The 144179-nt window shown below is 41.5% G+C and overlaps 3 protein-coding genes across 5 annotated transcripts in view; 2 read left to right on the forward strand and 1 right to left on the reverse strand.

The window, feature by feature from the left end:
* LGI2 (leucine rich repeat LGI family member 2) overlaps positions 1-14539 on the forward strand; it is a 17385-nt gene extending 2846 nt beyond the window's left edge. Inside the window, exons 3-8 of the mRNA XM_010196641.2 lie at positions 385-456; positions 3676-3747; positions 4308-4379; positions 5276-5445; positions 10620-10784; positions 13722-14539. Of these exons, the coding sequence (XP_010194943.2) occupies positions 385-456; positions 3676-3747; positions 4308-4379; positions 5276-5445; positions 10620-10784; positions 13722-14539 (1369 nt within the window). The remainder of the gene's footprint in view (positions 1-384; positions 457-3675; positions 3748-4307; positions 4380-5275; positions 5446-10619; positions 10785-13721) is intronic.
* A 32377-nt stretch (positions 14540-46916) lies between these two features.
* CCDC149 (coiled-coil domain containing 149) lies at positions 46917-99413 on the forward strand. Of its 3 annotated transcripts, none has more exons than XM_061992643.1 (13): positions 46917-47008; positions 56376-56537; positions 57117-57155; positions 68168-68275; positions 73765-73881; positions 75339-75511; positions 76944-77016; positions 78319-78403; positions 79634-79778; positions 85987-86063; positions 91066-91188; positions 95385-95981; positions 96574-99413. In XM_061992643.1, exons 1-12 carry the CDS (start codon positions 46961-46963, stop codon positions 95978-95980), a joined length of 1746 nt encoding a protein of 581 aa, XP_061848627.1. In that variant the 5' UTR covers positions 46917-46960; the 3' UTR covers position 95981; positions 96574-99413. The 3 variants fall into 3 exon arrangements, with proteins under 3 accessions (XP_061848627.1, XP_061848625.1, XP_061848626.1); XM_061992641.1 differs by lacking the exon at positions 46917-47008 and adding an exon at positions 55379-55490; XM_061992642.1 differs by lacking the exon at positions 46917-47008 and adding an exon at positions 55379-55490 and having other exon boundaries at positions 95388-95981.
* Positions 99414-100316: 903 nt separating this feature from the next.
* SOD3 (superoxide dismutase 3) lies at positions 100317-101818 on the reverse strand. Its single transcript, XM_010199370.2, has 2 exons — positions 101701-101818; positions 100317-101240 (listed from the first exon to the last, which is right to left on the reverse strand). The coding sequence occupies exon 2, from the start codon at positions 101222-101224 to the stop codon at positions 100511-100513; it is 714 nt and encodes a 237-aa protein (XP_010197672.1). The 5' UTR covers positions 101225-101240; positions 101701-101818; the 3' UTR covers positions 100317-100510.
* Positions 101819-144179: the final 42361 nt, after the last annotated feature.

Raw genomic sequence — 144179 nt, forward strand, 5'->3', positions numbered from 1 at the left:
GCACTGCTGAGTGGGTCTCTTGAAAATCGTTGGCGTGGTGAGAGGGGTGGTGGGAAACAGGTCCATGCTCACCAGACCTACCCTTTGAGGACAGCTTGCCCTGCTCAGGGGACCAGAGAGTTGAGGGCCAGGTTGCATTTAACCAAGGTGAATGTTGCAGTGAGTGTTTTTCCTGAGGAGCAGTGGATGTTAACTAGCATCACATTACCACTGTGATTTATTTTTTTATAGGCGATTCCACAGTATTTTATGTGTGCCACGTTGGTGGGGCAATATGGGCTCAAGTCAGTAAGATTAGTTTGGTCATGGGCAATAAACACAACAGGCATAATCCAGTGTGTCAAGTTTTAATGTGCTTTCCTAATACCTGCTCTCCATTTTCAGCTTGCTGAACTCCAATTCCTTCACCGTTATACGAGATGATGCGTTTGCTGGTCTCTTCCATCTAGAATACCTGTAAGTTTGGTATTTTATGTCTTCCCCTGTCCTTTATAAATCAAGATGTTTTGATCAGTTGCCAAGACTCACGCTGTGGAGTCTTAGTCTTTACTGTGATTCCCAGGAGCAGAGATGAAGGATTTATGTTCCACTCCTGTGCAAATGTCCTTTACGATGGCTCGCTGTTTTTCAGGGGTTGTGGTGGATTTTTAAAATAGGCTATGACTGCAAGGTGGCTCTGTGCAATTGCAGAACACCACAAAAGCGTTGCTGAGCAAGAGCTTGTCCTGGATTTCCAGAACAGTCCCATCGCTGTCAAAGGGTTTTGAACCTCAGGAAAGAGGTGGGGAAGGCTCTCCTAGCCTGCCAGCAGCCTGAAGAGGAGGTGCAGAGTATCTGTGTTACTGTCCAGAGCAACCCTGATTACCAAACTGCTTCTCTTCCCCTCAGCTTTCTTCTCCAACTTCGCCTTTGTTCTGATAACTCACTTAATGCCTGTGGCATTCATATTTATATTATAAATATATTTCATATAATATAAATGATGGTAATTATCTACATTATTATTTACATTTATTTAACTTTCCTTTTCTTTACATAGTTCACTTCTTTGTTGAGTTTTACATTACCTTCATTTCCCCGTTATTTTTTTTTTTTAGGTCATCCTTTTTTCTTTTAAAAAAAAGTATTATTCCTGGTACCAGGTTGTCCTCCCTTCATACTCCAAAGGACTGCCATTTCTCTGTGTTACTGGACATGAGCTGGTATGTTTGAAACTCTGAATATGATCTGAAAAAAAAAAAGAATCTTTCCACTCACCTTCCTGTGCTGCAAGGTAGCTGTGGAAAACGTTTCTGTCTTTTTCTAAAGGAAGATCAATGCTCACAAAACTGATTCTTGCTAAAGTCTTACAGACAAATAGGTGTTGAGGTGGAGTATACTCTGTACTAATGGGCTGCTACTTGTGGAGCAGCCAACAATGGATTTTGCAGACCAAGAAATAGAGGATAATGGCATATTCTGAAATCCACGATTCACCACATCTGGCTTTTTCAGTGACAGTAGGTTATCTAATTGTTCTCTTTGCCAAGTGTCTACAGGAAAGAAAGTAGTTTGCAGAATGTTTTCTAAAAGGAAAAAAAACATTTGTATGTTATTTCATTCATGACTTGCTTTCAAGTGCTGATGAGTCTAACATGGAGCTTGTCCCAACAAAATCTGCAGATGTAGTGGTTGCTTTGCTAACTGCAGCCAGACCTCCTATCTGAAAGAAAAAAATCCTACCCCTCCTTAGATGGTCAAAGGGAAAAAATCTCTGTCCCTGGTTTCCAGCTGCAAAGCAGAGAGCAGAGTGGAGTGGTAAAGCCTTATGGTTTTAATTTCCTTTAGCAGCAGTTGAACAAGTGGTCTCAGTTAATGGTTGTGGTCACCTTCCCTGCCAAGTCCACAGAGCTCTTCCTCTTCCCAGGAAATCACACCTCCTCTGTTTGGGAACTGGGTGTGAGTGGCCTTTCTCTGGAGTTGTTTTTGGCCATGCAGCTAGTATCACGGTTACAGCTTCAGTAACTCACGTCTCTCAGTTACCAGTTATCCGACCTCATGGAGAATAAGAAAACCCTGCTGACAAACAGGAATTACAAGTTTCTTTCTGTCTCTGGTTGGAAAGCAATTGGGGAGCACTCAGCAGATACATAAATATATATGTGTATATATAATTGCCAGCTGTGTCCTGCTGCACTTGCAGCACTGATAGTGGCATTCAGCGCACTGTGTGCACTGTCTGGGCTCTGTGTGCAGTCTGGATAAGACAGCTCTGATAAAGACAGGAGCTTTGATGCTGATCAGAGCGGCATTCCCAGGGTAGCATCCCTTTGAGGCCAGGTTTGGTGACTCAGGAATATGGCAAAATACTGAATTTCAGCCCATATGTCCGTCAGCTCGCTGCAGTGTGTTAGTGAAGCCATGTTTGTGTGCACGGCCCAGTGAGTTGGCGCTGTGTGGCGGTGCCAGGTGCTGGTGAGGGAGAGTGTCAGGAGCCAGTTTGGCTTTCTGTGTGGCAGATTGAATTCGTGTCCCCAGGCAGCCTTGTAAGGGAGTATGGCTGACCCTCTTTTGACATCCCCCACACAGACACAACACTTTCTCATTCACATCCTTTGCCTGCCGTCAAGATGAAGGATTTTGGCTATGCCTAAACTGCAGAACCAAGAGCAGTTGTCATCTCCCATGTCCCCATCTTGGCTCCTTAGCTTATAGCATTTTTCTTCTTATTTTGCTGGAAGGCAAACAAGGATGCTTAGGCGGAAGGAAACACTTTTATCTCATAAAACCTTTTATAAAGTCAGCATGCAGTTGTCTTTATCCAGGTACAGCTGTACTGTGCAATATCTTGATGGCCACCTGGCTGCAATCGCTTTGCAGGGCTGATGGCATATTTAGGGATACGTCCTCAAGTGCTCAGGGGTCAAGATACTCAGATGTCAGCTCTTTCTTTAAATGCTGACATGCAGTCAGGAGGAGCAACAAGCTCCTGGAATCGATACGTGCCTGTCATTATTTCCCCAGTGCACAGGGCCATGACCCGTGTGCACAGCCGGGCACCCTGCAGAGGTGGCATCCTGGCTGGAGGGAGCTGGACTGTGGCAGCGGGAAGGAGAACACGGCAGGAGTCTAGTCCTTGATGCAGACTCCAGATGCCTACTGGCATGTAGCTGCATTTCCTGTCACGGCTCTGTGGGTGCAGAGATGGCACTGTGCGTGCAGCCACGGGAGCTCCCTGTCAGTGTCCATCTGCAGCCTGGGCAGCCTGGGTGCTGCAGTGTTGCCCTATGGTTTTAAAAGGCAGGTGTTTTGTGCGAGGAAGGTAGGACTTTAGCTTCTAAAGTCTGTCTTGGAGGCCTCTCCCACACAAGTCTCTTGCCTCACATAGCACTCCCCGAGAGGATTAACCAACAGAGGAGTAGTGATTTTTGCTTTGTTCATTTTGTTCCTCTTCTGCTGGATATTTGTGTTAGCCTCTCTCCCTTGTGCTGCCTAGTATTTGCACCACCTCTCACAGTCCACCTGAGGAAAGTGGAAAAGAGAATGTGAGCAGCTCCAACGAGGCTTCTCCACTTCTTAAGTCTGGAGGGGCAACCCAGGAACACGCTGAATGTGGAAAACATAGGTTTAAGCACTAGTGATGCTAATAATAATGCTACTTTAAACCTTTTAATTTACTTTTTTTTTTTTGCCTAGATTTATTGAAGGAAACAAAATTGAAACCATCTCAAGAAATGCATTTCGTGGCCTTCGAGACTTGACTCACCTGTAAGTTATTTAACGCTTAATTATTTGTACTTTTGAACTCTTCTGGGGGACTGCTGGTTTTCCGGCTGCACAGAAAACATCCCTTCCCCTCCATGTGTCAGCTTCCTCCTGTTGTCAATAACCTGCCTTACACCAATTAAGAAGTGGCCTTAAACAAGTGTCTGCTCGGGCAGCAGCGAGGCGCACTCGGCTGCCGGCACAGCCTCGCGGCTGGTGCTGGGCTGCGGCTGTCAGCTGGGCAAGCTGTGCCCACACCACCGTCGCACCACCTACTCCACATTAGCACTCCACTCTCTGCGGTGTGCTCAAGGATTGCTCCGTGTGCTACATGTGCACCTGTGCAACAAAAAAGCTTTATGTGTTTCACTTTTATGTGAGCTTCAACAGTCCCCTTTCTTGAATGAGAATAATTCATATGTGCCCGTTCCTCATCATTTATTAACAATGCCGGTGGCTGGACAGTAGCAGATAATTAACAGCCTGTAAGTGAGCTCAGACTTCATAATGAGTCATCCAGACAAGAGATAGCAGTGATACTAAGTTCTAACTTTCTTTTCTAGTTCTTTGGCCAATAACCATCTCAAAGCTCTACCAAGAGATGTCTTTGGTGATTTAGATTCTTTAATTGAACTGTAAGTAATGAGAATCTTTCTATTAACTGCCTGCTTCTGTCACTGGCACTTGAGTTTTACATTCTTGGTTTGTGTGGTGCTGTATCTGATATCTACACAGAAAAGAAATTTCTCTGAACATTTTGTCCTGTTATTGTTGCATGCATTCCCTGAGACTATTTTAGTAAAAGGCATTTATTTTAAAAAAGGGGTTTTTTTCTTGGTTTTGTGCCATTGTAGCACATTGCTGACTTACTGACAGTGTTTTCTTGTATAACTGAGGTGCTAATTCAGCTTCCTCTATTTTTGTCCTGGCACTCCCAAGCAACCAAGTGTAATTGTAAGCCACAAAAATTGCCAAGGGATCGAAGAACAGGTACAGTGCTAAAATTGCACATACATTAGTAAGGGGAGGTCAAATTGGCTCCACATCAATAGTGACTCAAGAAGTACAAGGCTGACATCCATATTTTAATGTAACACAGAAATGGTACCAGCAAGGCTACTCTGTCAGCCAGGGTATTGCAGTAGTTTAGTGAAGGAATGGGATTTATCTGTGTCAGCGGTAGATGGTGGGATGGAGGCTGGCAGCAGACAACTGCACTGCCAGGATTTATTATCCTACAGTCCTAATCCTATGAAAACTAACAACCATGAGGGACTTCACATGAGAATCACGGTGCTCTATTAGTGAGATTATTCGTTGATGTATTTCCTAGGTTGACAACGCTCATGAAGGAGAGTACATAGTAAAAGAGTCTGAATAGAACTGAAGAAACTTTCCTGTTCTCAGTTGAAAACCAGTTCAGGGCTACTCAGATATTTTTAAATTCAGCATGTCAAGGTGATAATAGTTCTGTAGTATTCATATTGCTATCAACCTTTTCAAATATGTTTATTTCTGTGTGTTTTTTTAGAGATTTAAGGGGAAATAAATTTGAGTGTGACTGCAAAGCCAAGTGGTTGTTTTTGTGGTTAAAGATGACAAATTCCACTGTTTCTGATGTCCTGTGTATTGGTCCAGCAGAATATCAGGATAAGAAGTTAAATGATGTGACAAGTTTTGATTATGAATGCACCACTACAGGTATTCAGAATGTATCTTTCTAAGCACACTACAAATGGTTAAATAGCAGAAGTTTAGACTGCATCCTTTGGCTTCTGTGAGCATGACCTGGGGGGAGGAAAGGGTTACCTACAAAGCACTTGTGAGTACTAGAGCAAGCATAAAATGGGAAAATTACATTTCGAAGCCAAAGTAAGTGGCAAGTTTTTATTTGGATTAAGTGATAACGGGAGAAAAGCTCTGACTATTCACATTCCAACAGACTTGATTATGACTCACTTTGTGACTTAATTTTCATCTCAGAATGCTTTCTATTATCTGGAATAAGGCCATATAGTTATGGCAGATGAGCTTCCCAAAATCTCTGTATTTCACAGAAAGCAATGAAAAGAAGTTCAAATAATGTGACTATATCTGTTATCTTTATTCAAGAGGCCACAGTTTAATAGCATCAAATGTGGCAGCAATACTGCCAGCAGTTCTTCATGGAACTCCATTAAGTTGGAGAAAAATGTCCAATAATATTCTGAGTACTGTCTTGTTTAGAATCTTGATTTCTGTTTTCAGTAACGTAAAGCATGCTGAAGGAAGTGAAGAGAAGCTTGCATGTGCTTATGCTTACATTTTATGACCAATCGGCCCCAATTACCTGTCTTTAAATGTAGTCACATCATGTAACTGAAAATACCAGCTGCGGGTATTGTTTTTCATCTTTCATGCACATGACGCCAGCACTCTACCTTTTTGCTATCCAGTAATATCAGAGGCATTTGAGCTCTCATCAGTCATCAAGGCAGTCATCATCATTAAGAGACAATAGAAAAGTTGATTACTAGCAATGTAAAATAAAGTTTCAGGACAAGGTATGAGAGATAATCCAAGGGCAATATGTAAAGGAAAAGAGAGTGAACTCAGAATGTAAAAATATGTCAGAAGAGCAGCAGGAGTAAAGTGTGATTATCTGCTCCGTAAAAGGATGTCAAGAACAGGAGAGCGATGTAGCTTAGAACGGTGCCAAAGTTACATTCATGGGTCTGCCAAAACACCAAGATGCCAAAGTATACAGTAAAAGCAGGCTTCATTTCATTTTAACCTGGTTTAAGCATTTATACAGAACTAACAGTGTGTGAGAATAAGCCTTATCTACCTGTTCCTCAGACCTATAGTGACCTATCTGCCCTCTGTCATCTCCTGGTACCTAGAAACCAGTTAGGTAAAAAAAGGTAAAGTTCACCCTTAATGTTAGGCCCTTTGTCTGCTGTAAGTGAAATTACACCAAGCATAAATCTCATTTCATATGCTGTAGAGTTTGCTGGGGAGCTAAGGCATTATGTAGTGCAAGGTTTGCCCAGCTCAGTATTTCGTCAGGTGCCATCAGGGAAGCACTCTCACAGCACAACATATGGCTGTAATACACTCTTTAGATAGTAAGGGGCGTTTTAAAAGCAGTTATTCTCTGGCTAGTGTGAGAGAAGCCTGAGTGCCTAACCCCTCTGGCCTGGGGGCAGGCAGCAGCAGGCTTCCCAGAGCTCCAGTGCATAGTGAAGGTGGAGGATGCAGAAGATGTGGAGTTCTGATGTCTTTACAGAGTGTCTGAGAGGGACAGACTGTGTGCAGAAATGACCTGTAAAAGACAAAACAGAGTAGAAATGCAAATACAAAGTAGAGTAGAAATGCAGATCTTCAGGAATGTGTCACCTCTGAGACAGCATCATGTCCCCTGCACTGAACTGGAAGTTACTTTTCTCAAACTGTAACCCTCCGGTGGCCTTGGTGGTCTGTGGTGTCAGGACTCAGCCGCTTTTTCCTCTCTGCTGTTTCCTCCCCCAGATCCAAAGGGGAATATGCCTGTATTCATGCCTTGAAGACTGCTTAGTCACAGGCTTGGTAGTGTTCTGATATAAAGAAACATACCCTGTAGGTGTATTCTCCTTTCCCACTCCACAACAGATAGTTCTCAGCAAACCTCTTTCATTCATGTTAGTCTTTAGTGTTGTATTTCCTTCATTTGCCAGGCATGATCAGCCCTTCCATAATTTTCTGTCTCCAGTGCTCTGTGTCGAGCATGGCTGGGTGTAGAATGTGGGAACAAAGCACTTTGCTTGGTAAAACGTGCACCTCAGCAGCTCCATCAGTTAATTGCACTGCTGAACTGTTGGTACAGTGGCAACAGGAAGAGAGATGGAAAGGAGTGCAGGCAAATCAACACAAAACGGCCAAAGAACAAAATGGTCCTGTTGCTTCTCCACTGAGAAAGCAATTCACAGTGTCTGTGATCTGCACTTCTCTTTGTCATCGCCTCCCTCCCTCCCATTTCTCTCGGCGTGCATCACAGAAGCAAGCCAAGCTGTTTCACTTCTTTTTGTTTCTTTCTCCTGTAACAGTGTGTGAGGGGCTGTGCTGTGGCTGTAAGCATGGCAGGGGAACCTGTAACTTAGTTTCAGGAGATGGGAAAACGGTCCTTGTGCTCCTACAGTCACTGGAAACTGGCTGTATGCATGCCTGCCACCTGCTTTACCCACACTTGCAGGCAGAGGTGATCTCACTGAGCTTTGGAAGCTTGGTTTCCCCTTTCTTTACCTACCTGGGCCTATCTTCTGAGGGTCATCCTCTCTTTTCCCTCTGGCAGGAAGGAAGGTAGTTTGCAAATTAAATGTTACTTGCTCCTGTGATGGAGATCACCTGTGCCACCATGGTGGGAGGTGGGAAGAGACAGCTAATGATCTCTGATAGCACCCTCAAGTCCTGGATAGCCTCACCTGGAGCAGAAGTCTCCACCATGGGGAAAGAAGGGACATGAGGAGAAGAGGACTGAGTTGCAGGATGCAGTTTGGGAGCTGCTACCCAAATAGGTCATTATTCCCCCTTCTCTTTACTGTCCTCCAGTGTTGCCCATGCTCTCTCCCTCTGCCAGAATCAGCGCTGCTGTGTGCTGGGATCAGACAGAGTAGGGAAGTGAAATCAGCCCAACAACAGATGTATTGTGTGCCTCATCCATGATGGCCCATGCCAGCTCAACAGGAGAGAGAGCAGTGGGGGTCCACCCCAGCCCTCAGCAGCAGAAGGCAATGTTAAAACCATGTGTCTTGAGACAGGAAGAGTGAAACTCTGCATTGGAGCTAGAGGGAGAGAGCGACAGGCTGTGCAGGCAGCTGCACAGCGGGAAGGGAAGTGAGGGCTGTGTCCTCTTCCCTCTCCCATGCAGGCTCATCCAGATTAAAGAGAAAAGTGTTGGGAAACACACATAGACACCCAGCTTGTATTTACTGCACAAGCTCTTTCTAGCATTAAAGCAAGGCATGTGGACCAGCTTGTAAAATTAAATTGAGCCCCTAAGACCTAATTTTTTGGCAAGCCTGACATGACAGTGTCTCTTTACTGTGTGTCCTTGTTCCATGTTAGAGTCTGGTAGTTCCAACTGGTGCTAAGAGCAACGTTTATTGCTTTTTACTGATTATGCCTGACTTTGTTACCCATTTTTACTCATCCAGTGACATAAAGAGCTCAACGACAGGTACAAGTAAAAATAGCTGTGTTAACACTGAATCATTTCTGAATGAGCAGTGGGTTTTAACACACAGATTGGTTTGGTTTAATTCACAAATTCCCTCAAAATATTTCACAACTGTTCAGATTTCAAGAGTTGTCTTTTTCAGCATTAGGGGTTTTTCTTCTTTTTTTTCCCTCAATATTTTAAAAGAGATGTTCATTCTCTGTGGTTGTGTCTGCTATTGTTCCATCCTTAGCTACCTCTCATGATTTATCACGTACTTTTACTTCCTGCATACTTTGGTGTCAGTTTTCTCCAGTTCTTTTATTTTCCTAGGGAGAATGAAGATAACTTTCTTGTTTTCCTACCAGCATTTATGAATCAAACCCAAACTCTATTTATAATAGTCCCTCAAAGAATGGAGACTGTCATTTCTTTCTCAGCTGTAGAATCTGCTCTGTTTGTTTAATGGTAGTCATCTATCTTTATTCTCCAAAAGAGTAACTCCTCAAGGGCAAGGCTCTCAAGCATGCAGAGACAGAGAGTTCTTAATTCAAACCCAATTATTTCATAATGCACCAAAATGAGGGACTCGAGTGAGGACTTAATTACCATTTCACCAAAATCTCCGGATGCCCAGGCCCTGCCAGTGTAGGAGTGCATGATGCAGCCTTGTAGCAAATGGAGCTTGAAACAGAGCGATGCATGGTTCTGCAGAGAAATACTGTCACAGTGGGAGATGCATTTCCTTTTCTATCTATCTGTATGCATCTGTCACTTCAGCACAGGCCTTCTGCCACATTCTAGACCCAAGTGCTGGCTTTTCTTTGTCCACTCTGCTATACCAGCTTCTTTTCCTGATAATAATGACCTTGGCTGTCTCTCAGGACAAAGATCAAATCCAGATCCAATTCTCCTCGCTTTCCCCCAGGTTGGCTCTGTACTGCTGACTTAGCCCAGGGTGAATGTTAGAGTTAAATCTATGAAGGCACTTAGCTTTTGAGACAAAAATCTTGAATTTTGGAGTTACACTCCTGAGCTCCAACTCCTCAGTCTTAGTGTCTAGAGTAAAGTTTTCCACTGGGTAGTAATCTGCAGGTTGGTTGTATTTCATGCCTAAACTACTTAACATGTCCCATAAAACGTTATGTTAACTGAGTTTTTGATTACACCATTTTGTCTATGGTCTAGCCAAAATGGGGTTATCCCCAGGCAAACTTCAGATGTCATTTCACTTTCTGCCTGGTTTAGCATAACACAAATTGCCAGTGATTAAATTTGCATGACTTAAGAAGTTATTGGACTTCAGCTGGAAGTTGCTGTCTCTCAGCTTGAAAGTGATTCTAGCAAGGCCATTTCACTTGACAGGAAAGCAGCTTCCAGCTGTGGGGAAAGAGCCTTCTCTCTTGATATCCTGATTTCATTGATACTGGCCAGGCCAGCTGGAAAATCTGATTTCTGCCACTATTGGCCTTTTTGATCTCCGTGGCAACTGTATTTCCCGAGGACAGTGTGTGATGCCTAAAGCATGCTTTCCCCTGTTGCTGCATGCCTAATGTGAGCACTGACACTTCCATGCTAGCGTTACACAAAATGCACAGTATTACCTTCATTTTTCAGGGTAAATCATTATAGTCAGTGACCAGTTACTCTGTGTTTCCAGCAAGGACATATCCTAACTGTTGTAAATATGTGTTGTTTCTAGATTTTGTTGTTCATCAGATTTTGCCCTACCAGTCAGTTTCAGTGGATACTTTCAACTCAAAGAATGATGTGTTCGTAGCCATTGCACAGCCCAGCATGGAGAACTGCATGGTGCTGGAGTGGGATCACATTGAAATGAATTTCAGGAGTTACGACAATATCACAGGTATATGAACACTGGCATTCCAGTCACTGATGAACTGTTGGTGCTTTTCACACAAATGAGGTTTGTAGATGGAACCAGTGGATGGCTTTTATCTCAAATCTCTGCTGAATTTGGCAGATAAAAGTGTGTAATGTTTGAACACGAGTGACTTCATGGAGCAGTGCATCTCGTTAGTAGATGCTCATTTAACTTCACTGTCGCACACAAACTAGGCTTTTTGTGTCTGATCTTGTAAATTGTTCTGAAGGTACGAACACTGGCTGTGAATGTCACACCATGGCCCAGCTTAGCATTTGCTATGTGAATCACGCTACAAGTTGAAGCTGAAGGAACCCTCATTCTTGCCAAAGTGCCTGCAAAATAGAATATAAAAATACTCTGCTGCAAGTAGAAGGAAATAGTCTGAATGATGCTTCTTGGATGGGCTGGCCAGGATGGCATGTTTCACACCTGAGGATGACATAGAAATATTTAAACCGTCGTTGGTATCTAAAGAGATATACTGTAAAGCTTTTGTGTTTACTTTCCATTTACCAACGTGCTGAATTAGCATCCTGGCCTGATTACTCACCAAATGAAAAGCCTATGTAGCTGTCAGGTGATTTTTCTAATGCTCACAACCATTCTGTCCCTAACCAGCACTCATGATGCTCAGTCACACTGTGACAGCACAGACAGAATCTTTAGAGCTGTGATATGCTGCCCAGATTCCCAGCTACTTCAAATTTCTGGTTCTGAAAGCTCAGGAGAGAAATTTATCCATGGAGTATCCTTCCCTTCTGTTCCTTGTTGCACCCGATAGATTATTTTTTACCTTGCATTTTGGGAAACAGAGAATGATGCATCCTCCCCTGGTGGTGAAGTCTACCAAGGCAGCAAGCACCTACCTCCTCAGATCAGCTCTGTGTCACTAACAAAAGTTTACAAGATTCTACCTCTCTGTCAGGTCATTTTGGAAATTGAAATAATTTGCTTTTTTAGGTTTCATTGTGTTTTGGTAGATTAGGGGGAAATAGGTACCGGTGGATGTAAATGGAGAAGTCAATGGCCCAAAGAGACCTAGCAGAGCTCTAGAAAAGCTCTGGAAAGGGAGTGGAGAGTTTGGGCCATTTCCAAAGACAACTGTCTTTCACCTCCTCACAAATGACATGACGAGGAGACACTGCTGCTGGGGACTTGTGTCCTGTTTCCACAGCCAGTGGATGTGCCCAGACTCATTTCTCAAGCAGCCATCTTGTGTTCCTGGAAGGCCTGAGTTTGAGCTTTGGACTCTGAAATGTGAGCAAGAGATTTTTGCCAGAGCACACAGGCACATAGGGACCCTCTTGTGGAGCCTAAAGAGTGTTTTGTGGAGCTCAGGAGTCATCTATGTCCTCCTGGGGAATTTCATTACCAGCTGTATGCTTGGCATTGGATGTCTGAATTTAGGCCTTTACTACATGGGCTTCTGGAGCTGAGCTGGGTGTTGAGAGTGCCTTGGCAGACAACATGCAGAGAATAGGTGTTGCTGTCCTCTGCAAAAAGAGAGGTCTGCAGGCTGAGTCAAAACTCTTCTAGAGTGCTTTTTGACTAAGTTAGACCAGAAAGAGCCTGGATGGTCAGCTTGAGCATTCATGTCTCCGGTGTGTGGGATGGAAACCAGGAGAGTTGCCAGGGGAAGTGTCCTGGAGTGGCTGTGACCAGCCACACATGGGGGAATCTGGGAAGTTACAGCTGTACCTAAACTGGGTGCTTCAGAGAGGAATTCCTCTGCTTCCAACAAAACCTTTTGTAAATAGTCTAGTTGTTACTTTTTTGATGTGGTTCTTAGATAGTGACGTGACATTCTCAAAACAGACCATAACCTGATCTGATATAATCTGGCAATTGCAATATTCCTACATATCTAGCTCAACATAATATCAAGAATACTTAACAGAAACAACAGAGTTAGATTTATCTTTTTTGTCCTGCTGTCAGGTGATATATCCACAAGATGCATCAATATTTCTATTTACAGTAGAGCAAAAAGCTGACTCTGGCCCTCTTGGAGCGAGAAAAGTAGACTATATTTCATTCTTCTAGTTAAGATGGAAAGATTGACATTCTAAGAGAATTTTGGATTCCTTGTGAGTCACAAAATAACAACTCGTGTTATTTTGAGATAATAAAATTTGGCTTAAATAGTTGTTTTGGATGTTAGGGGGCTTGTGTTTGAAGAGAGAAAGTATTCTGGAGGAAGAGGAATGAGCATTTTAGGGTGCATCATACTGGCACACCTTGAGAGATGTGCCATTTCCAACATTTGCAGTCATCTTTCCAGTTGGTGAGAAAAAAGCATGAAGAGAAATTCTGACGGGAAGTAGCAGAGGACACAATTGTGAGATGCTGCACATTTGAAAAGGGGAGGGCTGATTGATAATCTGGGGACTGATTATCAGGGGACTGGGACTCAGGGGACTGGAACATCTTTCATACAAGGAAAGGCTGTGGGAACTGGGGCTGTTTAGTCTAGAGAAGAGGTGACTGATGGAGAGAGTCTCATTAATATTTATAAGTATACAAATGGTGAGTGTCAGGAGGTTGGGACATCCCTTTTTTCGATGGTATCTAGCAACAGGACAAGGGGTAATGGGATGAAGCTGGAACACAAAAAGTTCCATTTAAACATAAAAAACTCCTATTTTACTATTGAGGTGTGGGAGCCCTGGCACAGGCTGCCCAGGGAGGGTGTGGAGTCTCCTTCTCTGGAGGTCTTCAAGACCCACCTGGACTCGTTCCTATGTGACCTTATCTAGGTGGAACCTGCTTTAGCAGGGGGGCTGGACTAGGTGATCTCTAAAGGTCCCTTCCAACCCCTACCATTCTATGATTCTATGATAACCTCTCTTTGGTTTAAAGGCTGCTTTGTACGGTGCTAATATATGTGCTTTTCTTTTTCCCCTCTTTGGGCAATAGGTCAGTCCATAGTGGGATGTAAAGCCATTCTTGTCGGTGAGCAAGTCTTTGTGGTGGTGGCGCAGCTCTTTGGTGGCTCACACATTTACAAGTATGACGAAAGCTGGACAAAGTTTGTCAAATTCCAGGACATCGAAGTATCTCGCATTTCCAAGCCAAATGATATAGAGCTTTTTGAGATAGACAGCGAAATGTTTTTTGTCATAGCGGATAGCTCTAAAGCAGGTTTGTCAACAGTGTACAAGTGGAATAACAAAGGATTTTACTCATACCAGTCCCTTCACGAGTGGTTCAGGGACACCGATGCCGAGTTTCTCAATATAGATGGGAAATCACATTTAATCCTCTCTAGCCGGTCCCAAGTTCCCATTATACTCCAGTGGAACAAAGCTGCCAAAAAGTTTGTCCCACACAGTGAAATCCCCAACATGGAAGACGTCTTGGCTGTGAAGAGTTTCAGGATGCAAGATAACCTGTACCTCACCCTCACGAGATTCATTGGCGACTCCAGAGTTATGAAATGGAATAGCAAACAGTTTGTGGAGATACAGGCTCTTCCATCCCGAGGAGCCATGACGCTGCAGCCTTTCTCCTTCAAGAACAATTACTACCTAGCCTTGGGAAGTGACTATACTTTCTCTCAGATTTACCAGTGGGATAGTGAGAAGAAGATATTCAGGCTATTTAAAGAAATCTATGTGCAGGCACCACGATCTTTCACTGCTGTGTCCACTGATCGAAGAGATTTTTTCTTTGCCTCTAGTTTTAAAGGAAACACTCAAATATTTGAACATATCGTCATTGACTTGAGTTTATGAAAAGCTGCTGGAGTGAAATTCACGTAGGATGACATTTATACACGAACAAAACAAAAAGAGACCTTTCCAAAAACAGGGGGCAGCTATGGAGTATGATGACATTTTCTGAACTTTTCAGACTTGCATATTAATCAGGGATTGCATTTACTTGATTACTGCATGACATGTCCGTTTCATCCTTTTTCAAAGACGCTTTGCAATCTGCAGCCTTTCGGAGGAGAGTGCAGTGCAGTGGCATTAATGTTGACATCTAAGAGAATAATTACCCAGAAAACTACCTTGAATTGAACATCTCAAAATGAAGAGTAAGCCACACAAAGCATTGAAATGACAGTGACTCTTTAACGTATTAGTAATGATTTTAAGATTAGAGCCAGTTCCTCATGGTTTCTCATGAATTGTAAAAGCAAACGGTAATGTTCCAGAATACACTTCATTTTGGTTTCTTGAGCTCTGTCTTAAAAGTCTGTCTTTGTAGTTTATCCTAAGTCTGAGGCATATTTTTAATTCATGTAGGTTAAAGGGAAAGTAAGAATCTACTGCCATTTTTCTTCCTTTATTCACTATTTCAGCAACAAATTGTGCGTAACAAGTAGCCCAGTCCTCAGTAACTGAGTAGACAGGAAAAAAGAGTATGTCACTTCTGCACTGTGAGATCTTAACAAGTTAGTGTTGACAGAAAACAAGAGAAGTCTGCACAGTGCCATGAGTGAAACAACTACAAATCCCATCCACTTTCTGTTTCAATGGGTATTCTACCAATCCAACCCATTTAGCCCTAATTCACACTTTTCCTCACGATCCCAGTAGATTCTGGGGTGTTTTAACAAGTACATCTATTGTGATCTCTCATTCTGGAAGGCACGCTGTGAGATTTTATTCTCCAGTGTTGTACTCCCAGCACAGCTCACAAGCAATAAATTCAGGTTTGGGTCGTCACAAGCAGTTTTGAGGAATCCTTCTGTCTGGGGTCTAAATGTGACCTTGGTATCACCGAGTCTTTTGGAACCAAGGCAGCTGGAGCTGTTTCAGGCTAGAGCTAACCCTACCTCCAAGAAGGATCTCCTCCAAGAAGGATCTCCTCTCAGTGGCTGCAGACTTCTGCGGGGTTGCCGGTCTGCTGCAGCTTGGACAGGAGGATGTGGACAGACTGCTGCATTGGTGTGTTGGTTGACCACAGCCTGAGCCATTCAGTTGTCCTCAACAGGGCAGTCTTGGCACACAGAGCTGCTGTCAGGATAACAGTGAGGGACCATTTTCCTGGAAGGGCCCTCCATCATCCTTACCCAACAAAACTGTTTCAGAGCCCTTGTTTGTTCACTTATACAGTGTGTTTCTCTAAATTCTCCTGCCACTTCGCATACCAGGTTGTTTTGTCATGCCTTGCTGCTGCAGGGATAATAGGGAGGCTTTGCATAAAGCAAAGGAAACTGTCACTTAATCCTTCCTGCTCAGGGCTATCTCACCATCTCTGTGCTGAGTGAGCTTCACATTTTCTCCCTGGACATGTGGAACACGGCCTTTTATCACAAATAGAGATATTCTCATAGGCCTGCTGACATCCAGGATGTGAACAGTGCTGCGGAAGAGGATTATGCACAAGGACTCCCGTGAGGAGTCGTAACCTACCAGTGACCTGGCCTATCACAACCTTTGCCAACTTTTGCCTCTCTGCTGTGAAATAAAATTATTACTGGCCTGTCAGAGATATAACTCATTTTGTTCTGTTGTTAAATTATGTGTTAGGTTTTTTCCCTCGTCACGGTTTTATTTTTAATTACATTGCAATGTAGCCCATCCAGCCACCTGAAGTACTGAGTGCTGCCCTTCGAATCCCAACGCAGCGTCAGTCCCAGTGGTGCAGCCAAACCAAGAGATGCAAACCAGGCCTCAGCAGCAGGTTTTGGCAATACCTCTCCTGGGAGGAAGCTAACAAATCTGACAAAACAAAGAGATACCAGTGAATGCGATTTCTTACCACGTTCCCAGTTTACTTTTCCAAGTGGGAATGGCTGACAAGTGATGTTTCTTTAACCTCTGTTGTGAGAAGGCATTTTGTGCTGCTTTTCTGTCAAGCGTGCCTATTAAATAGTCAGATGTTCTGATGAGGAGGGACATTTCTAGGGCTTGCTGCGAGTACTGTTCACTCAGAAGGGGTGTCAGTTGGAACTAAGAAGGGCTACTTTAGAGAAATTGTATCGTGGCATTTTTTACTTGAAGGCAAGCAAGAGGATGGTGGAAAAGGACTCATGTATTCAGTACCAGGAGACTGTACTGTTTAGAGAGCCAAGGGGATTTTGAGACCTGGCTACCAAGTTGAATTAATTTAAAATGGTCTCTGCAGAGACAGGCTTAGTAAAGAGGATAAAGTGATCCACAGGAATCCAGCTCATTCACACGGGACCAGAAGAAGAAAGTGGGGGAAATGAATTCTGCAGACAGGCTGCCGCTTGTGCAGAGCCGCTGCAGTGGTTGGTCAGAACACCGAGCTCGGTGTCCCTCCGGCTTCAGGAGCGGCCCCGGCTGCCTGTTCTGCTGGGGTAGTGCAGGGAGGGCGAGGGGGCTGAGAGGGAGGGCAAAAAGCACCAGCTGACAAAAGGTTGCTGTACATTTTTGCAGGACTAAACAAAGGAATGGTCTCAAAAAGAGCTTTGTCCTGCCCTTCCTGCTCCCAGGGAAAAGCTGCAGGATGCAGCCGTAACAACAGAAATCCCTAAGCACTCAAAATACTTTCTGCCTTTCCAAATGCAACAAGGGGTTTGTCTCCATCACCTGTATTCTGGAATAGAAATTGTCTTGAACAGTGAGTAAATCGTGCACCTCTGTAATTTATTGCATCTGTTAGACCTGAGTCAGGACAGTGAGAAAGGATAACAGTACATGCCACCTGGTCATTTTTAATGTATTCTACGTACAACTATGTAAAGAACGGTAGTTTATATAAGCATAGATTTAATTCGATGTGCTAACGACAGTGGGGGCCTTTTAAGGCTGTATATACTTTGAGCTTTTTTTAGTGAAGAGGAGCTGATGCAGTCTGTGCTACTGACACATGTATGTACTTGTTCAACATATGAATAAAATGTAGTTAATGAGACAACAGTGGTGCTTCGTGCGTGTTAAATACCCACGCCGTCAAGATGCACGCTGCCAGAGGGACAGACAAGGTGGGGAAACGGGTGCTTGTCCGTTTATTATCGGTTTTGGCGTTTGAAAACGTGCAGGAAACCGTGCTCTGCTTAGTTAAATTCAATTTCTGTGCTCGAGATAGCTCGGACCTCCAAGGTTTGGCTGTTCCCTGGCTTTCCCCTTCACTCTTTCCTTACACCCCATCTAGTGTTGGCTAGTATGTAATGCAGCTATTACTCCGATCTTCCGTTGTACTGAACTCAGTCGTTTCCCCTCTTTCTTACCACAAAATCAAGAGACCTTCATTTTCAAAATAATTTTCAAGAGATACTGAGAGTACTTAGGTGGGTTCCTTGCATGCAGAGTGGAGGAACCGAGCACTAAAATTAATCCCTAGACTCAGATCTTCACAGTGGGGTTTCTTAAGATTAGTTAAATATTTCTGAATCTTTGGCATTGGCTCTGAAATTGCAAGAACACATGTAAATCTATCAAGAGTGAATACATTTTATTTAAAGCAATCCTTGCTCATTATCCACTGCTCCTTTTAGTCACTAACACAGCAAATAATTCCTTTTGTTTCCTCTTTTTTCTTCAGAAAGAACACAATTCTCTGTAACTAATTATAGGCTTGTGCAACCAAAGACATGTCTGACATACCATAATGGATGCAATTGCTCCAGGATCATTGCTTTCCTTTTGGCTCTTCCACCTTTTTATGAGTCAGCAGCCCTTGTGGTGTGGTTCACTGGAACTCCATCACGGCTCGAGCACCAGCTTCCAATCAGCACCGTTTCCCTGCCTGCCTTCCCCCGGTTTATTTGCCCTTGCGAGCTGAACATTTATTTTTCACCTGTTACCACCTTCTTCAAGTCTTGTTCAGAAAGTTTCTCTTTCTCCTTGAAAGTCACAGCAAGATACCGGGAGAAACGTGTTCCCAAAGAGTAATGTGGGGACGATCACTCCTCTGCCGATTTCAAGGGGAAGACAGAGCAAGGTCAAGCTGAAGGCAATTGTGTAAGAAACAGCTGTAGGAGCCCCACTCATCCCCTCAAAGTCTCACTCCTGGCCTACAGACCTGAGCTGCTGCCACCGCATGCTCTCGGCAGCAACACTCACAGCCAGGAGTTACTGAGACTCTTTCACACCCTAACCCAGAAGAAATGGAGACAATCTCCTAACACAGGTTATTCCCCATATTCTTGCATTCCCCATACAGTCCAGACTCCTGTTTCAGAAACTGTAGGCTAGATGATCTAATGGGCTTCAAAACTGATCTTTATAATCTGACAAAACCAGCTGTCCATGTGGTGTCAGATCCTTCACAAAATAAGACTGATACTGTGAAAGCATTTCAAATGATAGCTACCAAAAGGTAATTAATCCTCCAGTACCACTTTCCCCATAAACCACTGTCATTCTTGCCACAGAGCTGTGTGACGATTTGCAGAGGTCTGCAAAATCTTGAATGGGAGGACAGTTGCTGGAAAATGAGATCCGTGCTATGAGACACTAGGCAAATGCTGTTACCTTTAGGTTTGAGTGGTTTGGAGCCATCCACATACACAGTGAGTAGTTGCATACATTGCAAGCTGGATGTGCAATGAACAGGGACATCTACTAGAGCAGGTTGCTTGGATCCCTGTCTAGCCTGACCTTGAATGGTTCCAGAGATGGGGTATCTCCCCCCTCTCTGGGCAACCTGTTCCACTGTTTTACACAAAACCTGTCTTCCTTATATCTAGTCTAATTCTACCCTCTTCTGGTTTAAAACCATTACCCCTTGTCCTGTTGCTCAAAAGTCTGTCCTCATCTCATAAGCTCTCTAAATATTGGAAGGCTGCAATAAGGTGACACTGGAGCCTTTTCTTCTCAAGGCTAAACAACCTCAGCCCTCTCTGTGTATCTCCATAGGAGAGGTGCTCTAGCCTTCTGATGATCTTCATGGCCTCTGGACCTGCTTCCACAGGTTTGTATGCTTCTTACGTTGGGGGCCTCAGAGCTGGAGGCAGCATTGCAGGTGGGAACTCAACCAGAGTGGAGCAGAGGGGGAGAATCCCCTCCCATGACCTGCTGGCCACGCTGCCTTTGATGCAGCCCGGGGTATGTTCAGCTTTCTGGGTTGTGAGTGTGCATTGACAACTCATGTCCAGCTTTTGAACCACCAGTACCCCCAAGTCCTTCTCCTCAGGGTTGCTTTCAGTCCCTTTATCCTCCAGCAACACTGGGAGTTGCTCCGACTCATGTGCAAGACCTTTTACTTGGCCCTGTTGACCCTCATGGTGTTCTCACAGGCCCACTTCTTGAGCTTGTCCATGTGCCTCTGGCTGTCATCCTGTCCCTCAGGCATGTCAACTGCACCATTCAGCTTGGTCTCTTTGGCAAACTTGCTGAGGATGAACTCAATCCTACTGTCTGTGTTGTTGATGAAGAGATAAAATGGTGCTGATCCCAATATGGATTCTTGAGGGACACCATTTGTTAATGATCTCAATTCAGACATTGAGCCATTGACCATGACCCTCTGGATGCAGCCATCCGGTCATTTCCTCATCCACCCAATATTCTGTCCATCAAGTCCACACTTCTACAATTTAGAGAGAAGGAGACGGGTGGTGATCATGTCAAAGGCCTTACAGACTAGATAGATAACATCTGTCACTCTTCCCTTGTCCACTGATGTAGTCACTACAAGGCTGGTCTCGGGAAGACTGGATGAGAAATTTCTACCAGTCTCTCTTTATTCCAGTTTCACCATGTCAGTGAGATATTCTAGAGGGAGTTTTGTAGAAAACAAGGAAAGCACGTGCCAGAAGTTTAATATGAGTAATGTTGAAGTAGAGATTAGAAAACTAGAGATGGTGAGCCTGTACACGAATGTTTAGTTACCTTGAGGGAAACAAATCACATTTTCTAGGCACAGAGATAAATCAATGTGAGATCAGGGAATTGGGGAGAACAAAAAATATGTTTCTAAATAAAGGAAAGGAATAGGAGTGATAGCATATGAAGTGTGAGTTTACTTAAAGTATTTAAGTGCCTTTCCAAGGTCACTCAGAGAATGCAGTCCACATCATTTTCCTTTCCAGAGTCACCCTAGTTTATGCTTAATTAAACTATGCAAGCTCTGCACACTCCAGAAAATGCCCTTTTTATTACATTGTAGGCAATTTGCATTTCTCAAGGGCATTTGGGAGCCATGACATCACCAGAGCGAAAGGCTTCTGGTAACATCGCTCCTGTTTTTATTCTTTTGCAATTGTTGACTTTTATTCCAAAGTTTGTTTCTATTTCCTGCTTGGACATTAGCACTGGATTGTACAAGAACACTCATTTTCCAACTTCAACGGCTGTTTCAGTTCTCCTGACTCAGCAGCCCCTGGGGGCTGACTCATCCTCCAGCTGCAGGTGTGCCCTGACAATTAGTTCTCCATTTTAGTCCCATGAATGGGATGTGGGTCAAGAAAGTTCTCACCACCCATCGCTGGTGAGGTCAGTGTGGATGGAGCCTGGGCTGGCACAAGGAAGGAGGGAGCAGCACTGCGCTCTGCATGTTGATTAATCTCTGACTTCTGTTCCTTTCCCTCCTGCTCTCGCCACGATAGTAAATGGTTTTGCCAGAGTTTTATGGAAAGCAAAGTACCAATGAGGCCAAGGTGATGCTGATTTACTTGGGATGCTTCTGAGAGGAAGCTCGAAATAGAAGGGGGAAACAGAAGTTAAATTGGCAACTCTGGTTAATGACATCTGCCTACTGTTTGTAAACTCTGTAGCCCAGGGGTCTCCTTGGATCCCCAGCTTCTCTTGGCTCCTGCTGACAGCATTTTCTGACTCTGTTTTGTACCATTAGCATCTGGGGAGAAAACTGCAGGCCTTTCATTTCCGAAGAAGGCTCATTACAATGTTCTGTGCCTCTGTCACCTCGGGATCTGATTACAGTGCTGGGGTTACGCCTTGAAATCATTACAATTAAGACTTAATGAAGTGAGTAACCACAGAGTCCTGCAGTTACTCCCCAACAACTTATTGCATCTGACTCTATCATAGGAATAGCTACCACCTCATTTTTATGATTTAAAAAAAAGTGAAACATCACATTTGAACTTTCTCCTTTAAAATGCCCCCGAGCTGGGACTGTGGGAGCCTGGGTGGCTCTCCTCTGTCACAGCACAGGCTGGATGAGCTTGGTGCATGCTGCTCGCTGAAAAAGGGTGTAGGTGGGAGAAAAAAAAATAAAAGCCCCAACTTTCACTGCTTTCTGGGCTGGAAAATGATAAGGAAATCCTGGGTGTCAACTATGTGGAGCAGGCTGTGCTCATGGCTGTGCTGAATCCCAGTCCCACCCTGTAGGACAGTGCAGGTACAGAGAGGTGCAGGCGGCTGGTGTGTCTAAGCCACTGCTCCAGCACTGCGGGAGCTCCACCGCTCCCACCTGCCTTATCCCATGGTGCATTAAGGATGTACCTGACCCAGACCAAGAGAACAAAGGGAAATGTGAAACTAACTGGCACTTTAATGCCCTCTGGACAGCTTTGGCTGGAAATGGAGCGTACATGTCTGTTACTGCTCTGCTAGGAACAAATAGTGATTGGTTCTTTTGCTTTGCTTAGATATGGATTGAGACAGATTTGGGGGTAAAATGGAAGGTAATAGAGAGGTTTATCTCCTTTCAATTTTCTTTCTTTCCCCTTTGCCCTCGATGTATTTGCCTTTGTCTTCTTAATCATTGGGAGATTATTATGTCTGAATCATCAGACGTGAAGAACCGTGTGCCATTTCCCCTTAAATGACAGCTGTGATATTTATCTTTATTGTTATAGGGAGACTCATATCAACGTCTGCAGGTCAGATGAGGATAATTTGCCTTTTGATATTTTTGATGGACTGTCAATGAGTGCCAACTGATGCAAATCCTGACCCTTTGGTGTGTTGGGCAGAAGAGAACAAAGAGATTCATGTAGCTTGGCATCAGGCAGCTCCAGGACTTTTTTTCTCAGTAAAGACACCAGCTTCCCCGTGGAAGATGCAGAGGGAAATGCCTATCTGTGAAAGCAGTTAACTAAAAAAACTCTTTTAAAAAGATCTCGACTTCAGTGTTCTCTACTCTGCAATATTTTGGCGAATGTGACCTGTACTTGGAACATGGTACAGGTAGCCCCTGTGATGTACACGGGGGCTGCAGGACATTTTTCTAAAATGCCTGAAGCTTTAGGATAGGCAGAGATTTAGTAGCAAGGGCAGGAGGGGGATGTAGTTGGGAACAGGTTGCTTGCTGATGTGCTAACAGCTGCAGGGAAAAGAGGATAAGAATTACCCTTCTAATTTGAGAGTTTCTGAAGATCCTGAAGGCTCCAGGCTGCCAGGTGGAGCTGTACACATGTCCTTGTCATCTGACCACAGGCACTGAGCCTTTTGGGGAGATTCTCTTCAGTGTAGGAACTGTGAAGATAACAATCCATTTGCAATATGCTGACTGTAAAGAGAGCTGTGCAAGTCGAGAAGAGATCCCTCCAGTGAGAAATGCTGCACATCTGCTGCAGTCATCAGCAGAGGCATGCTAGATGCCTTAGGAAAAAAAAGTGTGAATGTTATTAGATTTCTTATTGGTGTTGTCTTTAGTGTTAGTTTTCCCGAGGCTCCTTCTACAGGTCTCATCTAGTGAGCTGAACATTAATTATGTTTTCTGCCTTCTTTATTCGTGTTGGTCAGGCCTGTGGTAGGAAGGCTCAGCAGACATAAGGCATTCGGGTACCAGAAGGCTGTCAGATCGTGACCTGAGCCAAAACAGAAAAAAACCCACAGAATTACAGAATAGTTGAGGTGGGAAGGGACTGCTGGAGGCCACCTGGTCCAACGCCCCTGCCCAAGCAGGCTCACCTAGTGTCAGGTGCTCAGGGCTGTGTCCAGAAGGCTTTTGAATATCTCCAAAGAGGGAGACTCCACCACCTGTCAAGGCAACCTGTGCCAGTGCTTGGTTACCCTCACAGTGAAAGAGTACATCCTTTTGTTCATTTTGTTCCTTATGTTCAAGCCCCTGCTATGGAAGAACAGCAAAGAAGAAATAAACTGTTTATAACCGCTTCCATAGAAAAATCCAGCCATTCTAAGAATATTTAATTCTTTGTTCCTTTTATCCTCGTCAAAATGTGTATAGATCAAATCGCTTCCATGTCATTTGCAGTACCAAAGTGTTCCCAAGTATAGGCTTAGCTTAGTGACCTTGTGGTGAATGTCAGCAGTCAGTTAAGTCACCATTTAGCCCTGACACTGAAGCTATTTAGGAAGTAATGAGTTGGCACAGCATACTAACTTCTGGAATAACTGGGAGCTTGCTAATGTCTGATGCATGCCCCACGCAGCAGTATAATTTAGGGAAGAGAGTGAGTCACTCCTGCTGCTCCCAACTGCAGCCCAAGGCATTAAGTCCTTCTCCACTAAAAACATCTCAAGCTCATCCATGGGTTTCTTTCCTGCTGTACTTCGCTTGCCTACACTGACAGCTAGCTCAGGATCTTCTCTTTCAACCCAAGAAGACCAAGTACTATCTGTAGTTATCCATGAATACTGTGCCATTGAGGTAAACACTTTACAAATTATCAAGCCGTAATAGCAACGGCTAAACGGTCTTCTGCAAACCCTCTGATCTGAAGTAGGTTGTGAGTTGCTGCCAGGAAATCCCCATGGGTCGGCTATCTTATTTGTAAGAGCTTGGGTGGTAGGACAGCCCAACCCTCCCCTATCCTGAGAGGAGACAGAGGCTAGTATCCCCAAGTACACTTGGAAATAAGACTAGGTAAGCAACTCCCTGTGTTCCTTGGAAAGAAAGCATAGTTCTTGGGCACAGGTAGCAGCCGAAGATGTGCAGGTCTTCGGGCAGAAGATACTGTGTTATAAGCAGTGGATTTTAATTGCTCTGAGCAACAGAACGTGGGAATGGGAGCTCCTTGGAGAGCAGCATCTCCCACCTGGAGAGGGCACAGTCAGAAGCACCTGATTTACATGGAGAGGCCAGGAGGCGAAACCGGGAGGAAGTTTGCTCCAATTCATAAGGATGGGGTTTGGGCTTTCCCTTAGTTGAGAAAATCTGGCATTTTTTGTTGCCAAGAAACCAAGGCACAGCACAGAGTTACAAAGTGCTTTGTGTGGGAAAGCAGAAAGGATGCCTGGATGCCCACTGCACTTTCCAGCACTCCTTTCTTTATGCAGCATGACCTTGCACAGGTGCTTAAACGTGCCACCTCGGTGTGCTGAGTGGTGACCCTGGAGTTACAAGCGCTGCCTCCAGTAGGTATCACATCTGCAGAATTCTGTGATTTTTGTTTAATGTTCTCAAATCCAGACCAGTCTTCCAACTGGTTCCTCTATGAAGATACAAATTTACTGCTGTGAGAAGTACACCGCTTCTGACTGAGGCAGCTTCTGAGCAAGACAGACTGCTCCTTTCACTGAATTTATTCTCTAGTGTCAACAAATCAAATCTGAATTTGCTCAGTTTAAATACACATTCAGAAAAATCCACCGTTGGATACATCCTATTACACAAGTGTATGAAAATCAAAGGAAAAATTATTAGGAAAGATTTCTATCTTTTTCATTTTTTTACTGTTCCTTTTCTCTCTGGAGTCTTTCACATGTAGATGTTGATGGTTTGTCAAGAACATGAAAAACAGCTCAGTTTGTGCAGATGCAAGGAAATAAAATATCTAAGGAAACTGTAAAGAGTAGAAGAAAATGAAAGATCTCTTTCAGTAACACGCAGAGTTATGGAAAGCAGAGTTATGTTTGTGAACCTTCTAGAACTGAATGCAAAGCAATGAGATTGTGTTTACTTTAACAACAGAGCTTTCTTTTGCCTCTTTGTATTTAACCTCAAATTATTTGCATTGCCTCCCATGGCAACAAATTCAATTGTTTGGAAATGTGTTTGCCTTTTGCTAGTAATATCTATTACAATAAAGCGTATGACATTTGTTGTCAAGAGCTGTGCAGGAGATACAGATGGAAATTCAAGAAAGGTAAAAAGGAGCTATTACACCATGTGTTCAGCACACTAAACTACTTAATCTTGTCTATAGTCTTTCACTCTTCAGGTCAGCAGGCATTTGAAGTGTTGCCAAGATAACACACTCCTTTTGCATGGACTAGAGATTGCTCAGTAGTGACCCCTCTGCCCAGTTAAAGGCCAGACTGAAAAAAGACTGCATTTCTCTAGGGATTTTTGCCTTGTCCTGCTTGGCTGCATACTGAGAAAGGCCATGCAGGTAATTACCAGCAGGTCCTTAGATGCCTTTCAAGAAATAGCATGAAAAAGCTACTTTATCTAGTGCAAGTTGTGTAGGGTTTACTTCTCAGCAGACAGCTCGGTAGGTAAGAGAGACACCAAGAGCACTGTGATTGTGGCACTCCTGGGCACCAGGAGGAAGGAGAGGGGGCAGAGAAGTTTGCCCATCCAATAGAGGGGAGAATGGCTGAGGCCAAGTACTGCACCAACACGGCACTTCTGGGAGGGTGGATCCTCAGGTCTCCGCACTGCGCATGAATTTATTGGTCTGTGCATCACCGCATGGTGCACTGCTGGAGGTGTGCCACTGTGCTTCAGAGCCTGTACATTTGATGTCCCTGCCAGGAGCTTCAGAGGTAAAGGAGGGGTCCTTTTTTCCTTCTGACTCTTTGCAATGAAAGGGAAAAGGTTATTTCAAAGCTCTTTCCTTGCCTAGTCCACCTATCATAAATTTCTCTCACACCTGAGATTTACGATAAGCAACATGGGGTCATGAGCAGCTCAGGGAGTGGAAAGACTCTGTTCTGAAGAGAAAGGTGGCTTCTGATTGGGAAGACCACACATTGAACTCAGGTCCTTGATGCAATCCATGCTCAGAGGCAGAAGGAGCAACGAGGCAGAACTGTACCTCTGCAGTGAGAGATGGTTCTGGCTGGGGAGGGGAGCAGAGCAGGACTTCAGTCAGCGTTTGTCTGTTTAACTTCCTAATAAATTGCATCATTACTGTAGGCCAAGCACTGACCTGGAGCCCTTGAAATGAGAAACAGACCTGCAAATACTGAAGGGCTACTGCTGCAAACTGGGAGGGAAGAGTGGATGGGGAGGAACAGTGGCCAAAGAGCAATTACCTGCCTGTGTGGGAAGGAACCTAAACTACCTATCCAAGAGGGGGAAGGCATGTTTTGCCTTTTATTTGTACATGCTTTCCTGCTGTATTCTGAGCTTCTGACTGCATTCACTTCCCTCAGGCAAGATATCCCTCCTCATACACAGCTTCAGGGAGTTTAGTCAGATGTTCTGAACACCCACCGTTCATGCATTCAGTCTTCCGGGGTTTCAGGAGGCAGGTTTAGCCCATTTTATTACTCGTTAGGTTGCTCTACCTTGAACCATAACCATCTGACAGCATGGCAATGTAGTCAAATATTCCCAAGACAGTAATGGAATGCACAGTGGATTCAATGGAAACCTCTGCAGAGCTTAAGCACTTGGTATTTCCACCTAAGACTTGCACCTTACCCTATTGTGTGGTTGAGGATAATAGAAATATGGGGTAATGTTTTCAGGCAGTTTTTCTTGTACTGCCTTGCAGTCCTGAGAGGGCTTCTTACTCTGAACTCTGCATAGTATCTGCTCCCAGAATGGTAGGAAAAATATGCCAAAGAAAACCACAAAACCGTCTCCGTGGTAAGAGAGTAAGAAGGTGTTTCCAGAGACTTTCCTGTCTTTGTCTTTATTGTATGTCATGGATAGTACTTGCAGATAAGTGAGGCAGAATGAAAGTGTTAGTCTGAAATTGCTCCTGGGACTAAATCCCTCAGATCATCATGGGGTGGCAGCCTCCAAAGGGGCTGACATTGCCCAGTCTCTGCCAGCCCCACCTCTAGTCCCACTCACACCAGCTCTCTGAGCCACACGAGCATTTTTTCCACATTTTTCAGCATCAGGCACTTCTTGCCCCCTCTCTGTTAATTTGATTAGTAGGCTGGATTGAGCAGCATCTTCTCAGAGCAACCTCAAGCCACTAGGAAGGTGCAGTGGCTAGTTTCCAAACCATGCAGTGTGGAGTGCTGGGGCTTAAGAGACAGCTTACAGAATTGTCTTGATAAGCAATGACGAAGGAAGCAGGGACATTAGTCACAAGGAGACCAGGGCTTTAACAGTGACAGCAGATGATGTACAGCAGCTGCATTTGGTTTGCAGTCAGTTCAGGCTACACTTCAGATGTTTAAATGTCTTTTTGGCTTTTTGTTTTGTTTTGAGGGTTTTTTTAGCATATCCACAGAATTATGCACATTGCTCCAGTTGCTGTGTATGTGCCAGACTGAAAAAGTGCTCTCTTTCAAATCCCCAGTGGCCTGCTAAAGCCCCAAAACAAGCAGCACGGATTAATTCCTCCCCAGATAAGATTTTCCTAAATCCTAACAGATAATTTGTTTGAAGTTTAATTTTAGTCTGTTATTACACACACGGGCCTTATCTTCATTCAGAGTTGTTGGCAAAATTAAATAAGCCTCTTCAAACAGGAAAGGGAAGCATAGCAAGAGCCTGAGCAAATGTGTGAAACACAGGGCAAATGGCAGTAATGGTAGGCTTAGGCGGGGCTGGCAAGCCCAAGCCCTCAAGGATCTTCTAGTTTGTCATGTTCTTGCATGTTTGACCCACACAATAGGGGTATACCCTGCCTCTGGGATCCTATCATGCTCAAGCTATCTCTGCTGCAATGCACATTATGATATGTATACCCTACCCTTCCTTCTACTTAACAAGATGCCTTACTCCATGGTTCTTCAACTGTTGTTCATTTCCTGATGTTGCAGCAGCTCTGGTTTGTTTCCTTAGGCACCCAAAGAAGTTACAGAGGAGATAAAACCAAAGAAACACAAGGCCATATCACATCTTGTGTGATCCTTTGGAACATGCACTGTGTCAGTGGGACTGCTGGTCGAAGTCTATCCCAATCGCTTTGCATGGTGAATCTGTATCTCCAGCAGTGGGCTGAAGTCTACCCCTGTAGGCACTGTGACACGGGAGCCTGGGAAGGAGGTCATCTCACCATTGCACCACTCTGTAATTAGGATTTGGGCCCTCAGTCTCAACGTGTAGAAGAGTTAGCACTGTTAGCATTGTTAGCAGTGTGCTCCTGGTCAGGGTGATGTTTAAGGAAACATCTAGACAGCTGACATTTTTATGCTATTTGTTTCCAAGCTAGAAAAAACACAGAGGAGCTAAGATTACTGGTGACTTAAACCAGGCTGGGGAAAGAGCAGTGCTACAGGCCTCTGCCCCTGAATGCATGTGTCTCCTGCACAGTGCTGCTGGGACCACGTGGGCTCCCTCTGCAGAGAACTGGACAAAGGCTGCTGCTCTGAAGCGGCGAAGGTTACCTGGAGGTCTTCAATTTTGGCATAGAAACTGTGGGTGATAAGATAGTTAGGGCATGGTATGCTGAAGGCCTGAGTTGCATTTTGTGCACTGTCCTCATCTATATGTCTGTGATCAAGTCATTTAGGACTAGACGGATGGGAATGCCCCCAACGTCTTGCACAGTGGGTAGGCAGGGGCAGGTACCAAAGAAGAGACCAGAAGTTGTGGTGGCCATCCACAAACTACTCTGTGGGGTTTCCTTCTCTCTGGATTTAAGCAGTAAACCCTGGCCTCCCTGCAATATGCAGATCCCTGTTATCTGGAGATAAATTTTCACAGCTGAGCCTCTCCTGGAGCTTGGTCATTGGTGAACCCTATGGGCAAGTTTCTGTGGGATGAGTTTGATGAGTTCTGACACGGCTCCAGGGCACCTTTGTGGGTGCTTGCTCATACCCTGCGAAGAGTGCAGCATTATGCAGGGGAGCTGTCATCTCTGTGGAAGCGAGGAACTATATGCATCTGGGGACCTACCAAAGGGCAAACAGCTCACCACAGAGCTGCAACCTGCCTCAGCCCACGAGAAAGGTGTGTGATTGCTCATCAGTGTTTTGGGGCTTTTGGGTGGAGCAGAGGTCAGCCTTATCTTTAGTTGCTTCTCATCCAGTACTGGTTTTTAATTAAAGTGGTTGTGATCCCTGTACAGACATCGACTGTGCTCTGAGACACAGTGGAGCAAATCTGGAGGTCTGAGTAGAGAAAAGCCATTCTGGAGGTTTTCAGCCAGTCTTAATAATAAGACAGATTTAGAGTTATTCCATCCAAACTGAAAGGTGGTTCTAACCACGTGCACAAGCATAACTGCAGGTGCCCATGACCTTTACCTGCAAAACTCACTGTGTCAGCGAGGGTATGGGGGATTGCAGCCTTAAGCAGAACATAGGTGTCCAAGCCCAAGATCCAATGCAAGCACTAAGTGTGAATTTTGGCATTAGTCTCACTCTACCTCAGTTTCCAACCTTAACCTTTGCTAATCATATTTCCTAGTCATCCAGATGCATTATTGAGGTAGCCACCTCATCTATTATCTACCTATGGGTATAAAAATAATTATGATTAAGAGAATTCTTAATTTTTAAATGAAATATTATAATTCAAGTGCTCTTTGTAACTCAGTTAAATAAAAATTAAGCAAGCCAGTCGAGATTAAGAATGTACAGTAATCTCCCTTCCACACAGTCTACCTATATGTTCACATACTATAAATACATTTGTAACTGTTAACTAGCTGCTTCAGTACCTATGGTTCTGCCACGTACATTTTAAGGAGAGAGTAGAAGTATGAGTGAAAATCACTAGTTCCTCACGTTTCTCATAAACATGAAAAATCTAATGAATTTCTCCCATAGAAATCAAATCTTGTTAATCCTTGTAAAGCCAGCCCCGAGGCATGGGAAACCCTATATCCCATGTGATGCAATCACATCCAATGTGATGCATCAATAAAAAACATTGAATTCAGCCATTACTTTCTGATGGTGGAGAATTGGCTATATAATTTAATTTAAGGCAGCCTTTGCAAAGAAACTGATAGCCAGAAAATATCTTCATTCTCCCTGCCTTGTCACATGGATAGGTTTGTGTTGAATTAGAAGAAAACAATTGCTCTGTTCCATTTATATTATTTTACAGAATCATAGAATCTCAAGGGCTGGAAGGGACCTCGAAAGATCATCTAGTCCAACTCCCATGCCAGAGCAGGATGTTTAAGTACTGCACAGCTAAAAGACAAGAGGCAACAGGCATAAATAATGGACCTTCTGGTTAGATAGAAGAAATGCACTTCAGTGAGTGTGGTCAGACACTGCATCATGTTACCCAGGGAAACTGTGAGATCACCGTTCGTGGAGATACTCACAACTAGACTGCACAAAGCCTCAGTAATCTGACATGACTTTGACATTTGCCCTGTTGTGAGCAAGATGTTGGACCAAATGACCTCCAGAGGTCTCTTTAGCCTCATTTATTCAATGACTTTATGATGCTTTTTTTTTTTTTAATGCATTATTTGACAAGGATTTTTTGTATTACCAAGAGAGGGCAACATGGCTTAATTCACAAACACATGTACACACATATGGAAGGATGCAAGGTGACATCTAAAGGCAGGACAAGACCCACCATATAGGCTTTAAATATCTACATGTAAGGTCATGACTTCAGAGAGCAGCCTCCTGTTCTGAGTCTCAATGGTGAATTTTGAAGTCTGCAGGTCTGGCTGTTCCTTAGATGTCTCACCACAATTTTGTAAAGTGGCTCACAGACTGAATTGTACAGGGACAAGTGACATTAGAAGTAATTTGTCCAGTATGCCATTTTCAGGCTTTCTACTTCCAGTATTTTTTCTGGAATGTGTATACTACCTCTGAATAAACTAGGTAGTACTATGTTCCTCTAAGAGGTCACTAAAATGAGGCCAGTTCTTAGTAAGTTATTACCAGCAGATCACATCTTCATTATTTCTTTCACAGTATTTTCCATAAATAAATTAAAAACTTTTTCTTTTCTTTTACAAAATGACACATTTTGGTACCAAAACTATTTTAAAGTGGTATACATTCAAGTTTCTGTGAAAATATTACAGCAAATGTACCAATGCATGTATGTTCCTTCTTAGCTTTCACAGTCATGCTACTCTGTTTGCTGTAAACAATATCAGCATGTTGTTTCTTCCATTGGGAGGAGGAAAAAAGCATTTTCAATGGGAGCCTGAGTAGGATTGTAAACAGCATAACAAGCTGCTGAAAGACTGAAGTGAGGCTCTCTTGCTGAACAAAGACCTCTAAAGACAGATAAGGAAGGTAAGGTATTTGAGTACCAGTATGGCTAGTGCAGATAGGAGCTGAGTCTGAATTCCTCTGCTATGGAACTGTGCATGCCCTGTGAGATGCAAAGCAAGCCTTTCATAGACTGAAACCCATTCTGATTCAGATTGAACATTGTAACTCACTGTCATTAGAAGTGAGTTAGGTATTTAGATCTCCAAATCCAAGGTTCAAGTGACTAAGCAAAAATCTTCCTTCTTTTCATTGTCTTGTTTTCATGTCACCTCTGAACAAGATGTGAGCTGAGTAGAAGCTCAGCATTCAGAGTCAAGGAGACAAAAACCCCATGTTGTGAGTCTGAGCAGCTGACAAGACAGCAGGTAAATTCCACATATTTATATTGCCAATGTTGTCACTATAAGAGTGATTTCTCTTTATTTTGATTCCGTTTTACACCAGGATCAGGGTTTAATATATTTATATTGAAACTTTGATTCTGTAATTTCTTTTTTTTTACTTCTGTACTAGTCTAAATTTTGGTATTTTTAAAATATTTGGAGATTCACACAAATTCAGAAATGGAATTATGGGGAGTATTTCCTCTCATAGTTTAATCTATGTTATTTAGGGAGAAGTGTTGAAGTGAGAAGTGTTGTTAGTCTTTTGGGGGAATGATTCTATCTTATGGTGGTAGCATTGAATAGTTAAATATATTTGCTTGACAGCATACTTTGGTGGGTCCTTATACCAATAGAGCTCTGAGATCAAACCTTCACACACTCTCCAAATAAACTGCATTTGCAGACCTTTCAGCTTTATGTTGTGACAGGAATAATCTGGAAGAAAAGCCGTGCTCCAAATATCTTAGATGTTTTGGGAGGTGAGTTCAAAACTCTCACTTTAATATGGAGTCACCTTTATTTACAGAAGCAAAATTCTCTTTGATTGAGAGCATGGTCCTGAAATCTATAATGGGATCTGATTTGTGTGGTTTGATTTCATCTGGGAATTTAAGACTGTTGGTTCTTATTTCTTCATGTGCTGTTAATTTGTGCTCCCTGACACAGATTAATTTACATGAATGACTCCTGAGGTTTGAAATGCCCCAAAACTGTGACAGAATACCTCGTTTCTATTTATTTTTTGTGGCAGTGTTTTTTTCCCCACTGGTTACTAACTGCTTTTGTCCTACTCTTATGGTGATGTAAACCTTGGAAGCTGATTTAAATCCTTACCTTAACTAAAAAGTGGCAGCTGTAATGTCAGGCATGAACCTGACAGGCAATGCAACAGTGGGGTTTTTTCCCACATTGCCTCTTGCTGGCATAGTACACAGATCTACATCTATGTCTAGGTCACACAAGTACTGACATAGCCCCACTGCCAACCAGATCGCTGGGGGCAACATCTCAGGTGCAGCCTGCATGGGATGGCTGTTTGCCTCTTATGTAGATGAGCCATAGGGTAAATTCTATCCTGTGGACTGCTCAAATTTGTGAAGTTTTCCTCTCCTTTTACCATGAAGACATCTTTTCCAGTATCATTTTTTAATATGCTGAGCTATTGGAAAATTCAGTAAAAGTATGATATATGTGGAATGGATCCTTGTGTGGAGAATGTTTTACAGAGCTGCCTTCACTACTGCTGCTCACCTGAAGCCCAAAACTCAGGAGCCAGACCCCTGAAAAGTCACAAAATCCTGCCATTTTTTACTTGCATGTAGGATCGCATAACTGCTGATTTTCGCACAGCTCTTCCTTGCCAGGACCCCTCTGCTTGGACTGGGAGCAGAGCAGCTTGGTCTCTATCACTCTCCTGAGACTCTGCCTTCCCTCAGCTTTCCTGCACTGCTTTCTCCCGTTGCTTGGGAAGGTGTTTGGTGCTTTCACCCAAACTTGCCTGCTGGCAGACAACAGCCTGGTGCTTTAACTCTCCTATGAGAACTCTGCTTGGCTGCCTTTTAGTCTTTGAAATGACTATAGTGACAATCCACCATCACTAGCTCTCTTCCTCTGTGCCTGTCCTGGTGAGGAGGTGTTCCCCACTGAGCTGTTCTGCATTTTGCAGCTGTATACCATCACCCCTGACCTGCCCTGTGTGTCCGGACATGCCGCTTGCCGCTGTGAGCAGAGGGCAGCCCAACTCCAGCGGTGGAATGTAACACACTACCAGTATGTACATCCTGTTGTACAAAGGCAAGAACCATCCTCTGGCTTTTCCTAAGTAACAGCCATCTTTTTATCTTTTTTTTCCTTTCCTCATTTTCTTTATGTGGCTGTTGAAATGGAAACAGTACTGTCTTCATATGTTAAACTGTTCCCATTATACTCTCAGCTGGATATTCAATGCACTTGGCTTAGCTCAAGCCTATACCTTTTACATTCTTAGCTTTATATAGTAGATATTCATCTCATTTGGTTCATTCTTGTGCTTTCTATCATTAGCTGGTATTTCTCAAAGTCTTGCCTATGGTCACAGGGAGTGGCGTGCAGTGAACTCTGTGAGAGCCACGAATTGATCTCTTGTGCATCCCCCAAGGGAAAGGCAGTGGTTCAACACCTGGGCATGCTGACAGATCCTTGTCCGTCACACACAGTCCCTGCCTACAGTCTGGTCCAAGTGTACTGCTCAGTCTGCTGCTGGTAGTTACTCTCATGGACTGACTTTAGCTTGGCTCACATTACTGGAGGCTCATGTTGGATATACTGTAGTGAGTCACAAGTGTTTCTTTCATGATGCTCTGCAGTGGCTTCTGATCAAACTGTGAATGCACCTTGTGCCAAAAAGGAACCAACAGTGACAGCAAATACAGCAATCCTCATTCTGGCCTTGTTCGAGAATAACATGGGAGCCATGGATGGGCCAGCGACAGATCTGAGAATTCAGGAGAGGAAACTCTCTCTGATCTAGGCTATTGTAATTGTGAACTAGTCCTTCAGTCAGGCCCTGGGGTGGAAAGCATGGAAAGCTGCTCAAAGACAGACACATAAAATAAAACCAAAGAGAAAAAAAGACCCATCTAGAGCCAAAGGGCAGAAAGAGATAAAAAATAAAATATAAAGGAAGGGAAAGAGCCAACGCAACAAAAATGGGAAAATTTATTGTAAAGAAAGGGAAAAAGACACAGGGAAGCTGGAAGCTAGAAAATTACCCAGTAGGCTAATAAAGGGCAGGTAGATGCACATTCTCAGGCTCTAATTGTCCCTTCAGTTAAACTTTTATGCTTTTATTTAGAGTTAAGAGAAGGAAGATGGACTCGTCGGCATATAACGAGCTACTATTTTAGGTCAGAGTGACTATCTTAGATCTTGCAGCTCTAGGGATAATATTTTCTCTATTGCTTGTGGGCTATCTCTACAGCACTCAATTTGGATGTAACCATACCACAGCATGCAAAAACTTTTATAACTCCCGTCTCAAAAGGAAGGATTGAAACCTTGGCCTTTCTAACATCAATGAAAAAAACCTCTATTTCACTTCAGTGTGAATTCAGGATTTCATCTTAAACACGGATTTTGTTCAATACTGAGAGGACTGTGAACTGAAGGTCATCACCAAAGCCAAATCTTGGGAGTTCAGGTATTTTTTTCCCCGAAACTAATGTAAGTTGGCAGGAGTTTTTGCTATTTCTCATAAGTAGAGAGGTTGTCCAGGACTAGTATAAAATAAGCTGCAATTCTTCTTTCTTTGAATTGTTCTGCGTGGTGTAGCAGGGGCAGGTTTCACAAAGGTGATTAGAAAACATGCATTTGCACACAGAACTTTCAGTGAGGACGTTATCTCCTCTAATGCAAGAATTCTCTCTTTTTTTCCTGGCTTGGGGTGCGCGGCGCTTTACAGGCAAACACAAAGGCAAAACAGTCATGTGCTCTGAATAACTTACATTCAAATCAGATTGACAACATAATGAAAGCTGAATAATGTTATATTTGGAAGTTGTTGATAGAAATCATCCCCAGCTCGTATCTTGAGAGGATAGTAGGATGAGTGGTTATCTATGCCTCTGCTGCTTCTTTCACAGTCATTTTCTTTTCTCATCTTGCCTGGCACTCTTCAAAAAATAGCCTCTTTAAGATACGAAATTTATCTTTATTCTTCTAAAAAAATATCCTCCTAAGTTTCTGGATGGACTCTTATAATGCTCCAATTATGTTTTAGAGTTGGTGTACTCAAATCCTCACTGATTTCCAGGATGGGTCTTAAATCACACATTATATACCTTTATCCCCCAATACTCTGCTTTGGATTTACAGTTCCAGTTAAAGTTACATCTGTGAAGGAAGATGACACCTTGCTGCTCCCTATCCTTTTAAAGTACCAAATCGATTTAAGGGCTTAACTTATTGTTATAGTTTATTCTGAACCTTCTGAATCAGTTCATTGAATTGTAGCTGTAGCTATATAAAATTCTATACAGGGAAATTATTTGGCCATACTGAGAATGGCTATGCCATGATCCATCAATGCCACTAACTGCCAGCAATAAAGAAATCCTCCTTTATTCTCCATTCATTTCAGTGGATTTCTGAAACTACTATTGAACACTGGGAGTATCTTTTGCCAGGTTTTAATTTTTTTCCTCTTAAGGAGCATATCAATGATATTTACCTGAAATGCTCTTCACCATTGAGTGGCTTCAGCGGCTGTCAAAAAGAGACACACTGGGAAGACCCAAGGAAATACGGACTTGTAAGACTGACTGTAACAGTGAGCAAGATAATGGAAACATTTATAAGGAAGAAGATTACAATTCAGTTAGAGACATGATTTAGTAAAGGGAAAGCTGCATGCTTCTGTTAAAAAGAAGATCATGTATGACAAATGTATTAGGGTCATTTCAATGCATTGCTGAATTGATAAAGATGAAATTGACATAATTCATCCAGTTTTCAGGAAAGTATTTGTTACAGACTGTACAGAAGATCGATTTACAAGGTCAGAAAGCCAAGCATGGGGGACAACTCTTGGAATGGAATACAGATTCGTTCAGGCACAAGAAACAGATGGTGTCAGTAAAATGAAACAGTTCAGGGTGCGATGAGGTACGGATATGCCTGAATGTGAATTCTGAACACCACATGATTCAGGTCCCAAGTCATTTGTTGTGCTAGGATGTGGACATGGGCAAGTCTTCTCTGTTTTGGAAAGAAAAGGTTTGCAAACCTCTCTGGAGTGAATGATTGAAAATAATCATGAAAATGCAAATCATCGTGGAGAAACCAATGCAGTAAATGCACTTCTAAAGTCTTCTATGGACAGCAGAAAAATGCCTAAAATGCACAGGTGATTAACCACTTCTACCTGCTTTTTAACACCATCTGTGCACCTTGTTAAATACCAAATTGAAACAGATACATTTTTCCTAGTGTGTCAGAATCTGCCCAACCACTAAAGTTAAGAAAAATTACATTGTTCTGTTAGTGAAACCCATGAACAGTGCAGAATTGGAGGGCTGCAGAGTGCACTTCAGCAAAATGACCAAGGAAGTGCCTTAACCAGGCTTTGACTTCTTTTTTTTTCTTACTGTCTGTATTTTTTCCTCTTTATTTTAGGAACAGACTGAGAACAGTCTAGCACTGAGAACAGCTATGAGCACAGCAAGCTCATAGGGTCTCACAGGTCCTAAAACCTGGCAATTTTCCATAAAATTCTTATTTCTTGCATGTGCAAATAGGCTGCCATCCTACTCAAACACGGAAATACCCAGGGGCCATGTTACTCTGTTACACTCCATTAGATGACAGTGTTGTTGCTTCTTTTAAAACAGAAAGGACAGATATCTTCAAGTTTGGAGGGGAATTACCCTCCTTGTAGCATTTAAAGTTCTAGCACGTGTCTCTCCACATCTTCTAGCCTGAACAGTGTGGTCCTTTTGGACAACACCTCCAGTGATATGAAAGCACTAGTTAAATTTGTTTATTCCAGCCTTTAAATATACGTATTTCTGTAAAGCAGACACTTCCATAGAATCATTCAGGTTGGAAAAGACCCTGAGATCACTGAGTCCAACCATAAACTTAACACTGCCAAGTCCATCACTAAACCATGTCCTTAAGCACCATGTCTATATGCCTTTTCAATACATCGAGGGGTAGTGACTCAACCGTTTCCCTGGGCAGCCTATTCTAGTGCATGATAATCCTTTCAGTGAAGATATAAAACTTTTAAGTCCATGATGGCAAAATCTCTTAATGGAGAAAATATTTCTGGCAAAACCATTAAGGTCACAGAATCACAGAATCTTAAGCGTTGGAAGGGACCTCAAAAGATCATGTAGTCCAACCCCCTTGCCAGAGCCAACCTGTTCAGCAAAGATCTGAATGTCTTTGGCTCCTTGTCTTTGCATACAGCTAACCACACCAAATTGCAGGTACACATCCTCAAAACCACCCCTTTTGCCCTGTTGGCAAGTTTCAGGAACCTCAGTTGCAAACGAAGGCAAATATAAAGCAGGTGGCTAAAGAAAGTACCGTAGATACACATGGCTTATACAAATGAATTGAAATCCATTTTCATTCATTTCAGAATGCTTGGTTTAAAATTGTGATTCAGAGGCCGTTTCATAATTTTCATTTGTACCCACAAGCTGCCTCTGGAGGACAAGGCAAGGGCCAGAGAGAGCATCCACTTCAGCCAGTGACTTCTGCCCTCAGCTGAATACAAGTCAGAGCCCTCATCCTTTATCTTACCTAGTTGTACCAGTGTTCTGCTTGATACTGACTGTTCGGTGCCCTTCCCATTTGTCAGAGTAAATAATAAACATACCATCCACACATGACTCTCTCTAGGACCAGGAGATTATATTTGAAGTTGATACAGTCACCAATAAGAATAAAGAACTCTTTCTTGGCAAAAGAATTTCTTTTAAAGATAAACAGAACTGGAGGAAAAAAAATGAAATTCAAAGGTAAACAGATCAATTCTTACTGGAATAATAATTTATTAGGATCATAATCTCATCAGTAAAATCATTACTGATACAAGAAAGTGGCAGGAGCAAAGGATAGAGACAGTTGCTCTACAGCATCTACTGCAATAGCTTCTGTGATAGAGGAATTATGGGGTTAACTTCCTTTAAGCTGATTCAAACCTGGAGCGTATAAACATCTCTCTTATTTTCTTCTGTTAAAGCTGTTGCGCTTTTATAACTATATATTTATGTGAAGAGAGGGAGGTTATATCCTGCCAGTTATGAGACATAAGCTTCAGCTCCTTGATCCAAGTAACATTTAACTGCTTTTAACAGGGGAAGCTTTCGTGGAGGTAAAAGAATGCTCAGCAAACTTCACTTAGAAGAGACTGAAATTGAAGTCTCGAAGTTCCGCACAGTGTGAATGTAAAACAGGCAAACTTCAGCTCAGTGTCTATAAGGTGTCATTGCCTGTTTCTAAGGCATGTAGTCAGCATGGGAATGGAAGATTATTTTGCTGTGATATTCTCAATTCTGTTTCACTGTAATTGTTCTGCTCTCAGTCAGTGAGCTTTCTTCCTTTATTCCCTCTAAATTGACTAGGAAGCACAGTATCAGGCTGGTTGTCCTTTGTGTTCTCCACCTTGTTCTTAGCTTACAGTCTGCTGAGTATTGACTACATACCTAAAGTGATGGTCTTTGTACCTGTTGGTTTAACCCCAGCCCATACAGCCTTTCACTCACTCCCCCGCAGTGAGATGGGGAAGCAAATTGCAAAGCAAAAGTGAGAAAACTCCCAGGTTGAGATACAGGTTAATAGATAAAGCATAAGCTGTGCATGCAAGCAAAGCAAAACAAGGAATTCATCCCTCACTTCCCACAGGCAGGGAGGTGTTCAGCCACCTCTAGGGAAGCAGGGCTCTAGCATCTGTAATGGTTACTTGGGAAGACATATATTATCACTCCATATGTCCCCCATTCCTTCTTCTTCTCTTCCTTTATATGCTGAGCATGATGTGATACAATATGGAATATCCCTTGGGTCAGTTGGGGTCAGCTGGTCAACTGGGGTCAGTTGCCCCCTCCCAACTTCTCGTGCACCCCTAGTCTACTCGCTGGTGGAGTGCAAGTGAGAAAAGGCCTTGGCTCTGTGTAAGCACTGCTCAGCAGTGGCTAAAACATCCCTATGTTATCAATACTCTTTTCAGCACAAATCCAAAACAAAGCCACACACTTGCTGCTAAGAAAAAAGTTAACTCCATCCCAGACAAAACCAACACACTGATGAAGAGTCTGGTGTGGTCAGAGCAATAAATGTCTCTGCAATGGTCAGACAGCTTTAGAGAGTTGATATACCCCACCAAGCAAAAAAATGAACCTGCAAGTCTGAAAGCCACTCATACGTCAGATCTGATGACAGTAGTAGGTCACTCTTCAACTCACAGTAACACAAAGAAGTCTGAATTCCCCACCTGGGTTTCTTATTAAAATGAACTATTTATTATATTTTTCTGACACACTCAGAGGAACACAGAATGCAGTACTTGTTTCCTCAGTACCTGTCAGTTGTGTCTGTCTGAGTCACTTGACAAAATATTTTCTCTGATCTTATATTGCATTTTTAGTTACATCAATAGCAAGATATTTTAAGGGAAATAATAATAATGCAGAAGGAGGGCAGTGAGAGACTTTCCAGTCTCTCTTGAGAGACTGTCTTGACAGGAGGAGCGTGATGCCTCTGGGAAAATAGAATTCATTTACATGAACTTTATATTCAATTGTAACAACAGGGCCTTAAAACAGGCTCTGAGATTTGCTATGCTTTTTTTTTGTTTCTGCTCTGTTCTAGATCCTACTGAGTCTTCCTTATTCTTAGGGTGTGGAGAAGAAGAGCCACAAATTCTGCTAGTGAACTTAAAAATAACTTATTCATAATCCCTGCACAATTATCTACTATTCCTATCAGAGGCAACAGTGCCAAACTTTTCCAGTATAGCTTAGATCAAACCAGTTAATTTCAGAGGTGCTTTTAAAGAACTTTGAACCTCCTTGGCTAAGTTCGATTTTAACTCTCCACAGCAGCTTCTAGAGCCTCATTCATGGCCTGGTGGTCTTGGGGGACTTCACTGAAGTATGTCCACACAATAATGTGTTTGAAGTGAGCAGTTCTATATAATGGGTGTATATCTAACAGCTCATGACCTACTCAAACAGTTGTGCCCATCATTCCACACATTTTCTGAGCATTAGCCACAGCTAGCTAGGAAGTACTCAACCAGATGTTTTTCATGGAAACTTCTCATTTTACCTGAGGCTGAAGATTTCTCTAGACAGAAGTGTGCCTAAGAGTTACATATTGCTGTATCACAGGGCCATGGAGAAACCAGTCTTTAAAAAAAATTGTTTGGAGCACTTACACATGAAGTTGTACATAATATGATACTTCTAGAAAGTTTATACAACAGAATACCATTGACTTTGTATTCTCAATCTCTCAGAAGACCTCAGAGTTAGGCCTGTTTTCTTGTTTATATGTGTTTATCAGTTTTCAAAATCAGTTTGGTTTTAAACTTGAAGTCTCTCCTCTGCCACCTGACAGCTTTTCCATCCATTCTTTCCACGAGCATCCCACACATTACCTGCACACCTCCCTCTTGGCTTCCCTCCTTTGGCCAGGTGTCACCACCTCGCTCTTTCCCAGAGCTGGCTTGTGCAGATCACAGTGTGCTTGTGTCTTTTCCCTCTCCCACTCTCTTTCTACATGAAAAAGTTACTATTCTGAACTCTGGTATCCAGTTGTATCAGCTAACAGTTACAGAATAACGGAAAGAAAATAAAAGGCAAGGCAAGGGAAGGGAAAAGAGAATCACACAGAATCACAGAATTTTGAAAGATCATCTAGTCCAACCCTCATGCAAGAGCAGGACCAGAGCAGGAAAGGGGAAAGGGGAAAGGAGAGAGGAGAGGAGAGGAGAGGAGAGGAGAGGAGAGGAGAGGAGAGGAGAGGAGAGGAGAGGAGAGGAGAGGAGAGGAGAGGAGAGGAGAGGAGAGGAGAGGAGAGGAGAGGAGAGGAGAGGAGAGGAGAGGGGAGGGGAGGAGAGGAGAGGGGAGGGGAGGGGAAGGGAGGGGAGGGGAGGGGAGGGGAAAGGAGGGGAGGGGAAGGGGAAAGGGAAAGGAAAGGAAAGGAAAGGAAAGGAAAGGAAAGGAAAGGAAAGGAAAGGAAAGGAAAGGAAAGGAAAGGAAAGGAAAGGAAAGGAAAGGAAAGGAAAGGAAAGGAAAGGAAAGGAAAGGAAAGGAAAGGAAAGGAAAGGAAAGGAAAGGAAAGGAAAGGAAAGGAAAGGAAAGGAAAGACTGTCTCCAATTTTCAAGTTACATACAGTATCTAACACACAAAGGAATACACAGAATCAGATAACAGTTTAGGTTAGAAAAGACCTTTAAGATCATAGAGTCATTGAATGTCCAAAACTGTTGAAGAGGAAAAAAGAAACACCATCGCTTTAAAGATCTTTGTTGTTTGCCTAAGATGTGTCCTTCACGGACTTGACTGGGCACAAAAGGATTCAACATAAATGAATAACTGCTAAACTGCTTCTGATCTGCAGATCATATTGTCCTGCTGACAGATCATGCATGTGAAGTAGAAGAGCTGATACAGGATAGTGAAACCAGCAATGAACCTGAGAAAATTGAGAAGGCACAGCTGGAATATAAATGGACAAAAAGCAGCCCCTGACAAGGAAAGGCAAAAGCAAAGGAAAGAAAACAAACAGGAGAACAGTTAAATGCTGAAAGTAATACTACCCCCACAAACACAGGACACTTCCTCCAAAATGTGTGCATGAGGGTTTGAGCATGTATTTATCTATCATCAGATTAGCGAGAACATGAACTAGAATTATGATGATATAAATTACCAAAGGTACTAAAGTGGATGTTTTATCTGTGATAGGTTATATCCTCATTCAGAGGTATTTAAACCCTGATTAAATGGAACCCTGAAACATCTGTGGAGAGTCAGACTGAATCATCCTTCAGGGGACATGCACTACATGTTTTCATTACATTTCAATTAAGTATCCTGTCCAGATCTTAAGGATTTACATTGGTTTTTCAGTTGTATATTTCTTTAGAGTTGGACATGGATGTAATGATCATGTTAGTGAAGTAGACAAATGCTGACAAAAATAAGCAGCAAAATCTGAAGCAATCTATTAATTAGCTTACCTATGGGTAAAAAAGGGGGTTATTTTCTTTCTTACTGTCTGACAAAGACACTGATTTGCAAAAGCTGTGTTTTAAAACTGCTGATTAAATCTCTGACAAGTGAAAACTGTTGGTTAAATCTCCTACTTATGTTTACCCGAGTAGTTGCATCAAGGAGCCATGGTAGCTTGGATCTGGTTCTAAATGTGTTATTTGTCCAGGCAAAAAAGAAAATAAACATCCCAAAACTTTTTAGAAAGTCTAGAGCCCTCTTAATGAAATGTAGAAAATGCTAGAGAAGTGGAGGGTAATCTGGTGAAAAGACAGATGAACTCAAGATATCGAGGGAAAGATTGATCACAAAGCAGAATTGCAGAGAAGGGAGATGAAGCACTAGAAGCAGATAAGTTTATCTAGTGAATGTATAGAGGAAGAAAGCAAAGAAGATAGTAGATCTAGAGACAAAGACAGCGGAATAGTAGCTGAAGAGGAAGGTTGAGAGATGACTTTTTTGTTCAGACGTTCAATGACAACACTGATGTTCTGATGTTGGCAAGGTGATGGTGCAAAAGCAGTTACTGCAGAGGGTAGGAGAAGAATCAAAACATCTCATTAGTTTTGCAATTAAAACAGCAGACTGGTACTCCAGAAATCTGCAATTCTGCTTCTTGGTTATGTCTGAAACTTTGGTTTTCTTGGGCAAGGCAATCACGTCTCTCTTTAGTTTCCTATTTATAACTGAGGATGATGGTACTGCTTTTCTACCATCTTCTTCTTGTCTTGTTTGTCTGAATTAAGACAGGAACCACATCTCAATCCAGCTCTGCCTAGAGGCTAGCAGAGTGACCTGGACCCAGCCAGTCAGCAGCACTGTTACGGAGGAATGTGGCAGTAACTGGTACATAAGGCAGAGAGGATCAAGAAAGCTGAAGAAGCTACCGAACAGCCTGATATCAGACGCTAAAAGTGATTACTTAAAAATACATATTTGGGTTCTTTTCTTTCCTTTCTGATACTATCAAGTGTACTCAAGGCACATTTCAGCTTATTTTTTATTTATTCCCTTGAATCTTTCTTCTGCTTCAAAAGAAAGCGGTTATTCTCATCCAAGAGCTTGCGCTTTCTGAAAAACACCAGCTCTCATCAGACTTCTGATAAAATCGTAAGAGCTAGAAACACTGAGAGTTCCTTTTGTTTTAATAACCTCTCTTTCATGAATATTTACTTCTCATTTGAATAATTATCATCAATATAAATTAAAACTTTGTGGGGAGTGCGAGCAGCTTTGGGATTAAAATGAGTGACATCCCTCAAAAACGAGGGCTATTAGAGGGTTATCTTTCTTATAAGCAGAGCTCCTTCTTCAAGAGCATTCTGAGTTTGCACTACTACAAGACCAAGAAAATAGGGGAGAGAAATCTGCAAATGAGAAGAAGAACTGGAAAAAAGATTGTTTGGTTCATTACACTAGAAGTTGTGTATCATTGAATCATAGAATGGTAGGGGTTGGAAGGGACATTTAGAGATCATGTAGTCCAACTCCCCTGCAGAAGCAGGTCAACCTAGATCAGGTCACATGTCCAGGAGGGTCTTGAAGACCTCCAAGGAAGGAGACTCCACACCCTTCCTGGGCAGGCTGTGCCAGTGCTCTGTCACCCTTTAAAGCTACACATCCGTGTAGCTTTAGCTGTTAACAATACTAGGAAATATGATGGAGTTTCTAATATTCTAATTCTAATAATTCTAATATAATTAACAATTCTAATAATCAGTGGCTTTAAATGATAGTTCTCGTTAATTTAATTTTCATAATTTTCTATTTGCCTGTGCAAACAAGATGTTGTTTTCAGCAATGGTTTGCTGAGAAACCTACAAGGGCATGCAGGATTCTGATATATCACACACCTGACAACATAGACCACATATGAACAAAGAGGAACAAGCCTTTAGAGCACTAAAGTTACAGAATGCCTAAAGATGAAGAACAGCTAATTTAGGAGAAAACAGAATATAATGTGGAGAAAATGTCTAAATTTGAGTTATAATTTTCAGGTAAAAGATATGAACTCCGTATTTATCAAACTATAGTTCCATCCTAAAGGTGGCTGCTGTCCTGGACATTTTTTAGATGGCAGTAACCACAGGCATTTATTAAACTTGATATTGTTACATTCAAAGAGAGCTCCTGCTGGGTTTATATGTTGCCTGTGTTTTTTGCCATATAAGATGTTAATTGAGCACCTGGGAACTGAAATGTTTTCAGTGGCAAGGCTGAGACATCACCTGTTTGAAGGGATGTGAAGGTGTCAAAGGAGGATCTCTCAGACATTTTAGACAACAGAAGAACATTGTGCCTAGATGCCAAACCACAAACAAATCTTAACAGTGGGGAAATTGTGCTAAGGAATGAGGCACACACATTTTATTGTGTTGTCTTGCTCTGTTTGTTGTTACTTAAAACAAAGAGTAATTGTGGGTTAAACTGCTGGAATACTCCATACAATTACACTTGGACTCTGACTGGAAAACATAAGTTCTGCCATGTTAGCACTCACCATGTTAGGAGTCCAACAAAGAAAGCTTGCATGTGGTGTGCCTCAAGGTAGAGCTGGTCAGTGGGGCTGCACTGCGCAGTGGCTGCAGCCACAGGGCTGCGGAGGGTGTGTCTGAGTCAGGGTAGTATCTAGAAGGATTTGGAGCGCCACGTGGATTGGATTCAGTGCTGATGGAAGAATCTGAATGAGAAGAGAGGAAAAAGGAGACAGACAAAATCCTGGGTCATTACATTATTGACATGTTTGTGAACTGAGTGACGATAGAGATCTGTGCCCCAAGTGCTCAGTGTAATAGTATCACATTTTGAGAAGACGATTTCTACCTCTTTGTTTTCCTGCTGTGTCTTACTTTGCAAATACGTTGTGTGTATCTAATTGGGGGGGGGTGGGTGCATAATATCTATGACAGATGAAAAGTTGGACATGACTTAACAATGTGCACTTGCAACCCAGAACGCTGACTATACCCTGAGCTGCATAGCCAACAGGTCATGGGAGGGGATTCTTCCCCTCTACTCTGCTCTGGTGAGCTCCAACCTGCAGTGCTCTGTCCAGCCCTGGACCCTAAGAAGGACACAGCCCTGTACGGGTGGGTCCAGAGGAGGGCACAAAGTTATCAGAAGGCTGGAGCACCTCTTACAGAGACATGCTGAGAGGGCTGGGGTTGTTCAGAGGAGAAGGCTCTGGGAGACCTTATTGCTGCCTTTTGATATATGAAGGAGGCTTATGTAAAAGCTGGAGTGGGACAAGTGCTTGTAGACAAGGGCAAACAGTGTTAAACTGGCAGAGGGTAGGTTTAAATTGGACACAAAGAAGAAATTATTTTAATATGAAGCAACAGAACAAGTTGCCCAGAAAGGTTGTGGATGCCCCATCCCTGAAAGTGTCCGAGGCCAGGTTGGATGCAGCTTGGAGCAACCTGGTCTAGTGGAAGGTGTCCCTGCTCATGGCAAGTGGGTGGAACTGGATGATATTTAAGGTCTCCCCAACTCAACCTATTCTGGGATTCCATATTAAAGTCCGTACTGCAGACCCTGATGCCCACTCCCTGCTCTATGTCTGGCTGTTCAGTACCCGGGCTGGCAGTAGAGCCAGGAGGATCTAAGAAGAGGACCGTATGTATGGGCAAGCCCCGTCAGGCATCTCTGCATAGCCTCGGGCTCGTGGTGTGACCCACGCTCTCCGAAGCTGAATAGCCCTGCCGCTCGGGCAGGTGTGTGGGCGGCCTATGTCCCCGCGGCGCTCCGCGAGTAGCGCCACGCCAGGCCGCGGGCGCACTCCTGTCTCCAGCGGGCCTGTGCTCGGACACCGCGAGGCGTCTCCGGCCTGCCGGCCGGCAAGAGGCGGCCGCAGGCCCCGCCTCTCCTCGCAGGTTCTTCGGAGGAAGGCCGGGGCGGGCGGGGCCGCTCGCCGCCGCATGCCGCCGCGGCCATGAGCTCCCACCGCAGCGAGAGCGACTGGCAGGGGCTGGTGAGCGAGGTGAGGCGAGGCGGGCAGCGGCGGCTCGGGTCGCACATCCTCCCGCGCCGCGGCCTGGGCGCGGGCATCGGCCTCGGCTCCTCGCGGGGCTGCCGCCGGACAGGGGCGGGCGAGCGGGCCCCGCCTCTTGCCAGGGCGAGGGTCGGGGCCGGCGGGAGGGGTCCCGACCCCCGCGGCAGGGGCGGGGGGCGTTGAGCTGTAGTGTGTCCCGACTGATCTGTACGGCCGCGTCTGCAGTGGGGCACAGCCCAACCGGAAACAGCCCGCACGCTGCGGGCCCCGACCCCTGCACAGCTGTTGACCACCGGATACGAGTGTCTGCGGGCCTCCTGCGTGTATTCGCTGCTGTCTGGCAGCTAGAAAGCGGGGGCTCAGGCGCCGAGCCTGCTGCTGGTTTGAGACGGGGTTCCGCTGTGGCGGTGGCTCGTGGCGCTGCGTCGGGCCTGGCAGGGCTGCCAGCTAGGAGGGCGTGCAGCCCCGCAGCCTTGCCTCGGCACGCAGCTGGCGTGGTGGACCTGCACCTGCCAACCCTGTCCTCTGGCATAGGCTTTGTTTTCTTACCTCATTTGATTGGCAAATTGAAAGGATTTTGAGAACCACGGTGTCATTTATAAAATGGGAGAAAGATCTGTACTGGCACAGTGGCTGTGAGCTTCAACAGGTGGAGGATTTTCAGAATACCAGAGTAGAAAACATTATCTGCTACATCCACATTAAAAGATTCACAGTGTTTACAGGTACACGTTTCATGTAGGCTAAGTTAACAACCTCAAGACGACTTGAGGTCATTGTAATCTGAAGTAATACCATCAAAGTCAAGTCTATTTAATAGGCAGAACCATAAAGTGTGAAGTAGATTGGCATGCTATTTTTTGCATTGCATTATTTTTGCATAACTGTAAAAATAGTATTTTTATATTTACAGCCAGCAAACTGCTGTGCAAATGGCGTTGGCCTAGCTCAACCTGACTGAGTCTGCTGTCTTAGAATGTGATGCACACAGGTGAATTCCTCCGATTCCAGGAGGGCTTTGCGTTTGTTATATTATGGGAACATGGCTAAAACCTGTCAAAAAGATGGATGAGTTCAGGGTCCTGAACCTGTCAATTTTCCCAGTGATTTCAGTAGGACTTTGTGTGGCCTCAGATCTGTGCTAGTACAATAAATACATCCAGAATTGGAGTCTACCTATGTACCCAATGCTTGCAAGCACACAAAATATTCCAGAAGCAAGTGAAAAGTGTGCTTTGACTAGTATCCTCATCATGCAGTGTTGCATCTGCCATCTCATTTTCCAAATGGAGTTTTATTTTGGGGTGAGGCTGGTGTCACAAGGCAGGCATGGGTAAGAGAGACACAATTCACAAGATATTTTCAAAGGAAATGTTCCTAATCTTCACTTTCAAAAGTCGTTCAGAATTACTTCAAGACTTTTTTCCTTTTGATATGACTTAACCTAAAAACAATTCTGAAACCGAACACATTTCTTGTTTAGAAGCTTCTTGGTTGTAGCAAAGTTTAATGACTCTGCTAAACTACATTCTTGTCACTATTTATGCATACATATAATTTCTTTTTCTCAGAAACAATTACAGTCCTAGTAATTTATATTCCGTTTTTGCTTCCTTCCTCCTTGTTCCCACAGCAGGCTTACAGCCTGTTCTTCCACATGAAGTCTTTGGCACATGCTGTCAGAGTATAGGCTTCCCTCTTTTGCCTTTGTCTTCCTTCAGCTGTTGTGATTAACTTTGTGTGATTTACCCATTAACTCCAACATTCTAATGGGTCTGTGGCTCTAACTCCTGAGGTAAATTGTGATAAGTTTTTTCCAGTTTACTGTATCATCAGTGGTACAGAGCTTTTCCAGGCCTCTTTGCTTCAATATCTGCTGGGTAATACTAGTATTATTCCTCACTGATTTTGTAAATTTTTTCGAAGTGCTTTAAAAATACAAGGTAATGTAGGCAAGAAAAGACATGGCAGCTCTAAATGAACATTCTCAGATTGCAGGTGCTGAAAACACAGGATGGGATTCAAAATCTTGGTATAAAACACCAGAAGCTGGTGGGTTCAGATGCACGGTCACAATCTTTTTCATTTGCACAAGTTCAGTCTTCCAAAGTTGAAATCTAGGAGTAACTGAAATACTTGTCAGAGCAACTGTAATATTTTAAAAAGTCTGGTATTGCAGGTGTTAGGAAAATTGATGGGATGTATTTTTCATCTTTGTGTTTATATACATGAACACTTATACATGCAGATATGTGTTTTTTGTAGTTGGTATTTTCATTTTTCATTAGACAAAAAGCATGCTTGTGTTTTTAGGTGTGTCCTGGTTTTTTTGATATTTACGTTTTTTTTTTTCCTTTGACTTTTGTTCCATTTCAGTGCCTTTTGCTCTTTACCTTTCCCTATACCTTACTCTGCTTTGTTGCTTGTTCTTTGGCCTCCATGTTTATGTATTTTTCCACCTAATCTACAGCCATATGCATTTCAGGCCTAATGTGTGCTTGGTACTCTGAACAATCTTTACACCACAGGTACATTGATCATTCTTTACACTGTAAATAGGATGACGTAGGAAGGAATACTGGGACACAGCCAACTTAGCAAATACTGAACGAGCAGAAAAAGAGTCATTATTTCGATTGATAATCTTGTTAACTGAATGCAAAAGAACAAGCTTCAGGAATGAGTATCCAAATAAATTTTGCTTGTTCTTTAGCTGAGCTCAAGTATTGATGGAGAATGAATATATCTATATATATCTATATGTATATAGATGTGTGTGCTCTGTTGTGTTACTACATAATTTTTGCTTGGAGTCCGGATTTTTGTCCAGCTAAATGTTGGATAACCCATGTTTCGGATATTTAAAAGACCGTATGATGCTGTAGTGTGATCTTGAGGTGGTGGGGTGAGTTGAACAGCACTGGGAGATCATATGTGTCAGGGAAAAACACATAATCTGCAAGACCACCTCCGTCCTTGCTTTAAAGAGCTGACTTCTATGAGTTCAGTCTCCTTTCTGCTGAAGTCAGTGAGTGTGCTTCCATTCACTTCACTGAGAGTTGGCACTAGTCCTAATTGAATACTACTTGGAGAACATGTACTTTTGGCAGTGTTTTCCACCACCAGCAAGAAAGGTTTCCTAGGAAACCCATAGGACTAGAGTGGTTGTCCTCTGTCCTTTCTGCTAGCTTCTCCCTTGGATTTGCCAACTTATAGAATTAAATCCAATGTCAAAATGCTTCTCTTTTCCCTGTCACCTCCCACACATTAGAGCCTTTACTGTGTGCTATTTACAGCTACTCATATGTGACTGTGCCTCTTAAAATTAGTTTGAAGAAATTTAATCTCCATTTAATTTCTCATTCTCGAGAGGCTATTTCTTGATGATTAACTGTGTGTGGTCTTCAGCACCACAGAGGGAAGTGATGTGCTTGTGTTCTTGAGCTCCCTTGCCTAGTAATTCCCAACTTAAAACTTGGAGAAAGCATTTTGAAGAATTATTGAGCAGTAGTTCTTGTTGAAGTAGTTAAATGTTGCAGACATAAATTCTGAATAAGAGTGAGAAACCTAAACTGCTTGTAATATCTTTCCTACTGGATGCACATTTTTTTTAATGTGGACAAGAGAAGAGGGAGGAAAATGAGTAAGATTTTAATGTTTAGCATATCTCCCTAACTTTCTGTCCTGTGGCCTTTTCAAGCAGAGTGGGAAATGTAAATCACCAAACCTGTATGAGGGGACCTGACAGGCTTTGGAGCCATTAGTTTCTGAACTTCTCTAAACACAGAAAAATTCCTGTAGTTGTAGGGAAGAACAACTGGACTGAATGCTCAGAGGTCCCGAGGTGACTAGATTGGCATCTTATGGCTTTGTCATATGGAAAAGGAAGAGGAAACACTGAAAGAGCTGGCACTGTGCCTTACTGCTATCCAAAGTTCTTGCAAGCTGTGGGAGAGGTGCTGCATGCAACAAAGAAAGTGTCTGCTTCTTTTTCCTTGTTCCAGGTTGGAATAAGATACAGAGATGGAACAAATGGAGCAAAATTAATAATGTAATCCAGTGCACGGCATACAAAACTTTTAAGGACTGGGCCATGTGACACAACAGTGTTATTTTGACCAATCAAATCAAATGATAGTATTTCCTAAATGACCAGTGAAGATGATGTGTAACATTGTTATCAAGACAAGATGTGGTGTTCTAGGAAGCTGCTTTCATCGCTTATATCATCAGTGACTGATACCAGCCCACTTTGTGTTTCAGCAGCCAGGAGGTGGCTAGTGAAGCAAGCACTAGGCAGCAGGAAAAGCAGAGTTGATCTTGTGGGATAAAATCAAGGACACTACATTGTCTCAGGTTTTATCAGAGATGAAGACATGAGATGGCAGGCAAATGGCCGGTAATTATGTATTGCTCTGGGTTTGAGTGCTTGACTCTTTCAGATGAACACTTCAATCTGAAATCAGGGGAGCAAATATTACTGAAACACAATAAACAAACACCCTGAGTAATAACATTGTGATGCATTTTGAGACTCTTCAGTTTGTCATTTCCACAACAAAATTGTCTCCATGAGTACAGTGAGGAGAAATTAGATAAAACTGTAAGAGGTTCAATAGCAGTTGGATCTCTTGTATAAAAGTTGGTGAGGAGAGCTCATGATTTCTCTGAGGGTGTGATGGATGAGGGGTTTCCAGGCCCACGTACAATGTGGTGGCCCATCAGCATTTGAGAGGACACTAGGCCCTGGAGTGTTGAGAGAACACACAATATAATCCACATTGATTCCAAAGCACAGTTTGGAGATAGTATCTCTGCTTTAACCTACAGAAAAATAGGTGTTTTCCTTCTTGGCAGTAATTGCCATTAAACACAGTATTTAGGCCAGTAATGTGCTCAAATTTAAAAGAAATTATTTTATGATAGGAATTTTGTGTGTTTGTTGGTTTACAAAAAGAAAGTCTAAAACCTTGACAGTGTCCCAGCATCATCAGATTATTAGACCATGTCAACAGCGTCATTAATGAGATCTATCCAGATTTGTCACTAAAAATAGCAATGGACAAATAGTAAGTGTTCGATGTAGAGGGTCACCTTGGAACAGTTACACTCTCCTGTAATGTCAGTCTCCTTTTACTCAATTTCACTAAAGTAGTTATCTGGCTGTAAAGCAGTTCAGGCAGTAATGTAGGATGTCATATATATTCCTTTAATTATTATGATCTTCCTTGTAGCAATTATAATTTGCTTTATTGCAGATAACAGTGAATTGGTAGATAAAAGTCACTAGACAGATATGAAAAGTTGTACATTGTAGCTTTTAGATTCAAAGTATAGCAGCTGGTTCTTGGTTAACTGTGTTTTTTAAAGTCAAAGATTGTTTTGGAACATCAATTAAAAAGAAACAAAAGACAACAAGAATATTTTGTGGTGACTATAGTGTATAACAATTCACTTGTTTGTCTCACTGATAGATAGTATGTGAGAGATAGACTTTCCTTCAGTTGTAGAGGAAGAAATCTCTATGTGAAAGCCAGAAGCATCTATTGAATGCTTTTTCTCAGACTATATGAGAAAAGTTTCCTTATTGCTTGCATTGCTCAAAACCCCCCCTGTGGAACTCCCATGTTCCTTTTATCAGCATGCTAATTGTGCTGCACTTATTTGTGGGAAATTGTTGCTGGGACTCAGTTGCCCTGAGTAGAATCCATTTCTGTTGTACAGTTGTTACATCAGTTTACAGCCATTATCAATACTTTTGTTTTAATATTCAGAAGCATATATATTGAATAACCTCTTTGAAGGTCTATCTTTATATAATTTGGTTTTCTTTCAGAAATGATGATGAGAATTGTAAACATAGCTCTGTCAAATACTCAAATTCTACAGAAGTGCTGTGGCTTTTTTATTTCTTGCACTATGAGCCCATGGAAACAAATTACTGTACATTATTACTATTTTTATCCCGTTTCTTTGAGAAAGTCGGTGTATGCAAAAGGGAAAAAAGGCTTAAAAAAGTCTTCTAGGTAAAAATCCAAACAGTATGTTGATGAGAGATGCCAAGCCCCTTTGTTCCATATGGTACATAATCCGTACATAATTCATCAAGTTAAAATACACTTTACACAAAGAGGAGATCATGATTCCTTTCCATTTAAATCCTGAACACAACTGTTTATGGTTCATTATCCTCAACCCAATAGATAAGAGAGAATTCCCTTACCTTTTATGCTTTGAGCATGTCTTTTGTGGCTTGATGTGACTCATGACAGAAACTAGATTTATTTATCACTAGGTTTGTTTTTTCTATCTGATAGGTGTTATTTTTATGGCCTTAACCACATGGTCCCAGTTCACTTCCGACTCTCTGGTACACTACTGGGCATAGCAGCATTTGTGGCAGGGCTGGGAGGCACCTGCCAGTGATGTGAGTGTCCTATACTGAGATGTTGAGCCTTGCTTCCCTCCTCTTATGTACATTGTATGGGCTGTTTGTTCTGTTCCACAGAGGCACTCATTGGATGGGCCAGCTTCCTTCTTCCTGGTGGTTAAAGGAACAGAACAGGCTGCTTGGTTCAAGGGTTTGGGATAGTGTGGTTTTTTTTAAAGTGACTGTGAGATTTGCTTTTACTTGTTTTTATTTGCAGTTACTATATCAGGTTGTTAGTATAAAAAAATTTAGTGAAGGCATATTTTAGAATTGAGTAAGACATGAGATGAAACTGAAAAGAAAGAAGAGAGATTGTCAGAGGCAAATATTTCACTGTAAGGGAAGGAATTCCTTTTTTGAAGTTTGAAGCTGTTTACCATGTCACAATAATCACTTTCTGACAATATTAAAGTTCAGCTTCTGATACTTTTCAGTGCTTTATCAGGGGACTTGACATTTGTGTAAGGTATCAGTAAGGACATAAATACATAGGTACAGTTGCCTTTGTTGATGCCAAGGCATCATAATCCAGAAAATTTGTCATGATTTCAACTTCACTATTGCCAGATATAACATTAATCCAGGGTAGAAGTGTCCTTTTTGAGAGTTCAGATCCTTCTTGGAATTGCTTTTCTCATTCCCTTCCTGCTATTTTGCAACTAAGCAGTTACCATTTTTGGAAAAGGTTGGCTGTACTAATACACCAAGCTCACTTTTCCTTTTCTCATTGACTTGAAACTGAGGTTAACAAAGTCAATTCCAAGCAAGTAGTACATACAAGTAATGATTTTTGTCCCAAAGAACAGCACTAACTTGAACAGTATGGAAGTGCTGATGCTCTTGCTTTGTGCAAAAGGCCATAATGACAAAGTATTCTTGACAGAGTATATAATTAAACTATAAATTGTTTTCATGACTGCTGTGATATTAAGTCTCTTGCAGAGCACATTCAGAAAGTATTTAGTGTCACGTCTTATGTGGGTAACATCAGAAATAGAAATATATGCTTTAGCATGAGCAGTGTCAAGTGATGGGTACTAAGAATCTGCTGACTGAATATCACATTAAGTGAAAAAAGTTGCCTGAAACTTCTGGTAAGTAACATTCAGTCACTGCAGGAAAGAATGACATGTACTTTCCTTTGTCTCCCCGTCAGTGGGGAAAGGCATTGAAGCGGATCAAACTAATACAGAACAGCCAAGATTTGCAAGTTCTGCTTTGCTTTGTGCATGAGCCCTGTGCATAAGAGGTGGTGGCTGGAGGGGAAGGCTCACTTTCACCATCCCTCCCAACTCAGACGTTTTCAGTATTCCTGCATTAGTTCCCCTTCTTTTGACTCACCAAGCACGTGTGTGTAGTGTCATGGCTGAATTAGTTTCTTTTACCTGTGCCTGTAGGGTTGTCACTCTGTAATTGTTCCAGACGCAAGGTAAATTTTGGTTGCCACTCATGCTACCCATTCTGCTGTAGCATGGTCATGTTTCACTGTCCAGGAGGGAGGCTGAGCTCAGAGGACATGCTGGTAGTAGGGAGGAGGAGGAGAGATGGTTGCTTAACTGAGACCTGACTCTTGTGGACACAAGTAGAAAGGGCAATTTGCCAAGGTGTCTTTCTTTTAGCAGTATTCTCAGGGCTGTGGGTCAAATGGTGAGATTCCTTATACTCTTGCACAGGAGAAACAGGAACTTGAATTGCTGAATTTTTCTAACTCACAGTGGTCAGGTGTGCATGTGGCCTTACAAAGTGTCATGGTTTAGCAAGGAGCCGTTTTTTGCTTGGTAACAGGGGGAGGGGGTTGCGGTGAAGACCTGGTAAAGAGTTCTCGGATTTCCCCCCGCCCCGGTTCTGGAGTTCAGACCCACCTCCAGCCTCGCTGGGCCAATCTGGTGCCTCTGCCATCACTATTTATGGACAGGAATTTGAAGTGCTGGGAAGAAGGTGTAAGAGTGGTACAAGATGGAGGCGACCATGCGGACCTCACAGTCAGAGAAGGAAGAAGGAAGGAGGAGCACCAGACTGGAGACACCTCTGCAACCCGTGGTGAGAATGCAGGCTGTAACCCTGTAAACCATGCAGAGCAATGGCAGGACTGAGAGCCACCAGCAGCTCCGTGTGAGTACACTTGGACAGGTGAGAGACTGTGTGAGGAGGCGGCCATGGCGCAGGCCGTGCTGGAGAGCCTGCGGGCCGCAGAGCAGACCCGCATGAGAGGCAGAGAGGAGCTGCAGCCTTTGGGATGAACGGATACTGAATTGCCTGTGCAGAGCTGCCAGGTGTGTGAGGTACCCCACGGAGGAGCAGGGAGGACTGGTTCGGAGCCCGCCTACCCTGAGGAGAGACAAACAGCAGGAGCCATCAGGAACAGACTGATTGAAGCCCCCATTCCCTGCCCCCCTGAGCCGTTCAGTGGGGGAGGAGATAAAAACACCAGGATCAGGGCTCTGAACCCAGGAAGAGGGGAGGGGTGGGGAGAAGGTGGTCTTAAAGGGCTGGTTGGACTCTTCATCGTTGTACCATTCTGTGTTGTTTTGTGTTGGTTATATTTTGGGGTTTTATGATTATGCTTTAGTTTGTGTTTTCTCCCCCAAGCCAAGTAGCCTGGTCTGTTTTGTCCTGGAACATAGGAGGCAATTAAGCCCTCCCTGCCCTTTAGCAATTCTCTGGTCTTTGGTACTTGAGGCTAATCATGATCTTATGTTCCTTGATGGGCCTAAACAAAGACACGAATGAATTTCAGGCTTCTGATACAACAGATCCCTTTCCCATGGTTATTAGTAAGCTAAGGTGGCTTGTGGCAGACTTTGGTCTTGTGTGGAGAGTCTTTCCTTCATCTTTTCAGAGGAAAACTTCAGCTTCTTGAATCCATTACTGACTGAGATACAAATAGCTTGTTAGAGTTACATCATTTTTTTTCCTCTTCTGCAGTATCTGGTGTGCAAAAGGAAGCTTGAAAGTAAAAAAGAAGCATTGCTAATCCTTTCCAAAGAGCTGGACACCTGTCAACAAGAAAGAGACCAGTACAAACTTATGGCCAACCAGTTGCGGGAACGACACCAGTCTTTGAAGAAGAAGTATCGGGAACTGATTGTAAGTTGTCCCTTATATTGTATATGATATCGTTGTTCCTGATACTGTATAATTGGGGAACAAGGATGAGCCTCCAAAAAAAACAACTAAAAATGGAAAGGAGTCCATAATGACTGCTGTAAAAATATTTAGGTACTTGTGTACAGTAGTCCTGCAGTTGTACAGCCCTGATCATGTTATTACTCATTCGTTCCACATTGATGAGGTAATGCCTGTTATATAAGACACAAAAAGACAGTGCGTGCTCTGAGGAAATGAGTTTCAGTCATAATTCCATTTAAAAAGTGACTGCAGTATTATTATTCAACAGCAACTTAATGTACCGTTATGAAAAATAATGCAACATATATTTGTAATGACCTGCTGTTGTAGAAGTGTAAACAAATCTTCAGCCTTGGACAATTTTTTGAGTTGAAATTAATATTATTGATATTATCAAGAGGCAATATTTTAGAAAGAGTTTTGGCAGCATTTTAGTTAAATGATTTAGCTACATGGTTTAAAATTTGATCCACAAAGTTCATACAATCTCTGGCTTCATAAATAAGTTGCCAATGAAATATATTCATTTGTTTGTAGGATGGGGATCCATCCCTTCCACCTGAGAAAAGGAAACAGGTAGGATTTATTTTTCAGTTGGCATTATTTACTTGCTGCAAAAATACTGTGCAAAAGTATGAAAATATTAACTAAGAAATCTGATAAAAAGCAAGCATTTCTGTCTGTTGAAAAGCTCAGTCTTTAAACTGTGGCTTCTTGTACTTTTGTCTAAATGTGTTTTGCTGTGAAATGCCTGAACTATCATTAATTAGAATATATAGCTATTGCTTTTATGTTCACCTGAGACTGAAATGGGTCAGTGTATGGAGACTTGAGATTGTTCTCCTTGTTGTTTATCCTTCTTGTATTGAGTCCCAAAATAGGTTCATGACAGGACTTCTGATACTTAAAAGCAATCTGGGAATGCATTGTCTGCATTCCATAATTGTTAATTTATTGTTGTGAGTACTGTTTTCCATTAGGTACTCTCCTAGGTCACTTGGGCTCTGTGAGTTATAAATGATAAGAACAATGGTAATTGCATTTTATGGTTCCCCTGAAAAACTTTTTGCTTGCTCACTTTTTTCTTTTCCCAGAGATCCACATAGTGTGTCCCTGTTGTGGAGAGTTGGTTGTCACATCTTAAAACTATCTTAATTTTTAGAGAAAAATGGCACCCAAAACACAATGTGTGAGCAGGGAGAGGAGGACAACCCAAAAGAACAAAAATTGTTGCTGTAATTGCTAGTCCTGAAAGTCATTTAAAAAGTGGCTATTGCATTCTCTTAATGGATGAGAAGTTTTACTCATCATCCTTTTACTGTGAATCTGCATGTAGTTCTTGCTATTGTCTTAAAATTTTAGGGGCTTAGGGTTCTGGTTCTTTTAAGCTAAGCTTTCAGAGGCAATATAATTACTCCTCCAGGCACTTAAACAAATAGCTGCCAAGAAGTCAGTGGCTCAGCGTAGAATCATTTAACTTTCTCATTATTTAGCATAATTTATTTGAAATTTTGTTGTTTCAACAGAGTTCTAATAAAAGTTTATGACCAGATATAGGTTTGTGCATTCAGACTACTGAAATTGGAACTGAAGAATATAGAATTAAAAGGAAAAACCCCAATGCAGTGTATGGGTCATTACGAAGACCTGCCATCCTATGGATGTTGCTCTGATTCATTTTCCGTCTTTCAAAACAAATAAATCTTGACACTTGCTTCTAGAATACTAGCAAAAAAATAGCCTAAATGCCGAAGCTATAATTATATTAAGTTTTGGCAAATCTTACCATGCTAAGTGCCTGGAAAGACATTTAATAATCCAGCTAGGAATATTTGGATTTTTTTTCATGAGGAAGTTATGTATTCATGCTAGGTAACAGCAAGAGAAAGAAAATCTTGTTTTCAAATAGGGTCATTTATAGTTCTCCCCCAAGGACAATATATACTTTAGGTTGTACGGTAATAGGCTGTTAGTGAACTTCCTGAGTTTTCGTTTTCCTGAGAAGTGTGTCTGTAGTATACAAGGTGGGTAAGCTGGAGTAGCTAGGGCAGCCTTTATTAAGAAAGGTATAGTTTTGTTTAGAGAAGTATATCAAAGAATAACAAAATAAAGGTATTAATACCTTTCTATTATTACTCTATGTACATTTCTTAGCATTTTCTCATCAAAGAGAGAGTGTGCTTTTTTGCACTTTTTCCATCCCCTTGTTTCCCAGAAGCCTGGTTGCCTCCTGGGAGAAGTTTGTGACCTCAGTCACTTTATAAAAACTGAGACTCTGATCCTGTAATTAATGCTGTATGACACAAAAGTGCATGCTGTTTCCATGGTCAGAAATGAGATGAAAGCATGGTATGCTGAACAATTTACAGTCTGTTACTTTTCTTTACTGCAACTGAGAAATTATCATTGAAATTGCAATCTAGAACTTTAAATATAATAGGTGGGTTGGAATGACTACTTTCTTCTCCTTCATCTTTTAATTTTTCACTTTTATTATCAATTATGCTTTGTGACTTTTAAGATGTCTTGTTTTCCACACCATGCCTTCTCTCCCTGTTTTGCAGCATGAAGTTTTCACGTTCTGTATGGAAATCCCGCATAACCAGGCAATTTCTATCAGCAAGCATTTAACTCAGAATATGTTTTTGTAAAATTGGTGTTACTTCAAGGCATCTTAACAGACACTGCTCTGCAGTGTTTTCCTCACACAGCTGTGTGCACAGTGGTACACACCTCTGATATAATCCAAAGATTGTTCTGTATCTTTCGCCTTCTGCCAACCAACAAAAGCAAGAAATGACAAACTGTGCTACTGACATCTCCCTTCCTGTAGTAGATGTTTTACCATTACTGTTGTTATCACAACCTGTGAGCTGTCAGTGCTTTTTGGCCCCTCTTACCAAATACTCACAATTAAATGCTGTGGTTGAATATGGTTTTATAATGTATTACAGTGTCAGGTATGGAGGGGTAAACTGTTTCAGCAAGATAGGAATAATCAAGAGTTGTTTTTGATGTTAAAATTCACTAGAGGTGGTCATCAATAGACTCCTCATTTTGAAAGGCATGTTAAAATGTTGCCCTGTCTACGCAGCCTCTCTTACGCATCCTATGCAAAGAGAAATTCTACCATTCTGCAGTGGTATACGTTTATATGCATTTACTGTGATACAGGATATTCTTACGACATTGGCAAACAAATAGTGGCTATCTGTTGGACAGTGTTGCCATGCTGTGAAATTTAACAACAAAAAAAGCACAGATGGGTTTTCTGCCGTGATTTATACTGGCTGTTATTTTCATCTACATTGCGTAAGTTTTTGATACAGCTTCAGTTTGGGAGAAGCTTTGTCGTTGAAATAACAGATCAGTGAATCCTTTGACCTTCTATATGAAATGGAAGTTCTTTTAATACAAATGAGATCCTGTGAATAAACAAAGGTGGAGTAAAATGCATGGTTAGGAAAATGACTGTGCTGGGCCACAGTCCTAAATACGCTTTGCGTAATTTGATCTCAGTGAGACCACTCAGTTGGAGATAATGGGTTTGCAGTGGGGTTATGTGTCAAGAATACAGCTGCAATGCATATATTCACTGGTGAGAGCTTATATTTGTATTTTACATGTATGAGGAATCAAATTAAGTGGAGCTAAATATTGCAAGATCACATAGTGGTTGAGATGGGAAGGCAGCACTTGATATCAACTAGTCAAATCCCCCTACTCAAGCAGGGCCACTTACAGCAGGTTACCCAGGACCTTGTCCAGTCAAGTTTTAAATACCTGCAAGGCTCTGCAGCCTCTCTGGGCAACCTGTTCTGGCATTTGACCACTCTAAGATTAAAAAACCAGGAGGGGGTGATGTGCACATACCTGCAAGTATAGGGGTGGTTGGAGTCCCTCATAAGGGCCAAAGCCTGTGAATGTGAAACTTCTTCCAGTTGTGTAACAAGCCAGGTCTGCTGGCTTCTGCTACTTCCTGATCAGGAGATCTATAGCAGATACCCAGTACAACAGCATGCCACTAATCTTGACCCAAAGGCTCTCAGCTGACTCCTGACCTGTCCCAAGGCAGAGCTCCATCCATTCCAGCTGCTCTCTCACATAGCTAAGGTGCTGAGGGACATGGTTTAGTGGTGGGCTTGGCAATGTGAAGCTTGTGGTTGGGCCTGCTCTTAAAGATCTTTTCCAACCGAAATTATTCTATGATTCTAAAGGGCAACTCCCCTCCACATCTTCCTGCTGTTTTGCCTAGGAAGCCCTTGTACCGCCATCACAGCACTCCAGTTGTGTGAGCTATCCCACTGTTTCTGTGTCATCCCAAAGAGATTCTAGCCCTGTAACTGCATAGAATTCAAACTTTTCCTTGTGCTGAGTGTGTTAGAGGAGAGGCCTCTGAGGGACATCCCGGTATGCTGGTTCTGCAGTACAGCCTTGAGAACTTTCCCCCCAGGTCTGTTCTGCAGGCACAGAATAAAGAAGGGATTCTTTACATGTCTAGACTTAAAGGAGTTACACTTCAGCCCAGTTGCTTTGAGAATTGCTATGTCCCGTGTCTTCCCATCATCGTAGGCTCCTGGCTTGTCTACCCTATCCCAAACCTCCTTGTTCCCTTCCTCAGGATTTCTAGTTTAAAGCTCTCCTTACGAAGTTGTCTGACTGCTGGCAAAGATACTTTTGCCTCATGTAGTCAAGTAGATGTTGTATCTTCCAAGCAGCTGTTGAACCTTAGATGGGGTCCCGTGGTCATAGAACCCTCTTTGAGACTTCTAATAATGAGCAGCATAACATAATGATACCATGGTCCTAGTATAGAGCACAGCTAAATCACAACTCTTTTTTTGCCAAGCAAAAAGTCTCATCAGAGAACCTGTGTGCATCTTTCCTGAAGGTCGTGGTCCTTCACTCTTAGTTATGTGTAGGTGTCCCAAGGTGATTCATTCAACGCAAGACTGTGACTGCTTCAATGACCACTGACATTACAGCAGCACACTACCCACTCACCAAGGGTTAGTCAGACAGCTTGGCTTCTGCTAATGAATAGGTTCATGAGCACGGTATTTTGGGGCAAACAGAATGTCAGAAGACCCAGAGGTTTCAGACAGGAGTAGCTTGTGATATGCCACAAATGGATCCATTTTGACCTTTGCCACTTCCACTTCTAGCTTAATGTACTCAGCTGTCACAATTCCCTTTTGAAATAAACTCCAGTTTTTGACGTGAGCAGAAAATATGGCTAGTGGGACTGTTACTTGTTAGCTAATGAATTTGGGAAGTTTTGGTAGGCTTGTGCTGAAGGCACAAAAGCTGCATTCAGAGCCTTCTGCGACAAAATCTTCAGGTAAAATACACTACAGGGTAAGCAATCATTTTGTACTTATCTCACGAGGGTGCTGTGAAGATTAATGTGATTTCCTTCTCTCTTCGGATGAGAGGATGAAAAATATCACACATGTGCCAAACTTAGACCTGTGTTGTTTGCTTTGGTCCGTAAGTGCGTGTGAGATAGCAGGTGGGAAACAGTGAGATGATTTGCCCTTGCAACACATTAGAGAGCAGTATTCACATGGATTTCAACATGTGTCTGCTCCAAAAGCATAGCCAGTACCAGGCAGCAGTGTGCAAAACCTAGAACTTCTTACCTGCAATCAGGGTAATGGTTTGTAAAGTGACACTGTTGTTTCTTCCACACGTGGGTTCTGCAGTGAACTTGAGGATGGGAGAGAAGAAATGCTGATTCTAATAGATGTCATAAGCCCTCTTTAAGATTTGGAGCACTGTTCACACCTGGTCTGTGCATCAGCCTCTCCTCTGGTTGCCATGTCTTGCCTTAATGAAATACAGAGATACTTGTCCACACCTCTGCACCTGAATACTCTTGATAAATACTCTTTTAATAAGTCACAAAACTCAAAATGTTTAAAGGGTTTTGATTCTTTTAATGCATTATCTCAAAATTTATGTTGTCTGTAAGATCTCAAAGCAGCTAAGATATTTCTGACAAAACAAGCCAATGAAACAATCTTTTCTTCTGTCCTAGTATAGCAGTCTTTATATAAGAACAAATTAATCACTTCTCTTTCACTATGCTCATCTGCTGTCAACAAAAACTTGATGCCTATATTGAAGTATGAGGGGACTAAAGTACCTTATTGAACCTTCACGGTGAAGGAATTTCTGCCAAGTAATTTCTCATGATACTGGTAGTTCATACCGACACCCTCAGTTGCTTTGCAAAAACTGGTCTCATAAAAGAATCCATCATTGATGCTAACCCTTTAGGTCTGGCTCAGTGGTGTTTGGTCCTGTATAACGCTATGCTAATCTAACACCCAGAAGACTGGAGGAAAAGCATTAATTTTATATGTCTACTGCTGAAATGGCTTTTTGGTTCTATTAATCAGCTCTATAAAAATTCTGATTGCTGAGTGACTTGAAGATATTGCTGAGTGTCTTGAATGTATGTGAGCATGAGTGAGTCTGTCTTGTTTTACAGAGCCTTGTCAAGTTTTGACTGGTGTGCTTCTGTGGTGGGATTTCTGCCTGGTTCTCAGAGCAGCAGATACTCAGAGAACAAGAGGATTTTTTTTCTGCTCTTGTTTTACATCAAGTGACTGCTTGGCAAGGCTTTGATTTTGCCTGTTGTTTTTCTGTGGGGAAATATGACCCACTTTAAGTGTATTTTGTTTAGTATGCTCAGGACTTGTAATTTAAGTCTTCTCTACACGGTTTTTCAACTTAAAGAGAAAAATACAATGATTTTTGCTTTTATCATAAGGAAGCAAGTGCCAGGGGTGGGCATCAGTTCTTCTACCTCTGAGTCAGCAGTGGTAGTTGATAAGCAAAGCATGTTTTTCTGTGTTAATTCAGCCATTGAAATCATATGAATGCATTGGAGGAGAAAGTGCAATTAAATTTGCTATCAGTCACACCCATCAAGTGCACTTAATGTTTCAGCAAACTTTTTTTTCTTGTCAGCCCTATAATTCAGTGTTCTTCTTTGCTTGAAGGTGTGGCTGAAAGTAATATAAAAGGCTGTAAACTGCAGTGTAGAAGTGCTTGTTTGTATTTTAAAATATTTTTAAACTGTAAGGGTATGCTGGAAGTTTCCCCTCTTCCGCTTTGCCAAGTTACTTTTTTAGGCTGTATTTAAAGGCAGAAAGTCTTTTTAAAAATTCTTTTTTTAAGGTGTCAGATTAGATTTATGTGCAGGAGAATTGAGAGCTATATTAAAGACTGTTACTATCCATCATTTTTAAAGTAGCGTGAAGAAAAATAACATTGTGTGTATGTGTGGCTAGATTTGCAAAATTGTGAAGGTAACCAAATTCAAGTGTAGTGCATAATGCCAGGGATGACTATTTGGAGTTAATTATTTTCTGTTCTCCCCCTCCCGTTTGTTCTTAGGTCCTTGGTCAGTAGTCATCAAAGATCTGTTGCTGTCTTGACAGGCAACAGCTTCTGTTAACAAATGTTTCTGTAGTTAGTTTCAATGCTCATCTATAGCTAAAAGTAACGTTCTCTTCCACTTTCTATCCCCAAAGTGTTCTTGCAAATTTTAACAAAGTCTAAATGGAAAAGGATGAGATCTGTGATCCCAACCCATTGAATCTTTTGGGTCTATTCTGATTTATGGTGCTTTTTTTTTTTCCCCCCTATGTAATATAGGTAGGTACTTCCCACTCAGCACTATCACAGCAATCTTTTTCTCCTTTCTTCCTAGCATCTGGTGGGATCATTGACTATGGTCGAACTTGCTTTTTGTCAGAGGAAAAAGGAATGTGGGATCAATTTCTTATGTCTAGTACTGCTGTGGAGGTTTGGACTGTGCTTAAATCATTCTTCACTGAGAGGCTCGTCAGTCACTGGAACAGACTCCCCAGGGAAGTGGTCAGAGTTCAAGGAGCGTCTGGACAGTGCACTTAGTCATATGGTTTAGCTTTAGGTAGTCCTGCAAGAAGCAGGGAGTTGGACTCGATTCCAATTCGATGATGGGTCCCCTCCAACTTGAGATATTCTGTGATTCTATGGTACATGCAAGCTTCCTGTGACAGACATAAACAAAATAGCTTGTCATGCTGCAGAGGCTCAAGAATACCTGCTGGAAACTGACCATTACCAGACAATGCTCAGAGGACAGAGCTCTGAAAAGGCTGCTTGATGTGGGGCAGTTGAATGAAGCACTACCTGTTATTTAGTATTAGAAACAGTTGTGTTAGAGAGGGCAGGAGAATCAAATGATTTCCACTGCTGCAGGTTTTTAAAGAGTCAAAACAACATGAGGCAGCAGAGAGGTATAGGCTTCTGGGTCTTTCCCTCCCATTACCCATGTCTCAAAAATCTGTCATCTTCATTATTTGGAGTTAGCTTTGAATAGTGGGAGTGAAAAAAGTAGTGTCTCAGACAGTTACAGGAATCTTTAAGGCTTTACCTAGAATCAAAAGAAACTTGAAGAAATTCGGTCTAGAGAAGCTGAATTTGGCTAATTTTCAGAGACTTGTTCTCTCTTGGTAAATGATATAAGCTTTATTGTCTGCTGAAGTAACTTGTCTAGAATTTCTAAGCTAATTCTGTTTGTTCTATGAATATTGAAAAAGAAGTTGCCAGGTGGAAAAATGAATTGCCTTTCTCCTTGCATAGATTTCTCTCCTTTGCTCAAAAAATACATGCTTACAGGTTTGTGAAGCCATTACTCCATTGTTAGTTTTATCATCTTTCAACCATATGGTATGTTTTCTTATATATGCCAAAGTACCAAGTCCAGGTGTCATTCAACATATCCTATTGGCTGGCCCTCTTTAAGCCCAGTAGAGTACTTTTGACAAATATTTCTCCTGTCCACATTTAACCAAGAGCTTTAATGAGGTCTTGCCAAAACCTTTAAAACTCAGAACAATCTAAATTATCCGTTATATAGAACCTCTAAGCCAGGGAAATGAATAATTGCTGGAGACTACTTCTGTGACATAGCTTGGTTGTTTTAGTTTAGCAGAAGTATAATAGAAGCTTTGTATTAAGGTGCAAGTCTATACTTAGCTCATTGTAATGCTCTTAGCATGCTTAAATGGGGCTGTTTTATTTTGGTGTCTAAAATTCATTTAAACTTTCTTCCAAAATCCCTGTCTCGAGTAAAAAGGTTTTTGTCACATTGAGTCATTTATATGACTGACAAATAAAATTCAGCATAGAACTGCAATCTCAGAGAAATGGTTTTAAAGGAAATAAATCTGAGCAGAAAGATTTAGTATAGGCATGGTAATACCTTTCCTGCAGTTGCTGGGAGCTGAGTTTTGACTACAGACTGCTGTAGTCCTGGTGTTGTGGCTGTAAACACTGATTAGTGAGAGTGAGTTGTTCCCAGGTGTTGAAATTACATGTGCTATTGCAGTGTTAGGAGTTGTTCAAATTCATCATAAAGAGAGGTTTGTGCGACTAATGTGCCTTTTAACTAACCCAATCTGGTGGTTGGATGGCATTTATTGAAAATCAGCTTTCTTAAAAAAAACCCAAGCATCTGAGCAGTAGCCATAGATACTTCAATTTAAATATCATTTTCTGTAAACACGGGTTCTTTGCTTTCTTTCTTTTAAACAGCTTTCATTCTTTAAAAAACGTCTCTCAAAACATTGACTGCATGTGTTCTGAAACTCCTCGATTCATTCAATATATGAATAGCTATTACACGTTTGCTTAACATGTAGAAAAAGATCATTCTACCAAAGTATACTTGAGGAACCTTTTGCATTGCTTTAATAGTTGCTATCTTGAAAACAAAACTAAAGGCAGCTTAATTTTGGCCCTACAATAACCTATTTACATATTTTTGACATGATACCCTTTTCCCAATTCTATGATTTGTGTTAATAGTTCTCTTAACTATAGAACAGAATGTGTAGATGTAACAGTTAGTAAACAAGAGGAAAAAAATTCAGGAATGACTGTCAGACACCTTGTTGGTTTGGTAGTATTTGAATTTTAAAGAGGAAACTCATAAAAACGTCCTATGAGACTCTCAGGTGGCAGTGAAAATGACTAGGTAAAAGAGCGGGACTAAAATGAGAGAGATATCAAAATAGAGAAATGGGGGAGTTGAAGAAGAAGCACAGCAAGTTGGCAACCTAAAATTAAACCCGAAATACCAAGAGAGAACTGGGAACAGTCAGCTGATGCAGTGGCCCAAGGATTAAATTTAAGGGTATCTAAGAAATATTGACTTGAGGGGCATTACCAAGTTGTGCTTAGAAGATATGAAATTTCTTTTTTCATTTCTTTTTATACTCTTCAGATTTATGGCAATAGATGACACACCTAGCTGGCCATAGGCAGTGGCTTGAAAGGCTGATACATTAGCCACTACGATTATAACTCCCGTAGAAAAGATGTCATTGGTAGGCTTTTCCTGTGCTGGGTGAGTGGGTATTTGTGAGATATTTTTAGGGTAAAAACATAAACAAATTTATCTGCAGAGTTTGCTTATTTTCAGATACTATAGTCAGGAAAGGAGGAGATTGCATTATTATTTTGGTAACTGATGAAGCTGATGGAATTTAATTGTAAAACTGAGGACCAGACTGCTCCCCCTGCTAACTTAGTAGGTTGGCGTGAATGCTAATTTTTGCCTTGGTGTATATGGGGTTGGAGTAGGGGGTATTTGGTTTTTTAATCTCTAGCTTTCTATTTTTCTAGAAGTCTACATAATATTTACAAATATCTAAATGGTGGATGTCAGGAGGTTGGGACATCTTTATTTTTCTGTTGTAGCTAGCAACAGGATAAGGGGTAATGGGATGAAGCTGGAACACAAAAAGTTCCATTTAAATAAACAGAAGAAAAAACTATTTCACTGTGAGGGTGAGGGAGCCCTGGCACAGGCTGCCCAGCGAGGATGTGGAGTCTCCTTACTTGGAGGTCTTCAAGACCCGCTTGGACACATTCCTGTGCGACCTGATCTAGATGTACCTGCTCCTCCTGGAAGACTGGACTAGATAATCTCTAAAAGTCCCTTCCAACCCCTACCATTCTATGATTCTATGGTTCTACGCTAGATAATAACACCAGTCAGGTCATGTTTAAAGTTCTGTGCTACTAAATATCTAGATACAGCTCTGTAAAGGGGCAGGGACTGGGGCTGGCATCCTTTTTCATGACTAGATGTCTGCTCTAAACTCTATTTGGGAATATAATTGTATTGTAATTGTTTCTCAGCTGTGCCTTTTGTCTAATTATTTGCAAGTTTAAAACTATTGTTTTGACAACTTTATATAAGTATTGTCCAAGTACTCTGTAGTTTGCTCTTCCCACCAGCTAAGACATCAGAACTAGTGTAGATGTTTTCACTTTGTCTTGTTTGTGTGCTGTTCTGGGAGTGTCTATGCACGCATGCTCTATGGGTTTCCTAATGTTAAAGATAAAGTAAGACTAGTGGCTTTATTGTTATCTCTCTAATGAAGCATGAGGTCTGGATACCAACAAGAATAAAATTAAAGATTTTTGGCAGATAAGGAGTAAGTCTAGGGTTTCTTTTCAATCACCACTTAAACTTCTCTCCACAGGCACTAACTTCTGACTAACATCTACTCCTTTTCTAGGCAAATCTTGTTCAACTGCTGAGTGAGGCTCAAGATCGAAATAAGCATCTTGGAGAAGAAATCAGAGACCTTCAACAGAGACTGGGAGAAGTAGAAGGGGACAATAAGGTATTATATTTTTTTTAATCAGTAATTGCCATGGAATATGTAAGCTGAGATGGAGTTTTGCATTTAAATCTTAGGGAAAGAAATACAAGGGATTACAGTACTTTTAGAATACTTCAATTACAGTAAATATTCAAAACAGTAGAACTAAAGAAGCTTGTACAGGGTATCAGTAAGTGCAGCTTATTTTATATTCTTGTGTGCTGCTTTTGCTTTGCTGTTCTTAACTATGTATTTTGCACCTAGGTTTGCCTTAATGATCTCAGCCAAACCAAGGACGCTGTCTTTCTTTTGAAATATATTTTTAGTGGTATTTCGTCTTACAAATTAGTATGGATAAGCATGACTTCATCATGTGGTAATTTTCAGTTTTTTTGGAGGGAATGAAAATGCAAAATTTTAGTAGATGATAAAACCAGGGGAGGCATAATTTTTCACTTTAAAAATGCAGAGCAATTGATTGCAAATATATATAGTAGGCTTTGTCTTGAGCCCTCATCCTATTACTCTTACATAACCAATTTATTTTATTACTAAATTTAGTAAGTTATATGGAACATTGCTCAAAATCTGCCATTTGGTATTAATCAAACTCCTGTTGTCTCTGTTAATTGAAATATTTAAACTCAAGTCAAATGTGTGTAACATTCACAGCTGGAGCTGTATGCAAAAGTACATTCAGAGATCAAACTAGTGAGAAGTTGAATTTGAGAGCTGGGGTGGTTAACGAAGTAAAAAATGAAACAAATAATGAATGATAACTTTCCTTCCTCAACCATAATTTTAAAGTTACAGGGTTTAAAAATAATTAAAAAGATGCAGTTTTTCATTATTCTAAGTTTCAATTTTCTTTCCATTTAAGTTCATTTTATTTTCTTTATTTCAAACATAAGTGTATGAAGATAATGTAGTTTTATTTGTTGTTTGTCACAAAGGACTTGCTTGAAGGCGTGCAGGGAGCTGGGAGAGGGTCATCAAGTGAGACCTCAATTTGTAGTATTAGTAGAATTCAGTGTACCTTGCTCAAGTCTTCAAAGGCCAGCTTTCCCAGTGTTTCTTTCCATTTGTGTGTTACTGTTTGAGCATAGTGTAGAAGACAGTGCCTTGCATTTCTCCAGTATCATGCAGCCTTTCCCAAGCCAGTCCTGAAAAAATAACAAGGATTTTTAAGTACATACGGAACACAGGTAGTAAAACTACATCATATTTAAATACCAACGTTATGTACTTATTATACTTCATGATACCAATATGATCTTAGTAACACAGATCCTACTTAGTGCTTGAGCTGGCTTTGTTTAGATTTACCTTTGCGGTTACCTTGATGCTAGCTGGTCATCTTTGTGACATCTGTATTCTCAGCATGAGTTTAAATACATGGTCCTCATAAAGAATGGAAAATTACAAAAATAATTTTTCTGTCCACTGTGCCCCTCTCTAAAAGTGGCAAAATAGTGCATCACAAAGAGGGGGAGCAAAGAACTGCATCTGACAAGGATTAATTTGGACTAGGATTTTCATGTTTGGAACTCATTCTTCACTTTCCTAGTAAATGAGAAAGCTTATTTTAGAGTCAGGTTGCTGTTTTTTAAATGCCTAAAAAAGCATTGCCATCTCTCTGAGGAGTTTAACACTCGTCCTGTGTCAGATTTTGCTCCCTCCTAGCTTTGGCGATGAAATTCTAGGCTTCATCCCAAAGCCATTCTGTTCTGATCATCAGTTCTCCTGTTCTGGCAGCTGGGTTACTTCAGGCACTGGAGTCCAGATAATGCATGGTATATACAAAGAACTATAATAATTTGCTTGTTCTTACATTTTCCCCCTGCATTCTTCTTCCAGCTTTTTCCAAAGTGAGGGAGGGCATCCTGCCCAGCTGGTCTACGTCAACCTTACTTCTGGCAAGAGATGAACAAACAGCTGCTTTTGCAGCAAGTGAAGCTGCTTATGGATGAACAATTCTGCCTGTGTCTGAGCAGGGGTGACTCATGCAGGCATTGTCACTGAGTGGCAAGAGCTTTGTAGGACTAAAAAAGAAAAAAACCCCTTTAAATATCACACATTAGCTCTATTGATAAAGAATTATTTTGATAGCTTGACTTGTTTTTGACTGCCTTAATGATTGTTACTAGTGTGGCACAGTCACTTGGATTAACAAGACCACCTTAAAACTGGTGACATTTTACTTGTTGAAATGAGGTTAAGTACATCACCAGTTAGGCAATAACAAATTACTTGCATTTGGTTTAACTGGACAAATTTTTTTCCTCTAATTTCATTTAGAATTCTGTTGGCACTAATAATAAAACTTGAGGCAGTGTCTGGAAAGATTTGTTGCTGCAGTTTGAGAAATACAGCAATAGTTAGACTGCAGTGCTCCAGCAACAGATATCTAAGACTATTCATTTTTATGATTGATCACAATCTCTTATCAACTCTGACACATGAAAACTATTCTATGTTTATGATAGATATGTAAATCTTTTTATTTCCTAACATTCTGGCAGCAATACTAGGAGAACAATTACTGAAACTTACAAGAGGACAGTTAGGGAATGTAATTCTCTTTTGTAAAAGGAATGAAAACAGAAAGCATATGAGAAACTGGAGGGTTGTGGAAGACTAAATGACTCACTTGCCTTCACTTGAATTCCTACCCATGCAAAGAAATGGTTTTGTAAGCTGTCGAGAGCAGTGCTGAGCAAGAGGCAGCATGGCAAACAATGGCTGCCGTATTACTGACAGCGTAAGGCAGACAATCATTCATGCAGCAACAGTGTAAAATATCAAATGTTACATATGTTTTGGCAGAACTGTGACTTAAGGTAGCAAATTTGCATAGTTCTAGTCCACTTTTTAAGATTTTGTGGGCAATGTGGTACAGACAACTGCTGTCAGTGACTGTGGTGAAACATGATGGGTTTCTGCCTTCCATGAAGAATTTAGTGGTTATGCTTGTTTCTCTTTTCCTTCTGAATGTTTTATTGATAATCAGGAATGTACGACTTTGGCACAGGCTTTACCTGAAGACACCTAGCCTGCACAGCAGCTATTGAGGTGAAGCCTGTTTGGGGCACTGTGGAGTTGCTACAGAGGTGCTACTTTATAAATAATTATTTTAGCTGACACTGATTAAGAAAAAGCTAGGATGTTAATAATAAAGACTAGTGGCTTGCAGCACTGGATTGTTTTGATTAAAAGTCTATGAGTTCTTGACAAACAGACGCTATCTCCATTAAGGTGCCATTAATTTAAATGCACTCTGCTGTGGATGCTGCTCACAGAGTCCTGAGGGATAACATTAACCTGTTCTCTAGCTACCAAATGAAATTGAGCAGTCCTTTCCTCATTGATTTCTGAATGACAGAAATAAAAATACGTCAGCCAGAGGGCAGATGTATAAAGTTTATAACAAAGCACTAATATATGAAATAAACCCTTAACCCTCTGGCATAACACTTAGTGTCTCTTTGGGTCACAGCATTTTCAGGGAAGGATTTTGTAGCAGGTGGTGTTTCCTCATGAGACATTCACAATGCAGAATTAAAGGACTTGGCCTGTTCTGCCCTGTTAACTCTCTGGTTGGCCAACTGTCTGAAAGAAGCACTCTGTCCTTGTATGGATCGGTATTTTACTTTATTTTATCTATGTTTATAATGCTGGTTTTACAGGCCAAATTTAGTTTTCTAAAACATCCTTTTTGTTAGACTTAAAGCTTTTTTTTTTTTTTTTTGCTTCCAAATTAGTAGTAAATAAGGAGTTTTCCTTTTATTGGCAAACTGTTTGACCTTGCAAGTAGTAATTGCTTGCAGTTATAATTTCATCTTATGGCTAACCCCCTCCGGGGCTGGAGGAGAGTTGGTCATAGTACATGAGTCATAAATCTGATCCAGTTCCCAGCCTGATGCTGGGTGTTGCGCAGAAGTTTTGCTCTGCTGCAGGCATTGGAGGCACTGGTAAAGTGTGATTTCCCCTTCCCATTTCCAGTTTTTCTGAACAAGATTGAGTCCTCAAAATGTTATCACATTTGTTTCTTACTGCCTTCCTCGCTTGCAAGAGATTCTAGAAATCAATCTAACTGAAGTAAGTCACGTTACCACACCTTTTGTCCATCACTTGTTCATCATACCTTTTAGTGTTTAAAAGGACCAGTCCCATAGCTATAAGGCCAGTCCAGGGTTTGCTAGTTGCCTTTTGAACTGACTTGTGTTGTTAAGGAAATGAATAGAACTTGTATCTCATAGGATCCATTCAGCCTTACTAACTGTGCAGTGGTTTGGACTTTTCCTGTGGGGACAGGAAAATGTGGTTTGCCAAAACCGGTTACTTTTGGAGGCACAACTTCCTCTGAACAAGTGAGCTGCTTATTAGAACAAGTTGTACTAGCTTCAGTGACTTGAACTGAACTGGAGCTGAAATAAGTGGGGAGGATGATTTTGGTCGTCTGTCTTGCATCAGCAGGTTTTTAATTGGCACATTGCAGCTATGGTGACTGGCATCCCATAAATACCAAAGATAGATTTTAATATACAGTCTTCTACTTCAGAAGATTGATTTTTTTTTTTTCCTAACTGCAGTATAATGATGTACATTAATTCCTTAGTGCAGTCAAAGATACAGGGAAAGTCAGACTGGTTACTGTGTTGGGTTTCTCTAATCTCTGTGGAGCTCCTACAAATGAGGCCATGGGGAGGCCACACTTTGGCTTAGTTGTATTTGGTATAAGCCACTGTGAATACTGAATGCCTTACAGGCTGTTATTTTAATACTCTTGAAATACTTCTTGAAATAATGCTTCTTGAAAGGTAGTTGCTTTTTGCTTTGGGTATGGAATATAACTGTATTAATTCAAGTCTGTTTTCAGCAGTCACAGGGCTTATGAGTTCATTAGCTGAGCATTTTGGCTGAGTCCTTTGGTTGTTGGCCTGTCTTTTTTGTTTTTAACATGAATTAACTTTTGTGAGTAGGTGAAAAAAATAATGCACAAGCAAATGTATTAGCAGCTACTAGTGCAGATTCTGCACTGATGTGGGACAGTGAGATTTTAAGTGGTATCAGTAAGATGAAACTGGACAAGCCACTTCATATCTCTTTATTCTTAACTAGGAAGAGTTCTCTGCTGCAGAGAATGTTAAGATTTACAAGTGAAAGTGACTTTATGAGAATTCTCTAGTTTTGGTCTGACTAGAATTAGTTCCTGTCACTCCTAAAAAACATTGACCACATGTCTGTGTTTACTTGGTCTTTCATTATTTGTATACTGTAGTGACTATTGTTGCAGGGTCTAATTCAGCTCCTGTTTATGCTCTGAGTGTTTGACTGGAATTTTTCACTGAGAACAGGACTCAGCCCTCATCTCAGAAAAATTCCCTCTGGGTTAAATAATACCGTTTGGCCTGGGAGAGATGAAATCTATGACAGCTTTCTAATGGAGATGTACTCTGATGCTCCAGCCTGGGTTCTTTTGCTTAACGAATCTGTTTCTGTAATCGCAGCTCCTTCGAATGACAATAGCAAAGCAGAGACTTGGAGATGATGAAGTTGGGGCTCGCCACTTTGCAGCACATGAACGGGAGGACCTTGTTCAGCAATTGGAGAAGGCTCGAGAACAAGTAATAACTCACTGGGCATATACTGTCATGTTTTACAGAGCATGCAGTAGCAAGTAAATGACTGCTTCTATTACGTTTGGAGGGCTGGTAGCTGATTAACATTGCAAATGGTGGTAAAAGTGTTGAGATTTTTACTGAGATAGTTCTTACTGAGCACAAACTTCAACATGCATAGGTGGTTAGAGTGAGTTTCCTAATCACAGGAATTCTTTCTCTAGATTATTCAGTCTCTTCTTTTTATAATGTGCAGCAACAACTTTTGATAATTGAATATTGTTAATGAATGCCAGTGAAAAACACTCCTTAGTGAAGGCTGTTACAGCTGTTCAGCACAATATGTGGTGGCTGATGCATCTCCTAAAGATATAATTGAATTTTCTATAGACATGTTGTTAGTCTCCTATTCCTCCTACCTTTTAGCTATTTCTTCCTCTCTTTTGAAAAATCCTTGAAAAAGACCTCTTTTCCCTACCTCAGCTCTGTATTAATACTGTACCATGCAGCACACAACTCATCAGACTCTCTGTAATAACGATATGTAGCCTTCTGGATAATTTGGGAGGGGCTTGTGTTCTCTGTTGTTTCCATGCTCATTCGTTCCTATGATTGTCAGTTCCACCCTGAATGAGCCATTTTGTGGTCCAGGATGAGATGTGTATTTTCTTATTTTTCAGGCTTCACTCAAGTACAGTGCTACTTTAGCTTACCAGGACTGTTGACTGCACTTGATCTTCAAGCGTTGTTTTCTCAATATCTCTGTTCCCAAGCTTGTACTCTCTGTGTTCATCACTTGCCCTCTTTTTTGTGTGGTCTTCTGTTGTCCTTCCTGGCTTGGCAGTGTTTTCTAAGGTGCCAGTGAAGACTTCTCTACTCATTGCAGACTTTTCTCACACTCTTTATTTCCTCTCCTTGGAAGTCTGAAGCTCTTTGTGCTGGACTATCTTTCACCCTTGACTCCCTCATCCTTTTGTTTAATAGCAAGTCTCACCCTATCAACTCTCTGCTGGCTTGTTTTTTGTTTTCCTCAGTTGTTCTTCCTATTCAGTGGAACTTCATAAAGTCCTGTAATTAGTACAAGTTCCCCCTTACAGACTTTGCCAAATTCTTACTCAATTGAACTCATTCCTGAGTCTTACAAATTATATGCTAAAACCATCTTCACATGTTTCTAGCAGAATTATAGTATGGATTAAGGTTTCTTTTGCTGTTAGCTTTTGATTGTTTTCTAGAGATTTTGTAAAAGAAGTGTTAAATACTGAAGTTACTTACCTTCAAATTAATGAAATAATATAAAAATAATGTAAAAGTACCAGGGATTATGAGCTTTGGAAAAACTTTTGGCTATCCAAAATAATTTCTGTTCAGACATGCAGTGCTTGTTGCTTGTTGTAGTTTGGGTGTTACGTAACCTTTTGGTTTAAGTTCACAATGGTCCTACAGCTCCCCTTTCTTCTCAGATCGAGACTCTGAGGTACGATCTTCAGGCTGCACTGGATGAGCTACAGGATGTGAAAGAGGAACGCTCTTTTTACCAAGATAAGTCTGACAGACTAAACCAAGAACTTAATCATGTCTTAGGAGGCCATGAAAACCGTATCATCGACGTAGATGCGCTATGTATGGAAAACAGGTGAGTGCATTGCAAACCTTACTGTTTCCCTGGGACAAGCAGTGTATTGCTTTAACAGGAGCATCAGCAAATCAGTCACAGCAAGACTGTAAACTGTGAATAACAGATTTTGGTAATTTGTTTTGCCTGTTTTGTTTGTTCTGTTGCTAACGATTGAATAGTGTTGAGAAAGGCTGAAGGAAGTTAACAATGTTTTACTTGGCTACAGACATGTCAGTGATATTCACCAGTACAACTAAACAAGGAAAAGGACAAGAAGTGCAGACCTTTTTATTCCCATCACTTTGTGGCACCAAAGTCAAGGATATTAGAGCTCAGGGACTCACAGGGAGATCTAATGGGTTAATCTTGGATTGGAAACAGGGACTTTGAGTATCCTGAGTTAAAAGTTTCAGACCTAATTCTCACCACAGGGAGAGGCTGTCAACATAGAGTGATCTGCCAACAAAAGTTGCTGGTGAAATCACCCCAGTAGCTAGTCTTGCCACTTCCTTGGGAAAAAAATCACGTGTCTTATGGTTTCTGCTAGGGACGACAGAGAGGAGTCACTGACATAGCTGTAGCAGGTACTTCCCTTAATGTCAACAATTACCTTAAAGTGAAATAGATCTCATAACACACTTTCCATTTGCCAGAGACTTATGCTTCAGATAGGAAAGTGTAGTACCAAAGGCATTACTTCCTCCAGGCAACTCCAGGGTTTTTTGTGGTTCACATGGCCTACAGAGTTCTCTGTGGACTACTCTGACAGTGATAGGATTTTTTTTTCTCCAAAATTGTTGTATTTTCCCAAACGCTAATACAGCTGCAGTTGCACTACATGAAAGAGGATATTTTATAAACCCTTTATACATGAAAAAGATAGTTTTCTATGTGGAAATAGCCATCTAATCCTAACTCTGTTAGGAAGAACTATACTTTTTCAGTTAACCTTATACCATTTTTCAACTATACTGTTAAATTTTCTACTTTGTGATTGCTAATGAGAGATGCCATGTAAGTGATGGATATTGCAATGCAGAAGTTCTGCACAGTTGAGTCTTGTGTTGACATATATACAAATCTTCATGTGTCCATCTCGCAAACCTTCAAGTACAGAGTACATGAGTAAATGCTTCCTGTTTCTTATAGACATAAATATATCCTTTTAGCTTCCCTTCTGAAAAACTTGAGGACTGATATAAAATAGTTGTGCAGAACGCTTGACAAATCTAACAGAAGGGCAGCCTCCTTTTCTGATGCAATTTGTTTCCCTACTTCAAGTTTTATGGGGTCAAGAGCAGTAAGATTTTGTTATTTTATATCCCTCACAGAACTGCAGAGGGGAAAACTCTCAGTAGTTCAAAGAGAGGACATCCCAAATAGTAAATAGGAATGCTTGAGGCAGTACTTGAAGGTAACATGAAGTAAAGGATTACATTTCTTTTTTCAGGTATCTTCAAGAGAGATTAAAACAACTTCAAGAGGAAGTCAACCTTCTTAAGTCTAATATTACTAAATATAAGGTAAGATCCCCTCAGCGTACCATCTAAACCGTGCGTCTTTGTTCATGGAGGTTATTGTTCATTTTCATATGCATTTAAAGAACAAAATGATGTCTTCAGCATTAGCATTCTGACAGTGTCAGTATGCATACATATTACATGCTCAGTCTTCCTCTTGCACTTCTTAGCTGATGTACTACAAAAGGATACCCATTAAGAGTATGTTGAAAAATGAATTAAATACCTCTTTTTAAGTTCTGAGGGGGAACCCTCCCCCTGCTGAGGGGGTTGGTGGCTGCTGGTAGGTGAAAAGTAGCAGGTCACACAGTGTGTGGTGAATGACTGCAACTGTGCTGCTGTCACAGGCAACTCTTGTATCCCTATTCCCTAATGGCTGCACTGTGTCTGTCTCAGTGACTGCTAAGTCTTCATTGTTCTTCCATTTTGGTGTGAGATATACTCGTGTTTTGCATGAAACCTTCAGGACTGCATGCTGAGTGCAAAATATTCTTGCCTTTCCCTGAAGTCAAGCATTCTGTTTTCTTCTGCAGGTGATTTTTGGGGTGTGGGAGGGTAGGGTTACTTGTCAGGGCATGAGAAAGGTTGTCTTAGGACTGTCAGTAGGACTTATTAACCATTTAGGTCACTATGAAGCAGTCACAACACTAACTGCATTATTGTGCGTGAACAAAGCTCCTCAAGTACCAAGTTAATTTCAGTGTCTGTTCACACTTAGGACTTGGAGCTCTCGGAGTGTGAGTTAGTTTATCAGTGAAAATTGAGTATCTTGGTGGTCTGGTGGGTTTCACATAACTGTAATTGTTTTGGAAGAGCTGGACTTCTGTAACAGGATCATTCTGTTGCTAACTCCTGAAAGTCCATATTTGCTACTAAAAGGGCTTTGGGAAACTATGATAGAGGCATTTGAGCATTCCCTTTGAAGCCTATCCAAAGAAATACTGGGAAAAGTCTGATTTTGTTTCAAACTGATACTCTCTACAGGGTACTGCAATATCTTCACTGGCACTTGGCAGATTATTAAAAAGCAGGCAAGTCTTAAAATTGCATGGGGGAGCTGGTGGGAGAGACTACAATAAAATGATTGCAGTGAGACAGAACGAGTCTTTGTAATATTGCAAAGACTGTTTTGGCTGGAGAGTAATAGCCCAGGAGAGTTACACTCCCATAGGTTACTGTGGGTGTAAGCTCCAGGCCCTGTAGTGTTGATCTCAGACAGAAATAGAAAGCTCCAGATTCTTTACTCCTAATGGAAGTATTTGTTGACTACTCTTTTCCAAAATAAGATTTTTGTTGTTTCCTTAGAATGCACTAGAGAGACGGAAAAATTCAAAGACTCATAGTAGATCCAGTAGCAGTGCTCTGACTGGAGTCCTGTCTGCAAAGCAAGGTATTATATAAATGCAGCATGGTATTGCATATCTCATTGAATTCCTTCCATTTTACCTCTTAATTTCAGTAACCTTTTGCTCACCAACACAACCAAAGTCTTTCTTCTCTTTCCTGTTTGTTATTATGTGCTAATTTTTGTCCTTTTCTCAGTTGAAAATACAGTTTGCTTTTTGAATACTGCTTCTTTTGTTACTCTTTTGCCATTCATTCTCTTCCTCATCAGTTTTATCTTTTTTTTTTAATCTCTAAACCCTTCTGCAACTTTAACCCTGACAAATCACTTCTTTATTCATCTCTTTGCTCTGCTAACAATAGCAATCACAATTCATATTCCAATGAAAAATAGACTGGGTGGTGGAGGAGGGGCCCTAAGTCAGGTTTTCTGCTGCTGTTACTGGAAGCTTTTACATTCAGATGTTTTGCAAGAAATCCTTTTGTCCAATGTTTTTCCATGGGTAGCAAAATGGAGTAATCTCTTTTTACCCTTCCAATGAAAATTAGGGAAGATTAGGAGAGAAAGGGGAGGAGAAAATTTGTTGAGTGTGCCTGGCACCCTGCTGTGTAGGCTTTGGTGTGTTCATACACACACACAAGATAAGTAGCATTTGTCATGGTAAGATGAAACTTGCTTTTCTGGTTTTGACTTCTGTCCTCTTCTCTGTGTACTTACATATATCTGTATCTGTAAAAGAGGCAGAGCCAGACTCTACTTGCAGATATTAATGATACCTGTGAACTTCCTGATGTGGTTGAGGGGTACAGGCTCTGAGCTGCAGAGGAAGTGTTCATGGGTGACTGTATTTTCACATCAGTTCTAAATAACCTGAAGGATCTAATCATTCTGAAAAGTAATATAAAAGCTTCCTCATGGGCTTATGTTTTAATGTTAGGTGGGAGAGAAATGACTGTTTTTACCAATTATAGGCTTGTAGAAGAACGAGTTTGTTTCCTTCTGAAGAAAAATAGTTTTCCAAAAGCAGGGTTAAGTTCCCATGTGTCTGTCTACACTTGTTCTGGCAACTGCTCTGGAGGAACAATCAGCTTTGAAAGCCACCACTTTTATGCCAGCTAGAGATTATATTTCAGATCTTTTGACTTGGTTTGTTTATTGAAGAAAAAAATCTGTATTCGTTTAAGTAATGAGAATAGTTATTTAACGCTAAGTAAACATTTGTGTCACATCTCTGTGCATAAGAAGCCAAACTCATATGTGTGTTTAACATTATAGTCCAAGAGCTGTTGTCAGAGGATCATGGATGTAGCCTACCAGCCACACCACAGTCCATTTCAGATCTCAAATCACTGGCCACTGCGTTGCTGGAAACTATCCATGAAAAAAACATTATCATACAACACCAAAGGCAAACCAACAAGTAAGTAACATGACTTTTAAGTACAACAAACCTTATCAAGCTTCATTACAGTTATAGTTTTGTGTGAGTTTCAGGGAAATGGGAAGGAAAGTCTGTTTTCACAGAAAGTTCTTTGTCATTGATAACCGTTGGATTCTTTAGTTTTTAAGATCGAGTATGTGTGTAGAGAAAAAGTATGTTTTCAAAGTAAAGTCTGGAGTTGCCAGAGACCTGTCTGTCTCTCTGCTAAGCAAGGATGGATTTAGCTGCTCAGGTTTAAGACAAACCATAACAACAAGGGGAGAACTTCTGGCAGCTAGTCTGTAGGGAGGGCTGAAGAAAAGCTGCCAGGAAAAAACGACACCTCTGAACTGGAAGAGAAGATAAATGATAGTTTATTGTTAATGTAGGAATTTGCTGATGAACTGTAGTGGAGATAGTAAATGTTACACCTAGGATCTGAAGAGGTTTAGTGTGACATTTGTCACAGGATAGTGGCCTATGTGTTCTGCAAGTGGTAGCTGTTGCTCCTGTAGTTACTTTACCAAAAGTTATAGGAGATAAACACAGTTGAATTGCTACTATATCATTTTTTAAAAATCTGAACTGAACTTTTAAGGAAGATTTGTTTACTCTTACCTGTTCTACTCATCAGTAGAATTCTTTTGAGTCTTGCACAGCTCCTATCATGGCAGAATATAATAATTTTGGACACGTTTTCTGACATTCTGATATTATTGTCTTCATACAGCGTATGAAAATCAGAGCTGGGACGTGTTCCTTGATTCAGTGCTCGGGTTTTTTACCTTTTTTTTTTTTTTTGTTGAACACTGAGTCACTACTGGTAATCAGAGGTTATTCAGGCTTCTCAAAAGCACATCAGGACCAGATGCCAGAAACAGGCAGACATCTTTCATGAAAGGAAGCAGTAGTACTGAAGTAAACTGTATTGCACTAGAATAGATGATTCATTTTCAAAATTGATAACTCTGATACCAGGCAGACTCCATTGCATAATTCTTAGTGATGTGGCAACAGAAGTGGAAGAGCAGTTTATAGCCACTCTTAATACTCTTGAGAAAGCAAATGCCTAATCAGCTGAAGGGAGACTGAAGCAGTGAAATGCAGCCCAGATTTGTTGGCAGCTCAATCAGTTCATGTCTGTGTGTCGTGGCAAGAGGAGTTCCTGCACTGAGCAGTGCTAACAAAGGGCTAACACCTGCTTACTCCTTTCTTACTGCTGGTGCAACATCAGAAGAAAAATATCCAGGGAAAAACTTTTGTTATTCCAGGTATAACCAATCTTTGTGCTTTGTATCCTGATACTGTATCATTACCAGCTGGTCAAGCTGCATATTCTTGCCTGTAACTATAAAGCCTCTTTTCTTAATTTTGTATCTCTCTTTGACCACGTACAGTCTCTCGTGTCTCTCAAATGCATCCTTGTGATGATAGTTTTACTTTCTGCTACTGCTGTCTCTGCTTTCAGCTACTTAGTATGGGCTTTCTTGATCTAAGCCTTCACAAGGATATAGGACACTTTTGTCTACATAGAGCCGCAGGAGTAGGGACTGGATGTGTGCAGAAACTAGTATTTGTGTGCCCAACAGAAGATGAGGGTATTAGAGGGACATGACTGTCCACATCTCTCCCAGGAGAGGATTGTGCTTAGACCTGTAGTGTATTCGGTTCAGCGTGCTTTAGGGGCACAAAAAGAAAGATAAATCATATGCAGGTTGAGTGAAGAGCCTCAGCAACGCTCCTGTGCGGTACGCTCGTTCTTTTGTCACCTTTGGCTTTAGTTGAATTAAAGAAGCTTTTAAGGAGCTAGGAGGAGTGGAAACTACAAGTAGAAACACCCAAAACACAAAAGAGTTAAAGTGAAAACGGGAAATGCAGGTAGGGCATGAGGGAAAAACATTCTTTATTTGAAGAGCATTAGCTGTCTGTTGGTACACTTATTTGCCATGTGAAATGTTACAAGTAAAGACTGCTGACTTCTGGAAATGGGGAAGAAAGTGCTTTCCTGTCAGAGAACGTTAGAGGCGATGAGGTCAGTGCACAAATAAGACAGCAGGTCCATAAACTGGTGCTAGTGGAAGACACATTGTTTTGTTGACATGTCTCCATTCAAAGTAAGAAGGTGAGAAGGATGTAGGAGTAGAGAAAATTGTAATGACAAAGGTTTTACATGAATCAGAAGGTAAAAGTTTTCTCCTTCACCGCTCTGTCCTGCTTCCCTGGCTTTCTCTGTGCAAAGAGCATGTTTGGAGGACACAGTTACTCTTTGAGATTGTTGTGTGAAGAAAATGATATTTATTGGATAAAGAATGGGAGATTTTGGTGTAGTTGTTTCATTCAGGGAAGAAGTTCTGCTTTTGATATTTGATAGATAATTGACCTATTAGTGATTCTGTTATTAGTGTACAGGAGACTTTCCAGACCGTATGAACTTCTCCTCCAGACAGTCAAAACTTCTTTCATTGCTTGCAGATAGAGATGTGGCTACAGAAGTGTACAATAGCAGAATGGTAGATTTGCTTTCTAATTTTCCAGTGCAATAACAAGACAGTGGATTTTTTTACATAGATCAGAATTTGGATGTGCTGCTGAAGCTGACTTCTCTGCTTTTACACTGTTGTTAAAAACATCTGTTGCCACTTGCTCTTGGAACACAAATGCTGTTATTATTGCTGCTTTTCTAGATATGTGGCATGATAAAAGGAGCTGTGGGAGTATGTGCCTAGGAACAAGTAGGCTAAATACAGCCTTTATTTTTTTAGCCCCACTTGTAGGAAAAGAAGTTGTCTGGGAAGAAAACAGGTAATTTCCCCCAGGTGATTGGTAGCTACTGCTGCTAAGTTTAAGTAACGTCCTGTGTTTTCTGTCACAAGCGCATTAGCTTAATTTGAAAAGGCAATTGTAAATGAATTCTGTATGCAGTAATGTGTTGCAAGATTAAATAGTTACATAAATGCAAAATAAACAGTCTTAACTCTGCTTAGCAAGTGGATAAAAATGTGGGTTTTTTCTTCTGCCAGCAGTAAATCATTTATTAGGTGTTCTTTTTCGTGCAATTTGCTCCTGAAATTGCCAGCACCCATGCAAGCCAGATCGGTGTAGAAGCTGCGCTGTTGCTTAGACATATTACACTGACTCTTAACATTTCTAACTTGGGCAAGTTTGGTCATGACCAAAATTACACAAAAGATTGTGTCAATCTGTAACAGAGTAAATGCTTCCAGGTGATCTGTAGAATCAGAAGTGTGACTGTGACAGACCCTGTTTACAGGCATTTGGGTGATTCTGTCTGTCTGAATGTATATGTCTTCTGTAGCAAGATCTAAGTTAAAAGTGGGGTGAACTGAGCTCAGGTGCTGTAAATCAGCACAATTCCGTTCGATCGTGGCCATCCGTGTTGGGAAGCATGGCAGAGCCAGAAGGGAGCTTTGAAATTCGGGTGGGAGCATTCCTACTGTTCTGTGAACAATAGATTTCTTTAAAACCTTATCCTGGAGGATGGTTTAGACTAACTCCCTTGTTGCATTAGACACATAACCAGAGGACCACAGAAATAGCTGTCGGCAGCTTTGTGCATGACAGGATCTTTAAGTTTTGAAGGATCTAGTTTACTATGGCCAGAGCTGAAAAGAAAAACCCCTTTAAAAATATCTACTGTTCCAGCCCACCAGAGCTCAGGCTTTCCACAGCACATGTGGAGGTGGCAGATTATCTGGAGGTCACAGGGGAGAGGAAGGAACAGGATAAACCATGATGTGTTCAGAATTGCTTGCACATTTATTTTGCAAAAAAATGTTTCTATAAGAACTTGCAGCTTATCTAGGGTTCATTTCTTCTATACTTGTCTTCAGATAATGTGCTTTGAAGCAAACTAGAATTATACTCATCACCAAATGTATTTTGCTGTCTTCCTGAATGAAAGGAGCAGGTTAAGTATTGCCCTCTCTTTTTGCCAACTATTGTTCGGGGCCGTAGAATGATCCTTCTAGGTGAAAACCTGCAACAAATGTTAAAAAATAGCTCAGCACCTCTTCTGAGGATCCAGTGAGAATTATCAGGATATATTTGCTACAATAGCTTTAGAAATAGTGTGGTACAGCTGATAAGGGAATTATAAAATTTAAGAGAAGGAAAAGTGACTTTGCTATTGTCTGAATAACAAGAGCAGCAGCAATAACTGAACTGGATGCAGAGGGTTGAGTTTCTGTCTGTGATACAGCTAGCTGACAGGGAGGGCAGTATCTCTCCTGTTCTGCCCTGGAACTGCTTATGAAAATAATAAGGATTTTGTCTTTTCCTGGCAGAAGTGATAAACTTGTGACCCATTTGTGGTGACAATCATTAGCCAAATCAATGTTGTTTTCTGGGCTCCCTGGCTGAGCTCATGCAGCACAGAGAAGTCTTGCATCATCTCTATTCCCTGCCCCTCTAAGCCAAGGGAACGCCATGTCCTTCAGCTGACCCTTGGTGGGGCCTTAGACAGGGAGGTAGGAGGGGGCTCACTGTGCGCAAGGTAGAGCCTCTTGGAAGTAGCTTTGTGCCTTTCTGCATCACCTACCTGTTGCTTTGTACAGCAGAGTGCAGTTGCTGGATATTGAGCTATACACTGGGATATTAAAGTGGAGTTATTAAGGCTGAGTCTCTCATACCAGATGGAAGCATTCTTAAAGTAAAATCTAGTCTTGAACAACTTTGATTGTAATTGGAGAAGACAGTAATAGATCCATCATAACCTTGGTAACCTATTTGATTACTCACTTTCAACAGGGAAATAAACATAACTGCTCCCAACTGTCTTCACTCCTCTACTTGTAAATGTGATAGACTGTTTTTTAGTTGATATACACCCCTGTACCTCTCAGTGTTTTCTTTGATATTTATTATAAGCTTTCTCTTTCTCTTTTACATTCTCTCTCTTATCTTGATATTTTTGTAATCTTTAAAATACTTACAGGCTTTTATTGTGTCATTGCAGAGCCCTCACAGTAGAGATTTCAAAACTACTTAGTCCTCGTTAACCAATTTCTCTGGCCCCTTTGATATTTGCTGGGTGTGCTATTCTTCACATCCTTCCAGATTCTGTTATCTTGTCAGTAATGACATTCTCAGTATGCTCAAATGTCTGCAGCACAAAACCCTCGCTGGAGAGCATGCAGTACAGTATTACACAGCTCTGGTGAGCATGGGAGATACTATTGCCTTGCTGTGTTGTGATACACTGCTTCTCAGCATTCAGTTCAAGTTTAACTGACTTATCCTGTTGCTGTAATTTGATGAGTAAAACTTGCTGTCCATTATCTCTGCTGTCATGTTTAGAATTGCTGCCTCGTCTGGGCTTCTCACTCTACTGAGTATTGTTTGGGATTTATTTAAAGACTTTTGACTCTGGGAGACTTGCTGTGCCTGTGAGAGAAACACTTTCAAAACATCATTGGAGGAAAAAGAGTTTTCATTGCAAGACAGAAATCTCTCATTTGATCTGGGGAGAGAATTAAGATTAAAAGTTAAATCCTGCAGGAGAGCTAACTGCAAATAGTATTTGTGTAGGCATCAGATATGAAAGGAGAGATGACCCAAGAAATGCAGTGAAAAATAAGAGTGGGTGATAAAGGCACTAAAGGGCTTGAAGCTTTTAGTGAGGTAGAAAACAGAGTTCAGTTCTAAAAGAAAAAAATGTGGAAAATAAATTCCTTGCCATTTTAAGCAATGTTAGTGAAAGAGAAACCTCTGTGAATGAGGGACTAGGCCAAAATTGTTTCTTAGTTCAAAATCAGTCCAGGTGTTCTCAGGAGTTTTCCATATTTTGTCTGTGTAGCTTTTACCTTCTGGCTATAGCTGTAACAAAAGTGAAAGTAACTGGGAAGAGATATTTGCAGGTAAGGAAATAGAAATATTGTGAAACACAGTTCTTTGTCTTTTTTGAAGGGCGAAGGTTGAATGTCCAGTACCTCCTAGACATTTTGGAGGTTTTTTAAAAGCATGGGATAGATTGGATAACTACATCTCACTTTCTTTTATCTCAGAGGGAGGTTGTCCATTGCCATTAGTGAAAAGAGATGACTGTTTACAGGCTTACTGCACTAGTTAAGTAACAAATTTAAAATTCAGCTGTAGTCATGTAAGCAATTAGGTTTTTACCTTCATATGACAAGGAATCTCATCTCAGCTGACTGTCCCTGCCTTTGGCTTTTGTTCTCTTTTTTTTAAGAATTCTAGGCAATCGAGTGGCAGAACTAGAAAAGAAATTAAGAACTTTGGAAATTGCTGGCTTGTGGAGTCTTCCAGGTTAGTAAAAATTCAAGAGAACGACTTGCATTATTTATTTTTCAAGGTTATATTGGCATTTAAGAAAAGCTTGGCTATGTTTGTTTTTTTTAATGAGTTATTTTGCAAATGTGCTGTTCAGCACATTTGCAAAATTAGAAACCTCTAATAAAGGTAAAGTTGAAAGCAAAAATCACTACACTCTTAATCTCCAAGTCAAATATATATACTGAAAAAAAAGTGTAAAATACTGGAAGTAATCAAATTGCATGGTCTGCAGGGAAAAAAAGGCAACTATTTTATTCAAAATAATATAAAATTATATACAGGATATTGGCCATCATGGTTTTCAACATATTTTATTTATTAATTTTATTCTTCTTGTAACTTCTGTGGATTTTATCACTGTATTTTTAATGTTTTTCCGTAGAATCATAACCTCTGAGAAACTGGAAGTGTAAATGATCTTAAATTTTCTAGTCCATCTCTCCAGAACAGGCTTATTCCCTGTAGCATCTTATATATTGTGTTTGGTTTTGAATTACTCAAGTAATGGGAGATTAATCTCTTTCCTAATAGACCTCACTGTTAGGAAAATTTGCAATATTTAATTTACATTTACTTTTTGCTTCTTTTCTTCCCATTACACCTAATTGTGTCATCTTTAACCACTGTAAATTATGCTACTCCAGTGTTGGTGTTTGCATCATTAGGCTTGGTTGTTTATGGCTTCCTATCAGTGCTATCGGGGATGGGAGACAATGTGTTTTTGACCTCTGTTGTTTTGGCTTTGTGGTTTGTTGTTTTTTTCTTTCCACTTATCCCATCCATGTAGAAGAAAACACTTGACAAAGCTGAAGAGACCTTATGACAAACCTGTGGCCTGATGTGGTGTTCTTCCACTTCAGCTTGCCCATCATAAGCATTCTCAATCGCTTCTCTGGAACAACCTCTCTTCTTGATGCTTTCCAAAACTGAAGTCCCAAATTTGTTTCCATGGGTTACTCTTCAGTCAGTCATTTGTACTTAATATATTTGTCCCTCCCCACGTTCTCCAAAAGACATGGATGAAATATTTGTCCAAGCCTCTGCTGATGTGGTTTGTACATTAGCGCAAATGTGTGTCATAAATTCACCAGTTTAAGGTACTGTAGGACTTTTTCCAAATGTAGTGTTCTATGACATTCATACACTAATAAATGCAGCATTTCTAGTCTTTGCAAAATGTGTTAAAAAGAAGGGAACGGTGGGAAATTCTTGCGCCATTGCTGTAGGTACGACATCAAATTAATGTTTATACAATAACAACTGTCTCTTTCCTTCCTTTCTTCTGCTGCCTGAAGGCCTGAGCTACAATGTCTCAGTGGGATTTGGGAGTAGGTTCTGCTTAACGTATATTTTTAATCACTGATTTTAGGAGTACGTTAAATATTGTCACTGCATGTAAATAAACTGAAACGTTACCTGAACATTGTTATATCCAGCAGATTAAGGTATTATGGGTTAGATGACCTCAAGAGAAACAGAGGCTGCTCTGTGAATCAGTTCCTTTAAATTGAGGAAAATTGAGAAAGGATGTTCTTAAATAGTTGTAACAGAATTTTACACTGTATTGCAAGTTCTGTTGAGCTCCAAGGTTTGTTGATTTGCTGTTTGCCTCATATATCAAGAATGCACTTTGTTTCCAAGTGCACTCTCGTCCCAAGGTGGTCAGGAAGAGCCTTGCAACACCTGGTGGGTCACCAATTTTCCTTTCAGAGCATGGAAAGCTTCTGCTCCATAAAACAGCAGCGTGTAACCAATAGTGTGGGAATTACCACAGTGGACTCTGCAGCTGAATGCTGCTGGCTCGTGTGAGGAGCAGAACTTGGAGGGTGTCTCATCTACTCATTCTTAAATTCAGAGAGAAAAAAAAACATTATTTGGTTGAGTTGAACTTCTTTGCCATTGGAAAAAACACGCAGATGAAAGCTAATGTTCAGTCTAGCACTGAAAGGAATGCACATTATAAACTGCAGGTTTTTAATCTGAAGTTAATGTTCCTACTTAGGCATCATTGTCCCTATAACATTTATAACACCCGCTGTCACCGTGATACTAATATCTTCCAAATGGTGTTAACGAATGATGAAGTTAATAAACTTTATCCTATTGAAGAAAGAGCTTGACCACTTCTCATTTTTTGTTAGGTGGCATATTTGTCATCTGCTTTTTGAGCAATGCATGAATGAACTATGGGGAAGCTAAATCAAGAGCAAGTGCATGTTTAAATTTTGAAAGGGTGAAACCGATAGCATAGTTAATTTTCTGTAGAAGTTCTGCCTAGCACAACCTTTAGCTTCCCATTTGGAAAATGAGCTTTAATGAGAGGAACCCCATGTGAGGTTCACTGCTGAGAAGAAAGCAAACTTAGGCATAGATTTAGCTCTGATTTTCTTTTGTCAGCTTACTTGCCCTGAGAAGGAAGCAGAGAATGTGATGTTCACACAAACACTTCATGCTTTGCTTTTTCTTAGGTAGTTCATGATCCCAATCTGCTTGTATAGTATGTTAAATGTATTCCATAATAGTACATAATAAGCACCACCTTACTCCTCTCCCAGTTTGATGTCCCTGGACATTCAGATAACTAATTATATATTTTTAAAAATCTATTGTTTCCTGAAAATTTTCCAGATTTCCACTGTAAAAAAGCTTAAGAAAAGAACTGCCCATGACTCAGCCTTTTTCTGTCTGGGATGATAAGGGGGTTTTGGTGCTGCCTCTTGCTCTGCAGTAATCAGTGTGGAGCAGAGAATTAATGGGCTCGGCAGCAGTGTGTATAGCCAGTTACAGCGGTGTAGGGTGCAGCACAGGTTATAAGAGGATTCTCAACCCTGGAGAAGCAAGTGAAGAATTTACTACTGCTGAAAATTTACTTGCCTGCTTATTTTCAGATCTGTATACTTTTCACTAAAGTCCTTGAAAAATTCATTCAATAGAGGAACACAAAGCTATGTCAGTTATGAAATTGAGTTTATACAGCAGCTAATTGAAATTCCCTGCCTATGATCCAACTTCAGGTCATGATTCACAGAATATAGTGCAGCAGAACCCCTGTGTCCCTCCTTCATGAATGGATGTGAGTCACTGTTAATAAACAAATATTCCGCATCTGTTGCTTAGATTTGTGGATACTGAGCCTAGCTTTATTTTCTGTAACCAAGTTGGTTTTCAAAGAAAAATGTGAAACTAAATATGTTTACTGTGTAAATGCTGGCAGGAAGTCAAGAAGTTTCTTTTTTGAAGCTTGTCTTGCAATCTGCAGGGACTTTAGCTCAGGCTTTACTTCCTTTAATTCCAAAAGAGAAAGATTCTGCTTTTTACTTTCCTGCTAAAGCATACCCCTCGCTCTTCAGGTTTTTTATTCGTCATCTTTTCAAATTTTACTTTCTCTGTTGGATTCTTTAGTATCTTTTTGGATATGTGGCTACTTTTCACTATGTATGAATATCTATTGGATGTTTTCATACCACTAGTTCCCTGTACGATTCAGTTTTTCCAACACAAAATTCCTTCACTGATACAGGAACGTGCATTTGTCCAGGGGCTTTTGCAATTTGAAATAGCCGTCAGATTTGTTTTGTTTCCCTCCTCCAGCTTTTAATTAATTTTGCCTTACACTGTGTGGGTTCTCCAGTTTGCTGATAGTTAATATTGTTACATGCTACAGTGAAGACACAATTCTGCTGTGTACTTGACAAGAGGATCAAAGCTTGACGAGATCCATGCTTCAAAAGCATTAATTGCATTCATATTGCTGCAGTATATGCCCCCACATGTTAAGGATATAAAACCATCATTAATACCGTCATTAAAACCATCAAGGTATTTACAGCCAGTGCTTTCAAAAGTATTTAGAGATTGGGGTAGTCCAGGTGGACTCCATGGGAACAGCTCGACTTTCATCATTTCTTAGTAGGTACCAGAACTTTCTCAGAGCTGGATTTATTCTGGGTATCTCCTGACCTGGTGCTCTTTTGAAAGTCTTTGTCTTGGATGGGTGATTAGATTTAGGATGTTGCATTAAGGTTAAACGTGAAAATGTATTCTTATGGAGATAAATGGAGCAGTAGCTTACAGCCTCCCCAGCCATTTCTTGGCGGTTGGCAGTGGTTCTGCAGGCCACCCAAATACTACATGTAGCTGATCTTGCACAGTTCCTGCTATTTCCCCTCTAGGTTTAAGATACTGTCAGTCACTAAAAATACGAGCATCCTGAATAGTGAAGGACTTCCTAAAGGATGTGCAGGTGTGGTTTTCTGTATTGCTGGAATATGTAAAGACTAGGCATCTAGAGCAGAGTCCTCAGCTGAAGAGTTTCTTGCACTATTTTGTCTGCAAAAGAGCTGAAAAATTGTCCCTTTCCATTTGGTTTAAAACGAAATGCTCAGAAATGTTTTGGGAATTTTCAGATTAGAGTCTTTCCTGTTCCCTAGCAATTTATACATGTTTGCTCCCTCAGTTATTAGTTATGTTAAGCTTTTAATATTTCTTTTAAGAGTTGTACGATAATACGTGTATGAGTCTGTCGTGTAAAGCTACATTTGTGGTAGGAGCAGGTTCATCACTGAGGCAGAGCATCAGAGAGTAAAGAGTCAGGGCTAAACACTTGCTGGTAATAGCATGCAAATGATCCACTACTCTTTGTAAAACTTTTAGTATGATACGATTATCAATCTTCTGAACTGAATGCTAATTGCTAATACAATTTTCTGCATGCAGCACCCAATCTTCTTTCAAAATGTGTCCTTTACTCAGTACTGTGGGTAAAAACATATGCCTGTTCTGTATTTGACCTGCACATTCCAGCTCCAGGACACAGTGGAGTTTTTCTGTGCCGTGAAGGATCATTTGAGATGCTTTTCCCATTCTGTACTTTTCAATAACATTGCAAAAAAAATAGTAGGATATGTTTGAATATTATTAGTACACAATGGACATAATTGGTGAACTAATGGTTCTAACACTTTGATTGTTTCAGGTGGAAAGGATACCATAACATTCAGTGACCCAACCTTACCTGTTATCCAGCGATCCAGGTCACCGTTACTGCCGTTTACTGATAAGCCACAGAGAATGGAAGTACGGAGTGAGCACCTCGAAGGTAAGGACCGTAATGAGAGCTGAGCACTCAGTTCTTCCCAAATCAAAAGTAACACATTTTCATGCTGGGATAGCAGAAGGCAAAGATTCAGTGGTCACAGAGACTGAATAAATAGTCCATAAGTAAAATGGATGGACTGTCCCAGTACAAGTAGCAAAGAAACGACTGAAAAATGACTGTTGAATAGGTTACATGGGACTAAGGATCAGGTCTTGCACCTCAAAGAATTTTTCTGCCAGATAACTCAATGCTGTGGGAAGTTATTCATGCCATATATGTTACAGTTAACTGCCTCCTGCTCTTTTTCCCTCAGTTAAAATGCACGGTAGGAAAGCACTCTGTGGAACTGGCTTAGCACTGTCTCACATTATAGCCGATGTCTAGATGAAAGGCTTCATGATTGCACCCAGTAAATTGAAATACCCGACTCGTTTTCCCAGAGAAATTGACTGCTTTTCTATACTCTTGCATGTGTTTTGTTAAAAATCCTTCCCCAATAGCAAGCTTTAACATCTCTCCAAAGACAAGCTTAACTTTGACAATAGCAGAAGATAGTGTTTTGCTGATAATCTGGATTTTTTTCTTCTTAGTTTTTCATAATGGATAGGAGATGCATCGTTACGCTTGCCTATTGGCGTTTGGATAAGCTCTTTAGTGGGCAGAACGTTTTGGTATGCGCAGATCTTACTCGGCTAACCATGAAGCATCGTAAACTAGTTATTGTTAGTCCTGAAACTAAATAGATTTTGACTTCATTATCCATGTCGTCGTCTGATAAAATTTGACAGCCAAACTGATCCAGTTTTATAATCTTGATCAGATGATATTTCTTCTAAAAATAATAAGTGAAAGTATAGTGAAAAGTTCTCCAGTGAGTATTAATAACTCATAAATATTCATTTCTTGCTTGGTTAATCATTGATTTTTAATTAAACTTGCAGTTACTGAAAGTATTACTTGGTGGCATTACACTCTTTCCTTTACGTATTTGTCTTACGTGGGATTGGTGCTACAGTTTTGATTAAATCTGCCTGTCAAACCTCATCAGTCCCTGTTTGTGTTGCTTTGTAAAACTGCCAAACTTTAGTTCTGGGCTGAAGCTTTCTATGCTGGGTGTTCTACTCCAGCTGAGTTGGTTTTTTTTTAACATCAGACAGATAATTTTTGTCTTAAATTCAGATGACCATGTGGGTTTTGGTTTTGATTTTTTTCTTTGCCTATTTTTTGTTTGTTTTTTTTTAAACATGCAAGCATCTGTTTAATAATCTGTCTGTCATTAAAAGGAATGTGAAATCTGGGGAAAAGGTTTGTACCCTGAGAAAATAGGCTGGAGTTTCCACTCCATTTTAAACCATTCACTTTCAGATCTTGTCTACTAAAAACAATGAAAACCAAACCAATTATTCTGTTGAGTTTACTTCATGCCACCAATGCTGGTAAAACTCTGTATGCACCATTCCTTCAAGATAAACCTAGAGGCAAGAAAACCTAGAGCAGAGAGGAAAGTTTCAGGACTCTCAAGTGATGGGAAGACTAGAGCAGGTGAGGATTGACAGATTCAAAGGAAATCTTAGCAAGGGGTCAGAGCACCAGAGTGAGGAGTCACAATACTGACGGTGAAGGCAAGGTGTGATAAAAAAGATTGCAAGGTGGATGAGAAATAGGTAGTGTAGGGACTGGATAAACAAAGGTATATAGGGCAGGAGCAAAGAGCTAGGCAGGGAAGAGTAGAACAAAGCCATGGAGAGAAGGCTCCCCATCCCATAACTGTAACAGATCCAAGATCAATCACAGAAGTCCTGTCGTTAAACAGGAATATGTTAAGAAATTACGGTACTGCCCTCACAAGCAGATTATGTTTTTCCTTTGCATGTGGCTCGGTACACTTGATAACCTGCAGTGAGAACTCAGTCAAAACTCACCCCTGTGACAGTTTGAATAAACTGAGCCAACTTTTCAGTGACATAGATAAGAACCTGTATGCTACTGGCTGTGCAGGTATGTCATAGCTTTTAGCCGTAGGTGCAGCAACAACCATAGCTGCTTCTGGTTTTTTTTCTGGAGAACATTTGAGGCTGCTGTCTTCCCTTCAAAGCCTGGAAAGAAAGAAACGTCATCTGCAGGGCATGTCCTTGTGCTTGGAATCACGCTTGTCCTCTGCAGTCAGCAGCCTTATGGGAGTGACACACGGAGTCACCTTTTGTGCCACTCTCCATAGGGAATGATTCTCTGCTGTTGAGTGTTAGGGGCTTGGTGCATATTGCAATTTTTCATCTATACCATGTACCTCCAAAGTATGGGGCAGCTTGGCAGCTGGGAAGAACATAGGAATGTGTTCATCCTCCCACAGGTGGAAATGGTTTGATATGCAGAATAGCAGTGACATGCTTAGGGATCTTTAAATGCTAGGCAGCATTTAAATGTCTGTCAGCTGTGGCCCTTCAAGTAGTACCACTGCTATTTGGTGCCTCTTTGGCCCAGAAACTGTTTTTAGGTTTTATACTAATCTTCTTTATTGGAACTTTCCATAATGCATCAAGTGTTGCTCTAGCTGGATCTACAGATAAGCAGAGGGCTTTTTCAAGCTTTTTTTTTTAATCTAGTCTACCTGTTTACCCTGGTCTCATCGAGTCCTGTTTCAATTGAGCTGAGTGGTAGAAGTCTGTAGAATATACTGTGCAGTTCTTGTGTGAAAATGCATGATGACATTGTACAATCATATGAATGAAAGAATATCTTGTGCCACCACATCTTACTTTATCCAATGCACAGGATGGATAATGTTGTGAGACAGATTGTGCTTGAGTATCACAGCTGGTAATGAACAGCTATTCAGGTTTTTACCTCTTCATTGTTGAATGCATTGTTCCTGCCCTATTGCCTGTGTGCTATTTCAGGCATTCCCTGAAGACAAAAGTACTGTTTTTCTATGAACTCTTCTGTGATGATACAGTGCTTTGAAACACTTTATCTTCAGAAAATTGCAGCAAGGTGATGGGATGGTGTTATCCCACTGGAGCAGGAGGAAACTAAGGCACACAAAGAATATAGAGTCCCTACTAATTTTGAGTCCCAATTTGAGGTGCTTAAGATTTTTGTCTCTTTTTGAAGCATGTTGAGTATTTGTGTTGAGATATACAAAGTGAGCAGAGCAGTACTGCACATCAAGCTCCTAAGTTTCCAGCTGAGTGTTCAGATAATGAGGATTAGATCCAGTGAGTGATCACCTTTTGAAAGTTAATTTATCTCTGCCTTTTCCACAGCTGTAAATTCCAGCTCTTCAGAGTAGCATTCCTAGCATCCTTAGTGGCAGTGTCTGTTCCCTTCATGCCAACCCTCACTGTGAGAGCAGGCTCCTGTGCTGCCCTGCTGCCTCCCTGCAGCCTGGCTGCCCTGCGCTTGCTGAGGCAGGCTTCCTGGCAGAGAAGTAAACGCTCATGTGCTGAGACGTCATGCATCTGCATGACAAGAGCCATTTTAAGCTGTCAGTGCAGCCAGGCTGCTGGCATTTCCTAATTTTTCTTACTTGACTTCGCAAGCTTATTTTCAATGAGGCTTTTTGTCCTTAACCGAGATGAGGACAAATTCTCCTCTCACAAAGCTGTTTGTTTACACATTGCTGTTTTCTCTATTCCAACATTTTGTTCAGTGTTTGCCTTTTTGTATAATGGTATATTTAAAAATCTTCCACTGCTGCTTTGTTTCATGCTGTTACCTAAATTAGAATAATCTTTTATGTTAGGAGAAATGTTGCAGGACCAATAACAAAACTTCATTATTGGATGAAAGCCTGCAAAAAGCTCCAAATAAATGGAGCTTGCTTTAACCCCTGAAAGTGGTAGTCATGTGGGGATTACTGTTAAGCTTGTGCCAAACATTTCTGTAACTGAGTGCCTTGCTTAGAGTTGATACTTCTTTGAAAAAGTTTGCCTCACCCTGCTGTCCCACAGTATGGTATTGAGCGTGAGTTGTTGGTGTAAGGGAAAGACAGCTCCAGACAGGGCCAGATCCAGCCATAAACTTTGTGTTGGTTGTCTAAGAAATGGGCCTGGGATAGAGTAGGGAATCACTCTTAGAAATTCCTTAGTGAGGTAAACTCCCCTGTGGTCTGGCACTGGTGGTGATGGTCTGCAGGTCAGATATATAATAAATATCTGAGGCTGACTAGAGCATCTCACTGTTCATTTCTCTTTCAGCAGAACAGAAGGGAGAACGTGATGAAACTTGTGCTGTTGCAAGCAAGTCCCTGGCTCCAGAAGGAACAAACTTAAGTAACAAAAACCAAAATAAACATTTTTATCCTTCATTACCTCAGCTACCTTCTGAGAAAGAAGAAATAAACAAGCTCGAAAGTCAGATAATTAAACTGACAGAGCAGGCGGTTGCAGAACTGGAAGGGAAAAGAGCGGGCGCTTCTGCAGGGAAGCGGAACACAGTGCCTGGGGCAGAGCTTAATGGTTCATCTGAGGGAGAGTCCCCCCTTTCTAGCCCTGACCCATCTGATCCCACAGACCCCTCAGAAAACTCGGAGAACGAACGGACAGCTGAAGCCGAGGCCCTGAAAGACAGTGAGGGAACCTCAGAGAGTGATTGTGAAATTGCAAATGAAGGAGGGGATAGAAACAGCAGCCCTGTGGATGCAGTGTGTCCTGGGGACCCTGAGGGGCACCGAGGGCTCGCTGGGACAGCTGCACGCACAAATAACAGCCCTGAGGAGCTCCCTGCCTCTGAAAACAAGAAAGCATCTGATCCTGCTGAAAACCGTGACTATTTGGATAACAGTTTGGCTTGAGGTATGAAATCTGGGCCCTCAAGCATCTCCTGTAATCCTCTTGCAGTCTATGCTGCTGTAAACATGACCAGTGAAACAGCATGTCCTGGGCTTCATTTTTGTATTGAACTGTTAGTATTTGTCTAATAAGGTGTTTTTCTGTTAGTTTTGGCTATAGTGTGCCAAAAATGTAAATTACCTAAGGGAGAGAATTAGCAATGAGGTTTAATCATGTTGGTAATGATTTTAAGTTTCTACATAGATTGATGTAATTTACCTTAGTTCAGCAAAGAGACCAATGATAATGATTTATCATGTTATTAGTAATGTGTATGGTCCTAGTGCTGGCCTGTATTTTAATGGTTAGAAATGTCTTCCAGGAATGAAAAATTTGGAGTGATAAATTGAGAAGCATCTTAAGGCTGCAAGCTTTTCTTTGCTTCTCAGACGGCGTTCTAGTTCTCTTTACATATAGTGGCTGTAACGTATGTCCTTAGAATAACTGTTTCCCTATAGGGAGTTTCTGAAAACCATCCTTGCATGTGGATATAGTTCTCTCATTATAAACCTTTATATCTTCTCAACTGTACAAAATTTTTCCTTCCCTCTCCCAGCTCATCTCATGAAAATGCAGGGAGTTATTTCACCAGATACTGAGAACCCAATTTAATGAAGCTCTGAAGGAAACATCATCAGAAAAGCCAGAAGTGTCTCTGTGAGGAGCGGCTGTTCCGCAGCCAGGAGAACAGCAAGAGGAGAAGCGGTGATGCGCTGTCCACCTACTTGGCTCTCTGTTACAGGAATCCCATTCCTCAGCTTACAGGAGGTGGAACAGCCCTCGGGCTGAGTAACGGGTGGTAGAGTTCAGCACACTCCATCTGTGCCCTCCTTTTTAAAGGAATCTGTGTCCTTCTATTTTCTTATGTTTTGGAATTCGGGGATAGCTCTTCCTGTCCTCCTCGTTTCACCAGCCAGGGGTGTGGTCGGAGGGTTATTTGCCATGTCGCTGCTGTCTTAAACTTCTTCCCTTGTGTAAGTCTTAGGAAAACGTTCCTATAATTGGAGAAAAAGGAGGCTGCTGTGTCATTCCCTAGCTCTCTCCTGATGCTGGAGCTGTGCCAGTCTGCTCCTAGGAAGGCAGCAACAAGGGAATGCTTAACGTTGAAGTTAGCAGCTGTTGGAGAAGGGGAGGCACGTCCTTCCTCTCCTGTTTGTAGCATAAGGAATAGTCTCTGCAGCTGTGGAGCTTCTATGGGCCAGCAGCCGTCAAGGCAATTTTTCTGCTGGCTTGGGACCTAATTGTCTGTAAATGTTCATTTCTCACTCCTGGAACTTGAAACCAATCAGAGAGAATTAAACCAAATTTAATAAAATACTACTAATAAAAAGGAAAATCCCTCCCAGATTGAGTCCTTCTTTGACAAATAACTGCCAGCTGCAAATTTTTACAGCCCACTTGTCAGCTACTGAATAAACAGAGTTTATATTAGCAATACTGACAAACTCTTCTGTATACGGAAGATGAGCTAGCAGGTGCTGCCATAATCAAGGTGTCAGAGTCCATGAACAGTTTGTATTCAGCAGAAGAAAGGCTGTATGTAAATTATTACATAAAGATAAGGAATTATGGTGGGAAGGTGAAAAATGGGGCTTGTCTCTGTTCTCATGTGTTTTCCCTAGCAGGTGCATTCATGTAACCCTTTCAGTGTCTGTCTGCAGGCAATAAAGCCCTGCTCACAGTGATCCTCAAATACGTTTCCTTTCTCTTTAAAGGTAATTTGGCATTGCAGCATTTCACTGATTCTGAGCAGCAGCCCTTAGGAGAAAAAACATCTGTATATTTAAGCGTATTAGGGACATGAAGCAGTAAAAGTTAATTTAAGTTCTTCATCACCTGGAAAATCACGAAGAGTTTAAGTATTTGAAAGATTGTTACACTGTTCCCATTAATTGTAACTGACTGCATTATTGACTCATTTATATGACAGTACTGACAAGTTGGAGAGAAATAGCTGCAGAAACTGAAATCTCTGGGAGAACATGGCAGGATTTTTTCCTTTAATGCTGAAATGTCACGCGAAGTAGCGTTTTATTCAAGATGTATTCCTTTCCATCCTTCACAGACTAATCCTGTGCAGAGCTAAATATCAATGCAGTCAGAGCTGAGGCAAGCGAGTAAGAAGGTCAAGATCTCACATAGCTGAGCTCAGAAATGTTGAGGGTGTTATATTTCCCTGACCCACAGCTGTGTGAGTTAGCATTTGGCTCCTGATCCCTTAACAGCCAGTTCATGCTGTTAATTAACGAAGAGCTTGGTGCAAAAATTTGAGCAGGTAGGAGTGGTGCCGCCCTGACAGCTTTGGGGTGTCTCATTCGCAGCTTCCTTTGTTTCTTCTGTGAGAACATAAGTGATGTACCACTTAACAATTAGGGCATCTTGGTAATTATCCTCATGCCATTCTCCCTCTCAGATGCCATTTTTGTATCTTTGCAATTGTTACATTCCAGTGAGATACCTAGATCTCTGGAAACCTCATTTTTAGTGCTCTGTTACTACTGCAGTACCATCTCTCTCCTTTCTGCCCTAGCAAATGTGTATTCTAGCTGCGTTTTTAGCCTTCTCCCAGGAACACAAGACTTCAAAGCCAGGAGACTTGTAAAAGTGAGACATCTTTGCTGCACTATGTGATAACTAATTGAATATTCTTGTCAGTCTCTTCCTTGGATATTGCTTTAATTGATATCGTTGTGCTATTGGAATGATGATTCTTTTTTCTTTTCCCCAGTAAATTAGTTAGCGTTTTGGTGTGGGATCTACACTACTTTAGGGGTTTTTGGGAGGTGGGGTGGTAGCGTTTGGCTTGGGGGATTTTTTTAGACTTGTGTTCCCTTTTTCTAGGGCTTTAGAAATACAGAAACCGCATCCACACATCTAAGACTTTTGGGTGCTGGGCTCTGGGGAAGCAAACTGGGAAGGGAACATGGTAGTGTGGGTACAGAGAGGACATGGTTTGCAAACTGGTTTTGAAGTGGTTGCCTCACCTAAAAATGAATTCATGCATTATCTATGAGAAGGATTGGATTTGAAAGTATGATACCGTGGTTACTTGAAAAACAATGTTCACTGAATTTGTAAAATAAATGTGTGAAAATGGCAGATTAAGGAGAGTCTTTTAGAATGCTGCTTCTTTTCTAAGTCAGACTATTTTTAAGCATATGGGAATTTGTATAATAAAGACAGTGGAATTTCTTTAATCCAGATGAGCTCAGGAATGTATTTCCAAATCTTAACTGAGATGAAGTTGAAAGTCTGCTACATTTCTAAAAGATAGGATTTTGTTTACCAGCTTCTGTTTTGTAGTTTTACTTTCTAAATTATGTGGTTTAATTTATTTGCAAACGTCTCTTTTGTTGCTGTGTGGATTAACTGCACAACGTGGTTCAACTGTATTAATACATTTTGTCATCTTTAATAAAACGTTCCCTGATACGTTTGTTCTACCTGCCTGCTTCCTTTTCTCTTCTCAGTATCAGATGAACGATAGTTAGGAGGTAGTGTTTTAGTCTTTGCAGTGCTAAATTGAAAGTAAAGCTTTACTGAGTGAGAGCTTTAAGTCTGAAAATTATCTGACTTAAATCATTTCACTGTAACTTCTCCTTGTCTAAATTGACTGATGTACTTCTTGCATTTTCGTATGAAGAAACACTGAGTGTTTTGTGGCTTTGGAAAGAAAACTTATCTCTGATTTGCTAACCTTACCATCACTGTCTAAGCAGCCTTAAAACTTTTGTGTACAACTTAGTAATAGGCACAAACTAGAGGCTTTAGGGAATTTTTGCTGAGGAGTGATGGTAAAGGAATATGCCAAGTCTTCTTTCAGGTATAAAGTATGTGCCTTAGCCATGTGGACAATTTAAAATATGAATACAAAAGGAGCTTGTTTGGTACAGGAGCTGTCAAATACATCTCTCAGAATAAAACTTGAAAGTACAAGTAGAATAGCGTGATGGATCTAAAGTTTAGAACAGAAGTGTCTGTACTTTCCCTTATTATTAGGGGAAGTCCATTCTCCAAGTCTTGCAACACAACACCCAACGCTGCTGAAAGCATAGAATTCTTTTTACCTTTCAAATTTGCAGCCAAATACAAGATAACATCTAAAGAGAGGCAATTCCTTAGTTATATCAACTTTTTTTCCTTTGGTGTCTTAACTTGCTGTTCCTTAAGAGCCCCTTGCAGCCGCACAGCCCCGTTACAGACTATCACACTCTCTGCTCACGCTCTTACTGACATGCATTCAGCTCCCAAACTGCACAAAAGGGAACCTTTTTCTCTTCAAGAAAATACATCACAATGTTGAGTCGATGCTGTTTTTATTGCTGGGCTTACAGAAAGGAAGCTCTACAAAGTGATAACGTATTTCTTAGAGGAGCAAGCAAATGGAAATAGCAACCCTTTGGCCATCTGTCTTGGTGGCTGCTGGCACAGCCCAAGTTACTTTGTGCAGCCCAGGCTGCAGCCGCCTGCTTGGTCTTCCTTCGAGCCTGGTTCTATGTTCGCTTGTTGAGCCCTCTCTTCTTCTTTTCAGTAACCTCAGAGAGTTTCTCTTCCCACAAGTTCTTGTTGCACGTCCCAATCACGCAGCATGCCAGACGTTTCCCAGCGTTGCCATTTTCCAAACTGGCCTTGTTGTTGCCCTTGCCCATGTCATCCTCCTGCTCATGGATCACAACAGATCTGCCCATAATGGAATATGGACCAAACATAGTGGCAAAGAGATTTGTTTTGTATTTTCTGATTTTGCCTTCTTTGGGAAGAAAGTTGCCGAAATCCCCTGGGTGACGGGGGTGATTCACACGGAAGGGGTTATAGTGTCCTGCTGTGGAATCGCAGCCATTGCTGAGATCCCCGAGCTCGTGGATGTGGATGGCTCTACCGGACTGAGTGCTATCCAATGGAAACCCATCCAAGTGAAAAATGGCTTCTAATCTTCCATATGGGTAATGCTGTCTGAATAAGACTTGTCCACTCAGTTGGGGCTTGTCAGCATCTATTTTGGAGCTGGGCTTCATTTCACAAGTGGCGTAAATCACCCCGTCAGCTTCATTACCAGGCATTAGGGGATAGAGCAAATGCTGCCAGAGGTCATTCACTTTCTTCTGCATGTCATGAAACAACTCTTGGCTCTGGTCGGTTTCTTTGTCTGTCGTGACACCAGAGGCAGATAGGGCAAGCCCAGTGACCAGAGAAAGAAGCAGAAGCATCTTGGCACTTCAGAGCCTGCAAAAGACACAAGAAACTACAGAGAATGAAGGGCTTTTTGCAGCAGTGTAGCTAGAGAGCAAGGCAGGCAGCCTGTGGCAGTGCTGAGCAAAACAGCTGGAGCAAGGTCCCGGCGGGCTGCTGCTTGCTCAGTCTGTCTGATGCGATGAATTGAAACCAAATCAGAACGCATACGCATGTTTAAGCACATACAACTGACACCCATGACTAAAAGAAATACTAATGAATTTATATTTTGCTCTAGATCTTGATGTTAAAAATTGCCTCTTTTCCCCTGCAGGAAGCAAAAAAGCCAAAGTGGTGTTTAATCTATTTTTGAGTTTGTACTTTGACTTTTCCCCTACTACAAATTTCAGCAAGACAGTTTGCCAGGAGGCTTTTTTTTTTTGGTCCATCTACATTACAAACAAAAAGTAAAAGTCCAACAAGTTAAGTAAAAATCCAACGAGTTGATTACCTTGTAGAGTGGCTGCAGAACTCTCAGTAGTAGCTCTTTGCCTCTGCTCCCCTAAACCGAGCTGTGATGAGACAGAAAGCCAGAGCTCTTTGAAGTTGATGCTTATGGGAACTGCGTGTTTGTGTAAAAGTTAGGTAATGCTGGCTCAGGGGAGGCGGCACCAGGAGAACCGTGGGAGGGGAGGAAGGGAGGGAGGGGGGAAGGGGGGAAAGGTTTTGGCATTTTTATTTTGGTCAGGGTGAACACTTTGTCCTTCCTCCGGTAGTTACTCAGACTCTGAGTCCTCACTGACACTCCAAAAAAGAAAGGAAAAGAAAAAAGTTATCGAGCTTTTAAATTAATCTTCCCTTTGATGACTTCGTGTGCTTATCTCAAACAAGCGACCTTCAACATGCAGGGAGGAGAGAGGAAGGAGCTTTGTTAAGGCACAGTTGGGCAGTTTGCTCACTTACAGTGCTGGTTGTCATGGAGCTGGTTTGCATTCTTAGTTCTTCATTAGCCAAATTTGAAAGTGGTGCTTGAGTAACATGAACTGATCCACGTGGATGTCTTATCAAACTTTCTGTCGTTTTAAAACCCAAAGGGCACCATTCAAACTGTCAGGTGTTGAGGTACATTTCAGTGATGCTTCTCTGTACACGTTTAGGGCTACTGTCTGTGACTTTACTTGCCAACTTATTTATTCCACTGCAGTAATTTTTTTTCTTCCTTCTTTTTTTTTTTTTTTTTGAGACAGCAGTGATTTCTTCCAGTGAGCAATACTGAGGCAGTACTGAGGCAGTGCAACATCTAACTGAGGCACAGAGGAATTGTTTCCCAGAAGCTGGCTGGAGCACGGAGACTCCACATGTGCTTCATCATCCTGTGAAATGCTCTTCTCTTGAGGGCATTGCCCTGCCTGTAGTGCTTCCCACTGTTGTAGCTGAAATGTGGATTCAGCCATCACAAGAGCAATTTCACAGGCTGAGATTTCTCAGAGAGCAAAGAGTTGCTCTCACTACTCAGGAACAATTCTCAATGCAAGAAAATCACAAAGAAAACCCTTTTTTCCCAGTTCATGTCTCCTGCCAGCTGGAATGGGACTGTCTGCTTCTGGAATGGTAAAAATAGGTGTGTTAATCTTACTGCTATCATAATCTACATCAGATCTGAGATACTCGGTTATCTGAGAGCTGATTTTGTTTTTCTTTGTGAGTGAGGGAGACCAGAGCTAAAGGGGTGTCCACTATTTGGATCGTTAGCCAGGGACTGGAAATAGACCATTAACTTCTGCTTGGGATATTGGGATATCAAACGTGTTACTCTAGCCCTGGGCTGCAGTTCCTAATCTATGAATTAGGACAACTAATATTATCTTCTCTTCAGGATATTTATGATATGTTCACATTACTGTGCTGGGGGGAACCGTGCAGAGTTCAGTGGAAGCTGAAATCAAAGGGTGAGAGCCAGAACTTCACGTCACCTCAAGCCTGACGCCACCTCCTTTGCAGCCTTTTCCCGAGTTCGTTCCCTGGCAGCCTCTGAGCTGGGGAAATCCATACTTGCAACATGGTCATACTGTGGAATTGCTCAGGTTTAAAGCATTTGAAAGAAGTAAAATGTTTTGTCAAATTTTATAAATGTATAAAAAAAATACTCCAACAACTAACTAAATGTAAAGGGAGATGGTTTGAGATTGTGAAATGCAAGAAGCAACTGTCCAGTCTAAGTACTTTTTGAAGAACTGTTTCTTGGCATCATAAACCATTTTTTAAGGGGACATGATGAATGGAAGGAAGAAAGGAGCATCGTTCATGGTTTACTCCTTGAGTCTCAAGGTAATGGACTGCAATTGAATTTAACACTTCTGCAAAGAAATTTCCAAGCCATCAGCCAGTGCTCCAAGAAAAGAATTTTCAAGCTTTAGTTGAATTATAAGGTATTTTGAAATAGGAACTAGGGTCAGAATTTTAGCTGTTTTAAATACAATGATGCTGCTGAGTTCAGTGGCGTCTGTGCTGTTTCATATCAGCTGGGATTCTGTCCCTGAAAAGTCCAAGGTACTTGCTGCAACGCTCTTTTTTGATGTATTGCACATGTGGGAACGAAGCAGAAATGCAGAAGGGTGTAAAGGAGGTGATCAAAGGGACAGAAAGGACAGCAGAAAAGCTAAATGATGTATTTGTAGTGCTCCGCACTTCAGAGAATGAAAAAGAAGTACTGGCTGTGGGCTACTGTCAGAAAGATGTATTTTAAAAAGGAGAAGGGCTGATAACTACAAGAAATGCAATTGCCAGTGTGATTTGGCATTCAGGTCTGAGTCTGAGAGATGGAAGTCCCTAAGTACTAACCAGGTGAATCATTAAAGTCTGTTGTTGCCCATTGCCCGTGGTTTAGTTTTCTGGCTAAACAGAGGTGCTGAATAATGGGCTAACAGCGGTTAATGAGAGGAATGCCTACAGTGACCTGATCATGCACTTGTACTTGTGTTATAATCCCCGTTTAAAAAATGGGCCTCTGCTTTTGTCCCAGTTGTATAACGAGCTGTTGTATCCTGAATTTCATGTGGCGTCCTCAAGTCTCCTGGTCTATATGAGACAGAGCCATCAAAACAACTCCTGCAAGGCTCTCTAAAGAGTCTGGAAAAACCACACTTGGCTTTACTTGTGGGCTTTACAACAGACTTTGTGCACAGCTTTTCACACCAGTTCTGAATCCACGCTATGACCTTCAGGGTTACTTGGTTGGTGGGTTTGCTTTGTGGTGACATCATCCCATTTCATCACCCTGCTGCTTGACTTAACGTGCTTTGATTTGTCCAGCATGAGTGATGAGGAAATGCCACATGGGAGAGTATCCTTGTGTAGGAACCAGTAGCCTTGGTTTGCACCCCCAGCAGCTGGATCTGCTGTTGGTGATTTTACAGTAGAATAATTCTCCATACAAATGACACCCAGGGAAGAGACAGGCTTTATGTCTTCTTCAGTGGGTGATGGGGCTGACTGCTCTTCTCCACGGACGGCTGAGGTTGGAGCCACTAAAAGAAGGGGAGATGTTTGTAGCTTGAAGGAAGCAGAATCAAGATCTTTGGGAATGTGATCTGCCGTTTCTGAGCCACGGTGTCTGCCTGGGAGCCACTGACATGGCTGAGTCATTAGGCAGCAGCAGGGGCACGCAGCATTTGTTGTTTTGTGGGAGCTGCCTTCTTGCTGTACAGAGACTGCAGGGCTGCGGCCTTCCCCATGCCGAGCTTGTGCCAGTGCTGTTGGTACTGCTGTGGCACAGCACTGGCCTCGTGGGGCCCAGCAGGCGAGGCCTCCCCAGCCGAGGCTCATAAATGCAGCGCTGCCCAGTCAGGCCGCATTTGGAATGGAGAAACGTCATTGGAGTGCTGGCAAAGGTGCAAAGGCCTTGGCTGCTGCCTGCTGGGGGCAGTGTGTGACACAGCCTAGGGGTGTGCAGTGGAGGCCGCGGGCCGGGGGAGAGGGGCGCTGCGAGCGGCACCTCCTGCAGCAGGCAAGGTGCAGGAGCTCCTCTGCCGCTCCCAAGGAGGAGACACAGAAAGAAAATGACAACGAAAAATCTTGCTGTAGCAAATGGAAAATCTGTCACTGGTCTGGGCTCTTCCTGTTTTATTTCTGTTGCTTGACTTGGCGTTTCTGTTTAAAGAAATAAAAATATTTAGTGGCTGAGATAAGCATCCATTTATAATATTCTTTTCAAAGAGCTGTCTGTATTTCCAACTTTTCAGGGCATTACCCATGAAAAAATCAAGTTAAATAAATATACAAAAGGGAAGCAGTGCTGTTCTCTCTGGGGAATAATTTCTCTTGAAAATAGAAGATTGTGCAACTGTCAAACTACTCCACATCAGCCATTTTGAAAAATTCTTGAAATTCTTCCACTTTAATAGCTTGAGAAGAAATCATTTTATGAGAGTGAGGGAGAAATGAACTGTAAGCAAGCTTTTTGAAAAAGCTGCATTCAGAAACTCATTCTAGGTCTGTCAGCCTAATTTAACAGAATTTCTTCGTCGCATGTGGATATGAAATATAAATATGTAATGTAAGAAGTAGAGCTGGAACCCAGCTATTAGATAATTTAGGTTATTATTTGTGTTTGCATTGATTCCGTTATCCGTTATTGAATGTTTACCTTTTCTGCAGTGTAGCATTTATCTGAAGAGGGGCTTGCTGTGTGACAGTAGACAAGAAACAAACACAAGACTTTCTCCCAGTGCTGTGCCCAGTCATCATAAATAGAAATATCTTGACTGTATTTTTATTCCAAAGTGTGCATTGCACACCTTGTGCATATTGGCACAACTTCAACACTCTTTGAGGCTTCAAGTCAAAGCTCAGCAGCTGCAGGGAGGCTGGGCCATTAGGTTGGGTCTATATGAGCAGCAGTTACCTACAAAAAACTAAGTACAAAATGATCTCTCTCATCATGACAATAGCAGGTGTGTCAGAAGTCTAATGATTATCACGGATAAACTAAGCATGCTTTTCAGATATTTTTCTCCTTATAGTGTACTACTGTCATAGGTTTGTGTGGAGGTGCTGGTCCCAGTAAGCAGTTCCTGAAACAACCCCTGGCTCTGAGGTGGACCCACCTCCAGACCAGCTAAGCCAATCTGGCACCTCTGCCATCACTGGACGGGAACCTGAAGTGCTTGGGAGGATGTGGAGGAGTGGACTGTGTGACTCCACAGTCAGAGGAGGAGGAAGGAAGGAAGGGTGCTAGACCAGAGACCCCCTCGCAGCCTGCAGTGAGTACACAGGCTGTGCCCCTGCAACCCATGGAGGGCAATGGCAGGACTGAGAGCCACCAGCAGCTCCGTGTGAGTGCGCCTGGATGGGCAAGAGACTGTGTGAGGAGGCAGCCATGGCGCAGGCCGTGCTGGAGAGCCTGTGGGCCGCAGGGACACACACAGGAGGTGAAGAGGAGCTGCAGCCTTTGGGATGAGGTGTGTGAGGGACCCCCATGCTGGAGCAAGGAGAACTGGACAGTAGTCTGCTTGCCCTGAGGTGAGACAAGCATCAGGAGCCATTGGGAAAAGACTAACTTAAACCGCACTTGGGTATGTGTGTGGGGGGAAGAAAAAGACATGGGGATCAGGGCTGTGAGCCCAGGAAGAGGGGAGGAGTGGGGAGAAGGTGGTCTGAGAGGGCTGGTTGTGCTCTTCATCATTGTACCACTCTGTGTTGTTTTCTGTTTGTTATGTTTTGGGGGTTATGTTTTTGGTTGTTGATAGATCAAATTAATTTCTGTTTTCTTCCCTGTCGTGGTTTAGGCCCATCAGGGAACAAAAGACCACGATTAGCCTCGAGTACCGAAGAGGCTGAGAATTGCTCAAGGGCAGGGAGGGCTTAATTGCCGCTTAAGGTTCAGGACAAAGCAGACCAGGCTACTCGGTTTGGGGAAGAAAAAAAAACCAGAAAATAATTTAATGCAACATCAACTAAAACATACCCACAAAAAAAACCCCCAAAACATAACCAAAACGAAACAACACAGAGGAATACGTCAATGAAGAGTCCAACCAGCCTTTTTAAGAACACCTTCCCGCCACACCTCCCCTCTTCCCGGGCTCAGAGCCCTGATCCCGGGGTTTTTACCTTGCCCCCCCCTGAACGGTTCGGAGGGGCAGGCAGTGGGGGTCTCAGTCAGTCTGCTCCCAATAGCTTCTGCCGTTCGTCCCTCCTCAGGACGGGCCAACTCCACACCAGTCCTCCCTGCAAGTCCGTGGGGTAGCTCACACACATGGCAGCCCTGCACGGGCTGCTCTGACGTGCACCCAGTCCAAAGGCTGCAGCTCCTCTCTGCTTCTCGTGTGGGGCTGCTCTGCAGCCCGCAGGCTCTCCAACACGGCCTGGGCCATGGCCGTCTCCCCACACAGTCCCTCGCCCGTCCGGGCTCACTCACATGGAGCTGCTGGTGGCTCTCAGTCCTGCCACGGATCTCCATAGGTTTCAGGGGCACAGCTTGTATTCTCGCCACGGCTTGCAGAAGGGTCTCCGGTCTACTGCTTCTCCTTCCTTCCTCCTTCTCTGGCCGAAGGGTCCGCGTGGTCGCCTCCATCTTGTATCCCTCTTACACCTCCTGACTCGCATTCCAAATTCCCGTCCCCTAAATAGTGATCGCAGAGGCGCCAGATTGGCCCAGCCGGGCCAGAGGTGGGTGTGAACCCAGGAGCCGGGGGAGGGTCCGCAAACTCTTTACCGGGTCTTCACTGCAACCCGCTCCCCCTGTTACTAAGCCAAAAGCTGCTCCTTGCTAAACCAGAACATTCCCCAAGTTGAGTACTTTTTGTTTTGCCTGGGACCATAAGTAGCAACTGAGCCCTCCCTGTCCTTAGGGGTTCCAAAGGTCCTTGGTACTTCTGGCTGATTGTGGTCTGACAGCTACTGAGTAATCCCTGCCTTCTGCTTGCCTGTGCTGGGATGCTTCTGTTGGCACTGCTGGGTCAGGAGATGGATTTGCGGGCACTGACAGCTGCCAGACAAGGCCTTGTGCTTGAGTAGGAGGCAGCAGGACTTTCCAGGACCAAGAACAGGGAGCTCGGTCCCTTCTTGCAGGAACAAGCCCAGGCTTATCCCTGTCCTCAGAAGCATGTCAGCAAGGTGAGAGAGGGCAGGTAAGAACCACTGCAAGAAGCAAGGATGGAAGCAGGCAAGGAAGGAAGAATTACAGATACTGCTATGGGCAAAAAGTTTAAGAGTCTCAAAACTGGCCTGATCCTTCTTCACACGTCTCAGTTTAACTTCTGTTATATATATATGTAAGGGATTCCAGATTCACTTAAGCAGCAGACTGTTTCAAGCACAAGACTTTAAACTTTTGATTTACACCCCACAATACTGATACACTTTGTTTTATTTCAACTCATTCTTCTTTTTTTTATTTATTTAAACATTCTTTTTAAACAACCTCCAAAACTTACCTGAAAGGCTACGGACTGTCCTGGCGACCCATGCAGTTAGAGAGAAGGAGGAAGGCAAACTGTGTAAAGAAATACAAGTTGGTTTAAAGAATGTTGGAAAAGTGGTGGTGTGCCCACGCACGACCCATTGTTTTCTATCAGTGCCAAGGTCTGAAAGGGATTGAGTGACACCCTACCAGACCATGCCAGCGTAAATCATGACTTAAGCTTGTCTAACCTGTTCTTAAAAGTGATCCTTGATGAAGAATCTACCCATGGGCTACCACTGCACTTACCTTGCAGACTATATTACTCTCTGTATCATAATGTAAGCTTTACCTGATCCTTTCCTGCAGAACTGCTGTCTATGCAATTGTTTCCACTTTATATTTCTTTAGTTGGCTATTCCTGCCAAGTATGGGATTTTACCTTTATCTTAATTGAGTTACCTCCTTTTTTGTATTTCCCCCACCCCTTATTGTTTTTCCAGCTTGTCATGAACGGTTTGAATTCTAATCTTTTCCCACAGTGTATTTACAGCCCTTCCAGTTTGTTGTCAGCTGTGAATTTAATCAGTTTACTTTTTGTTCCATCATCCAAGTCATTAACAGAAAGGCTGAACAAAACCAAATCACAGACAAACTTCTGCACCCAAGGCAGACTGTCCTCCTCTCTGGGAACTCACTTATTACCAGACTAGGTGCAGATTTCCTATCATCTCTCTACCTGCTTTATACAAATGTCATCAAGACTGTTTTCTTTCCCTAGCTTATGTATAAGAATGTCACATGAGATAGTAGTTAAGATATTTAGTGATGTAAGTAAAGGAAAGCATCTATTTCTCCATATGCAAGGCTTGTTATTCTCTTGTAAAAAGAAAGTTAAATGTTCATTATGTCATTTATTTCCCTTTCTGGCATTCAGATGAATGCAGAATGTTTGCTTCTTTAGTGTTTTTTATGCAGCTGTGACTCCTGGATTGAGTTTCACTAATCCTCCCCGAATCCTCAGACAGCATAGGAACCAACATCATTTACTGGCCCTATCTCAATGTATCTGCATTACTGTAATTCCCCTGCAAGAGGCAAAGTCTCTTTGAAGTTCTGCATGGCACAAAGTGGTGTCTGAAACCTCAGGCATCCAAAAACGAATGAAAAGACACCTTTTATGTGCACATTACCACATTTCTATATCTCCCTTATGCCAAAAGAGTTGCTGGGACCTATTGCATTTTAATATTACATCAGCTGTGGGTAATTCATGCTAAATAGACCGAATACACTTCCAAAGGCACACGTTTCTGACTGTCTTACTTCTCACACCCATCATCTGTTTGCAAAAGTCTCCCAGTTAGTCCATGTTCCCCATCACCTTCATTACTATTGCCAATACCATAAGGTACACCTCTACTCTGCCCTGGTGAGGTCTCATCTGGAGTACTGTGTCCAGCTCTGGGCTCCTCAGCTCAAGAGGGACAGGGAACTGCTGGAGAGAGTCCAGCGCAGGGCCACCAAGATGATCAGGGGACTGGAACATCTTTCATATGAGGAAAGGCTCCGGGAACTGGGGCTGTTTAGTCTGGAGAAGAGGAGACTGAGGGGAGATCTTATTAACATTTATAAATATCTAAAGGATGGGTGTCAGGAGGTTGGGACATCCCTTTTTTCTATAGTAGCTAGTAACAGGACAAGGGGTAATGGGATGAAGCTGGAACACAAAAAGTTCCACTTAAACATAAGAAAAAACTATTTCACTGTGAGGGTGACAGAGCAGTGGAACAGGCTGTCCAGACAGGTTGTGGAGTCTCCTTCCTTGGAGGTCTTCAAGACCCACCTGGACATGTTCCTATGTGACCTGATCTAGGTGAACCTGCTTCTGCAGGGGGGTTGGACTAGATGATCTCTAAAGGTCCCTTCCAACCCCTACCATTCTATGATTCTATGAAAACCAGGAAAGTTGTGCCCATCCCTAAGTTTGTATTTTAATGTAGAGTCATATGTGCATGTCTGGTTACTAAATAAAGTAAAAAATTATGAGGTTTTATTTAGAAACTCAGGAGGATCTTGCTACACCCATGTCACAGACAAGAAGCTTCTTGTTAACACTTAAATTCTCACTGACACCTGCAGGCACCAAAGTGTCTGCTTTCTACAAGAGTAAGCTGGAGGTCAGCAGAAGCTTAGAGCAATCATGTTTTATGAAGAGAAAAGCCAGCCTGGCTTTGATAGCAGACAAGAGTTCCGGCTCTGATAAGAGCGCAATTGAAAATTTTGTATGTGGAGGCCGCAATGAAAGGCAACATCCCTGGGTTTTTGCTGAAGTGAAGGCTCAGCAGCACCTGGGAGGCTCCTGAGGAGGTTCCTCATCCTTGAATGCTGCAAAGTGCAGGAGAGTTTGTGGAGGCTTTCTCAAAGCAGGTATTTCACCACGGATGTTGTAGTTTGCTAGGAAAGGAAAAGGAAAAGGAAAAGGAAAAGGAAAGGAAAGGAAAGGAAAGGAAAGGAAAGGAAAGGAAAGGAAAGGAAAGGAAAGGAAAGGAAAGGAAAGGAAAGGAAAGGAAAGGAAAGGAAAGGAAAGGAAAGGAAAGGAAAGGAAAGGAAAGGAAAGGAAAGGAAAGGGGCTTACTGTTGGATATCCATCTCCTTTGAAAATCGTGTGGAGTAGTTCAGGGCCTGAACCTCTGAGTACTTTTGAAAGAAGTTTGTGGTAAAAACTATTGTATTTGTGTCTTTCAGAATAGGACAAAAACCTGATAAAAATGAAAAGGTACTTTTTTTTAGAGTAAAAATTGTTTTTGTGGTAAAGTGGCTCCCTACCTTTTTAGCTGTATTTATTGTAGTGAGTTGATTTTTGAAAGCCTAACTGAAACCCTGGGAGACTAATGAAATTTAACAATGTGTGCTAATTATATCCATTTTTGTTGTCTCAGGGAAAACACGGGATCCTAAATCCTATTTACAATCTGAAATTTCAGAAGTTTGAGCCCCTCATCTGACCTTAACATCTCTTAGTTTCATGCAGCTTTCGTAAGCCTGTGTACATATTTAAGTTCCCCCATGGAGAATGGTTTTGGAGATCAGATATTCAGGGATTAGGAACACAAGACTTTTTTTTTTACCTAGTTTAAAATCATTTTGACTTTTTAGCATAAGTCATTAAGATTATTTTCTTGAACTGTCAAATGGGCCACAGTATGGGTGAACCATTACTAGGAAAATGAAATAAAAACATTTTAATATCTAAATGAGTCACCTTTAAGTTTTTTTTATATAAATATTTTCACACTCTGAAGTTGCTATCTGAGGTAAATATTTTCACCTCAGTTGCTCCCTTGGAGGATTAATTCCCACTTAAAAAAATAATTAAAATCGGGGGCTATCCTGAGGGCCACCAAGTAACAATGATCAATTCTATCTGAAGATGCTCTTAGTATGTTTTATATTTGCATTTGCTTTCTCTCTTTTAAAATTTTCTTCTAGCTGTGCAGTGGAACAAAGCTTCCCCAAGTGGTGTCAGGTTTTAGGATCTCTGCGGAGATGCAGCAAATTCTAATTTCAGACCAGGTGAATCTCATTGATTCCAACTCTGCAACACAAACGATATGAGCATTTCTGGAGCTGGGTGTTTGGCTCTAAAGAAAAAGAGGATAGAGAGGAGGCAAAGCACATGAAGGGACTGTATCTACCAGCACTAATATATGCATTAATAAGCACGACTGAGAACGCCACCTGCTTACAGAAAGGTTTTCAACTCACAGGGCATGGAGTTCTTATAGTGTTCCATTAGATATAATGAGGTATGCTGGTGCAGATTTTCCCCATGAAGTTAGTACACATTTGTACAAAATAAGGCTCCTGCTGGGTTGTTTTATGAATGTGGAGTCTTTCAGTTACAGTTAAATCGGATAACCAGCTGTTTTCCAGGGCACATCGAGAAATCCTTGGATTGGTTATTGTTCCTACCCTTGGCATTAGGATCCTGCAAAAAAAAAAAGTCAAAACACAGAAATATTTCACCGTGGCCTTCTTGAAGTGAAAGCCATCCTTCAAATGCATCAGAAATTGTTCTAATAGAGTAAGAAAATAACAAAGAGAAAAATCCACTTTCTCTGTCCTTTATTTTGTTACAAACCTTCCTTCCATCTTCAGTTCCCAGGTTTCTCTTCCAGCAGCTGTCATCTATTTTGTCACTTGCAAAACTTTACTCCCCAAACTTGCAATTGTTATTAAAACTGGTGATTGAAAGGTTGTGTATTCCATGGTAGAAGCCAGATACAGATTGGATGTTTTTATTAGAGGATTACCAAATCTTGTTAACAGGAGTGCACCTGAGGAATTCCACAGGAAACTCTTCTGTGCTTGTTGTGAAATGTCTGATCCTGAAGCAGATGCAATGCTGCAGCTTAGCAAAGTCCAGTTCTAACCTCATTGAGGATGGGTCGTGTTTGTGATGTGTACAACTGGATCATTGCAAATAATGTATAACGGTTTCACTGCAAAGAGTGAAAGTCACGGCAGAAGGCATCTCATCTACCCCACTATGCCAAATATCCCAGAGTCTTGCTCACTTCAGAATCCTTTTCCACTGCTGGCATGCATTATAGACAACTACATAAAATCAGCATGTGAAGTATGTGCTTCAATGTTAGTTTTAAATACAGTGAAAATGTCTATCACTTCTTGTAACTCTTTATATCTTGCATATCTCTAGTACATGACACTAGGCACTGAAGAGAACTTGTTGCTCCTAAGGCATGAGATTATGATGACACATACTAACTATCAATGTCAATACATTGGTGTGTTTGTGAGTGGGGGGCTAACTCAAGCTAGTGAACCTAATGGAAGAAATCAGAGGAAAACATCAACACTAAAAAAACATAAAATCTGACCTTAGAGCCATCATTTTCTCACAGTGAAGAACTTGTCTAACTAAGGCCTCCCAAGAGCTACTGAGAAGGTAATTTCTACAGACTCTTCATCTAAAAGCAGGATGAGTTAAGACATTTCCAGAAGCTTCTGATCTTTTACAGAACAACTTGTACAATGCTGTGGAGTGCCCACCCCAGTGGGCACCTCAGACCCATTCAGATGCTCTCTCACTTCCCAAAACAATGGAAGAGAGAACCGCAAGAGCAAATGCAAGAAAATCTGTAGGCTGGGTTAAAGTTTAATATGGGGGAAGAACAAAACAAAACAAGACAAAACCAACATGTGATGAAAAAGCAACTGCTCCGTGCCAGCAATCCCTGAGTAATGGTGACTTTGGAAAAGCTTCAGCTCCTACTTTTATTGCTGAGCATGGCATCATGTGGATTGCTGAGCACCACATCCTATGCTCTGGGATATCCCTTCTGTCAGTGGGGTTCAGCTGTCCTAGCTGTGCCCCTCCCAGCTTCTTGTGCACCCTCAGCCCCACTCACTGACAGGGTGGTGTGAGGAGCAGAAAAGGCCTTGGCTCTGTGTAAGCACTGCTCAACAGTAACGAAAACATCCCTGTGTTATCAACACTGTTTTCAGCAGAAATCCAAACCACAGCACCATACAAGCTACTATGAAGAAAATTAACTCCATCACAGACAGTCACCTGCAAGACTGGATGCTGGCATAGCCCTGTACTGGAAGGGAAAAGAGGAACCAGATTTCTAAGTCACAGCCAATGCCATGTGCAATTCCAAGAGGAAAGTGAAAAGTATTGAATAAGGACTTTGTTTTGTACTTCCAGGTGCACCTTTCCTTCTGCTACAGTGCTGAATTACCACTGCTCTGTTAATAAAGTCCACTTTATTTGTCTGAGCAGGCTCCTAATCACTTAATAAATCACTCGAAAAGTTGTTTGGTAGAGTAGCAAATTATTAACTTGGAGTTCCAGCAAGCAGCAGCTGTTTCATACTAGAGACTTCTCTGGGAGAATTGGCCCAAGAACATCCACGTTCAGTGCCAGAACCATGATTTCTTCTAAGTTTTAAAGTTATTCCTCACTTGTGTCCTCAGGGAAAGCGGAAATTTGGGTCTATGCATTTAATTTCAAAGTGTAAATAGTGGCATAAATGAATGTTTAGTATCCATACTGTGTTTTTGTATCTCCTAGCTGTGAAACAGTCACACAGATCCTATTCCATCTCAATCTACTCATTGAATTCCCGTGGTTATTCAGTTTATTAAAATACAGTTGTATGTTTCTGCAGGAAGGACAGACGTCGTTTGCCTTGGTCATGGATATTTGCTTACGTTTCTGGCTAGATCTAAGATGGCACAGTAGGATTCTTTGTTTATCTTTTAAATTCATGAATATTTTTTAATATCAAGATTGCTCTCAATATCCACCTGGGTGAGGATTTTAAAATCAGCTTTGGGAGACGTAATCTAAAATACCACTATGAAATCCAGATTTAAAAAGCCATCACATTGGAAGGCAAATTTCTTTATAAGGAGGATGCACACTATATGTAATTGCACAGTTACATGGCTCCTCATTATAGCTACGTAGGGCCACTTTTCAGAGAACCAAAGAGAATCTCAGTGTTCTGAACACTTAGGGTGACTACATAGCTTAGTAATTGCTGTATGTAGCTTCATCAAGGAATATTGTCACATCACAACAGGAAATACAGTCCTAAAATTAAAAGGAAGATTTGAATTCTGGGTGCATTTTAGTCAGTGTCTTTCTCTTGACATGGAATAAGCTGTGTAACCTCCTCTTACCTCCAATTTGCCCTTCTTCAAAATGTTGATAACGATGACTCACTTCCTCATGGGGTACTTTGAGCTTAGAGGAAGTCTGAGAAGTTGTTTCTGACCCTGAGAAAATTGATGTCAGAAATTGCAATATTGGAATACTAATCTTTCAAGGCTGAGATAAATAATTGTCCATAAATGAAAAGCTATTTTATCTGCAATTTTTTGAGCCTCTCTATAATATTCCTTGAATTAGTAGAGTCCAAACTTAATACAGACAACAGAGGAGATAGTGGACACTGCTTGCCTAAGTAAACAACAGCCAGGGTCCAAATTATTAGTAAATACCAAGGCTTCATTTAGGTTGAATAACGCTGCAATCCAACAAATAAATGAGCCATCAAGTTTGAATTTATGTAGCATACGAAACACATTAAAGCCATCTGACCATGACAAAGGCCTTTTCTGCTGTGAATAATGAGGCCAACACATTATAATATCCTTTAGATGAGACATTAAACCCAAGGTCCTTTCTGTTTGCCTCCGGTGACTGTCCAGGTGGAAGTTAAAGACTCCACGGCATTTCACTAAAACCATAGAAAATCTCTGTCTCCCAGTGGTAGCCCTTTCACTGTAAATAGATAAAATAAATTTAACAATTAGAGGAGCCAAAACCGTGTATGAGTCGAATGTTATCAAGCAAAATGCCAGTTTTCCAGTGCATGAGAGCAAGGTCAGTGTCCCTGGTATGAATGTAGGACTTCAAAAGTCCTTTCGGAAGTTGAGACTGTAAAGCACAGAACATTACCAACAATTGCAGTAAAGAACAACAAACCCAAATCATATATGTTAGGGTTGCATGTGCCTATGTTTGCATAACTGGATATGCACATTTACATGTATTTTCCATGAAGAAATGGCTTGGAGACAGACAATAATTATGCTAGGAAAAATTCCTTACCTTAGCTTGTACCCATGTGAATCACTTGAGGAAGTACATCTCAATTTTCAGCTTCTTTGCATAATCTAGAAGTTTTGTATCACTTGAGATATTTTAGCTATACTTTTATAGAATCACAGAATCATGGAATCACAGAACAGTGCATGTTGTAAGGGACCTCTAGAGATCATCTAGTCCAATCCCTCTGCTCAAGCAGATCCACCTTGCTTTAGGTCACATTGGAACATGTCCAGGAGGGTTTTGAAAGCATCCAGAGAAGGAGACTCCACGACCTCCCTGGGCTGCCTGTTCCAGTACTCCATCACCCTTACAGTAAAATAGCTTTTCCTTATGTTTAAGTGGAACTTTTTGTGTTCCAATTGGTGTCCATTACCCCTTGCCCTGTTACTGAAGTCAACAAAAAAAGTGTTGCCCAATCCCCTCGACATACACCTTTTAGATACTTATTAATTAATACTTATTGTTAAGTATTAATGAGATCTCCCCTCAGTCTCATCTTCTCCAGACTAAACAGCCCCAGTTCCTGCAGCCTTTCCTCGTAGGAAAGATGCTCCATTCCCTTGATCATCTTGGTGGCCCTGTGCTGGACTCTCTCCAGCAGTTCCGTGTCCCTCTTGAGCTGAGGAGCCCAGAGCTGGACACAGTACTCCAGACGAGGCCTCACCAGGGCACAGTAGAGGGGGAGAAGAACCACTCTTCTTGACGCATCCCAGGATGTCATTGGCCTTCTTGGCCACGAGGACACATTGCTGGCTCATGTTCAGTTTATTATCAACCAGGACTCCCAGGTCTCTGCAGCGCTGCTCTCCAACAGGTCAATCCCCAGCCTGTACTGCTGCATGGGGTTGTTCCTTCCCAGACGCAGGACTCTGGACTTGTCCTTAAGTTTTGAACCTCATGAAGTTCCTCTCTGCCCAACTCTCAAGCTGCTTGGGATCTCACTAAATTCCCATTCAGCAATGCAGTCTTCTGGTGAATCAGCCAGTCCTCCCAGTTTGGTGTCATTAGGAAACTTGCTGAGGGTACACTCTGTCCCCTCGTCCAGGTCGTTGATGAAGATGTTGAACAAGACTGGCCCCAGAACCGATCCCTGTGGAACTCCACTGGCCACAGGCCTCCAACGTGACTCAGCTTCATTGATCACCACCCTCTGGGCTCTGTCATTCAGACAGTTCTTGATCCAGCTAATTCTTCTCCACTCATCCAAGCCATTCTTCTCCACTCATCCAAGCCACACTGCCTGAGCTTTCCTATGAAGATGTAGTGGGAGACAGTGTCTCCTATAGTTTGATATGAGCCTCAGTGATTTTTTTTTTGTCCACTGAGAGAAAACCAGTTCCCTCTCACCAATCCTCCATCTTAGTTGTGTAGTTTCACACTAAAGTTTTCTAGCATTAGACTGTCATAAGGATTTGCCACAAGTCATCATGTAAAAGGTACATTTCAGAGACCTATCATAGGTGTAGATCTATTATCTTTTTGTTATAAAACCAACTGGACTCACTTATTTGAATATAAAGGAATTAAAGAGAGAATAAGAGAATAACCTCCTTGAAAAAAATAGAAGAATTACGCTACAGCTGAACCCCCTCAGCATCAGGATAATAAAGCCTTTCATGAAGAACTGACTGATGAATCTGGGCATCTTTCAATTTTCTGAATAATGAGCCAGTTGTTCCTTCTTGCCGAGAAACATATGGGATGTGAGGAAATCAGCTGGAAACGCAGCCATGTCTGTCCTGTTCGCCATCCTTGCTGCTGGAGGCGGGAAACTGGTGCCTTATGAGGAAAGATGGTTGTAGGGAAACCTTGGTATTCTGTTGAAGAAAGCTCAGTCTTTGTAAGTCTTATGCTCTTTGACTTCTGCTCCCCTTTTACCAAGAGGAATGCCACAGAAAGCTGAGATACCTGTCCAACAGAGATTAATGCTGTCTGGGCTAAGGAATCTGTTCTGCTTCCTTTTTAAATTATGTGTCTACTTGAACTCTTGACCTGATGGAAACATCCTACAGGTCATATCTTTCTGGGCCTTGTATTTGAGAAAGATCTTTTCCAGGAAAGGAGAGGGTGGTAAGAAGAGAGTAATGTAAATATCTGTCCATGACACACCTTAATATTGATTTAATTGATTTTCATTTCATTTCATTCATGTCCACATTACTGACAGGAAATTCTGGTAATGAGGACTGAAATCACATGGTGGCTTTGAGTTTTCCTTCTTTTCTCTTTTTTTTTTTTCTTGTCCAAAAGTCATTAAAAACCACACTTCAAGTGTATTTAATGACAGAGATGTAGGTTCTTTGTGGGTTTTATTTTGAAAGTGCTAAGACCTTAGTAGTATAGACTGCTCCATGCAGCCAGGAATAAGGTTATGAAAAAACAAAGACAGCTTAAGACACAGGACCAGTCTGAATGGGCTTCAGCAGTCTTGCCCTCCCCCACCACAGAGCACAGATGTCGAGACTTTCCTTGGGGTTGAGTTTGAGAGTAAGGTGTGAGATGCATCCTAGGAGTGCCCAAGGTTGATGCTGTGGATGGCAACTGCTGGAGGCTCTGCCCATGGAGTGAGGATGGCTCAGCTCCAAACACCTGATGAGTTTCCTGCTTCCTTACTGGTCTGACACTGTGAGGATAAGTTTACCCTATGTCAGTACAGCCTGGTATGATGTGCACAAAGCAGGTCATGGCAGAAGGAACAGCCACAAAGCTGTGAAGCTGACCCCATCCCTAATGATCATCACATGCCTCCATTTCATCCTGTGATATGAAAGCTTCAAAGGGTTAAAAAAAAATCTTCCATATCTTCTTATCAACAAAAATCATGTGTGCTATCCATGTTACTTGTCTAAATGAGAAAGACTACAAAGAAGATATTTAAATATCAAAACCACAGCGTTTCTTTCATGGCAATGATTAAAGATGCTGTTCTAATCTGGGGGGTCAGATTCAGCCTGTGCTTTGTGACAGCCACTTTGCACTAGGTAACCACAAGCCTTAAAGGTAGCATAAGTCATCTTCAAAGCAACCAGCAGAGAGTTCTTTGTTGTTGATGTCTCCTCGATGGACTAAGAAAAGAATTTGTCCCTTCACATTTACCTCGCTAACTTCTACAAAAAGTATTTCAGTGATCTGAAAATTTTGCCTAATCTTCCATACAAACTGGTTGGGTATCCCTGTGTCCCCTGCCAGAAATGGCATACATAGCTTTACTCTATACTGTAAAATATTTCCAACATGTGGTATAAAATTCAAGAGGATTTAAAAAAAAAAGTTACTGATTACTAATATTCTTTTTTGTCTCTTTACCTGTTGCCCAAAGAAATGCAGGCAGGGTGCTCACAGTGTAGGTCTGTGATACATGACTGGATTGTTTGGCCTCCATCCAGTGGAGGGCTGTGATACACATCTGCCTAAACTTACTGTAATGTATTTGGAGAGACAAAATAATCCAATGGTGATTTACTCCACCAGGAAGGCTTTGTATTAGAAATAGAGTTGTTGTTTATCATGGGGTTTTTTTCAACTGTTTTACTCACAATGCCGAAGAACTAAGAAATAAGAGAAGTTGCAGAATATTTTACCATATAACACAGACAACAATATGTAGAAGTAATTAACAGGGACATTTGAAGGGAAAACAGGGTCACACCATTAGCCCCTACTAAAATGCACCCGAATTGATGAATTATTTTAATGGGACAGAATGACAAAAAAGGGACTGTTTCACCTAAGCAGGGACAGCTGGTCCCTATGACAAGGATACATTGCTGTCTAGTGGAGTCTGCCAGCCAGCAAGGCTGAAATAATAGCATTGAGAGATGTGTGAACGCTCCTCGTTCACCTTAATTGAGAGCTAATATGAAGTCTAATTATGAACACTTTTTATTAACTGCTTCATGTCTGAAGGCAGACGTCTGATCAACAGTCCTCTGTCATGTCCAGGGAAGGCCTACTTTGATTTTCTGGGCAGTTACACATCCTGATGCCACGATGCCAGCTGTGCCAAACCACATCCAACTCACACTGTCTCTACCAGAAGCTTTTGATCCTATTTCTGTTCCTGGGCAATGGGAGCTTGGGACAAAATTTTCATCTGGGGACCAAACTATGTTTTTCCCAAAAGCAGAAATTCTCCCTTTTTGGAGCCCATGGGGCCAGACAGCAACTCTCCAGGACCTTTCTAGGCTGTACCTGTAGAGGAATCCCCCTTGCTGCCAAGCAGGCTATGTGTGGCAGCCCATGAAGCTGGATTCATCCCGCTGCCCTCACACTGCTGCCAGGGAGAGCCACCGGCTTCTCTCCCCAGAGGTGCAGGCACAGACCCCACCAACCCACCCATCTGCCAGGATCCAACACACAGCAGGTGAAATTACAGGATTTAGGTGACCAATTGCAGAATTTACAGTAATACAAAGTATCTATGTGAGGGAGAGGAGAGGAGGATTGACTTAACTGCCAGAGATGTCTCCAATTATTTGAAAGGTGGCAGTAAAATGAGCATTTATTATTGTATCTCACCTGCTTCTGAGAAAAAAAGTGCTTAAATTTAAAAATGCCTGCTAGGTGGAGATGGGTTGGCTTGGGTGGCTGAGACTAAGGCTGCTGGGACCTTGTTTGTAAGTTGCACGATCAAGGCTAGTGAAGAATGCAGGGCACTGACCATGTTTTTGTGGAGTATGTTAAATCAGACTGGAAACTGCAGTCCAGTTCCAAAAGGACCTGATCCTACTTCCACTTAAAACAGTGGTCTGAGATTGAGGCTGAAGTTCCATGTTGCAAATCCTCAGTGCTACTTTTAGCCACTGTCCTGGCAAGCGGCACAGCCACGGCCAAGGCGAGTGGGCCCTGAAGGGCGAGCACTTGGTATTGCAGACTGAATCAACCACAGAAGCACTGCTACAGCAGAGCTGGGCTACTCCTGATGCTCATCTTGGACAGGAAAACATGGGGAGTATCTGCCGTTTCCCATCAGCATTTAAAAACAAAGACCCCAAATCAAACCTATGTGGGAGAGAGGGAGGGGAAGGAAAAAGAGGATGAAAAACGAGCTAAGAAAATAGAAAAGAACAGAACACAGAAAATTGTCCTGGGCTTGGATGGGATAGGGTTATGCCAAATCCAAAGCCTTTGGTCCCCCTGATTGAAACAGCTTTGATCAACACATCTATCCCCAGAAGCGCCTTAGAAAGCAAGTAGTTTTCTAAGAAATAAAGAATAGCTCTATAGTTTCTTTGCAAAGCTTAAACTCAGCTTTCCAGCGTAAGATGAAAAGCTAATTTTCTTGAAGTTTAACATATTTGTGTAAGCGTGTCAGGTGAAACAAATGACATTGATACTCAGTGTGTATATAGGTGGCACCAGCTCCCAACACTCTCTCTTTTTCATCTTACTGGAACATTAACTTATGCTCCTGAGGGCTATGCAGCATGCAGAGCGAGAGTGCGAACTTAAAGATAATTTATCATAGCTCTCTCCTGTGTATCATGCTCTTTCACTAAATTTGCCTACATCAGAATACAGAACAGAGGGAGTTTACTTTTGCCTTAGCTGCACCCATGCAAGGTCTTTTCAAAACAAATGTTTGCATCCTGCAGGTCATCTTCTTGGCATGTTCCCTGCCTAAATAGATGAGGGGACACCATACCATATAAACTGAGTCACACGAACCATAAGAGCTGGTTAACTTTAGTAACAATGAAATGTATAAAAAGCTGTAGTAAGGGCAGAGGAGGAGGAAGGAGGAAAAGAATTTCATGGGAAAGCCTGTTATCCAGGCCTGTATGAGCTGGTGACCAAGAGAACCAAGGAGCAACAGTCTTTACTCCTTGTTCCAGCTGATTGTGAGCAATGGTTCTAGAAAAGCTTGGACTCCTGTTATGTATTATATACTGACAGGTAAGACAGAGGTGTTCTATTAAAGATGCTTTCTGAATAAACATAACAAGAGAATAGAAATGTTATGTTGACAATATACGTTGTGCCAGCACCCCGATTCCCTTCTTCATATCAATATCCATAAAATTACTCTGCATGGGTTACTTAAACTTATATAAACTTATATGAACTTATACTTTTGAAGTAAAGCTCAGTTTTGCAATTCACATTTTTCAGAATGGGAAGCTGAGGCATGCATAGGCTACACTATGCAGGAGTAGGAGTAGCTGCAGGATAGACAGAAAGTGAGCAGTGAGAGGATACACAGTCCTTGAAGTGATGTGAGTCAGAATGCAGCAATTCCCTTGAAGCATCAAGATATACAGTTATTGTTATTTTTGTCTTTAGCTCTGTCTATAAGAGAAAGAGGCCAAGCTTGTCACAGGAGTACACCCTGCAAATTTGCTTCCGAGGCTGTTACTTCCATCCATCAGAGAGCCAAGCCATAGAAAACAGGGTTTTGAAGAAGCTGTCATAACATGTCATCAGACTAGTTGTATGCTTTGAAAAGAAATCTGACTGACACAGCAGATGATGGTGGTAGACAGTCTTGAACCAATGGAAACATGCAGTATCTTGGAAAAAAGAAAGCACAACAAAGAAAAGTCTACAAAACGTAAACTCTGAATGTGCAAGGAGCAGACTGGGAGCACACACAGTGCTAAGCAGTGATTCCCCACCCATAGCTACACCCACAAGAAAAAAGGCCATTTCACAAGAACTTGCTGGTAAGGGGAATGAAACAGTAGAAGAACAAACTCTGCGTAGCCTGGAGAGTGTAAGCTGCACAAAGGTGACCGCACTGCCAGCTACATGAGATTTTGCTAGATTATGTTGTGAATATGGTTCCAACAGTGCTTGATAAAATAAAATGTGGAGAATGCAAGCTCTAGGGTTGTCTCAGGAAATAAGCTGTTGATTGCAGAAGGCTTTGAGAGTATTCTGAGGAATGTCTGATGCTGTATTCATCCTGTTCTTGCAATTTTTCCATGTTCACGTGCTACCAGCCATCATCGGGAGACTAGTTTGACTTGTAGTCTGGCTCAGCACAGCCTTTCCTCTGCACTGGTGTCCAAGAGGACATTTTCAGCCTTTAAGAAAAAGTATCCAGTCCTTGCAGAAAGCCACAATGTAATGAGATTCCAAAAATAACACCACCTTTTGATACTGGTTGTTTTATGTAACATATATATCATCCTTGTAGAGAAAATATATCAACAGATGTTTAAAAAGAAATTTATCAAAAATAGATGAATCAAAAATCTGGGAGGACAATTCCATAGATTGTAAGATCATGCTTTAAAGCTGGCACAGACATGATTTTTTGCACTGCAGGCAAACATGTATTGGTTTTGGATTATTACCATCATTGGCCAGAGTTGCATTGTTTGTGAAGGCTGTTAGAAAATGGATAAATTCATGTGTGTTGCCAGAAACCACTTCTATTAAGAAATACTGAGACACAGTTATGTGTCTAAATATTTATCAGAAGAACACGAGAACCAGCGCTCTCCTCTGAGACCAGAATAACCAACAGTTCCATTGAAGATGACATTAACATGGTTAAAATAATGTTTTAAATAAAAACCTACAGAATGTTATAACCCTGCATGCAGAGCTGTCATCTGCAGGAAGAGCTGTTCAACAGAAAGCTTGGTACCAAAGAACCTGAGTGCTGAAGTATGAAAACTAAAACCAAGGAGTTGTGGAGTCTTTTTAACACCAGAGGCAAGCACACAGGAGACAAAGAAATCAGTGCCCGAGCTACAGCCTATGCTATGGCAGAACAACATGCATATTAAAAGGAAGAGAATGGGAAGAGCAAATACAGGTAAAAAGTCTTCTTTGGGGTTTAGGTTTCTTTTTCTTTTTTAACTGGTTTTCATGTTTGTTAAACCAGAACAGGCTAACAAAATGAGGAAATGCCTTCACACATGGGAAGGGATTTGGATGCTGAATCCCAGAATCAGAAGGTCATAGCAGATCCTTACAGGGACAAACTAAGAAAAACCATACAGACTAGGCAAACAGACTCAGAGACTGAGAATATACGGTATGGTGTCCCATCGTCCATGCCTCATTCTTTCCCTTTGGAAGAGCGAGATACAAAAATGAACGTCGCTTCAGTAGTTTGTACTGAACCACGGTGTTCCTGGTATAATATCTTGGGACAGATTAGCTGTTTGGAGGTAGTATTAGCAGCTTGATAGACTCAGAAATCCCTCTCCTCTTTTAAGCTCCTTCCACTGTTATCTGCTGGCCATTATATCACAGACTCATCACAGCTATGGCTGCTACTCTAACAGGAAAGAGCTGTTGCAGATCAGGAGCAGGCTAACACAGTGCTAGTGACAAAAAACTGGTCACTTTCAAGAAGTAGGGTCCAGCCAATCCATGTCTGCTTCTCTTTCACACCAATGCAGCACTCAAAAAAAACCCCACACGAACTCACCCCCCACTCCCATTGTCATCTTTTGTTTCACAAAAGTCAGCTCCTTCTGCATGTGTCTTTTCTTGAATAGTTAGTATCAGCCATGGTTAAACACATCCATTGTATGTTAGACTTGTGTCCCCTTTAAGAAGGACATTATTCAAAGTTTTTTCTCCTCTTTCACACTGAAACCCTTGAAGAAGAGGCACCATGTCAGCACAAGTCATCACAAATCCAGGAAACCATCTGCCAAGTGTTAATCTACCTGTCCTACCTAAAGGGCACTCACTCACTTCCCTTGTTTAAACTCTTGTTTCTTGTATATTTGGGAAGAGAAAAAGTGTCTACTTGATTATAGTGAATGCAGACACTGTAGTACCAGTCAGTGCAAATTCCTAACACACCCAGTACAAAGAAATGTATCCAAATGCGTCAACTTCAGGCCTCTAACACATCTAATGTGTTGTAGTGTTTAAAAAAAAGCTTTAAAAAAAGACATTGTGTAGTGTAAAAACTGTATTTTGTCGTTGCAGCTCATATTGTAACAAGCTCATGATAACAAAACCTGGTACATTTATATGCAAGAAGCAGGCTTATGAGGCAGAGGTGTGGAGAAAGGAAGGGTTCTAAAAAAACCCCATAAGAGTGTCCCACTTTTGGTGGAGACAGAGTTAAATTTCTTTATAGTTGATAGTTTGAAGCTATGTCTGGATTTGTGATGAAAACAGTGTTGCTAATAGAGGAATGTTTTATTTACTAGTGAGTAGTGCTTACAGAGCCAGGGCCTTCTCTGCTCCTCACACCACCCCACCAGAGAGTGCGCTGGGAGTGCACAGGAAGTTGGGAGGGGACAGAGCCAGGACAGCTGACCCCAGTTGACCAAAGAATATCCCAGAACACATGATGTCATGCTCAGCTTATAAAGCTGGAGAGGAAGGTTGGCTGAGGGGCTACTGCTCAGGGGGTTGGCTATTGGTTGGTTGGTGGGGAGCAATTGTTTTCTGTTGCATTAATTGTCTTTCCTGCATTTTATTTCCCTCTTTCTATTATTTCTTTTTCCTCTCTTTTCCTTTTTTTTTTTTTAAATTACTCTTATAATATATATTTAATTATTAAACTGTTTTTTTCTCCACCCATGAGCTTCTTTCTCAATTTTAGCCCCTCTGATTCTCCTCTCATCCCACTGCGGGGGAAGTGAGTGAGCAGCTCTCTGGTGCTTAATTGCTGGTCAAGGTGAGACCACAACACAGAGAGGATAGTTTTCATTATAGTATTGTTTGTCATATCCAAGGATCTGGATGGTCTAGAATTAAGTATGCAGTAACCATCAGTGCGTAACTTTGTTGATTTCCAAGGTAAAACTACTGTCAGCGAGCAAGGGGAGCCTGAGAAAGAAACAAGCCTCACTCCATGTTCTCACTCAAAACTTTAACTGGTTTCTTCAGGTTTGCTATATGGCTTGTCAGAAATCACCATATTGGTCAAACTAAGAACCAGATGTGAAATACCTCTGTGTATAGAGAACAGGAGTGGCAAAGAAGGCAACAGTAATCACAGTTCTGTGATTACTCTGAGCCAGCAGATGAGGCTATTGCCATTCTACCAAGAACCCATTAGAGTTGTTGGCTTGCTAGGTCAATCAGTATTGTCTATTTACTTATCTATCATTATCATGGGAATTATATAGAATTATAACAGGAATGTTAATGCATGCATGGTTTTTTGCCTTTGTTCCCCAGTATACTTCCTATAGTATCAACACATTGTTAACAAGGATGAGGCTGGGGCTTTTCTAGGAGCGTTATTCTCAATGCCATAAAGATTTGCCAGAATAATAACCAGTAACCTTAGACAGTAAAGCCCAGGTCTTGGAATCTGAATGTATTCATCAGTATGCTCTCCTGCACTAATAGTAACAAGTGGGTTATACACCTAAGTATATAGAGCTTGATTTGAGGATTGTTTTGGGATTGTTAAGTTCATAGCAGCTACTGCTTAAGGTAAAAGTGGCCAATATATTGTCAAGATGTAACAAAGATAGCATTGCATGTGATGAGTGCGTACAGCTTTAAAGCATCCTTGCTATAGATGCTCCTCTCTTCCAAACGTTTGACCTCCAGGGTGACAACAATCCACAGCATCTGAAATCTGACTTTTCTAAGGGCTGGCATCAGTTCTAAATTCCATGCAGACTGCTTAGATGAAGACAGAGTATTGGATACTATGGCCAGCTGGCTCCAGAGGCAGCTTCTTTGCAAAGGAAGAGGTCAAGTGCAAGCTTTTCTCCCTTCAGAGCAAAGCAGGTTTGTCTCTGAGGCTTCCAACATCTATGGCTACCACGCTAAAACTGAAAACATTTTACCTATGCCTGTGTAGAGGATGAAATCTTGTAGGTCTCAGCTAAGTCACTTTCTGACTGGAAGTTACATAAAGATGTTCAAGGAGACAGCATGAAATTCAAAGGTGAGCTGACCAAGGAGATAATTACTCATTCCTTCCAGTCCTGCTCAGTTTTTCTGTGGTAACTAAAATATTAACACCCACCTGTCTGCAGTGCCTTCTGAAATAAGTTCTCATTTTGTGTGCATATGGCAGACTAGGTAGTGCATTTCCTCCTTGGCTGCCATAGCTGGGGCTCAGTGTGAAGCAATAGTCTATAGCATGAACTAAAGCAGTAGCTTATGAACTGACATATGAATTTCAGCCACCACTCCATGCATCTAAAGGAGGGGAGAGGTGTACCTGACACTTTCCACAAGCCACAGAGTACAGTTACTCACTCTTTTGTTCACTGACACCTTAAGAGAGGACAGAAGCACATCTACAATGTATCACTGGAAGAAGACAGCAAGGTAGTCCCCCCATGAACGTTGTCCAGTGACACCATATCTGGGTCTTGGTAAGGTTCTTGGTTTTTCAGTGTTTCACAAACTTGCCTCTGTGCCTCCCTTTTCCTTCTGCAGGACTTCCACCCGCAGGTCAGCCTGGATACTGCAGCTGATGGGTGACCTGCGCTTTGTGGCAAAACCAGCGAGATCATTGGGTGGGTCCAGTGTTTCCAGCACAAGGCGGGCAGAACTGTGGCTTTACTTTGGCAGGAGGGCTTCTATCTGAGACATAGTCATTTCAGTATGTGACAGAAGCGCAGCTACTGCCTCGATGTTCCACATATCATCTTCTCGTGGGCAAAACATGAGCTATCCATGGTTATGTTTGTCAAATGTTTCAGAAGTGAGGAGACTGAGAAGCTCACAACTTGCAGATGTGGAAAGTTTCTATTATTGACAATGTGCCCTATCAATTTCTTATTGATGTCTATTGATAATCTCTTTCAGATATCAAATGAACTGGATAAGGACAGAAACTGTGTGGACAAGGAGCATAATTTGTGGTAACATTTACATTGTGCTCACTTTTGGGCTTCAGAGAGGCCTACCTATTAGTTTGAACAGGGTAGGACAGGCTCTCTTCGCTGACCTACACTGCATAAAATAAAATATAGTTGCTAAAGTGGAATAGCTGTCTTTGCTCTATAAGGTCCGAGTTTCTCTTCTCCCTTGTTTGATAAATGAGTGTCATCAGTATTACTGTGCTCTCCTGAAGCAATTAGTCATTATTGGATGATCAAAAGTATTTATCAAAACTTCAAGTGCAGTGCGATTGATCTTCATTTGGATTGGACGGGTTTCCTTGCTGGATTTTGGAGAAGGAATCCATCAGTGGTACAGTCATCAAACAGAAGGCAGAAGGTATATCCTTGTCAGAGAGATATATGACTATGCAGGATTCAAAAAGGTGCCAAGAAATGGAGCTCAGTAGCAGAGGTGGCTACTGTCATCTGGCAAACATGTCAGGGTTTTGAACAAGAGATGGAAAGAACAGTTAAGAAACTCACCTACATCAAGAACACCACAGCCCACCTTAAAATGTGCACAAAAGAATTTTAATGAAAGGATTTAGACAGCTGTGGAATCCTGAAATCCTCTAACTAACTAACTGACCAAGACCTTCCTGGGAAGGGCTCTTCAGTGTTTGCAACATCAGAAACCTGCAGAGGAGCTATTCCAACATGATGTGTTTGATCCATCTTATTCAAGACACATAACCTGGATCAAAGTAATACAAAATGTCACTGTAGCTGTTAAAGCATTGTGTTCTTGAGCAGTAGATGTGTTTGAGAAGACAACTCAATGGCAGGTCTACATCCTGTAAAAATGGTTTTAGCACCACTGAAATGTTTTGGGGTTTCAGAATATTTGTCTTCAAGGTTTTCTGTTATGTAAATGGTTTGTGGCTGGACATAGTGCTGAAACACTCTCTGTAGGTTAATCTCTGTTCCTATATTGATAATAAACAAACCATGAGCCAGCAATGTGTCCTCGTGGCCAAGAAGGCCAATGGCATCCTGGGATGCATCAAGAAGAGTGTGGCCAGCAGCTAGAGGGAGGTTCTTCCTCCCCTCTGCTCTGCCCTGGTGAGGCCTCATCTGCAGGACTCTGTCCAGTTCTGGGCTCCCCAGCTCAAGAGAGACAGAGAACTTCTGGAGAGAGTCCAGCACAGGGCCACCAAGATGATCAGGGGACTGGAATATCTTTCATACAAGGAAAATGGTGGGTATCAGGACGTTGGGGCATCCCTTTTTCTATTGTAGCTAGTAACAGGACAAGGGGTAATGGGATGAAGCGGGAACACAAAAAGTTCCATTTAAACATAAGAAAAACTGTGAAGATGACGGAGCAGTGGCACAGGCTGCCCAGAGGGGTTGTGGAGTCTCCTTCCTTGGAGGTCTTCAAGACCTGCCTGTTCCTATGCGACCTGATCTAGATGGACCTGCATCTGCAGGGGAGTTGGACTAGATGATCTCTTAAAGGTCACTTCCAACCCCTACCATTCTATGATTCTATGATGTGTGAAAGATGTTCATGTTTACTTAGGGAAGGCAGTCTTGTTCCTCGGGACACCAGTTTCCTCTTGTTATACAAGGATTCAAATAAATTAAATCCACAGATGAACTGGAAATACTGAACTATTGATGACAATTGCATTTCAGTCATTTTCCTTCCTGGAGCAAGTATTGCAGTGACAAAGCACTACACACCAACTCATTTGGATCATTGAGTGAGCAGGCAAATTTTTCTTCTAATCAGTCTGCTTTTTTCCCCTACTCACTATTTATTTAAGCTAAAAGGGGACAATCTTTGACTGTTTGTATAAATTCAGACTAATCTACTGAATACAGTCTGGTTACTCTGGATTAACAGTGGTATAAATAACAGCAGAACTTGTCACAGTGTTTCCAAATTAATAAATCTAAATGTTTTTCAACTAATGAAATGGCTTGAATATGATTGAACAGATTTTGCTTTTAATCTGTGAAAGAAAAATGTGTTTGCTTGACCTATAAAGCAACTTATGCCAAATTTCATCACAAAACAATATTTATAACTAATTTTTAAAGCACTGAAAACTACCGAAGTGGGAAATGCTGACACACTAGTGTAACTATGACTACAGAAATGGAACTAACGTAATAACTAAAACGAATGGGTGTAATGAAAGAATGAACCCATGGAGGTTGGGAATGCCTTGCAATGGTGTGGTTTTGAGTCTACTGTGTAGTAGGGGAAAGAGAAAAAAAAAAAATAATCAGCCTCATCACGTGGCAAGAGTCTCTGCTGACTTTTGCAGAGCATTGTGTTGTGCCAGCACTGTCATAAGAAGAGCCTGAGAGCAAGAACATCGTAAAGTAATGAACTCTGGAGCATGGTGAAAAAGAATTACATGTGTGTGGACATGAACGTTGTCAAGTCGAGCGTATTTCTATTGAAATTGGCATAAAAGCTGATTTTAAAAATAGCCTCAGATTTTTTTCCTGGTGACATACTACCCTTTCCCACTCACTATGCTTGAAAAAGAGAAAAAAAGTCAGTTAAGGATGTACATTTTTGACAGGCAGCACATGTGATGGAGTGCTGACTCTGCATATCTCTGAAAACAGAAGTAATTGTGCTGCAAAGTAAAACTGGATAAATGCAGAGAGAAATTACTTCCACTGAGAGTGGCGTTGTGTTCTGTTTTTAAAGTATCCTTTTAATGTTGTTAATAGATCTTCTTTAAAATAAATTATTTAAGGAGGCTTATCTTTAAAATGCTACTAGAATTATGACTAGGAAACATATGAATCATTGCTGTTCTGTAGCACAATTAATTTTCGTTGCTGTTTGTGACCTACTTACACAGACTGCAAACACTAATCTCACTGGATAATTAAAAGAGTGTAAATATCATTTGTCCAGTCCCCAATGATTTGTTTTAGAAATCCAGTGAGCTCTCTACAGTAAACTTGTAGATAAGAAATCCTCAGTTTATATATAGACTTTAATTATCGCATACCACTAATGATTCTTAATACTTGTTTTCATATTTTACACTTAGAATAACACAAACTGTATTTAACATGCAATTAAATATTTTCACCCATACATTTATTTCTCTAGCTGCAGCATTTTGATGCAACAGGATGTGGATACATTGTACAAAACAGGCAAATACATTTGTCTTAGTATTGGATAAAATATTTATAATATTTTTTGTTGATGTAAGTAAAGTGTTCTTTAAAATTTACTACTGGCCTTCTAAATACAAGTGTGTATTTCAGGATTGCACCAAAAAAGTCAGTTTCCTAATGAAATAAATATTTGGTTAAAACCCATTCTGATTAAATGATAAAATAATTTTAGCAATTAATAATCATACATATTAGTTGCACGTATAAGAAATCACATTGGGAGTCATAACAAATGAGAAGTGGTAACACAAAGAGATCAAATGGTAAAAGTACAGCAAATTGACAGGAGAAGCAAAAGACAGGGAAAAAATCCATGGGGTGAATGAGAATTTTAGAAAGTGTGGTAAGAATGACAGAAATCCCAGCAATGCTATAAGCTTACAACTAGCTAAAGACAGTGAATGCATTAATAATCATAAGGAAAGAGAAAACATTATTTAATTCTGGGGGGTCTTTTGTTGGAAAGAAACTGGATGACATACTTATCTAGCATAAAATGTGTATAGTATACTTATTTGGTATGTCTATGTTAAATGGATAGATAAATACATCTTCTGTCCTTAAAACACCTTTAAAAAGTATTCTGAAGATAGATTTTAAGTCCAGCTGCATGCAGGTTCTTAAATAATTTAAATACAAAAGAATTAATTCTTTGTTAAACACATTATAAATAGTTCCAAATACCAAAGCTCCATGCTAGCAGTGCTAAAATTATGGGAAAAGTATAGTTAGGGGTGAAGCATGTAATGGCCTTCAATCTGGGATCTCAACAGAGGGTGTTAAGGCAGTTGTTTATGTGGTACCATACTATCTTATTACCAGGAGGACACAAGGCGTGTTTCATCCTCAGTAGTTGGTTTTCTTCATCTACTTACCAGGTACCAAGCAATCACCAAGTGAGTAACTTACATATTTTACTACTTGTTTTTTCTTTAACTATTTGAATACAGATGTGCTTTCTGTGTGCAATAAGACACTATTTATGTCCATCTCTTTAACATACAAGTTTTGAGACCTTCCTTATCATGTAGTACAACTGAAAAACATGCAAGTCTTCAGCAGAGGAACTGCTGAGAGCTGCTACTTGCATCCTCTTCTGTATTGTGTATTATTTGATCCCCCAACTCATACCACTTTTCTGGTCCTCCCTACCCTCTTTACTCGTAGACTAAGTAAATGTGTTTGGAAATAAAGCCAGCCAGGCCTGAGGACATATGCTAGGTGTGATGTTTTGGATACTGAGCTTTCCCCCTGTGAAGTCACCAGCTAAAACCAGCTCAACTGAACAATGATTAAAATTTTATCTCTAAGAGCTTTGTGTGAAGGGACCAATATAGGAATAATTACACTGAACACACTGGGAGCACATTAAACTAAGAATTGGAAAAGGAGATGCTTCAGCTCCAGCTGGTGTTTTTAAACTAGTAATTATTGTGGAAGAGCTGTACCTGATTTAAGCTTGTACCTTACCTTGTTCTGGAGTAATGTTTGTGTGTGCACAAGCCATTAGACCCATCCAGAGAACCTTGTATTTGAAAAATTTCTTCTCCTAAATCACATTTTTATTATATTATGGAATAATTTGGAGGTTCATCAACAAGTTTGCAAATTGCATGAGCATTACAGGCTGAATCTGTTATCCCCAAGAGATGCATACTTCTTAGGCTGGGGTGGGGTAACAAAGGCATGTTTGTGACTGTGGATAGCTTTTCTTGTAGATAAACCAAGGATTTAATTAAAAAAGGCTATTATCTAATACTTCTAATTGATACAAATTTATTTTTTAAACCAATGTTTGTAATTATTCTTTTATATGCAAAATGGTCTATTTGCTTAACACATACACAGAGCTATACAAAACACAGCAGCCTGAAGTTCTACATCTTCTTTCCCTGACCCACTTTGTCATCCTTAATGTTTCTTCTGTCTCTTTCTGGCCTTCTCCATTCTCTTTTTTTTTTTGTTTTGCTTTGATGGAAAAATCCTTCATTATCATTGTGGTGGTTTAGCCTGATGTCCACTCAGTCGTAAAATCACTCCCCCTCCTAAACTGGACAGGAGAGAGAGAGAAATAGAACAAAATGGCTCGTGAGTTGAGATAAGGACGGAGAGATCACTCAGCAATTAGCGTCACGGGCAAAACAGACTGAACTTAGGGAGAAAAAGGTTTGATTTATTAAAGAAACAATACGAGTAAGGAGATGAGAAATAAAGCTGTCTTAAAAACATCACTCCCCACCCCTCCTCTTCCTGGGACTCCCTTTCCTTCCCTCCCAGTGGAGCAGGGGATGGGGGTTGCGGTCAGTTCATTACAGATGGACTTTGCCGCTGCTTCTTCTCAGGGGGAGGCCTCCTCATACTTCCCACTGCTACACTGTGGGGTCCCTCCCATGGGAGACAGTCCCTCACAAACTTCTCCAGCGTGGGTCCTTCCCATGGGCTGCAGCTCCTCACACACTGCTCTGACATGGGGCCTCCCATGGGGGCAGCCCCTTACACACTGCTCCAGCCTGGGTCCCTCATGGGATCACAAGTCCTGACAGCAAACCTGCTCCGGCGTGGGCATCCTCCCCATGGACTCCCAAGTCCTGCCAGGAACTTGCTCCAGCATAAACTTCCTACAGAGTCACAACCTCCTTCAGGCATCCACCCGCTCCGACGTGGGCTCCTCCACGGGCTACGAGTGGGTCTTTGTTTCCCGGTGGTCCTCCACGGACTGCAGGGGGACAACCTGATTCACCACGGTCCTCACCACATATCACAGGGGGCCTTTCCAGTGGCTATGCACCCTCCTCCCCCTCCTTCTCCACGGACCTTGGTGTCTGCAGAGATATTTTCACATTCTCACTCCCTGTTGCTGCAGTTTTGCAATCGTGCAACAACTTCTTCTCCTTCTCAAATATGTTATTCATGGAGGCGTTACCTCCATCACTAATGGGCCAGGTCCCCCCGTGGCCTCCATGGCTGCAGGGGCAGAGCCTCACCATGGGCTACACCACAGGCTGCAGGGCAATCTCTGCTCTGGTGCCTGGAGCACCTCCTCCCCTCCTTCACTAGCACTGGTGTCTGCAGAGTTGTTGCTCCAACATTCTCACTCCTCTCTCCCACTGCAGTTTGCTCCTGCATAGTATTTTTTTCCCATTCTTAAATATGTTATCACAGAGATGCTACCACCATCACTGATGGGCTCACCATTGGCTTCATCAGATACAGGGAAAATTTCTATCAGCTTCTCACTGAAGCCACCCCTGTAGCACCCCTGCCATCAAAACCTTGTCATGCAAACCCAATATGCATCATTTTCCAAACTCCATCCACTTCCATGAGGTAAAGATATCCAGTATTTGTCCTACAATTCTGTCTGGCATATCTACTAGTTGGCATTTTCCTTCATAGAGGACCTGAGTGAAATTCCTACTGTATCTGACTTCACAGAGCAGTGTTTCTCCTGTAATGGTTGTACACCAGTCCCCAGATGCTCGGCAGTACAAGGAATGACATTGCAGAAGTAAAAGTCTTATCATAATAAGCTCTTCAGGCCCTAGGTTTTTCTTTAGTAAGACTGATAGAAATAGTATATTAGCCAAAAAACTACTAATAACAATTGCAGATTAAAATATGGTGACCAGTTTTCATCCTATCTCCAGAGTACATCACCCTCAGGGTTCCCCATCTGCAGGATATCTGTTCCTAGCCACCCCACTCCTATAAATCTGCCTGTCATTCTTGGCTTTCTGTCCATCACTAGAAGTAATGCTTAGGTGCATTTACACTGCTCAATATCCTCCATCTGACTCTTGGTCCTTCACCCCAAGTGCTAAGCTGGCCACACCTTGTGACACTGCAGAACTCTCTTTCTAGTCCCATTTTCGCTCCTCTTTTCCTTCTTTAAAGGCAATAGTGGCCTGACTGGCTAAATACTTGAGTCCATGTCAGTACAGTACTGACATAAGCCAGTAAAATGTTATAAAAAAAGCCACAAAGTCTTCATTTCACTTGATTAGTGATGAAAGTCACAGCATAGTTATATGAATTACTAGTTGCTTGCATGACTGTCTAGATCTCACTTTCACAGGGCGGTTTACTAAGCACTGGAATTTTGTCTGTGTCTACAGGAAAAGCTTACACTGACTTTCTAATACAGACAGGCAAACCTTGCAAGGATTCTTCCACACGCTAAGCTGAAGTGAATGCTTTTCCCTGTAAGAGTGCTATTTGGCCACCACTTGCTGTTGTCATACCTATAGAAAGTGTAACGATGCAGACACTGAGTTGAGACAGTAACAGTCAATATGTGGAAAACTGGCTGCAAGCAACCTCTCTCTGAAAAGGGGTTGCATGCAATGAGATTATTCTTTAGCATGTGGCATGCCTAAAAAGGAAACATTTCTATTTTTGTACAATTCTCTCCTGTGTTTGAAGGATTATTTTAGCAAATGAAAAATACTTATTTACCACCTAGATGACTCAAAACTTGGTAAACAGGTTTTCTTTGAACTTCCTAATTAAATTGGTTTTGGGTAGAATGCAAGCACAATAAATTTCAGTTTTAAAGGTCACATTTTAGAAACATTATGAGACACTTAGAAGCAGAAGCTTAGAAGCAGAATGCTTTCTCAGCCTTTATGATTGTCTTGCAATGCTGTAATAGCACTGGGACAGCAGTATTACTGTAATTAAATATCCTTTGCAACAGCCTGGGGAAGCAGAAACACTGGTCATCTAAGATGGGTAGTAGAGTAACACCCTTGGGACTGAGATGTGCCTAAGGGTTAACCCTTTCTCAGGCGTTGCAGTGTGACAGCATCAGCTGTCATATAGAGCTCTGCTAACAGGCTTGTATTGATTTAATGATTGAACTCATATATTTTATTGGTCAAAAATTTGGAACTTATGGAAGAGGGAATTCTTAAAGCTGTCTCTTATGGGATTCAGGAGGTTTAGCTTTGGCCATTTGAGACCGTTCCACTTCTCACCCTTCTGCAGTAACACTTTCAAGGGCAGAGAGAGCAGGGTGACGTGTGTCTGTGCCATAGGCAGAATAGCAGATAGAATTCCAGTTACAGTAGATGTGGGGTTGAGGGGTGGCTGAGCAGATTGAGGCCTCCTAGACACGAGCAGCCTCCTAGACAGAATGAAGAAGTTGGCAGATAGGAATGTTCAAAATTGGCCCATCTGAACCCTCCTGCACCTGTCTGTGAGGGTCTCACCACCATAGCTATTTCATGTTAGAGAAAACAGCTACTCAGTCACTGCTCTCTGTCTTATCTACAAGCTCTAAAGCATGAAGCTGAGAGTAATAGGTACATATACATACAAAATATGACCTTCTGTACATATACATACAAAATATGAGCTTCTGTGCTTTCCAAGAATTCCTTGGTGACAAAATGTAAGGACAACCTCTGGAAATGGCTCATTCCAACAAGTGCCATTTTATTCTATGGGAATAAACTTGTATGCAGTCATACAATCATTATAAGTAAAAATATAGAAATGACATGGTTTCTACAATGTTTTTTTTTAAAAAAAAAAAGTGAGGAATAAATTACTGGAGTAAACTGGACACTTTTTGGTTTTTCAGGTTCACTTAGATGTCATGGCTGATTAAAGATTTCTATATGATGTGCCCGACTGCATCCAGGGCAGTTTTTTTATACCTTTGTCAAACAGCCATAATTTTGTCTGATAGTATGTTTGGTTCTTAACCAAAACTGGGAAAAACTGTACAGCTTGCACAGCAAACTATGAAAGTAAAAGGTATGAGAATACTATGCTGTCTGTGGAGAAAAAACAGAAATACATTTAGAAAAGTGGCTTTCAGACTTCCTTGAGATATGCAAGTTCATTTCGTGTGTCTCTGAATCTTCTAGGAATATTTGTTTCTGTGGTATCTCTCTTCTTGACCAACACTGGAGGTTTTCACTGTTGCAGGCAGAAGTTTTTATAAACCTGAGCTTATAAGTGAGGCTAAGAGGTTTATCTGAGAGCTACAACATGCTGTTTTGGGCATGGATGATATTGTACAATTCATACTGTACAGTAAGTAATACTTGTACTGACTTGCTGCACTGGATTTCATGTCTTGTATTATATTATGGTTCCAAATATAAAGTACTAAGAGTGGGATTACACTAATGTAGTAAATTTGTTTCTACATGTTCTTAAAATTATCATTTGTTGGATTTTTACAGCTTATTTGTACAGTTAATGTATTGAACAGTCAAGTGTGATTTAAGTTGCAAACTCCAATCCAGTACATATACATGCTATAGAAATGCAGAGAATTTCCTTACACCCTCCCCCCACTACATATTCATATTTCTTACATCTGCCAGATGGTGTGGAGCAACTTATTCTACTACTCAGACCAAGTGAATTTTAAACAGATGAATATAACAGTCTGTGCAGCACTTCGCCTTCTTTTATCAGTGACTGTGGTGCTGGCCTGTTTGATCACACCCCAGAACAAACAAATCTCATTAATCAGTGTTTTCCCTTTTTTACTCTTTGATTGTTTTTTCCTTTCTATTAACTTTTGGATAATTTTTTTGAGAAGGCTTCTATTTAGAAGGAGATAAATTTTTCAGCCTGTTTGTTGCTTTTATCTGAAAGAGAATTTAGCTTTAAGAAGAAGTGTCAGCTTGATAAAACTGAGAAATAGAGTAGTTCATATACAAGTGAAATGGCCTGGACATCCATGATGTAAGTTATCCTCTAGTAATCTACAGCAATTTACATCTCCATAGTTGAAAGGGTAATGTGATTTAAAATCCATGTACCTTACATTACTGGGACTCTTACTGAAACTGTCACTGAAGATTCTGAATTATGCAATTCTAATATAGTTACTTCACCTCAAATGTCAGCGACATTAGCCAAGCAATAATTTGATGATGTTACTTAATTCACTCTGCCATGACTGAACTGGTCTTGAAGCACTCCTGACTTTTTGTTTTACTTTCAGCTCTTAGAGTTGTAAAAATATTGGTCAGAAGGGACCTTTGGAGATCATGTGGTCTAACCTCCTGTGTTACTTGGGACTCTTGCCAACGCTAGATCAAGTCAGCCATGGCTTTATCCATGAGAGCTTTGAAAAGCACCAAGGACAGAGATTTCATTGTCTCTCTGGTGAAACAATGGTATGAACCTGCTCCAGTGCTGCACTGTTTTAGCAAGTCCAAGCCTCCCTAATTGAAACCTGTGCCTACTATCCTTTGCTATATTGTCTCTTGCTATGGAGAAGAATTTTGCTGCAGCATCTTTGTGACTCCCCTTCAAGCATTGTAGACTGCTAGTAGGTTGATACTTAGCTCTTCTTTCACAGACTGAACGAGCCTAACTTCCTCATTGCTCACTGATGGCCAATGACCAACCACTTCTCCTTGATGAATGTCCTGATGGCCTTCAGATGGCCTCTCTCTAGTTTCTCCATATCCTCTTCTAAGCTGGACACAGACTTCAGATATGCCCCGACCAGTGCACCTCAGCAACATTGAATGAATCACCCTCTTCACAGCTGACTGAAGAGAACAGGTACTACTTAACACCATTGGCTACTGAGTTCTTGCAGTGTTTTTCCTGTATGAGAACTTTGAACTACAAAGAGCTATGGTTCTTAGAGAATACACAAATTTTGGTACAGTCTTGGCTTTGCTTTTTTACTGTACTGGGACTGCTTACACGTTTCAGGAAGATCATTCCTGTAGGAAGTTTATCTGGTTGTATAAATATATTGTCTCTACTCCTCCTCCAGGCTAGGAAGAGAAGGTAACAAAGTCAATTTTACAGGCCAAGGCACCATCACTTAAGCACATCTCAAATAAATATTGAGCAATAATACAGTCTTTTGCTTTGTTGTTTTCCCTGACAAGCTTTTTCATGGGGATGGGAGAGAGACTGAAGTTTAAGGAACCTGGGAAGGAGATCAGGCTGTAATGCCAGTTTCAAGAGCTAAATTTCATCTTGTGGCAATTTTTTTTGGTCACATAATAATACGTGCTTCTTTCTGTCAGGGAAGACCTACTCAGAAATAGAGAATTATATAATAGAGAATTATTAATATTGAAGGTACCAGAACATTGTAATAAGTGATGAAGAAACTCTTACTTATCTCCCTCTCAAAATTAGAAGCTCTTGTTAATATTCCAGTACAGACTTGGTTTATGGAGCCAATAAATTTTGATTTGAATCAACATGAAAGCTGACAGAAGAAATAAAAAACTGCAGTGGAGCAGCCCATTGCTGATAACTGTGTATGGTATCCATCACACTGAGAAGCAGGCGGCAAGGAAGAGGCATTGGAAGTGGTGCCAGTGCAGGATGGGATGTATTGCGTCAGGGGCGCCTGGAAAGAAAACACAATGAAACTCAGAAAGCTGCATTCCCTGACCAACAGCAAGGTCAGAATTTAGGCTAATGATTGCTTCTGACCTTGAGTCTGTGCAGGGTGTTTAGATTTATATGGTATTTAACAACAGAAATTTTCTCTCTTCCTGTTTCTTCTTTCATGTTCTCACCTGTCTCAATGACAAAGTCACAGTTCCATTCTACATAGCATCTGTGCTCACCTCCTGAGAGATCTGTGGCATCATACCTAAAACTATGGCTACTGTGTACTTTCCCTGACCATAGTTTCACCTGCAGTCTTCTCTCTTAATTTGTTTTATAATCTTCTTTTTCTTCCAATGAAATATTAGCTCTATTAGCAGTATTAGAATAGTTTGGAGAATGGAAGACTTTCCCTTGGTGGATTAGGATGGGGTTAGAGACATGTAGGGCAAGCTTAATACACATAAATCTATGGGACCTGATGGGATGCACCCGCGAATGTTGGCTGATGTTATTGCTAAGCTACTTTCCATCATTTTTGAAAGATTGTAGAGCACAGGCGAAGTGCCTGAGGACTGGAGAAAGACCAGTGTCATTCCAGTCTTCAAAAAGGGCAAGAAAGAGGACCTGGGAAACTACAGGCCAGTCAGCCTCACTGCCATCCCTGGAAAGATGATGAAGTAGGTCATCCTGGATATCATCTCTATAACACATGAAGGAAAAGATGATTAGCAGGGGAAGTCAACATAGATTCAGCAAGGGGAAATCCTGCTTGAACAATCTGAGAGCCTTCTATGAGAGTATAACTATCTGTCTAGATGAGGGGAGAGCAGTGGATGTCATCTGCCTTGACTTCAGTAAGGCTTTTGACATCATCTCCCATTACATCCTCAGAGAAAAGCTCAGACAGTGTGGCTTGGATGAGCGGATGGTGAAGTGGATCAAGAACTGTCTGAATGACAGAGCCCAGAGGATGGTGATCAATGGAGCCAAGTCATGTTGGAGGCCTGCGGCCAGTGGAGTTCCATAGGGATTGGTTCTGAGGCCAGTCTTGTTCAACATCTTCATCAATGACCTGGATGAAGGGACAGGGTGTACCCTCAGTAAGTTGGCTGATGACACCAAACTGGGAGGACTGGTTGATCCCCCAGAAGGCTGTGCTGCCATTCAGCCTGTTCAGCCTGCTGAAGAGGACACTGAGGGCAGACCTTAATAATACTTGCAAGTACTTGAAAGGTGGATGTCAAGGACACAGGGCAGCCTTTTTTTTCTATAGTGGGCAGTGATAGGACTGGGGATAATGGACAAAAACTGGAACACAAAAAGTTTCACTTAAGGAAAAACTTATTTACTGTGAGAGTTTCACAGGGACATTGTGGACTCTCCTTCTCTGGAGGTTTTCCAAAGCCACCTGGATGTGTTCCTGAGTGACTTGATCTAGGCAGATCTGCTTAAGCAGTGGGGTTCAACTACATGATCTTTAGATTTCCTTTCCAACCTCTACCATTCTGCGATTCTCTGATTCTCTGTTTCTGCTTCTCTCTCCTTTATGGTTTCAAGTTGACTGCTCAACATTAGTAATCCGCAAATTATTTTAAATTGGAAATGCATGTTGGTGTGCACAAGTTTATACACAGCCTATGCAAGCCTATGCATGCATGCAATGCAGAGGAAAGCTGCTGAGGAAGATTGCTGAGGACAGGCAGGGCTATGTAGCCACAAGCTGCATGCATTTTAGGACATTAGGATAAAGGGGGAACAATGGGTAAGAAACAGGTCCGAGGTTTGCAATTTCATACCAATATGCTCATGAAGACAAACAAGCTTGCATAGTGAATGTTTGATGGGGGCTTTAAGCCAAAAGGTGATAGCCTTCCTTTTCGTTAAGAAATGATTTGAGTTTCAGTTTTGCTTCCTGTGACTCTTTGTCTTCCCTTTAAAGCTTTGTCCCTTTAGAAAGTCTGAGAAAAGGCTCTATTCAGAAGGATAAATTTTCCCTCACCTGTCCTCCATTTCTGCTTCTTTCTCTTGTAACTGCCAGCTCTTATGCTCTTCTGTCCCATTACTGCTGTTTTTTCCCTTGACATTCTCATCTTTCACACATTCTGCTCTTTTTCCTTCCCCCCAGGGGAACACAATGTTGGAACTGAGATAAACCTAAAGAAGTAGTATTCCTCCAGGGAGCATCCAGATGACAGGAATGAGCAGAACGAGATTATTTTGTGAGTGCATAGGACAAACTATATCTGAAAAACTTCATGCTGAAATATATTACAATTTTGATACTGACCCTATGAACAGTGCAATTTTCAGATTCGGTCAGCAGACGTTTTTGAAAGCACTGACACTAATCTCAATCTTAATATTGTGGAGTTAGCATAGAAAAATGATTTGTTGTTAAGATATGACAAAGTAGATTATGAATATGTCTCAGCTATTTCTTAGTATTAACTACTAAGAATGTTTTAATTCAATAGTAATAATCACTGTGGCATTAGTCAGGGGTGACATTTACCCTCAATCAGAATAGAGATGGGGGATGCCGTGGTTACAAATAAAGCTGCCATAGACCACCTGCAGAATCTGTACTGGCCATTTTTCAGTGGTATTCTTAAAGCACAAAGCAGCAAACATCTTCTAGATCCATCCTGCGGATTACAAGACATTATTACCCTCAGCTTCCTAGCAATGTCCCTCTGCTGGACTCTTAATACTTTCCTGCTACCCTAATTCTCCAAGAAAGCAATTTATGTAAGAGCTCCCTAACTCATTTCTGTCCAAATGAGAAAGGTTAACCTAAAACAGTCAAAAAAACCACCTCTTTGTTAATGTGGCTTATTTGACAGAAGTAGACCAGAAAGCTTATAAAAACTACACCTATGGGAGAACTTGGGAGTTAAAGGATGTGTAGGAGGGTTATTAGAGCTTTCTGTTGTACGAAAGTCTATCAATAGGCAGGCAACAGAGCTGCTCAAGTCTTGTTCTGATTATTTTAGATTAAATGTCCAAACAGATAAGGCATTAAAAAGATGAGCACATGAGAATCTCTTTCAATTTAACATCCTTTACAAGGGCCATGATGTTTCAGCAACATCTTAGAGGACTTGAAATGTTTTTTCCTACTTTACTGTTCCCACAGACCAACATGCTTCACTGTAGGATGTTGTATGCCTTTCATAGAATATGAACCCTTTTCAGAGAATATTTGTACTGAAGATTCAGTCCTTACCCCATCACTCTCCCACACAAGGTGCTAAGCAGCACTGCCTTCTTTTAAAGGAAAGAAAATTCCCAAGGATTCTCCACTACAAATTTTGAGCAACTTCTTACAGGAGCCATCTTTACAGCCCCTTTCCCCTTACCAGAAAAGGCTTCATGTCAAACCATGACAGTGGTTTTCTAAGAACAGCTAATATTACTCATGTAAACGCATGCAAATCCATCAGGGTGCCACTTTAATGTAGGATCAGATACATGGTTTGGAAAAATTAATATTTAAAAAATAACTTTTACAAAAAATACATAATTATTTGGTCTTGATCTCCCAAAGGTACATTCAAGTACTGAACTTTATGAGCAGTGTCATGGTGTCATGTCATAGATATTTCAGGCGGTCTGGCAGCTGCCACAGTGTCCTGTCTCCAGTTGCTTGTCTATGTCCCCGTGCTACTCCATCTGTTGTCCTTGCTGGGAAACCAAACAGGCTAAGAAACTACTTTTACATTGTTGCTAGGCTATTTTTTTAGCCATATCAGTTTCACAGCCTGATGCACTGCATGACTACTCAACCAACCATGCCACAGCAATGGACAGGGTGCGGCAGAGATTGGACTGAGCAGTCAGGACTCGAGAAGGTCGGGGACTGCTTCGGTCCAATTGTCCTGCAGCACAATTTTGAAAAACCTCATTTACTTCTGTGGAACTACTTACTTCATGTTAAATGTAACACTGTGCTATGTGCTACATGTTTCATGTACCATTGCATAGCTAGAAGGTACTTAAAAAAAGTTAAAATTGCAGCACTTCTTTACATGTGATACCCTTAGTTCTGCCTCCCTTCTTATTATAGTAGTATTACAGTAATATACAGTACTGCTATAATATTAGTACTACACATTCATATGGTGCATCAAAATACTATAGACACTGCTATACACAATAAAACAGTATTACGCATTCATAGAAGACAACAGGAATTTTGAACCAGCATTGCTTTATTTAGGACATGCAGGCTGCACAACACCTAACAAGCACACGAGTCCTACCCATTTTCTTTTTCAGAGTCATCTCCTACAACAAGGAAATATTCACTGATATGATGCATGATGGGGCCCAGAAAAATGAAGCCTGAAAATAAGCTGTTGCCCAGTACTTTTCAGATCTGTCCAGAAAGCAGCATGCACACAATAAATTAAGCATATACATGTGTAGATCAACTATCCTACATGTCTATGGCAGGCTTAGTTATAAGGAAAAGGCCATGCATATGGCTCATATTTGCAAAGGCAGAATTGTGCAGAAGACAAGGTCATAACTACTCTAAACACAAAAATGAGCCTAAGGGCATGAGTTCTTTCTATTAACCTAGATATGGCTGTTATAATTTAAAAAAATGCTGTGAGTATAGCATTATCCTTATTCTCAGATGAGAGACAAGTTACTCTGTCTCTGTA

The sequence above is a fragment of the Colius striatus genome, chromosome 3 (genome assembly GCF_028858725.1).
Source record: "Colius striatus isolate bColStr4 chromosome 3, bColStr4.1.hap1, whole genome shotgun sequence".
NCBI classification, from domain to species: domain Eukaryota; kingdom Metazoa; phylum Chordata; class Aves; order Coliiformes; family Coliidae; genus Colius; species Colius striatus.

Bases quoted from the DNA above. Each gene is read 5' to 3' on its own strand.
- CCDC149 (XM_061992641.1), top strand. From the start codon at position 55,407: ATGGAGGCGACCATGCGGACCTCACAGTCAGAGAAGGAAGAAGGAAGG. The intron at 78,404-79,633 runs GTATTATATAAA...TTAACATTATAG, and splicing joins AGTCCTGTCTGCAAAGCAAG to TCCAAGAGCTGTTGTCAGAG. The intron at 79,779-85,986 runs GTAAGTAACATG...CTTTTTTTTAAG, and splicing joins CACCAAAGGCAAACCAACAA to AATTCTAGGCAATCGAGTGG.
- SOD3 (XM_010199370.2), bottom strand. From the start codon at position 101,224: ATGCTTCTGCTTCTTTCTCTGGTCACTGGGCTTGCCCTATCTGCCTCT.